The sequence below is a fragment of the Balaenoptera acutorostrata genome, chromosome 20, assembly GCF_949987535.1.
Source record: "Balaenoptera acutorostrata chromosome 20, mBalAcu1.1, whole genome shotgun sequence".
In the NCBI taxonomy this organism is placed as follows: Eukaryota; Metazoa; Chordata; class Mammalia; order Artiodactyla; family Balaenopteridae; genus Balaenoptera; species Balaenoptera acutorostrata.
Window position 1 is genome coordinate 61,785,536 of NC_080083.1, and position 140,039 is coordinate 61,925,574.

Sequence of the window (140,039 nt, forward strand, 5' to 3'; positions counted from 1 at the left end):
GTGTGTGTAAATATAATTAATATTGTTGAGTGTCAGACTTAACACTTATCAGGTTGGCCGTCTGAGAATTTGCAAAGTTTAACTTCTTGGGAATGTGTATGCGTTAGGACAAGTTGCTTCTCCCTGTGGTTTCCTTTTTCATGAAGATGGGTGTTTTCCCTTAGACACTTTTTCAAGTTAGAATTTAGAGATAATTTTGGTATTTGGTAGCTTTACCATTTCTTTTTATCAAAAAAAAGGAAATCCAGCAAGTTCTCTAAACATTGTAATTTGTATATAACATCAACATTTATTCGAATGCGTTTAAGTCACCAGAGCTGTGATACCAAATGATCATCTCCGGAATTTTAAATTGAAAACACAGAAGGATCCCTGTTACCCATCATGATGATCTGTACACACGTCATATACTCCAATCATACTAGCTAACCAATGTTTCTGGTTTTCATCTGTATGCATCTGACATACTTACTTCTTAAAGGGAGACCCATGAGTTTAAAGAGGAGAAATGAGCTCTTTGCGATTCTAGGAATGACTATAAAGTGATTCAGCTTTCCTTTACTCAGTGGTTTCCTAGATGTCATCAAAAGCGACCCTTTCAAAGTGCAGACTGCTGCTTGCGGGCAAATCTCTGACGGACAGAAAACTGGAGACGGTTTTATTTCTGTTATACCTTTTTTAAAAAAAACTAAGTCAAGGGCAAAGTGTGTTTTGGATTCTAAACATTACTAACATCTTATTCTCTGATTTACTTTATCTTTATTTATTTAAAAATTTTTACTGGAGTATAGTTGATTTACGATGTTGTGTTATTTACTCCAGGTTGTTGTAATGTCAAGATGTGGCAGAAAACTTTACTTCTGAGACAAGACACACTCATCTGGCTCATAAGCAAAGCCTGGAGAGAAAGTCCCCACAGGCAGGATATTTTACATTCATTAATATTTTATACTCTTTAAAAACTAGTGAATGTGTGTTACTGTAATGTCAAGTAAGGCATTCAACGAGGGCATCCGGGAGTATGTCTTCAAAGTGTTCAGAAGCTTTTTTTGGTAACTGGATTTTTTTTTTTTTTTGCTCTTTTTCTCGCCTGGTTGTTGCTGTGTGATATTTACTGTCTCTTCTCTCGATGAACAGGACAAAATGATTAAAAAAGTGAGGCATGTGTGTCAACAAACTCAGGCCCTTTGGTCTAAGAATTTTCTTAAAAAATGGAGAATGAAAAAAGAGAGCTTATTGGTATGGTTCACAATATATATTTCACCATATTTAGTGAATGAAAATCCATCATTTCATATTATGCCATTTTTATTGCTTTTTAATGTTCACACATTCTATGGGCTAGTTGATTTGGGGTTGTAAACATAATATTTTGCAAATGTTGCAGAATAGGATAATATTTATGTCAAAAGGTGAAATTAACTAATGGGCTCATATGTCAGTTCCTGAAAAACAAAGTAAGTAACATTTTATTGAATAGAGCTAGCCATTCTCCAAATAAGTAATCCACTTGAATCTGTGCAGTGATTCGGATTTACCCTGGGCAAACTTCAGTAGTAGGAAAAAAAGAATTTTAAAAAAGCCAGGCAAAATGAAATAGATTTTAATGGCTGAATCATAACACTCTACTGACGACATTTTGATAAGATTCTGTTCATTGGTAGGGCTGGGAGAAAAAATTATGAGCAACAATTAGGGAACCTTGGGGGGATTTGTTGTGAAGACTATGCTTTTAGAAACCTAAGAGTGGTTTCAGGGTCCAGATCACTGACTGTCAGCATCTTTGCACTCTCTTTAGTTTCTAGGACAAGGACATATGCACATCAGGACAAAGAGGTTTGCTCTATGTTCCCATGAGGTCTATCTGGGGCCACCTTGGCCACAAAGAGGCTGTGTTCTGTTGAAAAATAGCCAATAACATTTCTTTTTTCTATTAAAATTTTTTTTTTAATTTTTTAAAAAAGTTTTAAATTTTATACTGAAGTATAGTTGACTTACGATGTTGTGTCCGTTTCAGGTGTACAGCAAAGTGACTCAGTTATACGTAGACACATATCTATTCTTTTTCAAATTCTCTTCCCACTTAGGTTGCCAGTAACATTTGGATGGGAGCTAGCAGAGCTCACATCATCCTTAGCTCCTAAAGCAATTCAATTCTGATCTTTTAGTGGCTATGTTGATAAAGGGTACACTTACAGTGATCACCCAACGTAACCTTTAAAAGAACTTATTAATAATGTTTAAAATCTCAAAATGCAGAAACGCTGGTCCAGTGAACTCACATCCTATCCTGTTCACCCACCTGCTAACATCCTGCCATGTTGGCTTCCTCTCCCCATCTCCCCTCAACTCCCCTCTTAAAATATAGGACACTGGACTGCTAAAGGCTTCAGCTGGCATCTACGAAAATTAAGGGCATATTCTCCTTCGTGACGGCTAGGACACTTTATAAAGTTAGCAATAATTGCATAGCATCATTGAATTCCGTGTCCAAATTCAATTTCCTAGAATTGCCCCAAAATGCCTCTTAAAGTTGGTTTGTTCAAGCCAGGCACCAACCAGACCAAAACTGTTCTCTTGTTGAATACCCACGTTCTGTATTTACCTGATTGCTTCCGCATTCTGTGATTTAACTCATTCCTTTCCCATCTACGTTTCTTCTTTATTTTTTTAATTTATTTTTTATTAAAACAATTTTTTTTTATTGAGGTATAGTTGATTTACAACCACCTACATTTCTTGCAAACAGAATTTAGATCAAAAAATTGGATTTTGACTTCAGGTTAAACCCTTTGGACAAGAATATCTCCTATGGGATGCTATGTAATTGTATTACATCAATATGAGGGCATATAATCAGCAGTGGTTCTACTATTAGGGGTGCTGTATTTCTAGGTTAAGATCAATAGACATTTTTGGTATTATCTCAAAGTTGTATGTTTTTTAAAATGGTGTTGTTTTTAAAGGATAGATAGTAACTGGGAAAGGAAGAAAGTTGGAGGGTGAAATGACACCGTGCTCAGTGACAACACTTTCTGTCTTAAAGTGTGTTTGACTGTTTCCCACTGTTCTGGACCACATGAGAACTTGGCTCACTTTTCTTCTTTTGTGTGCTGGAGGAGTGGACCACAGCGTCGCTTCTGGGGCTCTCTTGGTGCTTCTTTTCGGCGCTCTTCAGAACTACTCGTTTTCATGAACAGCCGCCTCAAGTCCTGGGGCGTGTGGATAAGTTTAATGACTTTGATCTGGTGGTGGTGGCCTACACCGAGGATAATGGATAAGATGGCTTTGGCTTCCTTTATGAGAGGCATGTTGTTCAGTGACCCCCGTTTCACTCTCATGCAACGTATTCATGTTTAAATTGAAGTTTGTTTTGCAAATTGAGTTTATTTACCCAGCCTGTGGGTTAGTGGTTTTCCACTGGGGCAGGATCCTCATTTCATATGTGGTGGAGGGGCTGCTGTGGACCTGCAAGTAAGGGCGCCTCTCGAAGGGAAATAGATTTAACGGGGGGCTTTTTAAAGAGCATCCACACCTTGCACCCTCTCGTCCTGGAAATCTGTGGTGTTGTGAGTCATTATTATTGTGCGTATGTTGCATGCTCCAAAAAGTAAGGTTGGAGCAGGAAAACAAGTTTGGACCCTATGCTAGATGACTGCACACTTTACCCCTGGCCACTTTGCACCGTTCTTTTTTTCTTCATTGCAGCTTCTGGAACTCTGACTTCTGCACGCCTTGCTTACCTACGCTGGGCACGGGCTCTCCTGCCCAGACCTGGCGCTCCGTGCATTCTCCGTGTGGTCCCTGACCTCATCATCTCTTTGTAACTCCGGAAGCATTTACACGAGCCTCGGGGACTGGTCTCTGCTGCACGCAACAAGCCGTCTGCTGCTTCCAGCCCCGCGTCTCAGGGCTCATCGCATTCTCTCCTTTTCTTCTAGAAACACCCAACGCCAGCTACCAGGCCAGCCCCGCCTGGTCACAGCGCCTCTTTCACCGTCTCGCTCTGTATTCTTCTAACTCTTGCTGTTCTGACCTTGACGGCATTTGTATAACCTCTAGAGAAAAATCAGTGAAATTTGCATTGTCCTCCTAAAAGTTTCACGGCCTTGCTCTATGTTGGGAAGGATGAGTAGTTTTGAAAGATGTAGTCACCCTATGAAAATGAGTATCTTTTTCTTCTTCATGTAGACATCACCCTGCATGAGATTTAAACACTGTGCTAAAAGGAATAAAAATGTTAGGACATAAAACATGCAAATATAAAAAAGTATTAAGAAGGAGGCCATAACTTGGACTTCGTAAATTATTAGCAGACTTGTTAACCACCTGTTGGGCGGATTGCTTCTGCAGATTGTAAACCCGTTCATTATAAATGTTGTGTGAGCTTAATTCTTACGTTAGTGTCCTTGACTCCAAAAAAATCTCTGTGGGTTCTAACTTGACTTCTGATGTTTGTACTCTGGTTCTTTGCATGCAATTTATTTCTACTGGCATACTATTTTCACATGATAGAAATCAGTTTCTAATCTTGGCAGGGAAAAACCCCACCAAATTCTCAAGTATTTTTATTGGTTATTTAACATACTTTTTCTTTCTAATTTTAAAATTATTTTAGTTACCAAAGTAATAGCCAGCCTAAAAAAGTTAAGCAATATAAACTTGTATGAAGCAAAAAATGAGAGCTTTTACCTTCACCCTAGCCGCCATTTCCTTCCCTATAAACTTGTGTGTATCTTTTTTGGATAGTATGCGCACAAACGTACACATGGTCACATATATAGACATATATTACTCTATGCACATAGGCACACAAACTCAGTTTTTAATCTACTTAAGTGGGGATTACGATTACGCTAAAAAATGTGCTGCCAGTTGGTTTTTTAAAAACAATACAGTTGACCCTTGAACAACAGGGGGTTTAGCGGAGCCCACCCTCCAGGAAGTCGAAAATCCACGCAATTTATAGTCGGCCCCCAGTATCTGTGTTTCCTCAGCATCTGAGGTTTCTCCACCCACCGTTCTGCCTCCTCAGATTCAACCGATTCCTGGGTAGTGTAGTAATGCAGTTACTTTTGAAAAAAATGCACTTATAAGGGGACCCGCGCAGTTGAAACCTCCACGGTTGCGGGTCAGTGGTGTATCATTCACATCTTCTCACGTATTCACACTGAACTTAAAACAATAGGAAGGACTTTCAGCCCTTCACTTAGAGGCACCTCTTTGGGATAGTGTATAACACCAATAATTTTATGGGAAACCTAAACAATTGCAACCTGGTTTTGTGTCCTCTAGTAATAAGTTTACGTGATTAATTATATTTTTTTACACATGGCAGGAAGAACAATCGTTGGGGCTCCTGATGAAGGAACCATGGACATAGTACTTGCAGAAAACTACTCTGAAATGGTGGGAATTGTGTTCAATGATACTTACTCATATTGGCCGAAGTTTAGTTGGGGACATAGGATCCCAGTTACGAGAGAACACTTTGAATACTCAGGTAACTACATGAGAATTGATTCCAGTCTTTTTTGCTACTTCATCGAATCCCCTATTGGGAATGACTGATAGAAACATTAATAAAATCAAGAAAAGAAGTAATATACTTTTTGTTCCTGAACTTCATGGTAAGTTTTTATTACAGAATGAGTCTCACTACTGTGGCAGCCATTTACTAACATTCTTCTTTCTTCCAGTTTTGCAGCGCGCTTTAGGAATGCTCTAGGTTGTGTAACCCTGGACTTTGAGCAGACATTCAGATGTTTCACTTTAGAGCCAAAGTTAATGTTTTAATTCCATTAATTGATTCCACTGCATAATGCTGGGAATGTTTTTCTTCCTCTTGAAAGAACATTGTTGGGCTATGCATGATGAAATTTTTTGTTCCTTGACAACATACTGGCAAAGAGGGTTTGTGGCTTTTCAAACCGCAATTAATGCTGCAATTATAGAAGTAACTGCCTATTTTAAATCTTCTGTATCCTTTGCCTCACTTGTAGTCTCTCCCTCCTCTTGCACGCTACCCCTACACTCTGAGGAGATGACGCTTTGCCTCTCATTCTCAGAGGAAATAGAACCTGTAGTGTGGGAACACTCCCGAACTTCCCAACACAAACCCTGACAAGCTATGGACGTACTCTCTACACCCACCCTTTTCCTCAGTTCAGAGGCTGGAAACATTATCCCTTCAACATTATCAGGAAAGTTGCACAACGGATTTTTCCCTTCTGTGTCATCTTTCTTCAATTTCCCCCTTTCAACTAGATACTTCTCTTCAGTATTTAAAATTATCAGTTTCTTGCCTTATTATCAAATCCTTCTCTCATCCATGTTTCCTTCTCAAGCAAATGCTCACCTTCCCTGTAACATCTCCACTTCTTGAAAGGGTTGCTTTCACTTAAGGCTCGACTCAGCTCATTATAATTTCTATTCCCACCATACCACCAAAGTGAATTTTTCTGAGGTCAGTAACAACTCTCATGTCAATCAACAAGTGACATTTTCCTTCCTTGTCTTACTTGATCTTTTAACTAAATATCAGCATTCACCTGGCTTTCTTTCACTTTTCTAGCCATTCCTTCTCAGTCTTCTTGCAATCTTATCCATCGTTACACTCCCACCTCTTTCAGTCTGCAGTTCCACAAGGTTCTATCCAAGGCAGATTTCTCCACCCTATATACTTTCTCTACACAATGTCATCCATTTACATAAATTTAATTACAGTTTACATGCTGGTAACTCCAAGAACCCTGCTTCAACTTGTTGACCAACAAACTTTTCCTGTAAAGGACCAGATAGCAAATATTCTAGGCTCTGGGGGCCAGACGGTCTCTGTTGCAAATACTCAGCTCTGCTGTTGTAATGTGAAAGCAGCCATAAACCAATGTGTGTGACTGGTTCCAATAAAACTTTATCTGCAAACACGGGTGGTGGACGAGGTTTGTTCTACTGTAGTCCTAAGTAACTGACTGTTTACTTTGATGCCCCATAAGCAATTCAAATTAGTCTGTTCCAAACTGAATGTGGGTGTTTTTCTCTAAATGTGACTGAGTCTTTAAAATTTTTTCTCTATCTCAGTGAATGCCAAAGCCATGCACTTAACTGGGGAATTATCAGAGATCATTTCCTCTGCTTCACCCATCACATCCCGTCTCTCATCCAGCCCTGTTAATTCTAAGCTCAAATCTACGTACTTCTCTTCAACTCTGCCACCAGCACTTGTCCAAGACATTAGCATCTCTTGCCTGAACTGTGAGAGTAGTTTATTCCTCCGGCCTCATCTATCTATCTATCATCTATCTATCTATCTATCTATCTATCATCTATCTATCATCTATCTATCTATCTAACACACCATATTTAAAATATTTTTTTAAACATTTTAAATTAATTTTTTATTGGAGTCTAGTTACTTTACAATGTTGTGTTACTTTCTGCTATACAGCAAAGTGAATCAGCTATATGTATACATATATCCCCTCTTTTTTGGATTTCCTTCCCATTTAGGTCACCACAGAGCACTGAGTAGAGCTCCCTGTGCTATACAGTAGGTTCTCGTTAGTTATCTATTTTACATATAGTAGTGGATATATTTCAATCCCAACCTCCCAATTTGTCCCACCTCTCCTTCCCCGCTTGGTAACCATAAGTTTGTTCTCTACATCTGTGACTCTATTTCTGCTTTGCAAATAAGTTCATCTGTACCATTTTTCTAGATTCCACATGTAAGCAATATTATATGATATTTGTTTTTCTCTTTCTGACTTACTTCACTGTGTATGACTATCTCTAGGTCCATCCACATCTCTGCAAATGTCACCATTTCATTCCTTTTTATAAATCTCACCATATTTTTAAAAAGCTGATAGAAATATGTAAATGCTTCTATATGAAAATGGAAAGAAACAAAATATGGTTTTCTTCTGTATTTCTTCTATAGTTAACATAACGCATTTGTTTGTTAACATCCCAGTTTAGGTCACAACAAATCATTCTGTGATGGAAGAGTTGACATCAGTCATTGGAATAAATATGAGGACACCCCCTTTCATTTCTAAGGAAGAAACTGTAAATGAATGGTTTATTTTTATGTGTGTAGTTTATTTCTCCCCTTTTGTACACATCATTAAACATTACAAAGGAATGAAAAAAAATTTAAGAGGACAGTGATGGGTCTCCCAGAGTCAGCCTTCTGGTAAGTTACCTGTGTATTACACATTAATACATTGGGAAACTCATTGGGTTATAAAGAAATGAGATGCATTCATGAGTTGTTTTTGCATGCGTTCAATTTAATGACCTCACTTGTTTAAGATTTTATTTCATTTTTAAAATATTTATTTATTTATTTGTTTATTTTGGCTGCACCACGTGGCACGTGGGATCTTAGTTCCCTGACCAGGGATCGAACCCGTGCCCCCTGCAGTGGAGGCGTGGAGTCTTAACCACTGGACCGCCAGGGAAGTCCCTGTATTAGATTTTAATAGCAGTGGAAAATAAGTAAGGATTGTGCTTATGCTTCCCTGAGTTGAAGAGAAAGAAAATGTGATGCGTGTATCAGTTAGCAGCAGAAAGTGTTCCTGATGCAGAACTGTCCAAGGTAGCAGGGTTTGCACTGGCTAGAGATTTTAAAAATTCAGTTAATATTGCATTAGTTACTGGGGAGGCTGTTTGCGTAAATATGCTCTTTACCCCTCTTTCTCTTCAAAGACAAGAAATAGAGATTTTTAAAAATAAGCAATATGCATAAAAAGTGTGGCTTTGACAATTTAACTTACACAAGAACCCCATTACCAGATGCAGGCATCCTAGGTATTAAGGTAAAACTGATCTGTTTCTTTCTTTTGTGTGTGTGTGTGTGTGTGTGTGTATATATATAGATTGATTGTTGTGTTGGGTCTTCATTGCTGCGCGCAGGCTTTCTCTAGTTGCAGCAAGCGGGGGCTACTCTTTGTTGTGGTGCATGGGCTTCTCATTACGGTGGCTTCTCTTGTTGCAGAGCACAGGCTCTAGGCGCGTGGGCTTCAGTAGTTGTAGCGCGTGGGCTCAGTAGTTGTGGCTCGCGGGCTCTAGAGCGCAGGCTCAGTAGTTGTGGCGCACGGGCTTAGTTGCTCCGCGGCATGTGGGATCTTCCCAGACCAGGGCTCGAACCCGTGTCCGCTGCATTGGCAGGCGGATTCTTATCCACTGCACCACCAGGGAAGTCCCGTGATATATTCCTTATAAAATTCTTATATGTTTTACCTTCTTCCACATTCTTCCTGATCAGGCATAAATTTTGCTATAATATATTTAACCCAAAGAATGCAGTACTCCCAAAGAATCATGAGAGTAATTTCTTATATAAAACATTGTGAATAGATCATGAAAATTATTTATAGCAATCCCTTTCCAACTGTACATTTGTCATATGAAATTCTAGTACTTTCAGTTCTATGAATCTTAACAACTGAGAGAATTTGGTTTGAATATACATGAATTAAGATTAGCTCCTATTGGGGCTAATTTTTTTTAAAAGAGGGTGGAATAGGGAAAAAATAAATGGTAAAACAAGGGTTAAAAACAAATTTTTTGCTCCATTTTTCCCTATACTAGTTTTTAAGATAATTAACTGTTTCCCTAAAATCCTTGAAAGAAAGATGAACAAGTTTTAAACATTAGGTTTCAATCCACTGTGATTATTCTTATTGAAACTCCAGTTGTTCCATCTTTGGCCAAAGGGAGCTGCTTCAGGTTGGTTTCTGAGTTTTTTTGTTTGTTTCTTTTGTTTTATTTTGATAGGTTCCTTGCTATTTTGTGTGACAAGATGCCCCAGCTTCTTATAGTTGGAAAATATTTCAAGACCATTGTGTGAATGAAATATTCTTTGCTGTGAGATTGGTCATTGTTTCTAGGCTTCTCAGCAGACAGACAGAGACTAACTGTGTATTCTAAATTTTATATATAGAATAACACACACACATTAAAGATGTCTTATGAATTCACACTGACACAATTCAAACATAGTACTATAGGGTTGTTACTTCACCGCCTCCATATTAGAAATGTGCATTAATTTTGTATCCTGCTACTTTACCAAATTCATTGATTAGCTCTAGTAGTTTTCTGGTGGCATCTTTAGGATTTTCTATGTATAGTATCATGTCATCTGCAAACAGTTAACCTTGGCTTTAAAGGCAATCATACTAAATCAACTTGAGATGAAAATGTGCTACTTTTTGACTGTGTGTAGTTATTTCACAATTCCAAAGGGAATTTGTATTTTTTAGTATGAAGTATAAGATATATCACATTTCCAAACTTTTTTTTTTAATTTTTTTATTTTTTATTTATTTATTATTTTTATTTTTTTGGCTGTGTTGGGTCTTCGTTTCTGTGCGAGGGCTTTCTCCAGTTGCGGCGAGTGGGGGCCACTCTTCATCGCGGTGCGCGGGCCTCTCACTATCGCGGCCTCTCTTGTTGCGGAGCACAGGCTCCAGACGCTCAGGCTCAGTAGTTGTGGCTCACGGGCCCAGTTGCTCCGCGGCATGTGGGATCTTCCCAGACCAGGGCCCGAACCCGTGTCCCCTGCATTGGCAGGCAGATTCTCAACCACTGCGCCACCAGGGAAGCCCCACATTTCCAAACTTTAACTATGCTTTTGTAAATTGGGTTTTAAAAACTTATGATATAGTCATTTTAATCTACCTGCGCCAAAGGGTAAATCAGTTTTACAAACAGGTCAGACTTTTCCTATTAAGCCAATGGCCATACCTTCCCATATTGGACATTAGATTCTTTGCAGGATGCTATTTTCTGGTCACAGAGACACTATTTTCTTTGGGACAGAATTAGTGTCTTAGTTGTCCTGTGGCCTGCTTCCTAAACCCAGGCTAGAAAATTACTGAAGGTCGGATTCACTATATAAAATAACATAGACTAAAAAAAAGTAGCTGCTGCTACAGCTACTGTTTCTAAAATTTACTAAAAATTGATATTTTCATGGAAACAAAATACCTTTTCTGCCCAAGATTTCAACCTCTTCTGTATCCCTTCTGTTTCTTTATCAGCAAAAAGCTCAGTCTCAGTTATGCATTTCAGGCCTCTCTCCTTCAGTGTACTGGTGTGGACAGGCTCTGGGAGACATTCCATTTTATTTCGGGATTCTTCTTTTGATACGTTTAATTTACTGCTTCATGTTTTCTGAATTCACAGTTTCATTAGGACTCATGTTTGCTCTGGTAAGTGATAATTTTCCCTCCAGGCCAAATATAATAATAAAAGTTCATTTTCATTAACATTTTGTCCTTAACACAAGGCATATGCAAGAAAATTGCCTTTGACAGCTTTATGACATGATTCTCTCCTTGCCCCGCCCCATACATGACCCACTGTCTCTAATCTTGCTGTTAATCCTATTGTTTTCAGGTGGTTTGCATAGCTGGCTGTGCAGCTTGTCTTATGCTCCTCACATATGTGATTTCATTTCTCTTTCCCACGGGGAGAAAAAATAATGGCTTTTGGTCTCTTGGCTTTCTTATTTTAAGTATCTGGGTGTGTACACAAATGCATACTTATATTAAATTTTCTTAAAGTTCCTTCCTAAAAATGCAAAGTTAAGTGTAAATACTTTACCTAGAAAAGAATGGAACTACTTCTTTTGCACTTCTGTTATTGTTGGACTGTGTTCATGGTTTCAGGTTTTTGTTCATTTTCTTTTTCCTATTTTCCATCTGTTCTTTGAGGTTTCTGTTTTACACTTCTGTTTCTTTGGAAAGAGGCAAAATACCTGTAGGAATCCTGACATGTCCTAGCTGAAAGACTAGATCGTTTGGATCAATTCCCTCATTTTTACAGAGTGGGAAAAACTTAAAAGGATTAGACCTGAGCCCAAGCTTCTCAACTCAGTGAGGTTTCCTCCTGAATAATTCTCTTTATTTAAAAAAAATCGTGATAGGTGGCCACATTGACTAATAACATAAGCAAACAAATAAACATGGAAACGTTTTATTAAGAAATAAATTATTTATTACTTTAGGCACAGTCTGCTGTATCCCCTTCTCCAAGCTTTGTTGACATCTTGAGCAGATTACCACAGCTTTCTGACCATTTCGGATGTTAAACTAGTCTCGTTTTGTTACTTAAGATTTGCTTTAAGCACTAAAAAAAGTCCAGTCAAGTCCAAAACGTAACTTTAATCTCATAAACAATGAAACTCTCTCTCTCCAGCTCCACTTCAGGCATGGCCTTAGTTTGAGCACGAACGGTGAGAAGGGGAGCAAGTTCTACCCTTTTACTCTTTCTTCTGGACTTTCCTTTCTCCTGTATGTTATGGGGACAGGTTGGAGGGATTAGGGTCAAGAGACCAAGGTCTTACTTCTTTAAGGCTATTAGAGTCACACTGGCTGGTCATTGTGGGTACTATTCGAAGGTTGGATTTAGTGTGGATAGAAATGTCACAGATACAACCCGTTGGAGAATTGAGTATGGCAGTAGACATCCTAAAGGCTATTAAGCTGCTTCTTACCTTCTAAGCCTCATCCCTGTATTCCCAATCGTATCATTTTGAGCCAATGTTATTGGCAGTTGTGATACAATGGTTAAATGTCACAAGGTAATGTCTCCTTCACCATTGGAATTAGTCCTTGACCTAATTGGGTTTTTTTTTCCTCATACATCCCAATATAAAGGTAGAATTGTCAGTTTCACCCTTTAATTAATTTTGCTTTATATATTTTGAGACTGTGTTATTGGGTGTGTTTAAGTCTGGAAACTTTACATAGTGATCCTATTTATTCTAATAATGGCTTTATGACCAAAAGCCATTCAGCTGTGTCTAAATTATCTTTAATCTTTGGCTGATTTTAAAAACCTTGATTTTGTTTTCCAAAGCTCTATTTGGTTCTGTTTCAAATATGCCGACCTGTTCCTCACAGCCTTTTGTTACTAGCTTGTGTTCTTTAATTCCACATTTAATTTACTTATACATTTAATTGAAAATAATATTTGTTATTTGACAATTCTAATATCTAAAGTCTTCAAATAGTTTTAATCTGTTGTTTTTCCCCTTCCTGATTCACAGTTACTGTGGATTGTTACCTTATATGTTTGATAATTTTTTTAAACATCTTTATTGGAGTATAATTGCTTTACAATGGTGTGTTAGTTTCTGCTTTATAACAAAGTGAATCAGTTATACATATACATATGTTCCCATATCTCTTCCCTTTTGCGTCTCCCTCCCTCCCACCCTCCCTATCCCACCCCTCTAGGTGGTCACAAAGCACCGAGCTGATCTCCCTGTGCTATGCGGTTGCTTCCCACTAGCTATCTATTTTACATTTGGTAGTGTATATATGTTCATGCCACTCTCTCACTTTGTCACAGCTTACCCTTCCCCCTCCCCGTGTCCTCAAGTCCATTCTCTAGTAGGTCTGTGTCTTTATTCCCGTCTTACCACTAGGTTCTTCATGACCTTTTTTTTTTTTCCCCTTAGATTCCGTATATATGTGTTAGCATACTGTATTTGTTTTTCTCTTTCTGACTTACTTCACTCTGTATGACAGACTCTAGGTCCATCCACCTCACTACAAATAACTCAATTTCATTCCTTTTTATGGCTGAGTAATATTCCATTGTATATATGTGCCACATCTTCTTTATCCATTCATCTGTCGATGGACACTTAGGTTGCTTCCATGTCCTGGCTATTTCAGAGCTGCAATGAACATTTTGGTACATGACTCTTTTTGAATTATGGTTTTCTCAGGGTATATGCCCAATACTGGGATTGCTGGGTTGTATGGTAGCTCTATTTTTAGTTTTTTAAGGAACCTCCATACTGTTCTCCATAGTGGCTGTATCAATTTACGTTCCCACCAACAGTGCAAGAGGGTTCCCTTTTCTCCACACCCTCTCCAGCATTTATTGTTTCTAGATTTTTTGATGATGGCCATTCTGACCAGTGTGAGATGATATCTCATTGTAGTTTTGATTTGCATTTCTCTAATGATTAATGATGTTGAGCATTCTTTCACGTGTTTGTGGTGTTTGTATATTGAATGTGTGTTCTTCCTATTCTGTCAATATATGCAAAGACGTTCCATATGTCGTCATTTTTTACTGACCATTAATAAATGCTAAAGTTATACAGTTGTTTGATTGGGACAGATATTCGTTAAAATGTAAAACTCTGGCTAACACAACAGACAAACTCCTTGCTGTTCATGATTGTGTGATTTCCATTATTCTATCTTCCAGATCATTGATTCTTTCTCTGTGTCATTTAGTTGGCTATTCATTGCTTCTAGATTGCTTTTTGTCTCAGAAATTGAATTATCTATTTTTTGATTGCGTCATCCTTATAGTTTGTAGTTCCTGGTTACAGAGGTTTCTGTTTCTATAGAGAATCTTTCTTAATCCAGTTAGCATTTTTATTACCACCTTCTCGAACCCAGGGTCTGGCAGACTGGGGAGCTCCGTTTCATCATGTGTTCTTTCAGGCGACTTCTCTTGCTCTTTTGATTGGGAGTAGCTCCTCCGCCTTCCTGTGTCTCTATGAATTTAGAGGAGACCCTGGCCTGTTGGGGTCCTGAAGGGCTGTTTCGCCGTGGGAGCGTCCCCGTGTAGGCCGCGTGCCCGGCGCCTCTAGTGCGAGGGCTGTTTTCGCTTCGGACACGAGCCACGTCTTCCTGGGGTGTCGGGGCCTCTGCCACCGTCGCGCGGGCTGTGCTTGGAGTCGGGCGCTCTGCCGGTGCAGGACGTGAGGCGGGACCTCCTCTCTGCTCGGCGGCTCTTGCCCCGCTGCCCGGGGAGGGGTCTGTCCGCGGCCGCGGCGGCTGCAGGCCTGAGGGTGGGCTCAGGCGGGCCCCGCTCCCCTTCGGCGCGCCCCCTGCCCCGGAGCCGGGCCCGCCGCGGCCGGTGAGGCTCCCGCGCTCGCGGAGGGCTGAGGGGCCGCGGCGCTGCTCGGAGGCGGCCCGAGGCTGCGTCCTCCCCCCGCACCCCGCACCCCGCACCCCGGTCCGGGGCCAGGCTGGGCCGTGGAGCGGCTGGGCCCGGGGCGTCCCTGGGCTGCGGCTGCCGGGTCCGCGCCTGCCCGCCGGAGTGCGCGCTGCTGCGCCGCCCGGGCGCCCGGCTGGCTGTGCGCCGGCAGCCGCGGGGCGGGCCGAGGGCCCGGCTGGCCGAGCTGGGGTGTGGAGCGCCGGGGGCCGCGGGACTGAGGGCGGCGGGGAGGCGGCGGCTGGCGGCGGGAAGCTCCCTCGGCCCCGGTGTGCGCGGGCCCGCCCTGTGGAGCGGAGTCAGGCGTCCCCGCGCCTCCGTCCGTGCCTGCGGTTCCCCCAGCAGCCGAGGGGCCTGTCTCCTCTGCGGAGGACCCCCGCCTGGGCCTTGCCCCGCTCGCCCCCCCGGGCCCCGGGCCCCGGGCCCCGGTGCGAAGCTTCTCCGCATACCTCGCCCTCCGGGGCGGAGGTGCCGACCCTACGCCTGCCCTCGGTCCCGCTCCGCTCTGTGGACGTCCTCCCTGCAGCTCTGGTTGTACGCGAGCTCCTCTTCCGGTTTCCAGGTGGTTTTCCGTGAGAGTCGCTCCCCAGGTAGATGCGCTTGTGATGCGTGTGTGCGGCAGGGCAGCTCCGCATGCTCATGCTCTGCCGCTGTGAACTCTCACGTTTTCTTCGTGAGTCTGGCTAGAGAGTTCTCAATTTCATCTGTCTGTTCTAAGAACCAGCTCTTACTCTCACTGATCTTTTTCTATTTTTAGCAGTCTCTATTTCATTTATGTCTACTCTGATCTTTATCATTTGTCTCCTTCTACTAATTTTGGGTTTTGTTTGTGCTTTCTGTGGCTCCTTTTGGTGTACGACTAAGTTTTTTATTTGAGAGTTTTCTTGTTCCCTTAGGTAAGCTTGTATCCCTATCACCTTACCTCCTAGAACTGGTTTTGCTGTGTCCCATATATTTTGGATCGTTGTGTTCTTGTTTTCGTTATTTTGATTTTCTCCAGGTATTTTTTCATCTTCTCTTTGATTTCTTCAGTGACCCATTGGTTGTTTAGTAGCATTTTGTTTAGCTTCCACGTGTTTGTGCTTTTCGCAGTTTTATTCTCATAGTTGATTTCTAGTCTCATAGAGTTGTGGCTGGAAAAGATGCTTGATACGATTTTCTTAAATTTACCAAGGTTTGTTTTTTGGCCTGACATGAGCTCTATTCTGAGAATGTTTCATGTGCACTTGAAAAGAATGTATTCTGCTGCTTTGGGATGGGATTTTTTTACACATATCTATTAAGTCCCTCTGGTCTAATATGTCATTTAAGACCAGTGTTTGCTTATTGCTTTTTTGCCTGGATGATCTGTCCATTGATATAAGTGTGACATTAAATTCCCCTACTATTATTTTTATTTTTTTAAAAATTAATTACTTTATTTATTTTTGGCTGCGTTGGGTCTTTGTTGCTGCGCACGGGCTTTCCCTAGTTGCAGCGAGCGGGGGCCACTCTTTGTTGTGGTGTGCAGGCTTCTCATTGCGGTGGCTTCTCTTGTTGCAGAGCACGGGCTCTAGGCATGCGAGCTTCAGTAGTTGTAGCACTCGGGCTCAGTAGTTGTGGCTCGTGAGCTCTAGAACTCAGGCTCAGTAGTTGTGGTGCACAGGCTTAGTTGCTCCACAGCATGTGGGATCTGCCCGGACCAGGGCTCGAACCTGTGTCCCCTGCATTGGCAGGCGGATTCTTAACCACTGTGCCACCAGGGAAGCCCCCCCCCCACTATTATTGTATTACTGTCAATTTCTCCTTTTATGTCTGTTAATATTTACTTTATGTATTGAGGTGCTCCTATGTTGGGTGCATATGTATTTACAATTGTCATATCTTCTTATTGGATCAGTCCATTTATCATGATGTAATGTCCTTCTTTGTCTCCTATTACCGTCTTTGTTTTAAAGTCTATTTTGTCTGGTATAAGTAATGCTGCCCCAGCTTTCTTTTCATTTCCATTTGCATGGAATACCTTTTTCCATCCCCTTACTTACAGTCTGTGTGTGTCTTTAGATCTGAAGTGAGTCTCTTATAGGCAGCACATATATGGGTTGGTTTGAATAAACATCTCCATGTGAGAAGTATTTTATAAGATTTGTATCATATTTATAAGAAAATGATAAAATCTTCTATGGCAGAAGGCATATATTACCCATGGAGTTTGAGTCCCATAACGACGCTAATTCTATTTTTTTCTTTGCCTTTAGCCATACCTTCAGAGTATCAGTTTCCTTTCTGTTATAAGGTGTCTGGAAATGAAGTATGGAAAAGAAACAATGAGGAAAGATCCAGTTTTCAGGTTGGGAGAACATTAACATCTGAATATAATTTAAATATTTAATGTTTACAGCAGTATATTTAACACCATTTTATTAGGATGGATTTACTATCCAGCTCTTGGCTCAGCCCATTGGACAGTGTTATTCTGAAAAAACAAAACAAAAATAAAAACAAAAAAATGAGGATTACACTGAATGCAGTGAAACATAGTTTCTAAGTCTTGGATCTTACTGGTTTTAGGCAAGTTGCGTATTTATCTTGTGAACTGTATATGCGGTGGTTAAGCATCAAAGCTTGTTTTTCTCCTGCTTGTGGCAAGTATAGGTCTCTGAGTAGAAGACACAATAATGAAAAATGAGTTTGTTGTGAAATGTTTTGGAAAGACAAGAGAAGCCAGTTATGGTGATCATTTATGATGTAGTGTGATGATGATCTGGATGGAAACAGACTAAAAAGACTGATAAGTCTGTATTTGAGAGAATTTAGAGAGCTGGTTGACCAATGGGATAAAAGGTTTTAAAGAGAATAAATGGTCAAAGAGTATTTCATGGGACTTGGCTACTTGAGTGGGTTATTACTGCCAAGGGGAATCTTGTAGGCAATAAATTAATCATTTGTATTCTCTTAAAACAATAACGATGTAATAATTGAAGCAACATTCTCTTGGTAGTTGCTGTACAGACAGAATTTCATTTTAATGTTATTTGATTTTCTCTGTAGAATCTCTCCAAGAAGAAGCGAAAATTATCCAAATCCAGAAGAGCCAGAAGAAGAAGATGAAGATGTGCAAACTGAACGAGTGAAAACTGTAAGTGGACTCACTACTTCCAGCTTGCATGAGGTGAAAACAAGTGACTCAACCCCTGATGAAGTAATGGGATAGTTAGCTTGTCCTGTAGAGTGGATAAACTGTTGGTTTTTAGTGTGAAAATTTGCTTTTGTTTCTGTAATACTTCCATGTGTAGGTCATATTCAAATAATTATCTTTTGGAGTACATATCCTGTCATCACTCTTTTAATTTTCTCTTCTTCCATTACTTTGTGGGTTTTAATCCTCATTCATCAGTACAATTCAAGAATTCTGATTTTTTTAAATCAACTTTTAACAAAATCCCACATCTTTTTCAAGAGTTTCAATTTCATTTTGCAATATATTGAAATTGTAATGTCAACAACTCTAAATAGTATATGAAAAAGAACAAGTGAATTTACACTGTATGAAAATCAATAAGAAATGGGCTAGACATGGAATTAATGTAAAAGGAAAGGTTAGCATAACAAAAAGGGAATATATTTGATTAGGAATTACTTTTAGAAGGAGTTGACAAAGAAGTTCTCGTTCGTAAACATACACTTGTGTTTTTATTTGAAAAAAGAGGCTGAATTACTATTAGCACAAAATCTGGTTAAATTCATAGCCTAGGAAATGAAAGGTAAAACATGAGTGCACAAAATATGTGACATTTAACAGGAAAATCATGCTTTCTCATGTTTTTCAGAAACCAGTAATAATGGCAAGCTGTTTACACAAGGAATATAAAGAGAAAAAGAAAAGTTGCTTTTCAACAAGAAAGAAGAAAAGAGCCGTTTGGAATGTTTCCTTCTGTGTTGACAAAGGTTTAGATAACGTTTCCTCTATTAGAATGTTCTTTATTCTCTTTATTTAGGACTATGAAGGAAATAATTTTCCATTCTTTGAGTCTGTTCATATATCTTGGTTAACATGTGATTAGAAAACCACTTGACATGTCAGCAGAGAAACGTTTTTACTTCCAAATCCTGTCTCAAATCAAATGGCAAGAAAACCAACCGATTTTGGATCCAGACAGACCAAATTCTTCTGGTGTAAATCCAAAGTCTTTCCATTAATGTTGTAATTTAGAAAATGACGAAGGTGCAGTTTGAAATGTTATTTTGTTTCAAAACGTTCCTGAGCTAAGTGATTTTAGGTTAGTTGACCTCTACAGTACAAATAGTGATGGGGAACCTTTCCCCACGTGAAGCGTTGGGCTTGCTGGCACACAGTGGAGCTGGGAAAAGTACATCTATTGAAATGATAACTGGAGACACAAAGCCAACCGCGGGAGTGGTACGTGGCATGGGAGGGGGCCAAGCTCATGGCCAGGGGAGATGTCCTCTTAGATATCAGTGTTCCTATCAGTCAATCAAATGATTTTCTTTCGCTGAAGTATAGTTGATGTACAATGTTGTGCCGGTCTCTGCTGTACAGCAGTGACTCAGTTTTACACATACAGGCGTTCTTTTTTAAATATTCTTCTCCATTATGGTTTGTCCCAGGAGATTGGATATAGTTCCCTGTGCTCTCCAGTAGGACCTTGTTGTTTATCCATCCTAAATGTAATAGTTTGCATCTACCAACCCCAAACTCCCAGCCCACCCTGCTCCATGCCCCGCTCCCCCTTGGCATCTACATGTCTGTTCTCTGTGTCTATGAGTCTGTTTCTATTTTGTAGATAAGTTCATTTGTAGCCTTTTTGTAGATTCCACATATAAGCAGTATCATACGATATTTGTCTTTCTCTGTCTGACTGCACTCAGTATGAGAATCTCTAGGTCCATCCATGTTGCTGCAGATAGCATTATTTCGTTCTTTTTATGGCTGAGTAATATTCCTTTGTATAAATATACCACACCTTCTTTATCCCTTCATCTGTCAATGGACATTTAGGCTGCTTCCATGTCCTGGCTATTGTAAATAGTGCTGCAGTGAACACTGGGATACATGTATCTTTTTGAATTAGAGTTTTCTCCAGATATACGCCCAGGAGTGGGATTGCTGGATCATGTGGTAGTTCTATTTTTAGTTTTCTGAGGAACCTCCAAACTGTTTTCCACAGTGGCTGCACCAACTTGCATCCCCACAAACAGTGCAGGAGGGTTCCCTTTTCTCCACACCCTCTCCAGCATCAAATGATTTTTTTTTTAATAAGAAGAATAAACAGATGAAAGAATTTATAAAATATCTTTTGCATGCTCAAAAAAGATTGCAGCTGAATGGCCATTTTTATCTCCTTTAGAAGGAAGAGGAGGATTGGAGTGAAAGCCAGATGTGAATCTGGCATTCAGTGTTCGACATAGGTGGTTTTCAATGGCAGCAGAACACCTCGGAAGCAACAGGAAGATGATGTCGTCAGGTGTTCGGGGTGCTGTCCCCAGGAGAACTCCTTGTGGCCCCACCTTACGGTCAAAGAACACCGGGAGTTGTATTCGGCAGTGAAAGGACTGGGCGAGAGGATGCTGCTCTTAGCATTTCAAGGCGCAGAGCGGAGCCTCCTTCACGCTATTTGTAGCTGGAGGAAGGGAGGGTATAGCACTCGCTCATTAAATGTGGAAAGGAGCTGATGAACAATGTCTTTACTTTTCATGCAAATAAAGTGGTTGAAAATCTGAATAAGAACCAAATCATAAGATTTATTATTTGGGACAATGTGAATGGGGCTTAGTGTACTCTTTCAGATTGAAAATGCTAGGGTTACGTACAGTGTTTTAGGTAGGGACGCATCAGTGTTTCCTGCAGGTTGGTGGACGCACTGAAGCGGCAGGGCTAGCTGAAGCTCCCCGCAAGGCCTTTCCGAGGGAGTGAAGACAAAGATAGGGCGGGGCTCGGGGTCCTCCACGCACCCCCAGGTCGGTGCCAGACGCGGTTCCTCTCGTTGCAGCTGCGCTTCGCGCTGAGCGTCCTGGGGAGCCCAGCGGTGGTGCTTCAGGACGAGCCATCCACAGGGAAGGACCCCGAGGGGCCGCTGCACGTGTGGTGAAGTGTCCAAGTCAATAGCGTAAGTCTACAGTGATGGCTCCTTTAGTGTTTACTCTTGCTCTGTTAACCTCTGAGGCCCACGCTCTCTATTACTCGATTCAGTGAAAGTTGATACCGTATTCAGAATTCCTCAGGGGAGGAAAAGTAGACATTTCAAGAATCACACGGACTCTTGAATGTATTCGATTGAATTTTCTTTCTCTTGCTGCGCTTCCCCCTGCCTCTTTCTTCTTCTGCTTTACTTTTCAGTTATTGAAAATCCTACAATGTGGTGTTTCTCTGTACTTCAACTTTTTTTTTTTTAACAAACACTATTTTACTCAATTTTCAGGCGTCTACTTTTCATTCCGTGAAGCCTATTGATGTGGTGATATAATTATGTAATGTGGTACAATTTTTCTTCTTTCTCTCTAGAGCAAAGGTTTCTTTTTTCTTGTAACCAAATCGAACATTTTCTGTTTAGGCTTCATTTTCATTCCCATTCATCTATTTTTCCCAAACTACTTTCAAACAATCCCTTACTTCATCTTCAGGCTGGTGATTCAGGCCATTGTTAAAAACACCGAGAGGGGGACGCCCTCCTGACCACCCACTACACGGCCGAGGCCGCGGCCGTGTGGGACTGCGTGGCCGTCATGGTATCCGGAGGGCTGAGGTGGGTGCCCGTGCAGAGCCAGCGCTCGACCCCCAAGTTCCCGCAGAGAGTGTCTGTTCGCTGTGAACAGTTGGTGCTTCTTAGCTCCTTCATCTGTGATCAGACACCTTCCTCTGCATCTGCGATTGAGGGAGAAATGAAGAGACACATATTTTTTTCTTTCAGCTCTTCTTTCTCTTCCCTGGACTAATTGCATTGGTTCCATTCAACATCTGAAAAGCAAGTTTGGTAAAGATTATTTACTAGAAGTAAAAGTAAAGGAACTCACCCAGGTGGGGCCTCTCCACACAGAGATTCTGAAGCTTTTTCCACAGGCTGCTCGGCAGGAAAGGAGAGGGATGCTTTTGGCTTGGGTGGCAGGTATAAGGACCTTCCAGCACGCATGGCTTAGTCTTACACTGGTCCGGACAGGAAGAAAGCCTCAGCTGCTTGTTTATTACGAAAAAGTTGTTTGGGGGTCACTAGGAAGCACAGAAGAAAGACAGCAATTGAAAAGTTATTTTCAGTGAGTGTTTCATACTGAGAATAGGTGAATGGAGTATGTGTGTGTGTGTGTGTGTGTGTGTAAATGGTGGAATGACAGAGTTAGGAAGTACAAACAAATATAACCATCAATTTAATGGTGTTTTAAATAGACAATGAAAATTCTGTATCAGCCTATAGCATTTTATCAAATATAAAATTGCACCAAGAGTTCAAACAGCCTCGCGTGCTTCAGAAAGATTGACTCTATCCTAAATTAATTGATTATAAATCATTTGATCCTCCCAATGGTTCCTTTAAAGTTGTATGAGGTCAGCTATGAGTTACAAGTAAGGATAACCAAATCCACGTGAATAGCAGAATAAGGTTGAATTTAATTGAAAGATGTACAGTTTTCTTATATACTACTTCTACTCATTTTTGAAAACAATATTTATCGAGCACCTACCATGTGCTGGAGACTGTGTATAGAGTAGTCAGTAAATAGACAAGGTTCTTATGGTGCTTGCTTTCTTTTTGAGGCAAGGGTGTTAAGCAAATGAAGATGCAAATGAGGAAATGACATTAAGGTAGGACTTTAAGACTGAGCAGGGTTTGGCCAGTCGAAGAATGGGGATAAGAGTCACTCTTTTGAGAAAACGTCACGTGTAAAGAATCTAAGTCAAGAATGAGCGCTACGTGCGTAGGATGGAAAGAAAGCTTATATCCATGATGTATAAAGCGATATCCAAATGGAGATGCCAATATACAAAGATGTAGACCTATCACTCAGAAGAGAAGGGAAAGGTCATTGAGAGATCAGGTCTGTCAATAAACAAAGTGGGGCATTTTTAACATACAGGTATAAGCCCATTCAGCTAGGAGAATGGATAAGGTCAAGAAGAGATGGAAAGGGGAGAGGGTCTCGCATGGACCCCAGGAACTCTCAGTATTGAGAGTGGATTGAGGGGGAAACTGCCACCACCTCAGCAGCAGCCATAAGAACAAATACCAAAGTGTGCAAAGCATGCCTGGAACAGCCCTGAACAAGAGAATTTCTGTGATGATGGAAATGTCCTGTATCTGTGCTGTCCAGTGTGGCAGCCAATACCCACATGTGGCTACTGAGCACTTCAGATTTTAAATTTTATTTATTTTAGCTAGTTTAGATGTAAGTAGCCATGTGTAGCTAGTAGCTAACATATTAACAGAGCTGGTCTAGAGAGTTAGAAGGAAAATTATGAAAGAAGCTCTGAGAGAGAGAGAGACGAAGAGAGAGAGTTTTAAGGAGGGTGTGTACAATTTTATTTAATTCTTTTGAGAAGTCTAAAAAATAAGGACCAAAGAATGTTCATTGAATTGTGCAACATGGAGATCCTGGATGAGCTTATTTGGAGTGGGGAGGGCTAGAGGTCAAGAAAGAATTTTTTTAATGGGAGAGAGTTCAACAGGTTTTAATTCTTGTATAAGAAATTGAAAATTAAATGCAGAGAAAATAATTTGATAAAAAGATCCCAGGGAGCACAGAAAGATTGGCTTTTGAGAGTAAGAACTATAACACAAAAAAAAGATACCACAGGCTGAGTAAGAAAGATTATCAGAGCTATTTTTAAGAATTTATCTTGAACATTAAATTTGGGACAACCAGATTTTTGTTGTAATCAAATTTTTATGGCTAAAGACAAATATTTTGGCTCAGATTCATGCTTTATCAGATTTAAACTATTTACCTTTTTATTTAAAGGAAACTTTTTTATTTATTTGGCTGTGCTGGGTCTTAGTTGCAGCATGCAGGATCTTCATATTGACATTCGGGATCTTCAGTTGCAGCATGCGAACTCTTAGTTGCAGCATGTGGGATCTAGTTCCCTGACCGGGGATCGAACTTGGGCCCCCTGCATCGGGAGCGTGGAGTCTTAGCCACTGGACCACCAGGGAAGTCCCTAAAGGAAACTTTTTGAAAAATTCTTTGGTTATTTTCACTGTCAAGTTCTTTCCAATGTTGTAACATTAAAGCACAGTAACCCTCACTCTCTCCTCCTCCCAGGTATTCCTCCGTGATGGCATATAAATTACCTGTGGAGAATGTTCACCCTCTATCTCAGGCCTTTTCCAAATTAGAGGCAGGTAAGTTTAGACATATTAAGACTTCACGTATGGTGCCTATTTTCACATGGAATACATATTAGATAACTTCAAGTAGAAAAATTATATCATCAGTCAAACCTTGGAAAATTTCCACTGGAATAGTCTTAAAAATTTTGAAGGGACTGTATTGGTGCCCCTTGACTTGGCTTTCCTCTAACTGATTTTCCCTCTGCTAATGAGGAAACCCAGCAGCAAATAAGTCAGAATATTCTGTCCTGCTTCCACTGCATACTGTTGGAGCATAATTATCAGCGTGATAGCCCAAAGAACACCAAGGTGAGCTTCTGGCATCTCCATGTTTGTCAAAGTCAGAGGCTCAAGGAGCAAGACTGTGGACCATGGCCTCAATCTGTCAGTACTCTCTTTTACCCCATTGATCCATGTGTTTATATGAGTGCTGGAACTGCATGGAAAATACAGAGGGACGAGAAGTCAGGATTGACGAGGGGCTTCTGAACTAGTTCCAGAGGCATTGACTAGAGCGCACACTAGATACTTATGAGGTCTTGACATGTAAGAAGCATGGGATTCATTAAATGGGGACCAGCGTGGAGTATATACTCCGTGGTTTTATAAATGTAGACTAAAGCAATACCCAACAATTGATCTGGAGTCCAGAACATACACGTGCAGAGAATCAAAAGGCTAAATACTGAAATATAGGACACAAGGTCCTCCTTAACGAGAAAGTTTACAGGTCATTTATACATGAATGCATTGCTATCTTTTGATTATCCGTATCAGCACTCTAATTTATCCTTCAAGAAAATTTAATTACTTGGCCTATATCTTAAAGTACCTCATGGATTTGAAGTTGCTGTTTATGTTGCCTACTTTGAGAATACTTTTGGTGAAAAATTTGTGAGCCACTAATGTCAGTCCCATTAAATGCAGTGAAACGGACCTTTGACCTGGAAGAATACAGCCTCTCTTAGGCTACTTTGGAACAGGTGAGTTTTTAAACCAGAGAGCATCAATCCAGGTAAACTTTGTGTGAACCTCTGGGTGCATCCATCTTTCGGAGACACCTTGACATTTTCGTTTCCTTATTTATTTTCTCCTGCTTAGGTGTTCTTAGAACTCTCCAAAGAGCAATAGCTGGGAAGTTTTGATGATGAAGTTGACAAAAGAGTTAGATGGAAACTCCTCCTGCAGGAAGAGCCTTAAGACCCTGAATCTCCTAATACTAGATTTTAGGTCTTACTACATTCTTAGTTCCCATAATTCTAGAAAAATCTTTCGTTATTACTGCAATGAACAAAACATTCAGTAGTTTAAACATCCCATAGTGATTAAGGTTTTAAGTGGTTTTTTAAATTTTAGAATGGAGGGAAGAGGCAAAGATAGGAAAAGGTAGCAGACAAAATTAACGTAACCAGACATTATATTAATCACTAATATAGGCCTATTTTGTGCTTAACATTCATTCCAAAATCACATAATGTTAGACAAGTTTTTTTGTTATCATCAGTAAGACTGACCGCCGAGCACATTTTACAAATAAAACACTGTAGGCTTTTTTAAACCTCAACTTTAAGTATGTCATCTTTTTAAAGCATGATTTGCTTAAAGACCAACTTAATGTGACATGGACTGTCACAGAATATCTAATGAGCTGATAGATGAAATTACACAGTGTAACCTTTAGATACAATTATTCTGTATTCTGATGGTAAAACAAATCTTTGCTAATTTCAGGATATATAGAAATTATACGGATGAAGATAGCAGTAATCTGTAGTAAAACACCACAGTAAATATTTTGGCTGACCTATATTCAACGTGCTTTTTGTGAGTACTTTTTCAAAGTTGACATCAGTGAGCCTAGTAGTTTTTTACATTTTTTCACTTAATAGTTCATGAACATTTCCCTTGTCATTACAGCCCTTTTGTGTTCTGTAACGGCTCCGTGGCATTCCTCTGATGTACTACTGTGGTTTTTGCTTAACCTTTTTACTGTTGCCTGACACTTGGTTACATGCACATTTATCTCTTATAAACAAAGCGGTGATGAGCCTCTCCTATGTCTTCTTTGTTATAGTCTTAGGGTAAGTAGCTCGGCTATCAACTATTGGCTCGCTGCTCTATGAAGTTTTGCTAACTTTGTTCTCTGACCCATAGAAAAATTCAGTGTCCATCCTAAGCTTCTCAATCCCCCCAGGAACTTTTCATCTCAGGCTCATTCTTGACTCTGACTTTGCTCATCAGCTGAACTCTTGTTATCTGCTCTGTGGTCAGTTCCTTTACCTCCACCTTGGCATTGATTTAAAGGTAAGACTTGGCCCCTTACCTTGATTCTTACAAATGACTCTTTCCACAGGTATCAGGGAGAGGGTTTGTTTCATAGTTGTGATGGATTATCACCGTCAGTCAAAACGAGGAGCTCAGTGAAAAGTAACACCTTCCACTTGTCTTTTTTAATACTTTATTATTTATTTATTTGTTTGTTTGTTTTTGGCTGTGTTGGGTCTTTGCTGCTGTGCGCGGGCTTTCTCTGGTTGTGGCGAGCAGGGGCTACTCTTCGTTGAGGTGCCGGCTTTTCATTGCGGTGGCTTCTCTTGTTGCAGAGCACGGGCTCTAGGCACACAGGCTTCAGTAGTTGTGGCACATGGGCTCAGTCGTTGTGGCTCACGGGCTCAGTAGTTGTGGCTCGTGGGCTCTAGAGTGCAGGCTCAGTAGTTGTGGCGCACGGGCTTAGTTGCTCCGCGGCATGTGGGATCTTCCCGGACCAGGGCTTGAACCCGTGTCCCCTGCATTGGCAGGCGGATTCTTTTTTTTTTTTTTTAAAGGATTTTCTTATTTATTTATTTATTTATTTATTTATTTATTTATTATTTTTGGCTGTGTTGGGTCTTCGGTTCGTGCGAGGGCTTTCTCCAGTTGCGGCAAGCGGGGGCCACTCTTCATCGCGGTGCGGGGACCGCTCTTCATCGCGGTGCGCGGGCCTTTCTCTATCGCGGCCCCTCCCGTCGCGGGGCACAGGCTCCAGACGCGCAGGCTCAGCAATTGTGGCTCACGGGCCCAGCTGCTCCGTGGCATGTGGGATCTTCCCAGACCAGGGCTCGAACCCGTGTCCCCTGCATTAGCAGGCAGATTCTCAACCACTGCGCCACCAGGGAAGCCCTGGCAGGCGGATTCTTAACCACTCCTCTACCAGGGAAGTCCCAACACTTTCCACGTTAAAAACGCAAGTCCTCCTAATTTGTAAGAATGCTTAAAATGTGCATAAAAATTTGACTTATATTTCAAACCACATATTATTTCATATACATTGTATGTTTTCTCATGGATAGAATATGTCCTTGAAGATACAAAGAGCGAAGACATTGTCCTTAGTAGCCCTTGAAATACGGGACAAAGTCATATACCGAGAACATCAATGAACAGAAATGAAAATAAAACATTTAGCATTTACAATTAACTCCACGTTAACACAGATTAATGTGGATGGGGGCAGAGGTGGGTGGGAGGACACTAGGGGGAGGGTTTGCTTCATACTTGTGATGGATTCTCGTAACTGGTTAAAATGAGGAGCTCAGTGAAAAGAAACACCTTCCACTTTCCGCAAATGTTCTCATTCCATTTCAAACAGGAAATGGCCAAAAAAGGTGCAGCAGGTTTTGTGATTTCTTCTGATGCAGCTATTTGCCAGTGAACACCGTCGGCTGCCGGATAAAAGCACTTCCTTTAACAGATTCCTTTAGCTGCTATGAGTGGGGCACCCTGGACTTTAACTTTGTAAATTTCCCACTGCTGTAGATGAAAAGCACGTAACTCTGCTCGGTTTCTTTCCTTACACCCTTAAAATTGTCGCTTTGCAGCTTTTGCCCGTGGCCACAAAGAAGTCATGGTATGACTACCAAGAAGACACAGTTTTGGAATAGGTAGAGCATTCTCAGTGCTTTCAGCCATTATGTCTGAACTAATGACAAAATCTCCACATTCTTGGTGATTTCATATTTCACAAATCTCTATTCCTGGTAGTATTTTCTGGGCTCCCAGGGTGTCTCCGGTTGCAAGGAATAGACTCACACATGTTAACTCAGGGAAGGAGGGGCTTGTTGTAATCCCAGGCGTATCTAAGAATAAGAACAGGACTGAAAGAGCCAGCTTGAAGGTCCTTGTAGATTCAAGATGCACCAGGAATGTCCATGACCTGGACTTTGTGAAACCTCACTGGTAGCCTCAGCCCAGGCTGTGCTTTGTGACAGGCTTACTTCTTCTCCCAGTTCACTGGCTACAGCACGCATTGCTCAGTACGTCTTTTCTCAGCCTCCTCCTCCGGCTTACTTAAAGTTTTTGTTTACTTCGAGTATTAACTTACCCCATGGCCACCTCTGTCCCTCCCACCTCCTTGCCTCTCTCCGGGCATCTTTAATCTTCCTCTGCATTTCCCAGTTCAAATCCCAGAGAGCCAAAGTTTGTGACTGCCTTTACCTCTATTTGAACTGAGATTTTTACAACGAACAACATAGAGGCTAAACGCGCTGTGGTCTTGGGCCCATGATACAAATGACGGTCAGCCTTCCATTAAGAACAACCCTGGCCTCATCCGTCAGGAGGGCAGGTTCCCATGAAGCAGCTGTGCAGCTGGGAAGCACCATGCTTGTCATATTCAATAAAACCCATGTGGAGTTTAAATCCTACATAGAGTTTTAGCCTTTCTCACAGACCTTCCTCCCATTGCAAATGCATGAAATTCCGGGTAAGATAAGACAAAGCCACGTTAATACCATGAGAGCAAAAAGCTTCAGCTTGTGTTGCAGTGGCCCAGTATTGTGTTGTACCTGGATATCAACCACTAAGCGTGAGGCTGGGATTTGTGTGCCCACGTGAGGAGCCGTGGTTTAGCGTTGAGGACTTAGAACAATGAGTGCTGTATGAAACCAGCTTCTACGAAAGGCTGCCCAGGCTGGGACAGGGGTTATGAGAGGCAGTGCCTACCGCCTGGAGAAGCTGTTCCAGACACCGGCTGTAAAAAAGAAAAGTCTGAGCTATGCTTAAGCAGCAGGGCAAGAATTTATACTATCCATGTGGTCCAGGAATCCCAACTGAAAAAGTCAGCCTATATCATCAGAAAGACAAGAGGTAACAAGTTTTGGCTAGGATGTGGAGAGAAGGGAACACTTGTGCACTGCTGGTGGGAGTGTAAATTGGTGCAGCCACTGTGGAAAACAGTATGGAGGTTGCTTAAAAAGTTAAAAACAGAATAATCATATGATCCGGCAACCCTACTAGGAGATATATATCCAAAGGAACTGAAAACAGGATATTGAAGAGATATCTGCCCTTCCATGTTCACTGCAGCATTATTCACAATAGCCAAGATGTGGAAACCACCTAAGCGTCCTTTGGCAAGTGAATGGATAAAGAAGGTCATGCACACACACACACACATGCACACATACTCACTTACACAGGAATATTTTTCAACCACGAAAAAGCAGGAAATCCTGCCATTTGTGACAACATAGATGGACCTTGAGGGCATTATCCTAAGTGAAATAAGTCAGAGAGAGACAGACAAAAACTGCATGATCTCACTTAAATGTAGAGTCGAAAAAAGCTGAACTCATAGAAACAGAGTAGAGTGGTGGTTTCCAGGGGGTGGGAGAAATGTGGAGATATTGGCCAAAAGGTATACACTTCAAGTTATAGGATGAATAGTTCTGGGGATGTAATATACAGCACAATGATCATAGTTAACAGTACTGTATTATATACTTGAAAGTTGCTAGGAGAGTAGATCCTAAATCTTCTCACCACAGAGAAGAAATGGTTACGTGACGTGGTGGAGGTGTCAGCTAACACACAGTAATCATTTTGCCATATAGAAGTGTATCAGATCAACACTTTGTATACCTTAAACTTACAATGAAGCTGGGAAAAAAGTCAGCCTGAAAGTGATCCGTGGAGCACCTAGGAGGAACAGGAGCTCAGGCAAACAACAAGATCTTTGCAAAATGTGGTTTGTTCCCGACATGGCAGGAGAACCAACTGATGCAGAAGCCACCCTGAAAGGAGTGAGAAGCAGCAGTGAGAATGCCGGGCTGGAAGCAGAGCCGGAAGGCAGTTCCTGATGCCCGAATGCCTGCAACATGCGGGTGTTTGAAGCACAGCAGTGCAGGATGCAGATGGGCCGAATACAGAAGCCAGTGCCTCAGAAGACCTAGCGGGATGGCTCTGGATTGGATTAAAAATACTCACGGTTACAAATAAAACCAATGAACATTTATTGCCCAGAAATTCTCAATGTCTCAATCTATTCGATTTTTAAAAATTGTTGTAAATATACATATAACATGATCTTCTTGAAATAAACTACACACAGGTGTTGTCTGAATAGGGACACTTCTATGAAATATCTAGAATAGGCAAATTCATGGAAGTGGAAAGAACAATAGAGGCTATAATGGGCTGGGGGAGGGGAGAATGGGGAGTTATTGCTTAATAGTCAACAGATTTCCTGTTTTGGATAATGAAAAAGTTTTGGAACCAGATAGCGATGATGGTTGCACAATATTGGGAATGTAATTAATGTCACTGAATTGTACACTTAAAAATAGTTACAATGGCAAATTTAATCCTTTTGATTTTTAAAAATATAATTTAAAATAATTCTGACATAATGCATGATTGCTGTAAAACATCATACAAAGTAAACCGGTCTAAAGTATGAAAATTCTCTTGCTTAGCTAATACATTTTTCTATCCTATACACGCAGGATAATAGCATATCTACTGTTCCGTAATTGTCTTATTTAACAGCATACTGTGAACATCACACCTTACCAGCTGATTATATATCTATGTCATTTTTTGTGATGCTTGTATATTATTTCAGTGTTTGGATGTACCCAAAATTTTTTAGTTGAAAATTGATTGAAAGATATGTAGGTTCTTTCTAAACATCCCTTTTGTAAACAATGCTGCAACTAAGAATGTTGCACGTAGGTCTTTGGCAATTATCTACCTAATCACTTGGAGTACATTCCTAGAATGCCTGGGTCAGAGGTTCTGTACATGCCTAGGCTTTCAACACTGGAATCTCCGAGGAGTTTCCCGGTACATTGCAGCCAGGTCTCTGGCTCTACGTGAAAGTCAGCTCCTCTAAAGCAGGAATCTCCCAAGAAAGGAAGGAGTTAGAGACTGTTGGACATCAGTACAAGTCAAGTGCCCATTTCCAGAGTACCCTTACTCTATTTACTAAAATGAAAAAAACAAAAAACCCCAAAAAAGATGGCAGAAATATACATCTATAATGGGACTACAAAAGGTCCCAGACTCTCATTATAACCCCCAGATAATTTTGTTAGCAACCCAAACGTCATTTACTGAACTAAAAGGAAGATACCAGGAGTCAGCACACACACACTTCTCCAGTGGATGAGCAAGGTGATCAATAAAAAGTGAAGCAGAATTTGAAAGCCCCTATTCTGTTCTCCCTCCTCAGTGGGGGGAGTCCTGGAAGCACGATCAAGCTAAAGGAAAGTCTCATCTAGCACTGAAGAGATGGCAGAGGTTAGTCTGAGGAAGCAAATGTTCGTTCTACCAGGGACCACCGTATTGTTGTATTCTTCCCTCCTCAGAGCCAGCTTGGGGATCACATGGAGTGAAAAAAAAATACTAGGAAGGACTTTGGATACTCAGCTAAAGCCATCCCCAGGCTGTGGTTGCAATTTAAGTGAAGTGCAATTTAATTCTATTTTGAGGAATCTTGTATTTACTCATTTTACAGAGAGAAAGGGAGGGGAAGGCAAAGAGAGGGGTTAGCTTACCAACCTCCGAAAAAAGGAAGAAAGGAAAAACAAAAAGGAAAAATGTTTTTTAAAAAAATAACATTGGCCTTTGCTACTAGACTTTATGAGAGGCGTAAAGGATGACCTCAGATCTGAAACAATTATGCTCCCATATTAATGATAAGATTGGCAATATTTTTTAAAAAAACTATCATTAAGAAACTGTAGCCAAGAACCTACCTTAAAGACTATATGAAATAATATGGAGATGAGATCATTGTAGCAAATGAACTTCTAAATAAATTAGAATTGGAAATTCAGTATGAAAAACTAACAATTCACTCAAGGACCACTATGAATCTCTTGCAGAAGATTATAAAGATGTGGAACATCTCAAAGAAAAGAGTCCTCCCTGTTTGCCTCAAGTAAGAGTAACCTAAAGCTTTATTAGGGACATGATCTTGACACAGAAGAACCAGAATGGAAGAATCTACACTCACAAAGAAGTTCCCCAAAGAACAAAGGAGTACTGTGAATACCATGTTAAAGAATGCCATTGATATCTTCTGCAGTGGTATTCCTTCATATATGAAATCTCGCTTATCCTATTATCAAATTAATGCTGTTAGTAAAGAAATCAACAAGGCAGTAGTTAGTAAATATAAGAGCCTACATCAACCAACAAAGTCTATGAGTTCTGTGGCCAGAAATCTCTATCACAGATTTACTGATAAAGAAAGGATACCAAAGGTCATTATTTTATAGTGGAAGCTGACATACAGGACTTCACAGCTTTGAAAATTGACAAGAGGTTTCATCTGATAGTGAATATTTTATGACACTGAAAGAGGCTATCAGAGATCTGAGGGGGGTAGGGGGGACTTACCTATTATGTTATAACCTAAAGCCCTTGTGAGCTTTTGAACTGATCAGCAATAGAGTTTAGAGCCTGTTCCTATAATTTCCTTTTTTATACAATTTTTAAGATTTTTTTCCTGTTTCTTATAAAAATAAAATACTTTCTGATGAAGCAGATATATTTTAAAATTTACTTCATTTCACCATATATTTAACCACCTACCCTATGAGCCTCTGTGCTAGGCACATGATGCAGCTAGAAATGTTCATGTGTAGTTTTTGTGCTTAGTGGGCAATGCCGCAGACTTCAGTAAGATGAGTACGGTGGTAGTACTGGAAGAAAAAGATCAAAAAGTTAAGGTCAGGGCTTCCCTGGTGGCGCAGTGGTTGAGGGTCTGCCTGCTAATGCAGGGGACACGGGTTCGAGCCCTGGTCTGGGAGGATCCCACATGCCGCGGAGCAACTGGGCCCGTGAGCCACAACTACTGAGGCTGCGCGTCTGGAGCCTGTGCTCCGCAACAAGAGAGGCCGCGGTAGTGAGAGGCCCGCGCACCGCGATGAAGAGTGGCCCCCACTTGCCGCAGCTAGAGGAAGCCCTCGCACAGAAACAAAGACCCAACACAGCCATAAATAAATAAATAAATAAATAAATAAATAAATAATAATTTAAAACGTGCTAATAATTAAAAAAAAAAGTTATGTTAAAAAAAAAAAAGTTAAGGTCAAGGATACCCAGGCACTTTGGAATTAAAGGTCATTAGTGTCTAACTTCCATCAATGACATTTCAGTCCGCAGGCCAGCCCTAGAAGTTGGATCTGGAAGCAGCTTATCCATCTGATTATTCTGCTTTTCCATACGTCATTAGGGAAGAACTTACCTGAAATGCATTCAGTATAAACCAGACTGTAAACTTCAACCTATAAAGAATTGTAATGGAAGTACTAGGTTTCTCTTCTGTGCCTCGGGAGACTGGTCTGTCTACGGTCTATCTGTGCTACATCATTGGCTTGGCAGGGCTTATCCCTGTAGCAGAGAAAAAAAAGTGTCTCACCAGATAACACCACCACGGTGATGACCACGTAGTACATTACGAACGCTGCAAAAAAAAGAGAAAGAAAAAAGAAAAGTAACATTGACCTAATCAGTTGCCAAGAGTGTCCACAACAACTGACCATCATGCTGGGCAATCTAGACCTCTGTGATATGGGCCATTAATGGAAAAAATTATTGCCCAGGTGAGGAGAATTCAACTATAGAAAGATTGAACCTTAGTAGAATAATCAGCAAGGTGCTCTAAAAAAGTAACACAGTTAACTCCAGAAACAGGGAAATTCTTAAAAAGTACTACTATTTAGAATTCTGTATGAGTCACATTTGGAAGTGCTTGCCAAGCTCACAACAATTTTCCCTTTTCTGGGGACAGCTTTATCTCTTTTTGGCAGACTCACGGGGTGGGCCTCTAACAGCTGCACCTACATCATGTGCCTCCAAACTAAGGATAACAACAGATTGGAGCCAGAGCAGTGCCAAACCCAATCGAGCTCGTTTGCGCTTTGTCCCAGAGGTCTGAGTGAGCACTGACGTGCTGGCAGCTGGGGCAGCTCTATAGAGACATCTACAAACCCCTGGTGCTGACATTTTGTCCTAGGGCAATGCTGGTATAATCCTGATATCTAAGCCTGGTCATTCTGGCCACAGATGGATGTCTGTATATGTTCTTCATAAAGCAGATAAGCAAAATATAGAAGCTTGTAAGAGAAAAACATGCAAAAGGAGAAGAAATAGACGGCTAAAATTCCTGCTGCAGCTAAAATTCCGGGAAACTTGTGGCTAGCTCTGATATGCTGCTAAACTGCTAAGTTCTAGTTTACTTGGAAGTTTCATTATTTAGAAGGTGAATCATGACCACATATTTTGTTTTACCTCATTAAAGCTTGCATATAACCTTGGACAGCTAAGCCACCCAAAGTTCACCATCTTTCCAGACACAGTGATAACATACTCTAACATGGACTTGAAAGCATAATCTACGAGCCAGTGGACCAAATCAAGTTGGCAAGAAAGAAGAGGTATCTACCATCTCCACTTAGGGGTCCTCAGCCAGGAGCCCCTCCATCATGTGTACGTTCAATGCTTGACCCTCTCACCCTTCATCGTAATTGCCTGGGAAGACCCCAACTTTCATTAAACCTGTATTAGGGAGATCAACACTGGTAGAAGACACACGTGAACAAAATGAATGGAAAGTCTCACTTTACATGAATGAACACTAGCTTCAAGTGGAGCCATGGTTTTCTGTCTGCCAACTCCACTATGTCCCCCTAATGTATTCACTCTTTCACTGGATTGGATAACTAATTAAATGACAGTCAAGTATATTGCTTCTCACACTTGAACACCTCATTCTTTTCTTTCACTCTCAGGAGAAGACATTGCTTTCCACTTGACTGTGAAATTGAAGGAATTAAAAGAGAATGTCTTTATAAGCTTTCACAACCTCAGCAACCAGCCAGGTTTCATTGGACCCATTTCATTGGACTCTGACTTTCTTCCCATTAATGTGAATTTCATTCCCGTTAGTGTGAATGAATAACATTCTTCTCTATAAGGCCAAAATCCACACCTGTGCTCCTGATTCTACCACCATCCCCCCACCCCATTCAAGAATATTCTCTGTCAAACGCCTGCTCTCCCACAAGAGCTCACAAGGGCTGCTTTTTAGGTGAAATTGGAGATTTCTACCGACAAATAGATGAAGACAGTAATCCAGATAACTTTGAGCTCCTTACAACAAACTCTGAGGAAAACAGTGGCATAATACACATGTGAAAACCCTAATATTATCCATTCCCATGCCAAGTCCATCTGTGTTCTCAACTAGCAATTAAAGCTCTACAAGATCATAGAAATCTCTAAGATTCCATCAGCAGAGACTGAAGAAATGTGTAGGATGACGGGAAGTTCTGCTTCCTCTTCCACAAAATTGTTTACAGTAAATGAATACCTAGTTTTGGCAACTTACCTGTCAAAGCCTCTGACACTCAGCTTTTTCTGTCTGAGTTTAATTTACTTTTAAAAAACTATGATTTTATTTTAAACTACAGTATCTCCTTTAGTATTCTTTCAGCCTGCTGCACAGGATAAATGAACTATAAAGATATCTTTATTTCATGCACATTTAGCTGGGTATAGAATTTGAGGTTAATGGTTCATTTTCTCTCAGCTCTTTGAGGGTATTATTCCATTGTTTTATGACATCTTTTGGCTGTTGATCCTGGGTTGATAATCTGTCTTTTTATATTTTATTGTTTTTTAATATTTCCCCTTCTCTTTCTTTCTATCCCATGTTTTGAAAGCTTACTGCAACACAGTTGTTGGATTTTTGTTTGTTTTTAACTCTGCACAGGATACATTGATTTTCTAATCTGAGGACTCATGTCTTTAATTCCTCAAAAATCTCATACATTTTATCTTTGAACAATTCCTCTTATTTATTCCCTTTATTTTCCTTATTATAAAATGCCTATTAGATGTGCTGGACACCCTCATTCTGTCTTTTATGTCTTTTAATCTCTCTTCAATATTTTTCCATCTCGTCCTGTCTTTGCACTAAATTTCATATGATTTCTTCAGAGGTATTTCTGGTTTATTAATTTTCTGTTTAGATGTTTCTAATCTGCTATAAAACTTATCCATAAGTTTTTCATCTTAACTGTTATTAATCACTGTGTCTTTAAATTATAATGGGTTATTTTCCTATTAGTCTTCCTTTTTATTGTCTCCTATTTTAACTAACCTATATTACTTCTTTAACCTTTTAGTTATATATTTTATAGTCTCTATCATAATTTTTATTATCTTCAGTACTTGAGATTGCTAATTGTCCCTTTTTTTTTTTTTTTTTTTTGGTCTGCTGATTCTCTTTCATGGTGGACTTTTGATGGTGAGTTTAGCTTCCAGGAGGAATATTTACTTTTACCTCTCTTGCTTTGTGCCCTGAATTCTGGACATATTTCTATAGAATTATTCGTGTCTTCTCTGTGGGGCTCTAGGATAATAGGAGGAGGAGGAAGAGAAAGAATATCAGCAACAACAAGTAACATTTTTTGAGATTTTATGATTTTCCAGGCATTCTTCTTTTTTTTTAATTTGTTTTACTTTTTAGATTCTACATACAAGTGATAACATACAGTATTTGTCTTTCTCTGTTTGACTTATTTCACAAAGCATAATATCCTTCAGGTCCATCCATGTTGTTGCAGATGGCAAACTTTCATTCATTTTTATGGCTGAGTAATATTCCATTGAATATATATACCACATCTTCTATATCCATTTATCTGTTGATGGACACTTAGATTGCTTCCATGTCTTGGCTATTGTAAATAATGCTGCTACGAACACTGGGGTGCATGTATCTTTTTGAATTAGTGTTTTTGTTTTCTTCTAACGTATACCCAGGAGTTGAATTGTTGGATCAGGCCTTGTTCTATAAACTTTACTTATACTAATGAGTTTAATCCCCCCAAAACTATATATATGTATGTAATATGAACTATATATATAATATGAACTATATGTAATATTAACTATATATATTATTAACTATATTACTAACTATATACATTATTAACTATATATATAATTAACTATATAATTAACTGTATATATACACACACACGTACATACTGTACACACACACACACACACACACACACACACACACACAGTGTCATCTCCATTTTTATGGATGAGAAAACCTGAGGGGGCATTGTTAAATAGATTATGCAAGGTCACACAGCTATGGCAGAGCCAGGATTCAACTGCTATGATATTGTTCTCAGACACATTGCTGTGCAGGGACAGTAAATTCAGATTTCTTTTCCATACCTGACATGTGCGACGTATACTCAGGATTCTCATTTTCTATGGAGGAAACTTGTTTTTTTTAACCCAGAGATTGGGCAAAGAATACATATCCTTACTTTTCCTTTGGGTAGTGGGTGAGGTTTTTCTAGTTTCTCTTTCTAGCACTGAACGGTCCTGTGAAGCTTCTGGATTCACGCAGAGATATGAAGCCCAGCTTTACAACCTGTCAAGGACCGAGTCCTGGTCACGGGGTATTGAAATACCTCTTTGGACTATTGTATTTCTGACGTAGCACTCATAGTTCTGGCTTTAATTTCTCTTTTCAGTTTTAGCCTCTGGCAATGTGCCTTCATTTCTCTCTGTTTCTTCCATTGATTCTTCCTTTTTTTCCTTTCTTTTTTCTTCTTCCTTTTTAAAGTTGGTTATACATCTGAACATCTGTGTTAGATGTATTTTACTCAGTTCCAATGTGCTTCTAGCTGGAGGGCGGGCATTGCCTCATCATATTCTGTAATATTTGTGGGGAAATCCCTGGGTTTAAGTAAGGAAAATAGCCCCCAAAATAAAAATAAATCAGAGTAAAGGAGTCAAGAAAGAGGAATAGAAAGAATACACAAGAAACAATGACAAGAAGTGAAACTAGTAAAATATATTTAACTAATTATTGATTTTGTAGTTGTGAATCTTAATGCAATTATAAGAAAGGCAAAGTGAAAATGATTCCTAAAATAGAGTCTATAGGGTCTAAAACAAGTGTAACAACAAAATGAATAAAAACCTGAACTATATTTCAGGTGATTTAAAAGAAACTTAGAATCTTTGTTTGGGCCATTGACCTTTTATTGATATAAAATTTTATCAGTGTTTATGACTGTCCACCCCACCCCGCTTCCAAGAGGCATTTAGAACATCTTTTTACTTTGTTTTTGCCAATTTTTAATGTAAAAGACATGTACTATTTCACTGTTAACTATTTTTAAAAACAGAACTAATTACCAAGGAGAGAAATGTCTCTACAAAATACCATGACTTTAAACGTTTGTTTTAAAATTATACCTCTTTTCTCCAGAACATCTCTCAGCTTTATGATTATTAACATCTGTGGACTGGGAGCCATGTCAAATATTTGAGATTTCCCAATTCATGGACTTTGGTTTCTTGTTTTGCGATTTACTTTGGCAGGTCAAGAAGTTTGTAACTCTTTACAGAGATAGACGGTGCAATGGGAATTGAAATACATTTCATTTTTTTCCTAGTCTTCACGTATAAAAATTGACCTGAATCTTTTCTTATTTTTTTTTAAGTCCTTAGCGATCTGCTTACTTTTATTTTGTTCAGATGCCTTATGAAATCTTACATCCATGATGAATGGAGCAGGGGAAAGGCATTTGTTCGTAATTCTTCACTTGTCCAATGTAGGTGTTTCTCCAAGGCAGGCTATGGATTGCTTAACTTTTTTAGGCAAAAACAAAAACAAAAACACAAAACAAAACAAAAAACTCAGCTCCAGTGCATGCTAGGGTGTGCCTAAGTTAGTCAGAGATGTCAGTGACAGTTGTGTTTAGGCATTAGTAGTGAAAAAAAAAAAAAAAAAGCTTAAGATTTCTCATACAAATTTAACTACTTTGTTTGGTTAGTTACTCATTTATTGCCCTTTACCCCATCTTAGTCTCATCATGTCTGAAGAGCTAATTCCATTTTCCTTGTTTACTATTTCCCCCCCTTATCCCTGGGGTTGAAAGGCCAAGTGAACAAACACAGGGTTTGTTTTATTCCTAACCAACCCCGGAACAGTCATTTCCCTGCAGAATAATTGGCTTAGGGAAGAAAAGACAGAAAACAAAACAAGTTCATCATGTGCAGATTGCTCTGGCTACACCCCTTCTCAGAAACCAGCCTGGGTAAGAACTGCTGGGAGTAAGCATTCATTTAAAGAATATATGAAGAAGTGGCAATAAAGAAATTTTAATTGTTGCCTTAGACACAAAGACGTGTGCTTTGACAGTGTTTCCAGCGTGCTTTTTTTCTCATTATCCTGACAGTAAGTAAAGCTCTGTTTTGTTGTGCTATATGCCAAACATACGGGTGAACACTGCTAAAATCAATCTATTTTTCAGATGTTTCCAAATACTTATGTGTTTTGTATTGAAGACCTGAAGACAAAGTGTTTCTAATTTTTCCTAACCAACTTTTATTGTGTAGATACAACAGTAGAATATAGGAAGATAGTAAAATTTGCTTCTGTACTAGCTGAGGGAGAATTGTCTGAATATTTTGATATGCAAATCTAAAAGAATTTAATTTTGAGATTATAAAAACTGAAAAAAATTTTCTCTGTTCATTTGCAAACATTTGGGCAAAATTACTTTCCTGTGTGATCTTCCTTTCTTTCCTTCTTTCTTTCTCTCTTTCTCTCTTTCTTTCTTTCTCTCTCTCTCTCTTTCTTTCTTTCTCTCTCTCTCTCTCTTTCTTTCTTTCCTTACTTTGTAGTTTGTTTCCTCAGTTATTCAGGGACTTCTGAGTTCAGAAAATTGACATAAATTGTTTTATTCTTCCTGTGTATCAGAATCAAGTTTCAAGTCCTTTGAGTCTGGATCGTTATCTGATGGCCTAACTCTTTTGATGAAAGTTGTTCAATTCAATCTGGAAGGTAAATACCAAAAGAAAGTACTTCCTTGGGATTGTTTCTAATGGACATAATTAATTATTTAGATGAGTTTAAATAATCAGAATTTTTATGTTAATTTGATTAGCTCTGGGATATCTATTCAAATGTAAAGAATGCAAGATTATTATTATTCAGATGAGATACAATTCAACTGCTCTGTTTATATAGTTGAATTTCTGGTATAAAATGTCAAAAATGGGAAGTATCTTACAGGTTCTGAATCAAAGTATCTTTTCCATTGTAATTGTAATTGTTGTAAAATTGTGATAATAGTTCACTCTACTTCCCTATCATTACTCTTCTCCCAAATAGTTTACAGTGAGCATATTTGATGTCAAATTTTACAGTCATGATTATTGAAATAATATTTTAAATCTTTTTTTTTTTTTTTTGCAGTTCTTAAAGGTAGGAAATATTTTCCCCCAAAATATGATCAAGGTTTTTCTTATTACACTTATTTTTCTAGTTGATACTCCACCATGTTTACTTTCTCTTTGTTTAATGAACAGGCTAAATGCATATGAAACAGAAAAGTGTGTACCAGCAAACTCAAGCACTTCTGTGCAAGAATCTTCTTAAGAAATGGAGGATGAAAAGACAGAGCTTATTGGTATGTTTGACCATTTACCTCTTTCCATAGTTAGCATTATGCTTTTATTTCATTGCCTCATGATTCTCTTATTCTATATTTTAAGTAACAGACTGCATCTATTTTATTTTATGTTTTTTAAGGAGCTGTAAGGATGTACATTTTTTTTATTGAATGAAAGGCTCTTTAAATTCTGTAATGCTTTACAATTTTCAAAAGTTTCCCACACATGATTTCATATAATCCTATAATAACCCTTTTTTTCTCCTACCGCTATATTGTCCCTCCCGCTTTCCCTCTCCCCACTGGAAACCACCAGTTTATTCTCTGTATCTGTGCAGACTGCATCTATTGACTTTGAATTTGTCTCTAGTTACACTTGTTGAACTGAGAGACTCACAGCAGTCTCTGAAAAATAATGTAGAATTAGAAAGACCAACTATGACTCATATTGTTTTCAAAAGGAGAATAACTGAAAATCTAATTGTATGGTAAGTTATAGCAACTATTAAAGCTGCTGTCATGGATAATAAATTTAGAGTCAAGAAATATTAAAAAATAGTGTCTAGCAGAAATAGAGGAATTTATTGTAAATTGAGTGGACCTATTTTCAAGGCCATGAATTTTCTACACAGGGATTATTTCCAAGAATTATGACCAAGTAACACCACTGATTGTCAGTGTGCCTTAAAGCCCCAAATTTCATTGCTTAACACAGCAAAGGTTTATTTTTCACTCTTTTCACAGTCTGAATAAGGGTGGCAGTGAAAGTGACGTGGGTTGGGTAGGTTGAGGAATCTTCTCCCACAGTCACTCAGAGACCCAGGCTCCTCCGTCACGCGAGTCTGCCATCGCCCTAGACTTTGCAGACATTCACTGGATCCTCTGCGGCCAGTCAGATCCGGAAGCAGAAGGACTGAGACAGAGAGAATAGGGGAGGTTGTGCAGGGTTCCATTAGCCAGGCCTGGCAACAGTGCAGGTCATCTCTGCCCACATTCCACTGGCGAGGACTCAAGCATTTGGTCCCACTTCATCGCCCGGAGGCTGGGCATGTGGCCCAGCGTTGCACCAAGCAGGGGGAGGTGACTAATACTGATGGACCACTAGACAGTCTCTTCCACTCTGTCCCTTCTCATTCTCTTTGACTTCCAATACAAGGATATGACAGTTGACAAAAATGTTTCTCGTTGCCGTCATGAGCTCTATGTGGGATACTCTGTGTCTTACAGACCCTAGAATCACCTGCCCATGCATGTAAGGATTGCAGTCCTGTTAGTCATCCTGTTAGGCTCTAGGCCGGCTTCTGCAGTAGTTCATGACTTAATGCAAAAGTTTTGTTCTAGTATTGGAGAATGATACATGTGACAACCATCTCGATATAGATCTTTCATTGGGCTCCCTTCTCTCTGAAGAGTGAGAGCAAAGAGAAGCCAACTATATGGTGAAACTGGAATTTGTCTTCCATTGTCCTCTGGTGTTGACTGAGCTCCTTCAGAGAATACAATCTAAATGTGTTCTCTTTTTTTTTTTATATAGGAATGGGGGTTCCCAATACTTTTAGGATTTTATATGGGCATATTTTCATATTTAAAAGAAAATGTGCATTTTCCTGAAATGCCCCCTCAGGATCTGGGAAGGGTAGATAAATTTAATAGCTCTTCTATGGATGTTGTGTACACACCGATCTCCAACATAACCCAGCAGATAATGAATAAGACGGCATGTGCTCCCTTTTTGAAAGGTAGGTGTGCTGACGGCAAAAAAGTAGTACTGAGTTTGTTTTAGATCTTTTTGAAAAAGTGTGTACCTTTTTAATTTGAAGTCACAGTTATCCATTATGCTAATGATCTAGGTATCAGTATAGCACACAAATTTGGTCAGTTTTTTCTTTCTCTCATAACAATTAGCCTTTTAAACCCTTTCAGCTTGATGAGGGTCCACTTTAGGTAGACCTACATTTCTACTGGAATCTAAATAAAACAATAGATTTGTAATTTCAGATTTTCAGAATAATACCTAAGAGGAATAGGCTATTGGGGAGTGTGGGTGTTTTAACATGGAAATATAATGATTAAGATTTATAATTGAGGAAAAAACAAATAAATAAAAGAAATTAGGTCATGGTTATTATACACTAATTTCAGAACTATGAAGATTAAGGATGGATAATCTAAAGATACTCTGTCTGCATATGGTATAATTTGTAAGCATCTTTAAAGGTCTTCATTCTAAATGAGGTTTCTGTGTAACTGATATAAGCAGAATGTGCGTTTCACTCATGGGCAAGTTGGGTGCAGTCTGGTGAGCTACTCTTTAGTCCTCGATTTCCAGCAGGTACAATTGCTGGCTGTTACAAATAGAGTCACTTTGTGGCCTTGGTTCCTGCATAAGGCAAAGACCATATGAAGTGCCTTTGCTTTAGTAAATCTAAAACCTGGAGTCCTCTGACCACATAATAACTGCTACGGTTACCTCTGTTTCTGTATCCCAATTCCCTTATGCATACTACCTTGGCAAAATAGTTTTATATACCTAAAACTTGCTCTAATACCTGTCATTATTAAAAGAAAACATTTAATTCTCATGCATGTCTCCTGATTCTAGAATCTAAAACAACAAAAAATTTCCCTTTTTGCCTTTTGGGATAAGTTTAATTTAAAGGGAAAATGATTTTAGTTAATTCCAATGGAAATATGTGATGACAAAGTTGGATATCACAGTCTATTTTGGTGAAACTCTAACAATCCTCTGTGTCTATTTTTCATCATGCAATTCACAGGAAGAAGAGTCATCGGGGCACCAGATCAAAAATATATGGATAAAATACTTCTAGACAATTTCCCATACACCGTGGGAGTCATCTTTAATGACACTTTTTCTTATAAGTTAAAATTTTATCAGGGATATTATATTCCGATTTTGAAGGAAGATCTTTTCACAGGTGACTTTCCATATAAAATATCACTATGGCATTTTTCATGTTTTTAACACATGGAGTAGGATGGGATGGGCAACAAAGATTCTTTTGATGGCACAAGAGAAAATACACAAAACACATTTTATTGCTGAGCTTATTCCAAAGTCAATCATATCTTCCCCCTCGAGGAAGGCTTTCAAAAAACCATTGAGTCATCCAACAGATACATAGTGAATTCCCAAGTGCATGTTGGAAAGGATGCACAGGTGACCAAAACTGATAGGTCCCAGACTCAGTTGAGCGTCCAGGTTAGCAGGAAAGGCAGCCAGTGAACAATTAATGACCAGTGCAAGAAAAGGTGCTTGGGGGACTTAGACCAGGGGTTCCTAAGAAGCTGTGCGACTAGAGAAGTTCTGCCTGGAGAAGTGACGGTTACAGGAACACCAGAGGAAATGGCATGTGTGGGGTGTGGAGGATATTGCACTCCAGATAGAAGAGGAAGCTGCGGGGGCCCAGGGGTGGGAGAGAGCCTCTGTTAGTTGGTATGGGAGAGCAGCAGTCCTGTACAGCTGGACAGAGCATGCAAAAAGGAATGGGATGGGAGAAGGAGGCCGAAGTTACTCGAGGGCTAGACCCTGTGCCGTCTTGAAAACCTAAGGCAATGGAGAGCCATCGAGGTACTTTAATCAGGGCAGAGACATGGTTAGGTTTCCAAGCCTAAGGGAGTGCTCTGGATTTAGCCCAGAGAACGGATTGCAGAGAATGCAGTGAAACATACTAGTGGGCTGATGATGGCTTAGACCAGAATGGAGATTTTTTAAAATTGTGGCGGCCAGGAAAGACCTCTGTGAGGAGTTAACTTTTGAAAAGAGATCAGGATGGAGGGAAGGAGTGAGCCATGGATCTGTCTGGAGGGAGAGCCTTTGAACACAAAAGAAGTTCTAGTACTGCTGTGCATTTGGCGTTCTGAGGCACAGCAAGGAGTCCAGGATGGTTCAAGCAGAGTGTTTGCTTTCATCTTCTTTTTATTTTCTAAGACTTTCTGTGCATACCATGTTTTCCATGAATCAAATTGCCACATTAGACACTTCATTTGCTCCTTTTATCTATGTGGTGAAGTCTCCTCTAGATCGTTCTCTCTTGGATTCTTGTTTCTTATTTTCCAATTGCCTTCATCCCATAATGTTGGTTCTGCTTTTTTCTTTGTGCTTATAGCTCATTGTTGGGGTGCAGATAATGAGTTTTCCTGTTCACTGGCTAAATACTGGAGTAGAGGATTCGTGACTTTACAAACTGCCATTAATGCTGCTATTATACAAGTAAGAAGAGTTCTAATAACTAATGTGAATTTATTCCAGAGGCATCAAGGTTTTGATCAAAGATGGTGTCTACTCACGTTTTCATGTATTTATATAATGAAGCAGGCATCCAAATGGTGAAATTGAATTTTAGGCAAAGGAGCACATTACTTTTTTTCTTAACCTTAAATTTTCAACTAGTTATAGAATGGCAGGAAATTTCAACAACAATGTACAAGGAGGCCCATGTGCCGTTCATCTAGTGTCTCCTGAAAGTAACATCTTGCATAACCACAGAACAGTATTAAAACCAGGAAATGTACATTGGTACAATCCCCATAGCTTATTCAGATTTCACCAGTTTCTATACTTTAAGTAACAATTTTGTTCATTTGAACCCTTCTTTAGATCACGACGAATCACTATGTGATGGAGGAGTTGATGTCAGTTACTGCTATAAATATGAAGACATTACCCTTTATTTTTAAAGAGAACCTTCAAAATGAGATGTTCATTTTTTACTGCTTGCTTTACTTCTCCCCATTTATATATTTTTTATCACTCAATGTTACAAAAGAGAGAAAAAAGTATAAGGATTTGATGAAAATGATGGGTCTACAAGATTCAGCGTTCTGGTGAGTGACTGACTCAAGTAGTGCAAATGAGTAAACAGAGAAATTCGGAAGCAGTGAAAATGTGTTACTGTTCCAGAACACAATGATTTCAACTTGACACATTGCCTACTTTGCTGTTGGCGTTGTTCCGACTTTTCCGTTTAGTCTTTGTTAAGTTTTGCTCTGCAAGATCGTGATTATAATTTGCCCGGCACTTTTTCCGGGCCATAAGCATGTTAAGCCAATGCTGTGACAGAGGTACCAGTAAGATCACAGAGAATGACAAAGAGCTGCCCATTGTCAAATGGATGTTGTGTGCAGGGACTCAAACCCAGGAGCCCTAATTTTTTAAAAAATTTTTATTGGAGTGTAGTTGATTTACAGTGCTGTGTTAGTTTCAGGTGTGCAACAAAGTGAATCAGTTATACAGATACGGGTATCCACTCTTTTTTAGATTCTCTTCCCATATAGGTCATTACAGAGTACTGAGTAGAGTTCCCTGCACTCTACAGTAGGTCCTTATGAGTTACCTATTTTATATATAGTAGTGTGTGTATGTCAATCCCAGTCTCACAGGTTATACCCCCCCGCCCCTGCTTTTCCCCCTGGTAACCATAAGTTTGTTTTCTACGTCTGTGACTTTATTTCTGTTTTATAAATAAGTTCATTTGTACCATTTTTCTAGATTCCACATATAAGCAATATCATATGATATTTGTCTTTCTCTTTCTGACTTACTTCACTCAGTATGACAGTCTCTAGGTCCATCCATGTTGCTGCAAATGGCATTATTTCATTCTTTTTTATGGCTGAGTAATATTCCATTGTACCTACGTACCACATCTTCTTTATCCATTCCTCTGTCGATGGACATTTAGGTTGCTTCCATGACCTGGCTATTGTAACTAGTGCTACTGTGAACATTGGGGTGCATGTGTCTTTTTGAATTATGATTTTCTCTGGATATATGCCCAGGAGTGGGATTGCGGGATCATATGGCAACTCTATTTTTAGTTTTTTAAGGAACCTCCATACTGTTCTCCATAGTGGCTGTATCAATTTACATTCCCACCAACAGTGCAAGAGGGTTCCCTTGTCTCCACACCCTCTCCAGCATTTATTGTTTGTAGATTGTTTGGTGATGGCCATTCTGACTAGTGTGAGGTGATACCTCATTGTAGTTTTCATTTGCATTTCTCTAATAATTAGTGATGTGGAACATATTTTCATGTGCCCAGTGCCCTAATGTCAACTCTCCTGCTTGGTCTACCCATAGTTATCACTTGATTTCTCTACACTTCCTCTTGTTGAAGAAAGTATGATCCTATAATGGCAAGCCTCTGTTCCGAGATTGGGTAACTTGGGATATATTTTTTGGAGCAACTAAATACCATATGTTGGAGTTGAGATAACCTATAAAGGTGCCCAGCACATAGGCTGGCATATAAGAAGCACTTAATAAGAGCATTTGCTTCATATATTGATATATTTATATCATATCTTGCTCCATTTTACAAATGATTTAAAGTGATTTTAAAACATGTATTTCAACATATTTATCATGTATGTATATATCTATGCATGTATTTGTATTATAATAAAAATAAATGATGAGTAGAAACAAAGATTTAGCAAAATAATAAATAGGTAATATTAACAGATAAATATGCAAATCATACAAGTTCTAAGCTTCTAAGAGGCCAAGGCAGAGAATTCTGCAATACCATCAGTCACAAAATTCATACTGTCTAGGAAAAGAAAAAAAGAAAAATAATCTGTTTGCTTTACCCTAAAAGAAACCTAGCATTTTCCAATGTTGAATCCTGGGAGATATTTCTTGTATACTCCCCATATCAAGAAAATACTCTTTATGGATGTGGTACTATCTGGAATGGATGAGGGACTATTTATTGAACAATCCTTTGCGAGATACATGTTCCCTGAAATAAAATTAAGGTCTAGGAAATTTAAAAATTTCTATGAAGTATATTTTATTAACAGAGAGAGTTTTAATTCTAATATAACTGAACTGTGAAATAGGAAAAGAGGAAACTGGGTCTTGAAATAAAAAAAGAGAGGAGAGGAGTGATTTTGCGGTGGAAGCTTGGGGAATACAAAGGAATGGTTGGCGTTTGTTAGGAGGGAAGAGAGAGCGGAACGATGGAAAAATGACCCTCTTTCAGCCCAGGGCTTGTCCTGTGGGACAGCATCCCCGCAGCCACCTTAGAACAGGTAGGCACAAGCCAACTCTAGGTTAAAATCAGAAAGTACTGGTTATTTAGATGTGGATTCCTTCTCAGGATAAATGCTTCTTAGTATGCATGTAACCTAAAATTTAGCAAAATGAATATATGTCCTTAAAACTAAGAAGGAAAAAAATTCTGAAACGTTCTTATTAAGTACAGAGTGTCTACTGGAAATAAGTTTTGCAGCACACCACCCCCGGTTTTGTTTCGTTTTGTTTTTTACTAATGCCATAAATGTGAAATGTAGTCAGTATTTATTCTATAAATGTGATATCTGAAATTGTTTTATCCTGAAGATTTTCATAGATTTATTAACATCCCCTCAACTCTCTGCAATAAGTTCCTTTTTCTAGGTAATGTTTTAACTTCCTTCATTTGTAGTTCCCTTACCCTATGGTTTTTCAGTTCCTACCTATGGCAGTTCCCTTCTTTACTCAGAAAGTGAATTCTGCAGACTGCGGCGTGCTTTTCCAAGAACGCCGATGTTCTAACACAGTCTGAATCATTGTAATGACATGAAATTTTAAAAAGAAGTCAAATAAGCAATAATTAAACATGTTCTATTGGAACATATTAATGCAAGTTCCTGGTTTAATACTTTTGCTGTGTTTTCCAGCAGTTGAATTATTATTAGGCAATTTTATGTAGAAGAAAGAGCTCTGGGCTGAACGAAAGCCTACAGTTGCTATCTTAGCTTTGTTATTGATTTACGTTGTTGACCTTGAGTATGCCCATTAACTAGGAATACAAACTGCAGTTTACTCATCTGTAAAATGAGAAGCTTGGACTAAAACACCCTGTAGGCCTCTTAGATTGACTGCTATTTCTAATAACCACTTCATAAAAATGTGAACACTAGCACATTTAAAGCAAAACAGTGTGAACACTTAAGGGTGTACCGTAAGCTATATTGGTTTAAATAAAGCAGTCATGAATAGGAATAGCAAGACTGGAATGGGCTTAGTACAGTTATGAAATTTCAATTTTCTGCAGCTAGGGAGGGTAGAGGTGCTGCTGGCTGAGGTCGTCAAGAATGGTCAAGTGATCATCTGCCCCCAGTACATCCATGGTTACTTGATTGATCAGAAGTTGTTAAGTTTCCTTCCAATTTTATAATTAGAACACTTTGGTAATATATAATAAAGCTGAAGGTACAAAAATGCTAATCTCCTTTATTTCAGCAATTTCACCTTAAAGAAATTATTTTGTGTACTTTCCCCAAAAAGGCAAATACAAGAATATTTTTAGCAACATTGCATTAGAAATAAAAATTGGAAACAACCTAAATGTCCATGGGCAGGAGAACACTGAGATATATTTATACAATGAAATGTTATACTGCAGTGTGTAATATTGTACATGTTGTGGATAAAGGCAAGTTGCAGGAGAATACAGACAAGATGATACTGTTTATGCATGTTCACATTATTTATATAATACTTGAATACAGAGCTGATACCTAGCCATGACACCAGCACAGCCATTGTAATATTAGCAATATTCTAGTTATTAATCTAGGTGGCAGGTACCATGGTAATCATTGTATTATTCTTTAGATATTTTTGTATGTTTTAAATATTTCATAATAAAGTTAAAACAACTGAAATAATATTTGTCTTTATTTAGGCTCTCCTGGGGTTTAATCTATGCTGGTTTCATCTTCATTACTTCTATAATCATTACAATTATCATAATATCTACCCAAATTATCATCATGACGGGCTTCATGGTTATATTTACCCTCTTTTTCTTATATGGCTTATCTTTGGTAAGTTCATACATTTATTACCATTTTCTCTGCTTTAGGTCTTAGTTATATATAGCAAAAATTAATGTCTCAGCAGGCAACTATAGCAGCTTCTTTCATGTGTGTGCATGTGTGTGCATGTGTGTGTGTGTGTGTTTGCTTGAGAAAGTCTTTATGAGTATGAGAAAATGATGTAACCTAAATAAAATTGGACCTATTTTTTGCATCAAGGTCTGAATTAATGAAATTATGCATCTAAAAATTATTTTGACTGTAAAACTATCTAGGACTTTTCTAGATGATTAATAAGGATGCTCTTAACGGCTGGACCCATCTTTTTTCCCAGTGGTTCCCCATCATGTGGTAGTTTTTCACACCTCTTTGCCCTGTTCACCCTGCTCTGACTTCCCATGTAACCCCCTCTTCCTTCTCTGAACAAGAGCCTCTAATTTCTCCCACCCTCCAGGGTGTTTTCTGCAGAGCGTATGTAGACGCTCTTTGTTAATATATTAATTTAGTTTCTGTCTGTCTTTCCAAGTCTGCATTTCTAACCTTTCCTCAGCTCTTCCTGCAGCTTTCCCCGCTCTTTCCTTGGCAACAAAAACCCAGCGTTTGAGTAGGGCAAATAAGGATTCTCTTTACAAAGAGGTTGAGAGACGGACTGAGCATAATTATACCTTAATATTGTTCATCGCTGTCTCCGTGATAAATACTTATGTTACGATATGAAGATCCTTATTTTAAGGTGCTACCAGTCTATGCAATGACTGTCAGTCTATGCAATGCCTTCTCTCTCTTTCAGATAGCTTTGGCATTCCTGATGACTGTGCTGTTAAAGAAAACTATCCTCACCAGTTTGCTTGTGTTTGTCCTCACTCTCTTTTGGGGGGGTGTGGGATTCACTGCATTTTATAGACAACTTCCGTCACCTTTGGAATGGATTTTCAGTATTTGTAGCCCCTTTGCCTTCACTGCTGGAATTAACCAGGTGAGATCATAGTTAATTGGTTTATTATTGAATTTTCAAAAGAACTAGACACTTCATGATCTTCATAATCAATACTTTCAGGTTAAGAGCTTTTATTCTAAACAATTCTACTCTAAAGCTAAATTTGAAAATGTTATTATTACATTGCAGAAAAATTGTCATCTCGCAAGGAAACTTGAAGAAAAAATTCTTTCAGATAATTCTTCCAGATTTTCCTTTCTCAGATGTATTTTCACTTTGAAGTACTTTCTTCTAGCGTTTTTTCCTATATGTAAATATTGACCTTTCTTCTCTTATCACATAATGAAAGCATTCTGCTAGTTTGTTAAGAATTGTTGTTTAAGCCTCTTTTTGAAACCTCAAATATGAAAAACTTTCAAGACATAAATTTACAGTTTAATAAATAATTTAAGTGAGTCAAAGTACTCATGAACTTGATCAAGAAATAGAATGTGGACAAAACCCCAGAAGCATTTCTAAACACTCCTTCCTCCTAAATGGTAGAAGGTTTATGATAATCACCACCTTGTTTTTCATTATCATCTAAGTATGTGTTCCTAAATACAATTTTTTTAGTTTTGCCTATTTTTAACTTTATATAGGTGATATTGTACAAAGTGATTTTTGAAGATCTGCCTTTTTTTCACTCAACATTAGGTTTTTACATGTCATATACAATTTGCGTGTAGCTGTAGTATGGTTTTTATAGTATTCTATTGTGTGAATATACGATTTTCTTTTGATGGACAAAAATATTTTCCAGCTTCTGACTGTTATTAATAACTTGCCAATAAATTCTTACACATATTTCTTAGTAAATATGGGTATTCAATTCTGTTTGGTATATGGGAGTTGAACAGTGTATGTATATCTAGCGCTAGAGTATGAATCTCTTAATCTTCATAGTTACTATCAAATATTTTTCCAAAGTGATTGCAGTTCTTTACTTTTGCACCAACAGTGTTTCAGAGTTTCATTTGCTCCAAATCTTCACCAACATTTGGTATTGTTAGTCTTTGAAATTTTAGCCATTCTGGCGGATAAGTAATGATATATCATTGTGGTGTTAATTTGCATTTTCCTGATTATTGATGAAGTTGCGTGAATTGCAGTATTTCCTTTGTCACAACTGAACCAATCATGTCCTGACCCATCTGTCTGTCCTTGCACTGATACCACATTGTCTCAGTTGTTTTGCCTTATAATATGTCTTGATATCTGGTGGTAACAATTTTACTTTCTTTTCTTTTTAAAAGAAAATCTTATTTTCTTTTTCAAGAGAGTGTCTTCTATTCTAGGTTCTTAGAAATGATGAAAATTTTAGAATTAACAAGTTTTATATATACATATATACACACACACACACATACACACAGTAGATGTGCTCAAAGCTGTTGGGATTTTGGTGCAGTTGAATTTTTCAATCACTTTGGGGAAACTGACACTAGTTTTTGGTCATGAACACATTTTATCTTCACATTCATTTCTCCTTAGTAACTGTTTCAGTTTTCTGTATAGATTCTTGCACATTTTTGCTTGATTTATTCCTAAGGTTGTTTTTTGATACTTCTGATGCCATTATAGATAGCGTCTGTGTTTAAATTCTTACTTTTAAATGTTTGTTGCTAATGTAGAGAGATGCAATTGATTTCTGTACATTGGTGTTGTGTCCACTATCATTGCTATATTCTTTTTTTTTTTTAAACATCTTTATTGGAGTATAATTGCTTTACAATGGTGTGTTAGTTTCTGCTTTATAACGTAGTTCTTTTGTTAAATCTAGTATTTTTCTGGGTTTTATCTTGGGATTTCCTTATGTATAATCATGATGTCTACAAATAATGATGGTTTATTTTGTCCTTATGCCATTTATTTATTTTTCTTGCCTTACTGCACAGGTTGGGACCTTTAGTATATACAACATTGAATAGAAATGCAGGGGGAAAAAAAGATTTCAACATTTCACAATTAAGCATGGTTTTTGGTGTTGGTCTTCCTACATTGAATTCACCAAATTAAAGAAGACCTCCTATCTTCTTAGTTTGTAAAGAGACTTTATTATAAGTGGACACTGAATTTTGTCAGTTGCTTTTTCTGCCGTTATTAGATTAATTACATTATTTCTGCTTCAGTCTGTTTTATTTTGAATTACATTGATTGATCTTCGAGCACAAAGAAGACCTCCTATCTTCTTAGTTTGTAAAGAGACTTTATTATAAGTGGACACTGAATTTTGTCAGTTGCTTTTTCTGCCGTTATTAGATTAATTACATTATTTCTGCTTCAGTCTGTTTTATTTTGAATTACATTGATTGATCTTCAAATGTTGATCCACCCTTGCATTCCTAGAATAAACTCAATTTTGTCATGAAATGTTAACAATCTTAACATAAACTGAGAAGTTGTAGAGTATCTAGGGTGAGGAACTGGGCTTGGGAGCTGGACTTCCTGTATTCTGAGTCCAGCTTTATCACTCTTCACTATGTGATTTTGACCTCATCTGGCTAATCTACCCAACTTCTCTGTGCCTCAGTTTCATCATATGTAAAATGCAGATGAGAAGTAATAAGTCCTATCTTATATGATTATAATGAAGATTAAATGGGATAATATAAAAAGCACGTAGAACAGTGCCTAGAACATGGTACTATTATTACATGGCAAAATTATAAATACAAATCTTTATTTATAGTAATAACTAGAAAAAGAGATAGTTCTCTTATCATCATCCTAATCAGAAACTTCAAAGAATTCTTCATATTCTTTCTAAAATTTATATTTCTTTGTTGCATGGAGTAGATAGTTTGCAATACTGTGATGACTTTATGAAAAAAACAAAGGTATTATAAATTAAATTCCTGTTACTAAAACACTGTATTTTTAAAAATCGGTATTTCCTTCTAATATTCCTTTGATTACTGTAAAATAGAAATAGTTTCACTAATAGCTTCATTATGAGGGCTTCTTGAAAAAGCTACTTAATAAAATGATAATTCTTGCTGCTACACTGAATTATTTTTATTTAATTTAAATATTTATTATTATTCTGTTTGAATCTTAGATTATCCACCTGGATTATAATATGAATGGTGTAATTTTTCCTGACACTTCAGGGGACTCATATGTAATGATAGCAACTTTTTCCATATTGGCTTTTGATGCTCTTTTGTACTTGGTGTTGGCGTTATACTTTGACAAAATCTTGCCCTGTAAGTAACAATGGGTTTTTCTCTGACATCCTCAGATATTGAGCACATTGAAGATTTTTTTGTTAAGGTTATATAAATATATCTTAAGAAATGAAGAATGACAAATATTTCCCATCACAGGCTGAATGAGTTCTTTCTTTCTACTTCTTAGTTTTAATGGTCTGAAGGAACTGTTATATAAAAATAATTATTCTTCTGAATGTAATATAGTGCTATACAGTAGTGATAATTTTAATGCATATTATAATTATATAGGGTTAAATAATGTTACTCTTTTCAAGGATCCCTGAAAGTGTTTTCAAAGAATGATATTTAGGATTTGTATCAGAACGAGTGGAAATAAATTAGTTCTTAAGATGGTTTTGGTTAGCGTAGGGCCATTGTACAGTGAAATTGCTTCTTAGTAAGTATTTGTTCCTCTTACAAGAAGAAGGGTAGATTGTAAACTAAGTGCAGCTGGACAGGACCTAAGGTGGAAAATAATCAGTGTTTTCCTCACTCCCCTCTGTTTATGGGAGGGCCATTTGTGCATCATTTAAGGAGATAACAAATGAAAATTACAGAGGATGATTTCATCATTATTCTTTAAACTTTCCATATATTGCTCATATTTACAGAAGTATATTACCCAGTTAGATTTTCTTTATCTTGAAAACAACGAAAAATTTCACATAAGCCTAGAATTCCGGCACATACACTAGAATCAGAATGCTTTTTCCTTGCAAAATCTTACTTATATATCTTATTTTTTATGTTCCTTCCACTTTGACTGTATTTAAGTTTGTCGTATACGTTCCTATGTATTTATTTGTATGTATTTCTGTCTTTTTATCACTTCTGGTTAATATCTGAAAACGCTTAATAATAAATACTATTTCATTTTTTAAAATCTAGAGCATGACCATATATTCATCCTGAACAAATTAATTTCCCCACGTACTTTTTATTCATATACCATATAGATTTCCGTATTATGTTCAATCATATTGTTGGGTCAAGTGATTTCTTAAGTTCACAAACATATTTAAAATTATTTTTATGTGCCATTTTAAGACTTTTCCCGGCCAATGTTTGATTTAATCATTATTCTAAACACCTTTTAGAACACATTTTATTCAAACCTTTCATTTATACTTCATCAAAAGTTCTATTATATTGTTTAACTTTTGTAATAATTTTAATTTTCATTGTTTTCTTCGCTCTCAAGCTTTCTTCTCAATAACAGGAAGTTAGAAAGCAAAGAATTTCTTTATGATGCTTAAACCTCCAAGACATTCTATACTGTTCTGAATAAGGCTTCCTTGCTCATTGTTTTCATGTTACTGAACAAACATTTTATTGCCTCTTGATTAATTAGATGGAAATGAGCACCGTTACTCTCCATTATTTTTCCTGAACTCATCATCTTGTTTCCAACACCAAAGGACTGATAGTAAGGTCATTCAGAAAGAAGTAGATCCTGAGTTCCCCTCTGATGATTATTTTGAACCAGTAGCTCCAGAATTCCAAGGAAAAGAAGCCATCAGGTAATCACACATACACTAATATACGGGCACAAGGTGAATGAATTTTTCAAAAATTTTATTGAAATCTAGTTAATTTACAATGTTGTGTTAATTTCTGCTGTACAGCAAAGTGATTCACTTCTACGTATATATACCCTCTTTTTCACGTTCCCTTCCGTTTTGGTTTATCCCAGGATATTGAACATAGTTCCCTATTACCACTTCACCCTCCGTCTTGTCTCCTCCCTGTTTCTGTCTCTTGTCCCCCACCTCTGTTTTATTGCTGCTCTTTTCTTTCTCTGAATCCCTTCCTTCATAGTTTTGTCTGGCTTATATGGTCTAATGGAAGAAGTAAGAAATTTGGAATCAACATTTCTTAGATCTTAATACCCCGCTCCCCTCTCATTTGATGTGGAATCTTGTAGAAATGAGTTAGTTTCTCTGAGTCTCTGTGTCCTTTATGAAACAAGAGTAACATCTACTTTATAGGGTTGTTTGTAACAGACTTATATGAGGAGCTTTTCACGTATCTCTGCTGTCAGACCCTACCTCCAGGGATTCTAATTCAGGGACAGTGGGCTTGAACCCAAGTATCTGTGGATTTTAAAGAGCCCTGTAGATCTTCCTAATGTGCACTGAAGTTAAAGAATGAGAACGTTTTAAACATTAAGCATTTATTTAGCAGATATTCACATAGTGCTTACTATGTACTGGACATGCATTTAATTCTCACAAAAAGCTTATAAGGCAGGCACTTCTATTTTGCCCATTTTACAGATGAGAGAAGTGAAGTACTGAGAGGTTGACTCTTGCCCAATGTCACACACTCTGTCAACCTAACAGAGGAGCTGAGGTTGGAATCCAGTCAGGCTCCAGAGTCTATACTCGCAAGCTCTAGCTACTGAGGAGATGTCCGGAGGCAAAGGAAGATGAAGAAAAGGGACTATAGCTGGGAAGTGAAGTGTTTCTAGGAGCGTGGTTGAACCTATGTATCTAAGCTTCATCCTTCTAATTCTGAGCCTATTGTTTGTTAAGTGTTCTGCGGGGCTACAGCCCCTCCCAATCCGGGCTTGATGGAAAGCATCCATCCAAGAGGAGAGCCAAGTGAGGGACAGTCTCCCCAGACGCAGTGTCATCAGTCCCTCTCTACCAGTAGAGAACACTAAATATAAAATTATATTACTATTCAAATGACAATAACTTTCAGATTCAGTCTCCTAAGAGAGCCTTAAGGTTAGTTTACATAGATCAAAAAATGCTTGTTCTTTGACTTCTGTGAAGGAGAGCAAAGCAAAATGTCCTCACCCTTACCCCGCAACCCTGACCAATCTGTGTGGTGTTGATTCCGGACATCCTGTCTGTTTGCTGGATTCTTCGCTAACATGGAGGTCTGGGGCAGGAAGGGAAAGTCATCTGATCCAAAGCCTGTTCACTCAAGCTTTTGGCTCCGTTGTGCGGCTGCTCACCCCAGATCCACACCAAAGCAGCAAAGTCGGCTTCGGTGCCCCACAGGATTGCTCTTCCGTGACCAATGCTGCATCTTCAGTCACTGCTGAAGCAGGTTCTGGGGCTGCAAGACGGCCTGCAATTGACCTTCCCAATCCACAAGTCTTACCGCGTCTTTCTTCACAGAGACCTTTTCTTAGGAAAATCATTGCCCTTCCCCTCTGCTAGACAAGTGTCAAGTCTACTGCAATCTATCCCAACACGTGAATTTGATTTTGCACGGATATAGAAGGTACTAAGATACTGATTCCCTTTTTCCCAGGCGTCCCTGCTTTATATACTAAGGACCTCTTCCTCTTTCCTGAGTAGCCCTTTAGCTCTGTGTATCTGTAAGTGTGGAGGAAAGCTTGCAGAGTTCTAACCAGAATCAAGATCTTCATTCTGTAAAAAAAAATCTATTTTTCATTCACAACTTGCTCCCTCTCACCCACAACCCCCACCCAGTCCTTCTTCTCTGGGGGCATTTGTTTGCACATCTGTCCATTTCTGTAACTACACCATTCATGCAACATGCCCAGAACACAGGCAGGATGTCTGCTCCAAACATGAATGGCTACCGTCATCTCTGAAATCCAAAAAGAGCCAGCCGCTCCCAGGTAGAAGTTTATTATTTAAAATAAAATATGAAAGTCTCACTTCAATGGCGTCCCACTACACAAAGAAAGGCAGAAATAAAATACCCTGTCGGATTTAGCAGTTTTGAAGCCTTTTTCTTTTAAATCTCCAGACTCTTGGCTGTAACCCTGCCCATCACCTGCATCCTGGTTGAATAAATGTCCTTACCTTTATTCTGATTCAGGCTCAGAAAAGAGGGTGACTAAACTCTGTTTCCCTTTGACCTCGAAGATTCATCGTATATGATCTTATATGGTTGTGACATCGCTAATCTGTCTGAGCCTGGTTCCTGCTTCATCCTGTATCAGTTTCTTTTGAAATTCCAATGTGCATTCAACTTTGGTAGTCATTGATTTAGAGGGGTGTGTGTGTGTGTGTGTGTGTGTGTGTCTGTCTGTCTGTGTGTGTCTGTGTATGTTTGGATGAAGCAATCCAGCAGACCTTTAGATGTGTGAGCCTAAAGCCCAGGGAAAAGGATGGTGTCAGTTTTAGGTTGGTGTTGAAACCGTGAGAACCAATGAAATAGCCCATCGACAGAGTCTAGAAGGAGAAGACCCATAATATACACAGAGAACCCCGTGGAACAGCAAGGTGCTGTCTGGTGAAAGAAGAGTACTCTACAAGGAAACAGAGAAGGAACTTTTGGAAAAATAGGAAGAAAAAAATTAAAGTTGAACGTTACCTTGAAAGTAGACACTTTCAACAAGGAAAATTAGGAGTCCTCAATAGCGACCCCTACTCCAATAAGTAAGGATGGAAAAGTATTTGTTGCATTTGGCCATCAGGAGGACATGAATGTTTTCAGTAGGAAGAGGTTGCTTCCCACTGAAGCAACCAGGAGAGTGGGGTCAGAAGCCAGCGTGACCGAGGAGGAAGTGACACGTGAGGGAGAGGAGATGGCAAGTTTACATTTTAGCTTGAAAAATTGTCTTAAGGGGAGGCGGGAGATTTGACTGTATCTAAAGCAGAGTTTGAAGCCAAAGAGAAGCTCTCAGGGAGGAAACTATGGAAAATGCAGGTGACAGAGGGTCTGATTAATGACCAAGATTGAAGGGGATGGGAGATGATGCTTAAAGAGTGCAGATAAATGAGTGCCTCTTGCACAGGGGAACAAACACCAAATGTTCTAAGACTCGGGGAAGAAAGTGAGGGTAATTACAGAGCATTCTACTTTTCCAAGTGAAACACTAGTAATTTAATTGTAACTTTCTAGAGGGACTCTTAATTTTCTCCCCCAGGGGAAACGTTTAATTAGAAATGAGTCTTGGTCTTTCTAAGTGGGCTGTTATATGTCATCCCTTATTTCACATAAAGTTGGCTGCATCTCTCTCACTCGGGGTGTTCACGAGCTGTACTATTCTTACTTTCCTGTTGTCTAAGTAAGTGCCCATTTTGTTATTTCAGAATCAGAAATGTTAAAAAAGAATATAAAGAAAAAACTGGAAAAGTGGAAGTATTGAAAGGTAAAGAAAAACATTTCATTGACTTCTTTATTACAAAAAATGGAGAAAATTCAATGTGAATAATTAGAGAATATGGATAAGCAAAACAGAAAAAAACACAAACAGCCTAACTCCACCACCTGGAAATTAACCATGATTAAGAACTGGATGTAAAATCCTTCCAGATGTTTCATGGATCTATTAATCTACAAAAATGGAATCATACAGTGAAAAATGCCTCTTCATTTTTAAAGAAGAATTTGCTATAAGCAATATTTTACTGGATTTGCACTATGAGGAACTAAAGTCTAGACTTAAAATGGATACTTTTTTTTTATACTAGCCAGGGAATTTACATAGTTTACGTGTACTGGTGAGATTAACACAAAGATGTGTAACACCTTTGACCATGAATTAAATTTCACAAGTCAATACCCTACGACAAACATGGTTTATAATTTCTAGTGAACCAACATATTTGAAACTGAGTGTTCTCACAAATGTAGTTTTTTTATTTAAAAACATTTTAAGCAAGCATCAGAGTTAGTGGTTATATTTCATAGAGGACAGCTTGCTCTTATGAATAATGATTTTTAGAAGGAATGTAATGTATTTTTAGAAGAGACAGAAACCTTAAAATTTAAAAAAGGAGGAGCCATAGACCCTCTCAAAGGTTGAGAGTTCTTTGGTCCATTTTGCTTACATTGCAATTATTTTCTAACAAGTGCAGATCCCTTAACTCAATTTTACTTATTCCTTTGAGATTACGTCTTTCCTTTGGGAATTTAATGTACTTGTGTAAGCAAGTTGGTTTTTGGGGTTTTTTTCCTAGTTGATAAAATTTTATTATTGTTCACATTCCCTTCTGCATCTTTTAAAAATGTCACCTTATATTATGTATTTAACATGGATAAGTGGAAAGACTCCCATATGTATTTCTTTCTGACAGTTTAAATTTAAGTTTATTCTTATCAAATACTATCTAGGTCTGTGGTTTCATTTTTTAAATTTTAGCCAAAGATACGTTAAATATTTTAAAATATATCATTTCAGTTTCCAGAGCGCGTTATGAACTACTTTTGCCCTCATCAATATGTCTAAATAGTTTCAACTTCTGCAGGATTTCTTATATTTTTAAAAGTAGCAGAACCTTAAAAACTTTAAAAACATTGAGCATCGGTAGATGTGAAAACATGTGAAACAACCAGCTGGAGTTACTCTTTGGAAAGTAAGGACGGGAGCTGCCCCCTCACCCCGTGAAGCTGGTGCCTGTGTCCACTTGGAACATTCTTGAAAATGTGCCTTTGAGTCCCTTGTCTGCAGCCTGTTAGCTAAACAGGGCTAAATAGCACTCCATTGTATGGACCCCATGATTTAGTTAACTAACACGCTGGTATAGGAAATTCCGTTTGTTTCCAATTTTTTCACTCTCATAAAAAGAGCTATAATGCACCTTCTTGCTCAATCTTTGTAAAGATCATTAATTATTTGCTGAATAAAAATTTCTAGAAGCAGAATTATTCAAATGGGGCTATATTCTTAAGATTCTTGGTTCATATATCAAATTATTTCCTTCCAAGGTTATAAAAATTCATACTCCCATAAGCAGTAATTAACAACAACAGTAAGAATAGCAACAAACGTTTAACGTTTATTGAGTACTTAGTGTATGCTGGGAACTATGCTAAATGACATACATGGACTTTTTTTCCTTTTTTCCCTTTAATCCTATGACATCCATAATGTCTCTCCCACTTTGCATATGAGGAAACTGAGGCTTATATTTCTTTTTTCAGTTAATACATGTCATTTCCAAGATAGCTAGTGTCACTTTTCTCTTATCCTTGAAAACATTTTTGTTTCCAATTTAAAAACAAACATAAAAGTCGTTAATGTAACTTGTTTAGTTGTCCCAATATTGTTTATTAATTAACTCATCTTTTTGATGAATTTGAAAGGTTGTTTCATTAATCTTTATTTCTTATCTTTACTTTGGTTCCTTTTAGGTTTCTATTCCTGTTCTATTGGTCAGTGTATCCTGGACCAGTAATATATTATTTTAATTATTATATTTGCTCCACTGCTATGACTGTTACTAATATTTTAATTATCATGGTTTTCCAATATATTTTAATATCTTGTAGCCAAGACTGATTTCATACTGTTCTTTAAATTTTCTTAATTATTTGAGCTTATTCTTCCAATGATCTTTAGAATCTTTTAGTCCAATTGTAAACGAGGGTTTTAACGGATTGGATTACAACAGGAAGAATTTTCCCTTTACTTATAATTATTTTTACTAACACATTTAATAGCTGAGTAAACCAAACCTTATAGAATTTCATTTATCCAAGATCATCCAGATAGAAAATAGATGAACTGAAATTTCAGCCCAGTCATTAATTTCAATAACATTAGAAAGTAGGTTACTTAATTTAATTGAAAGGATTTGATCGTTTAGATATAATGTATTATAAGATTCTTAAGAATTTCATCTTACTCTGTTCAACAACTTTCCATAACAAAGTTTGATTTTTCACTTGGTGGTAAGACAAACGAACAAAAAATAATACCTCAAAGGATTCTTAGCTAAATGATTTTTCTATTGGCATGTAAATGCAAAACATTTATAACAAAAGAATAGAAAAATGGGCTCAGGAAGAAATATAAATTTTTGGTGAATATATTTTAGAAGGTAATTAATGCCATGGAAAATGTTTATGATTTAATATTTGAAAAGGCAGGCTAGGAAAAAATAGAGTATGATCAAAGTTTATGAATATATATTTACATATTCATATATGCAAATGCAAGGATGTAAGTTTATTACAATGTTAATATTTGGAATTATCCTTGATTTTATCTTCCAAAGTGATTGTATTTATTTCTCAAATATTCTACAGTAAGCATGTTTTTTTAGCAACCAGGAGAATACCGAATATTATATATTTTAAACTATTGAAGTGCTTCAGAATACACAATTAAAATAAATTGTCTTGTTCTGTTTTTAGAAACAGCCCTGTCTATTGCCCTCTTGTTTATAATGTTAATATTTTATTCTAAAAACAGGCTTGTTCTTTGACATATACGAAGGTCAAATCACAGCAATTCTGGGTCACAGTGGAGCTGGCAAATCTTCCTTGCTAAACATCCTTAATGGATTGTCTGTTCCAACAGAAGGTGGGCAAAAAGATATTTCCCAAAGGCAAGATGTCTGATAATAGAATGAGGGCATATGTATGCCTTTCTCATTTTAAGGTTTAAATTTAACTGCTTAAGAGGAAATAATGTTTGTTTATCTAAAGCTGTTTATCAGATCTGTAAGGTTTTATATATATTTTGTATTTCCCAAATTTTTGTGGAAATCGTTATCTTTATTCCATTGCTGTGTGATACTCCAGGGAAATATACACTATTCTGAGCATCTATTTATGTTAAGACTAATTAGTAGTTGTTAATAAATTACAAAGTCATTATTTTAGATATTTCTGAATATATGCCAATATATTCCTGAATAAGATCTCCAAACATTAATAAATCGTGTTATCTTGCCAATGTTAAATTATTTTTAACTTCCATTCTTAGGATCAGTTACCATCTATAATAAAAATCTCTCTGAAATGCAAGACTTGGAGGAAATCCAAAAGATAACTGGTGTTTGTCCTCAATTCAATGTTCAGTTTGACATGCTCACTGTGAAGGAAAACCTCAGGCTGTTTGCTAAAATAAAAGGGATTCCGCCACAGGAAGTGGAACAAGAGGTAGACGGGTGTGCTCGGGGTTCACTGAACTGCCAACCATTTGCCATGTTAAATCAGTGATTTACTGCCCTGTTATGAATAAAATTTAGGCAATGAGGTCCTTTAAAATGTACATACTACTTTAACAGATGGTTAAAATTGCATAATATGCATCATCTTGGATTACAAGGTTTGTATCTTTCTGGTCTAGGTACAAAGAATTTTATTGGAGTTGGACATACAGAACATTCAGAATAATATTGCTACACATTTAAGTGAAGGTCAGAAAAGAAAGCTGACCATTGGGATTGCCATTTTAGGAGACCCTCAAGTAAGTGCGATTATACATATGGAGGAATGCAGACTGAGTATCAGGAAAAAGTCCAGCTCTGTGTGTGTGTGTGTGTGTGTGTGTGTGTGTGTGTGTGTGTGTGGTGCGATAAAAACATTTTATTGTATACACAGGTGATGAAATTACGTGCCCTATTATTATTATTATTATTATTATTATTATTATTATTATTATTGAAATCCAATTGACCTACAACACTGTGTGAGTTCTAGGTGCACAACATACTAATTCAATATTTTTGTGCATTACAAAAGATCACCATGGTAAATCTAGTTACTGTCTTTGTACAAAGTAATTACAACATCATTGACTATATTCCCCAAGCTGTACATTTCATCCCCGTGACTCATTTATTTTGTAACTGGAGGTTTGTCCCTCTTAATCTCCCTCACCTATTTCTGTCGTCCTCCCACCCCCTCCCTTCTGGCAACCACTGGTTTGTTCTCTGTATCTGAGTCTGTTTCCATTTTGTTCTGTTTGTTCGTTTGTTTTCTTTTTTAGATTCCACGCGTAAATGAGATCATATAGTATTTGTCTTTCTCTGTCTTATTTCACTTAGCATAATACCCTCTAGGTCTATCCCTGTTGTCACAAATGGCAAGAGTTCATTCTTTTTTATGACTGAGTGGTAGTCCACTGTGTATATACACCACATCTTCTTTATCCATTCATCTACTGATGGACACTTAGGTGGCTTCCATGTCCTGGCTCTTGTAAATAGTGCTGCTCTGATCATAGGGGTGCATGCATCTTTTTGAATTAGAGTTTTGGGGGTTTTTTGGAAAAATATCCGGAAGTAAAATTGCTGGATTGTGTGGTAGTTCTATTTTTAATTTAAGTTTTTGAGGAACCTCCACACTGTTCTCCACAGCGGCTGCACCAATTTACATTCCCACCAACAGTGCACGAGGGCTCCCTTTTCTCCACATCCTCACTGACACTTGCTATTTGTTGTCTTTTGGATAAGAGCCATTCTGACAAGTGTGAGGTGATATCTCATTGTGGTTTTGATGTGCATTTCCCTGATGATTAGTGATGTTGAGTATCTGTTCATGTGTCTGTTGGCCATAAGTATGTCTTCTTTTAAAAATGTCTGGGGTTTCCCTGGTGGCGCAGTGGTTGAGAGTCTGCCTGCCAATGCAGGGGACACGGGTTCAAGCCCTGGTCTGGGAAGATCCCACATGCTGCAGAGCAGCTGGGCCCGTGAGCCGCAATTACTGAGCCTGCGCGTCTGGAGCCTGTGCTCCGCAACAAGAGAGGCCGCGATAGTGAGAGGCCTGTGCACCGCGATGAAGAGTGGCCCCCGCTTGCCACAACTGGAGAAAGCCCTCGCACAGAAACGAAGACCCAACACAGCCATAAATTAAAAAAAAAAAAAAAAAAAGTCTATTCAGATTCCTTGACCATTTTGTAATCAGATTTTTTTTTTTGATGTTGAGTCGTGTGAGTTCTTTGTTTATTTTGGATATTAACTCATCGGTCATATCATTTGTAAATATCTTCTCCCATTCAGTAGGCAGCCTTTGGTTTTGTTGATAGTCTCCTTCCCTCTGCAAAAGCTTTTTAGTTTGATGTAGTCCCATTTGTTTATTTTTGCTTTTGTTTCCCTTGCGTGAGGAGACATATCCAAAAAATATTGCTAAGGGTAATGTCAAAGAAGTGAAGCTCTTCTTTTACCACTAAAAGTAGTAGAGTTTTCATTATAATATATCAAGGGAGAACCTCCTATGTTTAACCATGAGTGTAAGTATATTGGATATACATGCTTGGGTAGTTACTGTTTTGCTTGGTTTTGATTGTTTCCCATGCTCTAGTGTGGAAACAATTAACATGGAAGAGAGACACAGCTTATGTATCTTCATCGTCTGTAGGTTTTGCTATTAGATGAGCCAACTGTGGGATTGGATCCCTTCTCAAGGCATCGAGTGTGGAGCTTCCTCAAGGAGCACAAAGCAGACCGCGTGATCCTCTTGAGTACCAACTTCATGGATGAAGCTGACATCCTGGCTGGTAATTGTTGGTTTTATCTCAGTAGGACAATGAAGAATGTGCGAAGTATTTACTCCCAGAGCAAGACCCCTGCTGTCGTTACCTTGGTGTGTCTGTACTGCGTAGGAATCTGGGGGTGACCTTGGTGTGTCTGTACTGCATAGGAATCTGGGGGTGGCAGGCCTCTAGTCTCACTGTAGAATTCCTCACCAGCGGGACATATGTTGGACTCTGAGTGCTAATAAAAAACTGATGTTTTTTCACATCAGCTTTTGATTAATATCAACATCCCAATCTTCCTTCATGTACACTTGGTTGAAAAATATCCACTCGCCCTTCAGCATCCAGAGTAGAAAATATGCCCGTGGAATTTATGGTGTGTTTGTTTGTTTTTTCGAGTGTCGGAGGACACGGAAGTGACTGGGATGCAGAAGCTCATTTAAAAAAATTTTTTTGGCCACACCACATGGCTTGTGGGATCTTAGTTCCCCAGCTAAGGGTTGAACCCGTGCCCCGTGCAGTGGAAGCGTGGGGTCTTGACCACTGGACCGCCGGGGAAGTCTCGCCTAAGCTCATTTTAAATGCATCCATTTTAATGCATGTTTCAAATGTGTGAATGCCCATTAGATGGAGTTATATCCCCATAGGACACGTCTCGTCTGGAAATCTGAGCTCTGGCGCCTCCTCCGTATTTTCTAGAGAGGGAAGAAGTGACTCCTCTCATCTCTCCTCTCTCGCTTCTTTCTCCTCAGATAGAAAAGTGATCCTGTCCAGCGGGAGGATGAAGTGTGCGGGTTCCTCTGTCTTTCTGAAGAGAAGATGGGGTCTTGGGTATCACTTAAGGTAAAGCCTTCAGGCACAGATGGGGTACCTTGCTGTATCTTCAGTACTGGTGTATCATAACGGTAGAGCATTCTGAGAGAGGACTGGCCTTCTGCTTCATCTCCGCTCAGCTGGATTGGTCTGTTTCCCAGTGCTGTTCCTGCATCTTCACTAACTCTAGGGATCGGCCAGACTCCAAAAAGAGAAGCCCGGGCTGACTAATGACAGCAGGGCTGCTTCGTGGGCCACTTTCCAGGCAGCCGCCCCGTGCCACCTATGCCTCGACCTTCTTCCCACCGTCCATCGCCTCAGCTGGTCCATGCAATCCTGCAGTAGATTTTCATCCTTTCAGAGGCCACAAAGTCAAATACCCTCAGAAGCTACTATCCACAGGAAGTAAATCTGGTGGCAAAGAGTGAAGAGGACCATGTCTAACAAGAAAGTGTGTCCAGGGGCTTCCATGGCGGCGCAGTCATTAAGAATCCGCCTGCCAATGCAGGGGACACGGGTTCGAGCCCTGGTCCGGGAAGATCCCACATGCCGCGGAGCAACTAAGCCCGTGCGCCACAACGACTGAGCCTGTGCTCTAGAGCACGCGAGCCACAACTACTGAGCCCACGTGCCACAACTACTGAAGCCTGTGCGCCTAGAGCCCATGCTCCGCAACAAGAGAAGCAACCACAATGAGAAGCCCGCGCACCGCAACGAAGAGTAGACCCCGCACGCCGCAACTAGAGAAAGCCCGCGCGCAGCAATGAAGACCCAACGCAGCCAAAAATAAAAATAAATAAAATTTAAAAAAAGAAAGTGTGTCCAGGCTAAAAGAATTTTATGAAAAAACCTTGATGGCCACACAAAACATGCATGAAAGGCAGATTTCCCGATTAGACACTAATTTTCTGATATCTACACAGTCTGGTGTAATAATTATTTTCCCTGAGAAATCTTTTCTGCCTAATATTCTCAACTCCCTCTGTTTATCTTCATACTTGATATATAGTTTTAATTACGTTATATATTTATTTGTGTATTTGTAGTTGTTTTGAGCTGATATACCTTCTCTATATAGATCCTAAGATTTTTCAAACCGATGACATTATTATTATTACTGTTATTATTTACTCATTTTGTTTGTTCCCTAAAGCCGGGTAAAGTAATACACAAAGGCTAGAAATCCAATAAAAACTCTATTTTTGTGGTAGCAATAGAGAAAATACAAATGAATTCTCTTTCCTTTTATGTATTAGTTTGTACAGAAATGAAACATGTGATCCAGAAAAAATAACATCCCTCATTAATCATCACATCCCTGATGCCAAACTGAAAACAGAAAGCAAAGAAAAGCTTGTGTATACTTTGCCTGTGGAAAGGACGAATAAATTTCCAGGTAATTTAAATATGAATATGATGGAATGAAATTTGGGAAAGTGTTCACATTATTATTACAGTTTTCATTGTTTAATGGATTTGGATCTTGCTCTGGGGTTGGGTTTTTTAAAAAGCTGAACTTGAGATGAGGCGTTCAGTGCAGCTAATTTGTTTGGTAATTCATGCCTAGAAGCGTCAGTGGGGAAAGGGGACATGAGACGGGGGAGGGGAGGAAGCCAGGAAAGTCTGTGTGATCATCATCGGGCAGGTTATTGCAATAGGCAGTTGCGGTGTGAAACCACTGAGAGAAATAAATCAATAAGTAAGAAGGGTTTAGAGTTGTCACCGGAGGGTGAGAAAGCTGGGGTATTTATTCACCACTCCTTATCCGTCATTGGTTGAGAGATGCTTCCAGGAGCATTAATGTTCTGACCCTTCTGGCTTGTGCTCCTTGTGGACTTAGCAGAGCCCAGAAAAAATGCCTTCAGGCAGGTGTTCTCTTTTTTTCTCTCTCTCTCTTTTTTTTACTGAAGTATAGTTGATTTACAGTGTTGTGTTAATTTCTGCTGTACAGCAAGGTGATTCAGTTGTACATATAAAAACATTCTTTTTAATATATCCTTTTCCATTATGGTTTATCACACGATATTGAATATAGTTCCCTGTGCTCTACAGTAGGACCTTGTTGTTTATCCATTCTCTATATGATAGCTTACGTCTGCCAACACCAACCTCCCACTCCATCCCTCCCCCATCCCCCTCCCCCTTGGCAACCACAAGTCTGTTCTCTATGTCTGTGAGTCTGTTTCTGTTTCGTAAGTAGGTTCATTTGTGTCATAGTTTAGATTCCACAGTTAAGTGATATCATACAGTGTTTGTCTTTCTCTTTCTGACTTACTTCACTTAGTATGATCATCTCTAGGTCCTCTATGTTGCTGTAAATGGCATTACTTCGTTCTTTTTTTATGGCTGAGTAATATTCCATTGTATATATGTACCACATCTTCTTTATCCATTCATCTGCCGATGGACATTTAGGTGGCTTCCATGTCTTGGCTACTGTGCATAGTGCTGCTATGAACATAGGGGTGCATGTATCTTTTTGAATTAGAGTTTTGTCTGGATATATCAGGCAGGTGTTCTTAATAAACAGATTTGCTGTGTACAGGTGAGTGCAGACAAGACGGGCGTGGGGCATCGAGGCATCTGCTACACATTCCCTTTTTTATTTTAGTTTAATTGTGTATGTAATTATTTTGCAGAGAAAAACATGATTTATTTCTTCTACAGAAGTATTAACCATGTGTTCGCAGTCTGCTGGGTAGCACTGCCCACCTTGGATGTGTTTGATATTCATTCTAACCATCACCACTCTTCATACGGTGCTTACCACGAGTAAGGTGCTGTTCTGGTGGTTTCCGATGTATATAACTCATTTATCCCTCACAGCTGTTCTGTGAGGTTGATGCTATAATCTTTCCTGTCTTACAAATGAGGAAATGAATCTCAGTCTTTTCTGATTTAAACAGCTTTCTTTTTGTTAAAACATTTAGTTTATTAAAGGTTTAACTCCCTACAGGCCTGATTAAACAGGCTCATTTGGATGATTCCGTCTCTTTAGGCGAATACTCAGGAATTCAGATTTAGTCCCACTGTGCAAATACGGCAGCTCTCTACGTCCTTGTGGTAGCAGGGAAGATGATGCCCTCAGGTCCATGGGCTGTATGGTGCTCTTCTGTTCCTGGACTAATGTCCAATGAGGTGCAACTAGCTTACCTTCTTTTTCAGTTGGGTAAGGGGAGTAGTGAGGTATATGCTGATACCGCCGCTAGAATGTGTCACTTAGCCAGATTCCCTGGTGTAGGTGTGTCAGCCCATGGCAGCCTTGAATGCACACCCCAGGCCTCTGCCAGCCCAATGATGTACTTATGTCCTGTAGGACATAAGGGGACTCCCAGGTCCCCCGCATGCCGCGTGCAGGCCATGGGGAAATGCAGTGCCTCTCCAACCTCAGGGCTCCTCTAGCTCGTCTCAGTAATGCTGCTGGCCTGTCACCCACCCACTGTAGAACGTGGCAGGTGAGAGGCTTTTCAGCAAAGCTTGCTTCCTCGTCCAAGTGCCCACCGTGAAAGAGATGCACAATCAGTGTTTATCAGGGACTTGTTATATAAAAGGCACTGCTCAACATGCAAGGGATTAAATAAGACATATGTATCCCTACTCTCAAGGGATTAAATAAGACATATGTATCCCTACCCTACAGGCCGTTGGGTGAGGAGAAGTGGACATACACAATAAACCAGACTGTATTACAGTTGTATCAGAAAGTAATAAACATATGGGTTTGACTGGTGTCGGGCTGGGGTTTATGTAGAGTGGTCACCGACAGCCACAAGAAGGAAATGGTCAAAGCATTCCAAGCAGAGGGGAAAGGGGGTGTCTGGGCTGCGGTGAGCGGGGGGAGGGAGTGGCTGGCGGATATGGGTGCTGTCATAAGGGTAGAGACGTGCTCATATGGAGCTTCGGGGGCTGCCGTGTGGTGTGTGAATTTTATTTTAAATGCATTGAGAAACCACTGAATGTCATGAAACGGGGCATTGATGTGATGTGACTTATCATTTCATTCTCTGGATATAAAAGAGCACACAGGGTAGAGAGGAACAAGAGCGGACCCTAGGAGACCAGTCATGGGGCCGTTATCAGAGGTAAAGGTGATCGGTTGCCATGGTGCCTGCTGAAAGGTGAATGGAAATGGTTGGACTTGAAATATATTTGGAGATAAAGCCAAAGAATCTGGCTGATGGCCAGTCTGAGGAGCACAAGAAGTGAAAAATCAAGCGGGACTTCTGGCTTAAATCACTGGGTGGAAAGGGTGGCATTTAGTGTAAAATGATGACAGGTACAGTTGGGTAGGATGGAGAAAAGGGAATTAATGTTCTATTTTGGAAATGTTTACTTTGAGATGCTTTTAGACTCCCAAGTGGAGATGTCAAACGGCCAAGTATGTAGTTGGATTATAAGATACTGGAAATCAGAGAACAAAGTGACAATTGAGTTTGGGAATCATTGGCATATAGATGGATTTAATGCAAAGGGATTGGGTTAATGAGAAGGACCAATGAGAAAGAGTCAGAGGGTGGTGGAAATCAGGAGTCCCCGAGGAACCTGAAGGAAAAACAGGAGGATGTGTTCTTATCAACTCAAGGGAGAAAACGTTTCTAGAATAAGGGGCTAGTACACAGCTTTGAATGTCACTGAGTTAAAAAAAAAAAAAAAAAAGAAAAGACAGACAGACATACCGAGTTAAAAGAATAAAAACAAACAAAAACCCCCCAACCTATTCATTGAATTAAGAAATCCGGAATCGCTGATTACCTTGAAGAGAATACCTTCTGTGGAGGCATAAGGGTAGCATTTGGATTTGTGTAGGTTAAGTGTGAATAGGATACGACTAATGAAAGAGAACGAAAGAGACAAATCTTTGGAGCAATGTGTATATGTGTGTGGGAAAGGAGTAGATTTATTTTGTTTTGTTTTTGCTTTTGCTGTTGCTTGTCTTTTTTAAAAATTCATTTGTATTTTATTTATTTATTTTTGGCTGCATTGGGTCTTCGTTGCTGCGCGCGGGCTTTCTCTAGTTGCAGCGAGCAGAGGCTCAGTAGTTGTGGCGCACGGGCTTAGTTGCTCCGCGGCATGTGGGATCTTCCCAGATCAGGGATCAAACCCGTGTCCCCTGCACTGGCAGGCGGATTCTTAACCACTGCGCCACCAGGGAAGTCCCTGCTGTTGCTTGTCTTTGTTCAGTGGGTGATCTTACAGCATTTTTGCCTCTGGTTTGGGATGACCCAGTACATGTAGGAGAAGTTGATGATGCAGGAGAGAAAAAGAAGAGACTATTTTGGGAAGTCCTTAAGATGCCCAAAGGGATGGAATTCAGGACACAAGTCAAAGAGGTGGGCTTTGGTGGGAGCAGCTACAAATCACACAGAAGGGAAACCAGGAATAGGGGTAGGCATATACATTGATTTGTGGTGTGAGAAAAGGATGCTCTTTCTGACTGCTCATCTTTCCTCAAAGAAGTTTGCAGGCAGTTCATGAGCTGTGGACAGAAGATGGAGTGCAGAGGGTTTGAGGACAGAGGGAGAAGCCTGATACGTTCAGTTCAGAGAGGGAGAACATTCTAGTGAAATTTTGCTTTTGCTTACTGTGATATTCCAAAGACATAAACTTTTTGCACAATACTCTGCATCATCTTTTAGATAAGTATTTACTTACTAGGTTTAGTTGTCTATGTGGTATTTCAAATGTATCTGTTCCCCTCTGTTACCCTAGACCTTTTCAGTGATCTCGATAAGAGTTCTGGCCTGGGCGTGATGGGCTATGACGTTTCCACGTCAACTCTGAATGAAGTCTTCATGAAACTGGAAGGAACATCAACTGCTGAGCAAGGTAAATCCGTCTGTATACTTCATGGAAGATCAATTTCCAAATGCTCATGTATCAACTTAGTATTTATAATGTCTTATGCATGATTCACACTAACGAATGTGACAACTTCCAAATCTGACTCTGCCGTTTGGGAAAGGCTGTCACTGTTTCTTAGCATTGTTATGAGGACTGAACACAGATCCCTTCTTGGAGTATCCCAGATTTCCCTTTGGAAATGATTTGCTTCCTATTTCAGCAGCTTTCTCCTACGCCCAGATGCTCACTGCTTCTTGGATACTTTGAGGATGTCACAGCCTCTCAATCAGGGTCATAAAGTCTGAGCAGATGTTTCTTATAAAAATCACCCTTAGCTTGTTCATATAAGATTTCCATTAAGGTCTTAATGAGGAAAATGATTAAATAATCTCCTAAGGCGTATTTTATTTTATTTCATTTCATTTTACTGTATTTTTACTGATTCTTTTTTTTTTTTTTTTTTTGACCGCACCATGCGGCATGTGGGATCTTACTTCTCTGACCAAGGATCGAACCTGCACCCCCTGCAGTGGAAGTGCAGAGTCTTAACCACTGGACCGCCAGGGAAGTCCCTCCTAAGGTGTATTTTAATGGGCGATAATAATAAGAACTGTCATTTTGCAGCCTCTGTGCCAGACACTTTGATCGATGTGTGGCTATATTGCAATTACCTTCTTATAATAACCTTTATAACAAATGCCATTGGCACGCTTTTACGTATAAGAAAATCGGACAAACCACAGTTAAGTGATTTGCCCCAAATCATGCTGCTTGTAAGGCATATATTTGGGAATCAGGTACAGATCTGATGGTTTCAGAGCTGATAATCTTTCACATATACTTCTAAATTATTGATAGCTCAACAGTAGATATTTAGGCATCCATGATTGGCTGTTCCTATGGAGAAGATTTCTTGAAATCCCTCAGAATATTTTCACTTATGGGACCTTCTCTGCCTTCTCAAAGACTGGGCATAGTGAGATCATCCTTTCCTGAATTCCACTTTTGGTATGAATTCAGCATATTTTCCCCACTGAGTTTATTGAATGTGGACATCATACACACATAATTCTTTTCTTATGTTCTTTGCTTTGTACCCACGAACATTCTAAGACAATTTATAATATTGCTAAAAAGAGAAAACTGTGATGCCCATGGTGGCAGTAATAATGTGTGTGTATTTGTGTGTGTGTGTGTGCAAATTTTGAACAAGCAGAGATGATGGGGGACACAGGACGCCTACCTGAAATGGATCCACCTTGCTCTTCTCTCCCTGAGATGCAGCCGGCTGTGAGTGCCATGGGCCTCTGGAGACTGCAGGTCTGTGCAATGGCACGGCTCCGTTTCTTAAAGTTAAAGCATGGGAAGAAAGCGTTTTTGACCCTGTGAGTATCAGAGCACGTGGTTTGTTAGATAGCGAGTGACAAGAGAGGGTTAAACCAGGAGAAAAGTAAAAACTAGAATACAGTGGAATATTACTCAGCCATAAAAAAGAAAGAAGAGAATTTAAAAAAGAAAGAGAATTTAAAAGGAAGAGAATTTTAAAAAGAAAGAAAGAAAGACAAGAAAGAAAGAAAAGAAAATTGTTATCTTGGATCTAAAAAAAAAGCAAAAACAAACAACAACAAAAAACTAGAACACGATACCCAACCAACATTCCTGCCAGAGTTGGATAAATGTAGCATTTGATCTTACCAAGGGTGGGAACACCTGTATGTTAGGTCTGTTTAATTCTCGTAGTTTGATAGCCTTGTGTTTTATTGCAATGCCTTTTAGTACTGTGTGGCGGGCAAAGGTGTGACTTTCAAAATTTTAGCGTCTATTATAGATGCCACTCAGCAAATATTTGTGAAACGTCTGGCTGAATAAATAACATTGTTATAGATTCATATGGTAATTTTTCTTTATTGGTAGGTTATTTGTATTTGGAATTGCAATGTTCCCTCTGATTGTGGAAAGCATACTCTATGCTGTATTGAATCAAAAGACTGATTGGGACTTTAAACCCGAACTGTATTTCCTCTCTCCTGGACAACTTCCCCAAGACCCTCGTACCAGCTTACTGATCATCAACAACACAGGTAAACAAAAAACAAAATTTAAATCCAGAAATAAGTTAGTTTTATTGTTAAATAGCACACGTAGAGTGGGGGAAAGCAAATTATAAGGGAATAAAATGTGTATTTAAACCTCACTTATAGAAAACAACTATGAGGAATGATGCCCGTTTGCTGTGACTTTGGAGATGGTGGGACAAGACAGATGAGGCTGAGTCACTATATAACCTACCTCCCTATCAGCCTGTCTGCCTGACTATCCTAAGCTCTTACGTGAGAGGGAAATAGAGTCCTATGTTTACAGAACCACTCTATTTTTACATCTCTTTGTTACAGCTGCCTAACCTATGCTATAAATGTTATACATACTGATTGATATGTAAAGATGGCATTTTTATACCCTATGCCCCTCCAACAAGATCTAGGAAGATTCCTTAAGACCATTTGGAACCTGTGACCTTGTTCTCCTAAATGATGGGCAGTTGGTTTTGCCTAATTGCTTATTTCACTGTAAAGAAGAAGCTTTTATGTTTCTCCCTAAGATGTTAAAAAATAGATTCAGAGTACGAGTCCTCTCTTGATGACGTCCCCCATGCGTTCCAATTTTTGTATCAATTCATGGCTCAGAGGTCTAGATGCCTCCTCTTTAAACCAAGGTGGTCTTTTTGTTCCTGTTTCTCATTCTTCTTGTTGTTTTCCATTTGGGTTTTAGAAAGCAATTTTATTCACTCTGCTACCTTAAAACTGAAAGTCTTGCTAATTGTATATTGGATTTCCAAGATCTAGAACTGTTCCTTTACCTCTCCGTTTGTTGTTGTCTCATGTATGTGTTTTCCTCTCCAGTTACTCTGAGATCCATGTACTTGTGTTGACCTCCTCATTTTTTTCTTTTCTGTGCTCAGCTGTTAGCTATTTTGCGATCTAAGTGTGGAGCTTCTGTACCATCTTCCTCCCCTTTCCTCGGAGTCTGACGGTTGTCGGTTAGATGTTCCTCTTGCACTGAAGCATCCCTGTTTGCCGAGGTGAATGTGGGTCACCACGAAGGTGTGCTCCTCCAGCGACTGTGGAGATGGAGTGGGATGTGTGGGTGCCCCAGGATGCACGGAAAGGTTACGTTGTGTGTGTGCGTCCCTTTCCCACCCGGTGAGAATCCTGTCATCCAGGGCTTGGCCCTATTTTTCCAATCCTAGTATGAATTCCCATTTCAAAGTTCAAATGAGCAAAGAAACACGAGTCCTCCTTTTTCCTTTTTCACTCCATCCTGTCCTGTCCTCCATCCTCCAGACATCCCTAACTGTCTGGAGTTACTTTAGGTCTTGCCCTCAAGTAACTTCCCCAGATAATGTCTCTTAGAAAGTAATTCGCAGCAGCCGCTGCCTATTCTGTGTGAAACGCGAGGCGGGGTCGCCTTGTTCAGGTGTGGTTAACCGGTCAGTGAGCCTGACGATGGCTTCAGAGCCCAGTTTGCCCCTTGAATTTGTCCACTCTGGGTTTAGATATCCTGGAAATTGGTTTTACCTCTGTAGCTGTTGGCTCTCGGGTGCTCTAGGCTGCACAGTTTTCTCAGCTCTTATTTCTGTCAAACAATCCTGTCTGCTTTCTTCTTTAGGGGTGTATCGAACGCTTTGATTGGAGAGTGGCACTCATTTCCCACCTCCAAAGTGTATTTATGGCATATATATGTAAATATGTAAAATATGTGTACCTAGTATACATATACATATATTTGCTTTTCTGTTATTGTGGAGAATAAGGGAGAGAGGGGAGTTTATTACTGGCCGTTTTAGGATGGCTAATCTAAAGTACTTCTCATACAATTATTATATTTTCACAAATTAATGAGTTCAAATGTATTTTCTAACCAAAAGTCAGAAAATAGAGTTATCGTGTTTTAATGGTCACATGTTAGCGTGCATTAAGTAGAATTATAAAGCTAACTCATCACAGCATAAGATTTGATAAACAGAAGATAGTATAATGGGTTCTCTTTCATGGGCGAATATTATTATTTTGATGCCCAAAGACACATGCCTTTACATGATATTCTATAAATATTGATTTTCAATTGTGTATGTGGTTTATTTTTTTAAATTGTCATATATGTTCTTGCTTTATATGATGACCTTCTGTTGTTGATTTCATACTAGAATCAAATATTGAAGATTTTATACAGTCACTGAAGCACCAAAATATACTTTTGGAAGTAGATGACTTTGAAAATAGAAATGGTACTGATGACCCATCTTACAATGGAGCTATCATAGTTTCTGGTAAAAAAAGGGTATGCTTGCTACTTACCTCTTGTTTTTGCTTTTATGAAAAAAGTTAACGTGCTACATTTTAACTGTTTTAAAAACTGCAGAAAGTCAATCCAGCTAGTATACAGCGACTTGACTTAAAAACGTTTGGGGTTATTGAATAAACTGTGAAGTTTAAATAAGTTGTTGTAAAACATTTTTATTTTAAATTCTGAATTAGATGATTTTTTTACATTTGAAACTACCTAAATGTCATTGCATTATTCATACTCAAAAAAATATTAGACCTTAAAGGTACCAACCCATATAATTATGAATTTAAGAAATCCTATTTAACGACTACCCAAGTGATATTTTTATATATTGAGAAAATACATTAAATACCGTAATAGCCGGATGAAATCTCTGAGAGAAAAGTGTTCTCAGTTTATTATTTAATATGTTTCAATTTGGGGAAAAGAGTATAAGCAGTAGAGGTCCTTTCACAGGAATAAAACTATTGAAAATACATCCCAATCTTGAGTAAAACTCCGAGTCTTACTTAAATTCCAATGCAGGGCTTCCCTGGTGGCGCAGTGGTTGAGAATCTGCCTGCTAATGCAGGGGACACGGGTTCGAGCCCTGGTCTAGGAAGATCCCACATGCCACGGAGCAGCTGGGCCCGTGAGCCACAATTGCTGAGCCTGCGCGTCTGGAGCCTGTGCCCCGCGACGGGAGGGGCCGCGATAGAGAAAGGCCCGCGCACCGCGATGAAGAGCGGTCCCCGCACCGCGATGAAGAGTGGCCCCCGCTTGCCGCAACTGGAGAAAGCCCTCGCACGAACCGAGGACCCAACACAGACAAAAATAAATAAATAAATAAATAAATAAGAAAATCCTTAAAAAAAAAAAAAAAAAATTCCAATGCAAAGCTGGGGGCCAAATTAAACGAAGCTACCTGTTTATTTCTTGCTACAAGGGAAATAAAAACAGAAACAAAAGGCTCTGAAGATGTATCACTGAATTCAGTTCTACCTAAAGTAGGCACATCATAGGAAACAATCTCTTTGTGCCAACTCTGGGAAACTACGTTGCTTGACATTTGCTTTACTTGTTACGTACCTGCGGTATTTCTTGCATGAACTCTTGGTAATATTGAACAATATTGAGCCTCTTGATCAATGCATGAACATTTTTATAAACATGAAGATCATAAATATTTTCTTATGAAGTGTGAAAAACGCTTCACTGGCAGTGTAACCGTGAATATTTTATTAACCCCATGCATATCTCCCACCCAGAAAATCAGGATTCCTTTGCTTGCTCACTGTAGGCTTAGTGTCTCCTTTTCAGGGCCACTTTTAAATCTTGTTAGATGAAATTTCCTCATAAGCAAAATGAGGAATTAGTAATACTAATAAAATTAGTAATACTAATAACTCCTAATATCAAATTATAAATAAATAATAAATTACTTATAAAATTATAAACTTAGTAATTTTATAATAATTTTAAACTATAATAACTTTATACTATAATATAATTTTATACTATAATATATTGTTAGTATAATTAGTATAATAATTAGTAATTTGAAAATTACTAATAAATTAGTAATCCTAATAAAAATTCATATTGCCAGCTGTGCGGTCCACTGTGCTAGGGCCTAATATACATTATCTCATTTAAACTGTTTAACAACCCATTTATTCTCCCCTTTCACAGAAGAGGAAGCTGAAGCTCAGAAAGGCCAGTTAACTTAAAGATGGCCACACAGCTAGAATGTGGCATTGTTAAGCTCTTAAACACAAAACCTTTTTCTTTGTTCTTTAATGATTTAGGATTAACATTATTTTATCTGTCTTTGTTTTATTTGAAGGATTATAGATTTTCAGTTGTATGCAATACCAAGAGACTGCACTGTTTTCCTACTCTTATGAATATTGTCAGCAATGGGTTACTTCAAATGCTTAATCATACACAGTATATTCGAACCGAGAGAAGCTCATTTCCTTTTGTAAGTATTGGATTTACTCATTTTCCCTCTTTAGCTGTTAAATATTCATAATGGATTGTTAATCCTAAAAATTATTGTGTCCTAACTTTTCAGACAGACTATACCTAACAAAATATGATTTTTTTCTTAAGCTATTATTAGAGAATTTGCATGGGGGAATATTGTTCAATATTCTGTCATAGTCTCCTAGGGAATCGTCTGAAAAAATACATACTCGATTGCAGAAGTGTATTGGAGAGAGTGAGAGAGAGAGAGAGAGAGAGAGAGAGAGTGTGTGTGTGTGTGTGTGTGTGTGTGTGTGTGTGTGTGTGTGTACAGTGAAGTGGAAATCAGGAGCACTTGTAACCCGGCTTTAGAATCTTATAAATCCAGTGTAATTTGTTGGTGGACTCTTCACTGACGGAAATGAAGGAGAATTTGCCAGTTCTTGGGCTATCTGCCATCTGATTAATTCCTTTACTTACCCATCATTGCTCTGCATTGCGAGGGTGCCTGGTACCCACAGGCTAGCTTTCGGGATTCTTTGTCAGCTGGCTGTAGGCTGGACTTAGACCACAGGGAGCAGTGATAGGTGCTGGGACAGCAGAAGCATCCCACACCCTGGGCTCCAATCACATCACCTCCTTCCTTCCTCTTTCTAACCCAGAAGGGACAGTGGCTTCTGGCTTCATCACCCTTGTTGGTTCCTCCACTCTTCCCACCCATGTAACCATTGCGTGGTTAACTTCTCTGTATTTTAAGTACGGAAGGTAGTTAAGATTCTCTGGTTAGACCCTGATTGATGCCCAGGAGGGATCTCTCCAAGCGGACTCCAAACTGTTCCACTCCAGGAAGTTGGAAGAGCAGGAAACCCAATTAGAAATGGCGCTATCAGAAAGGGAAGCCCACATTGTGACAAAGAGGTTGGATTCACTTCGGGGCCTCCCTGCCTTAGTGGTGCTGGGAGTACATGCGAGAGCAGGTGGATGGGATGTACTTGAGCTGCAGCCAGCACTGACCATGAGAGTGGGGATGGTGCCTGAAAGGAATGCTCCAGAAATTGGGACCAGCTGGTAGTAGAAAGAGGTAGATGTTACCCCCTCTTGGTCCTTTAGTTTCCTCATTTTATTGCCTGTTTGTTCAGGATCAAAATGGACCGAGGCCCCATGGTTATTCTCTTAGGAACCCCCAGAGGCACACACCTTTCTTCTTTCAGCCATTCTTATAAAGATAGTGATGCATTTTCCCATCTGGTGAAAAATTAGAATTTGTAGATGCAGCCTCCAAAGCCTTAAGTAAAGTTTGAGAATTATTTTGAGACAGGCTACTGCACTGGTCTCCTGTACTTAAATCCAAGAGGCAGCTCTGTACCCCACCTGAGCATAAACCCAGCCGCAGACAGACATTGATTTGGGGGTAGTGACTTGAAGTTCATCTCGTTGAGGATGGGCTTGGTGCAGTGAGTTTTCCTTTTAAGCCTGTGCTTCAGAAGCATCCACTCAGCTGCCAGTATCTTCACACCTTCATCACTAGGTTTGCTGAGAAAGACGTGTTGCTCAGGCCTGAATAATCTATTTCTCTTGGATCATAATTCCTGAATTATCATTTTTATAATTGTGATAAAAAAAACCCCCACATAACATAAAACTTACCATCTAGTCATTTTTAAGGGTGCACTTCAGAAGTGTTAAGTGTATTCACATTGTTGTGAATCAGATCTCCAGAACTTTTCTATCTTGCAGAAGTAACACTCTATACCCATTAAACAAGAAGTCCCCATTACCCCCTCCTCATGGCCCCTGGCAATCACCATTCTACTTGCTGTTTCTGTGGATTTGACTCATACAAGTAGGATCACATGCTAGCATTTGTCTTTTTGTGACTGGCTTATTTCCCATTTCCCTTATGTCCCCACAGTTCATCCGTGTTGTAGTGTGTGACAAGATTTCCTTCCTTTTAAGGGTTAATAATATGCATACCACATTTTGTTTATCCATTTTTCTGTCCATGGACATGTGGTTGCTCCCATCTCTTGGCTTTTGTGAATAGTACTGCTGTGAACACGTGTGTGCGGGTATCTCTCTGAGACCCTGCTTTCATTTCTTTTGGATATACACCCTGAAATGGGTCCTGAGTTATTTTTCACTTCTCTTTTTTCCTAGGCGTTGAAGCCTCACGTTAAATGATCAGAAACTATTTTCCCTCCCACCTCCATGTGCAGAGGTTGATAAACTCGATGTACACTTTTTTTTTCTACTTTGTACTTTAATGTTATTTTTTTTGTAGTTGATTTACAGTGTTGTGCCAATCTCTGTTGTTAGATGTTCGCTTTTGATTTTTCAGTATTTCAAAAAGCACGTACTTTTATGATGATCAGTATTTCATTTTTTTTATATTTGTTTATTTTTTAAATTTATTTATTTTTGGCTGTGTTGGGTCTTTGTTGCTGCGCGCGGGCTTTCTCTAGTTGCGGCGAGTGGGGGCTACTCTTCGTTGCGGCGCGCGGGCTTCTCATTGCGGTGGCTTCTCCTTGCAGAGCACGGGTTCTAGGCACACGGGCTCAGTAGTTGTGGCTCGCGGGCTCTAGAGCACAGGCTCAGTAGTTGTGGCACACGGGCTTAGTTGCTCCGCGGCATGTGGGATCTTCCCGGACCAGGGATAGAACCCGTGTCCCCTGCATTGGCAGGCGGATTCTTAACCACTGCGCCACCAGGGAAGTCCCTTTCTTCATTTTTAAAAATATTCACTGGTTTAAAGCGCTTTAATGTATTGGATATCTTTAATTAATTAATTACTTTTGTGGTTTATTGATTTATAACATTATATAAGTCTTATGAGTATGACATTATATTTTCACCTCTGTGTACCCTACAAAGTAAAGAGTACCTTTTATACTTGCAGAATTATGCACTGTTCTGGACTGGGTTGCCAGAAGGGTCCTTTTTCTTATTTTTCGTCGTGTGCAGCATTTCTCCTTACATCGCCATGAATAGTGTCAGCGATTACAAAGTAAGAAACGGGGGAAAAAAGAAAAGAAACTCGGGGACTTCAGTAGTTGTATTTTAAATGCTATGTGTTGTCTCACAGGAAAACCTTTTAACATATGTTTAAATTAGATAATGTACTTAAACATTATTTCTATCAAGTCAGAAATTTTTCTTCTAAAAACACAAAGTACTTTTTTACTTCAAAATGACAGGAAAAGTGCAATAATCTGGTAGGGACTCAAATTAATCTAAACCTTCAAAGGGGAATATTACAAAACTTTCAACTACATTATTTCCTAACTACAAGGAAGAAATCATCTATGTCGTAATTGAGGACCAAAGTTAAGACTTGAAGCCACTTTCTACCGTGGAGAATACAGTTTTTTGGTTGTATTTGTATTGGGTCATGCTCATTAACCAGGCAAAACAGTTACATCGAATTCAGATAAGTCATCTCTTACAATTCTGAGTCATTAACTCTCCCCGAGCATGTTTGGATAATGAAGAACTTGCTGTTCTTCAGATTACAAAATACCATTTCTTTTGAAGGAGACTTATGCCTTGATCATTAGGAGGTCTACTGCTCTATTTGTTCTTCATGAGCTGAAGTGGTTTTGTGACTCAAATCTATCAAATAAAATAATACTCAGTTTCAAAATGCCCACCTTGATGGAATTGGCTCTTTAGACCTCAGCTTCCTAAACAATGTGCACAGAATTAAAATTATTAAAATTTAAAAATACTAGATTTTTAAAAATAGGTTTTAAAATATTATATTAACAATTTTTAAGTATTCGAATATTAGATTATATTTATCTTTGCAAATCTTCCGATGTGTTTGCTTTGGATTTGGATTTCAACTGAATCTGTGTATACGCTGTGTTTTTCCATTAGAAGAGAACTAAGTCCCAGCTGTGGATTTCAGGACTCTTCCCTTCTGCTTACTGGTGTGGTCAGGCCCTGGTGGACGTTAACCTCTACAATTTCATTCTCCTTTCAATGTATTCAGTTTTCTACGCGGCAAACATGGTGCACATTCATCTCACAAGTCGAGCTGTGCTTGCTTTGGTGAGTAGTGCATGACGTAGACGGTGTCTTATATGGGAACTCAGAATACATTTTAATATTGGTGCAATTGCATATAAGCATGAGGTATTCAGTTTTATTTTGTCATACGCCCAAACAAAAACCATGCAAAGTGCATGTGTAATGAGAAAAATAAAAAATTTTGTAACCTTGCCCTCAGTTTAGATTTCATTTTTTGACTTTGATATTTATTTGTATTATCTTCAGGCTGTCATTACGCTTGGTTACGCAGTTTCTCTTGTCTTCCTGACATACGTGATATCATTTATTTTTCGGAAGAGGAGAAAAAATAGTGGCCTTTGGTCATTTTGCTTCTATATGGTAAGTATTTGCACAGAGTTCTTTTTTAAACTTTTAATGTTACATTAAATATAGTCACGTTTACCTTGAGCGATGGGGAAAATTAATACCTTAAAATTACACCCTAGAAAGGGGAGGGGATGTAACATGTTACTGAGTCAAAGATGTTCCCGGAGAATTCATGTACAGCCTTGACTAGAATTGATGGAGAACCTTGCAGAGGACCTGATGCCCCAGATGCTATCACTGAGTTACTGGATCCTTCAGAGCACAGGGCTTCCTGGCAACACTAGAACCAAAACTGGCTTTATAGCGTTTGACAGTACAATCCATTTCTGCAGTCTTCACGAAGGTCTCTCTTAAACTCAGACTCTAATAATTTCAGAGATCAAAGAGGTTTTTATACCTCTGCCAGAGGAAGTATTTGTAAATATAAATGAAAGATTACTGAAAGTCCAAGATTACTCAAAACTTGGATGGAAATGTTTACCAAGACTCTGGAGATGCCTAATCTCAGCATTTCTGGTGCTTTTTAGCTGAAATCCCCAGCTGGTGGTTAAATGTCTGTCTTGTAAACACAGCTCCCAGCTCTTGGGAGTGGGAGTCCTGAAATCATGAGAGGAACCCAACCAAAGCCCATCTGCTAAGAAAATAAGTATGACATCATCCATCGATTTCTATAAGAAATTAGCCTTGGACTGTTCTGGTCAGCAGTTAGCTGTTGACTTATCCCTTCTCAGTGGACAGTATTCTGATTTGGTGTCTCTAGATTGTATTTCTTGGTATTCAGCAGGTAGTGCCTATAGAGATACCTTACTTGGAAGACTGGCTTTGAGGCAATCATGAAGATTTGGTGCACCCAAAGTCTTTGTATTCATGCTTTGCATTGGGAATTTTTTTTGTTCAGTCAACAGACTTAATGCTTTTGCCTAATGTAAACCCAGATTCTGGGTAAGCAGAACAGATATCAGTCTGACTAATAGTTGATTTCTTTTCAGTCCGTACTCTTGAATATGTCCAGAAAAGGTGGACGAAGAATTCGTGTCCACACTTTGTGTATTCTAGTAGTTTCAACTCTGAACAAAGTCTCTTTTGGAGCCGATGTTCAAGCAGTGTCAGTGTTATTGGCCAGTACGGCTGTTGACAGGTCTGTTACTGTCAGGATGAGTGAGGGATGAAATATCCTAGTGAGTGACCTCAGAGACACTCTTTGAGCGTATTGGTCTTCAGTCCTAAGTCATCAGTAGCCTGGAGTCATGGTTCCTTTTTCTCTACTCTTTGTTTGGGCTCTCCTTAAACAGAAACCACTCCAGGCTGAGATAAATGGGTGTCTAGATTAATGCCTTTTTGCTATGTGTCAAGCGAGAAGTCAGCCCTTGGTTTACCATACACTCACCATTCATCCTGGTTTGTACAGATGTGACAGTTTCTCAGATGAGGGCACACTCAACATCACCAGTAGAACCACACCTTCCTTACCCCTTTATCCTTCAGCTTTCAATGGAGAAGCAGAGTAGGGGTGGAGCTTTTCTTATGAATGCAGGCTCTGGAGGGATGTTTGGGTTGGAAAAAATGGGAAAGAATTTTCTCAGCCAGGTTTCAAAGTGCATCACCTCCAACAGGATATGACAGACCTTCCAGAACTTGATACACCAGAGTCTGCCAGAGCAGTAGCTTTCATCTCTTGGCTTAGAGAGCAGAGACCATTTTTTCCCTAATTCTTTACATAATAAGGGATGAAAGACTAATGAGGGCAAAGTTCCTTCAATTCATGGTAGAAGGCAGAATCAAATCTGCGTTATCTTATCGTGAATTCCTCCTGTGTAATTCCTCAGCTTCCAGTGAATAAATGAACAAACGAAGAAATTTGACTTTGTTATTTCTAAGGAAAGTCATGATAATACAGACATCTTTTCTATTAGGTTTGTGGATTAATGTGATGATTAAGATCCTTCTTACTGTGACATGAGCAAGCTTTAGCAAATAAAGGACCACGGCAGAGGAGTGAACATTTGACTCTCAAAAACCCTCTCTTTCAAATCAAAATATATCTACAGATGATTGGATACCTTTTTTCCTTTGCTGCTAATTATTTTTGAATTATTATGGATTAAAATAAGACAAAGCAGTATTGCAAAACCAAAGTAAATTTTGTAAAATAAAAATTTCTTTGTTCTAAATGTAAAAAACACACCATAGTATTACAGTATAATACTTATTTATGTTTTCTGATTATTTTCCCTTTTCCTGTCTCATCTTTGTCTACTCCAGCATACTTGCCCATTTCATTTTTATAGCATTGAAGAGAAGCTACATAGTCATGGAATATTGAAGTGTCAGATTTGAAGAAAAGTCAAGATTTTCTAGTATAATTCACCTCATTTGATGGAGGGAAAAAAGTTAAGAAACCTGTTTAAAGTTACACAAAAATTAGTGACAGACTCAGGAATAAAATTCAGGTCCAGGAAGTCTATTTGGTCATTTTAGCTTTCACCTTAATCTCCAGATGTTTCATCTAAAGATTTTCTGTTGGAAGCTGAAGGTCATATATATTCTCATTAACAAAAGCTCCTCCCTTCCCTTCTCCCTTTGAAAGGGGTGTATCTGCATATGGAAAAATTCTCATGCATTTGATGAGAACACCTACATCTTAAGTATTTTCTCAAATATCAGTGGACTGAGTATGTATGACATGTAATATATTTCAACTTGCCTTGTAGACTGCAGTCATCACGTTTGGCATCATTATAATAAATCAATTCGACTTCCGTGTCTTGATGGTTTGCATGGTATTAGTTCCCTCAATGACCTTGGGTGGATTTATAGGTTTTTTGGAAGAGGTAAGAAATGTTACCGTGTTATTAATTTTGAATGTGCGGCCTATTGAAGTGCTTTGCCTAAATCTGTAAAGACAGAAAAGAGGCTAGTGTTTTCCTGGGGCTGAGGTGGGAATGGGGGGCGATATCTCTTTGGGGTGATAGAAATGTTCTTAAGTTGAATTGTGGTGACGCTCTCACAACTCTGTAAATTTACTAAAAATCCTTGAATCGTACACTTAAAATGAGTGAATTTTATGGCATGAAAATTTAACCTCAACAGCGCTATTTAAAAAGCCTTTTATTTTTTGTCTTTGCAGAGAGCCCACAAATACCAAATAAAATATCAAGACCCAAACTATGACCTGAATGCAACTGATCTTCTAGTATGCCTAATAGTAAGAAGGTTTTTCTATCTCATCGCCTACTTTTTGGATAGTTATCATTTACTGTAATAACTCCTTGTTCTCGTCTGAAGTGTGCCAACTTTGAAAGTGTTTTTAAGAAAGTCAGATAAAGCAATTACATTCAGACACGATTCTAAATCCTAGTTATTTTTATATGCCTGAATGGACTGCGTAAGTCCAGAATTCAGTATAAAATTAGTTTTTCATGGTTATTTATCCTGTCTACTGCCCCCTCCAAATTTGAGAGAGCTTGTAAAAGAAAACATACACTATAACTTAAATCCTTTGCATTAGAGATAAAAAAGCAAGTCAAAAAAAGAATGAAAGGGAAAAATGATTATACTAGTATGTTTAGGCTGAAGAAAACTACAGTCTTTGCATATGTGTGAGTACTTTTCTAGGCATAGAGCAAAAATAAAAGTCCTTGCCCTCGTGGGGCTTAAATTCTGGTGGAAGGAGACAGGTAATAAACTAAATAAATAACACATGCTGGGTAAGATGGGTGCTCAGGAAAGGATGAACTTTGAAAATAAAGACCTGAAAGAGGCAAGGAAGCAAGCTGCAGAGATATCACGGGAGGAGCGTTCCCATAGGAGGGGAGAGGGTGACCCTGGCTTGTTTCAGGGTCAGCCAGGAGGCCAGTGTGGTTGGGGCAGAGTAACCACGGGGGAGAGTGGTACGAGAGAAGGTCACAGACGTAGCAGAGACAAGTGCGGGGCGGACAGAGGAGTTACACAGAGATTCTGGGTCACGTTAAGAACCTTGAGTTTACTTTTCATAATCAAGGAGTCATCGGAGGGTTTCAAGTGAAGTGATGTGCTGTGACATGGTTTAAAAGAACAGCTGTAGTTACTGTGTTGAGAATAGATGTTTGGGGCAAGGGAAGAAGAGGGAGACCCAGTAGCAAGGGGCTGTAATATCAATATTGAGCCATCACAGCGACCTGGGCCGGGGCGGGAGCAGCGCCAGGAGGGGTGAGGGGCCCTTGGGTTCTGGATAATTTTGAAATTAGGAGCAGATAACCTTTGCTAACGGACTGGATGTAGGCTGTACAAGAAGAAAGAAGGCCGGTTCCACCAAGCTGGATTGTTACTATATAACTGGAATCCTCCCCTGATTTTTAAGAATGATTCACATCTATTTTATCCAAAGACTGAAAGACCACAGATTTGATTCGAATGTTTCAATAATGTTTGTGAACTTATGCCTCAATGTAACAGTGTTTCTCTGCTCCTAGCCTTACTTTCAGGCTTTGCTTTTCATTTTTGTTCTACGATGCTTGGAAATAAAGTGTGGAAAGAAAATAATGCAAAAGGATCCTGTTTTCAGGTTGGCATAAAACTTACTTTCATACTTAATACCGTATTTTCATATTCCTAGATAGTGGCTGCACCACTGCCCTCAAATTACTGATTTATATTGACAATTTATATTGACTGTAAACAGCATGATGATTTTCATGATGGTCAGTGGATTTCTGGCTGAACTGCCAGGAAATAGGAAACCCAGGCAGAGTTCTGCCACTAATGAGCTGAAGGGAGCTTTCAGCCTCTCAAAAATCTAATGAGTACTCAAATATGCCATCCTCGCATTCAAGAGGATTGCACATGCTTGACCAGAAGAGATGGGATGGAGTTGGTTTAGCAACATAGCTCAGAGTGCTTCACCACTGGAGGGAATCCAGGTAAAAGGTACTAGGCAGATACTGGGTGTGAGTAACGTGGGCTCAAAGTCTACAGAGAAAATGCAGGTGACCTGACTTTTAAGGAAGCAGCAGGACTTGCTGACAAATTTGAAAGGGTCAAAGATGCTTATTAGGAGAATGGCAGAAACACTGAGAAAGGGATTTGGCTGCTGGGACGGACCTTCTTGGCAAAAGCAGAAGCCATATTCACAGAGCCATCATCATGACCAGTGTATTGAAAGAAAGGTCCATGGTGAAATCACCAAGAAGCTGATTTTTTTTTTTTTGAGAAGCTGATTTTTGATGCATCTTTGACACCTAGAAAAATCACATGTTGTGTATTTCATTTTCTCTGCAGAATTTCCCCTAAAAGTAGAGATGGTCGTCCAAATCCAGAAGAACCTGTAGATGAAGATGAAGACGTTCAGGCAGAAAGAATAAGAACGGCAACTGCCCTAACCATTTCCACAGAGGAGGTAGAAAAGCAAGCGACAGAATGGGTGTTAGCGGAGCTCTTCGAGGGCGGTCAAGAATGGGGGTTGATATGCTGGGTTTTGTTTCGAAAGTTTGCAGTTTGGTGCATTCATGTAATTCTTAAACACGCAGGCGCCTCTTCTGAGGGTCCTGGATGCTCAGAGAACACAAATCACAGTGGTTTTATTTTTCTGAGAAAAGTGGGCTTGGATATGTAGAGCTATAATTTCAAAACCAAAAATTTCATGAGTTGAAGAATTTATGTGACATTTGTTATAAAATGCCAGGTAGAGACTAAGATTTTAAGGGTTACTCTTCGGTTCGATTTCGATGTGGTGGTGTTTCCGTGAGCTCAGATACTTCTGCTCGGGGAAGGCAAAGAGGCGGCATGAAGCTATGCTGTTATTTAGAAGCTAAGCTATGAAGCTATGCTGTTTACTCCGTCCATTGAGAAGCGAGAAGTATTGTCGGTGTCCATGAATGCATGTTACGTTCGAAACAAGCAATATGGATGACAGGCAACTCAAAATGTGGTTTGGTTCATGACATAGGGCAGGAAAGGTTCCAGCAGGGGGAACACAGAAACGTAAAGTCTCTGGAGTTTAAGAGGAAAATCACACTGTCATCTATTCCAGAAACCAGTCATAATTGCTAGCTGTCTACACAAAGAATATGCAGGCCAGAAGAAAAGGTGCTTTTCAAGGAGGAAGAAGAAAATAGCAGCAAGAAATGTCTCCTTCTGTGTTAAAAAAGGTTTGGAAGAGTCACTTTTTAAATTTGCCATTATTTTGAGAAAGGCCCACTGAACATCTAGGTTACAGGCACCCGTTGTACTTGCTGAAGCATTCATTCATTCATTCATTCATTCATTCAACATATATTGTTTGAGTGTGCCAGGGGCTCTTTTAGGATCTGGAAAAATAATTATGAAACAAACAGGCAAGTTCCTGACCTCATGGATTTTACATCCTCAGGGGGGTTGATAAACAAAAATGACTTATCAAGAGAAGTTTCAGATGTCATGCTGGCAAGTTCTGTGTGGAGCATTCAAGTATGTGAAACGACGGGAGTGACTTGGGCTGCATCCACTCAGGGTTAGGGGAGACGTTTCTTGAGCAGAGACATTTAAGCCAAGATCTAGGTGATAACAAGGTGCCAACTACGTGAGCATGAAGAGATAAGAGAACCTCAGGCGGAGGAGACAGCAAGGGCAGGGACTCAGACACAGGCCCGCCTTTGGAGTGGTTAAGGCACAAACGGAGGTCAGCGGATGCCCCCGTGAACAGAAGGGGTGCAGTCAAAGAGGTGAGCAGGGCCCGATGAGGTGCAGCTTTGTGAAAAACAGCAGAGTTTAGACTTTATACCAAGTTAGTGGAATGCCACCAGAGGGTTTTTAGAGGCTTTTTGCCACCAGTTAGTTGGTACTTTGAAAAATATTACACCCTGGTTCTTGTTTGTTCATGAATTTGGGTGGTGGACAAGTCAAGAGGCTTTCATATCAGTTCAGATGAAAGATGATAGTGACACAGACACAAGTGGTGGAATTTGGGAAGGAGAAAATGTCCCCGACTTCCCAAGTTTAGGAATGCATTTAGGTACTCAGCACATCAGCCATCTGCTATAAAAAAATATCTGGGCACATTTTTTTCACTGAAAACGTAATCTGAAAAAAAAAAAAAAAGACCTATGTATTGATAGCAAATATCAATCACTAAGCTTTTTCAAAAATGTTTTATATAATTATAGGGGTTAAAGAACATGTTTTGGTGACATGGATTACATATACATTATAAATTTCAAAGTGGTACTGAGGGATGCACATATATCTCAGAAACTTATTGAAGAAACATGTTTATGTTATTCTTTTACTTCCAATATTGATAATGGGTAATTCTCTTTCAGGTGAAATTTTGGGATTGCTAGGACCTAATGGCGCTGGTAAAAGCTCATCTATTAGAATGATATCTGGGGTCATGAAGCCAACAGCTGGAGAGGTAGTGAAAATGAAGAAATGGTTTCCATTCCCAAAATAGACATGTTATAATATATATGGGTTATATCCTTGTAAGACTGTACTTTTAGTAGTTTAAATAGTTTTTTATAATAAACATATGAAGTAATTTCTGTAATATTTCTCAAAAAATTTGGGTGATTATTAGCTACAAGTCAGTTTCTTGAGTAATCATGTGATTGGAGAAAAGCTTGCACATTTCTAAAACCAGTTCACTTTCTTAGGTGGAACTGACCGGATACGGTTCGGTTCTGGGTCATCAGGGGGACGGCAGCGTCCGGTCCCTGGGGTACTGTCCCCAGGAGAACGTGCTGTGGCCCATCCTGACAGCGCGCGAACATCTGGAGGTGTTCGCCGCGGTGAAAGGGCTGCGTAAAGCGGACGCCAGCGTTGCCATTTCACGGTACTGTGCGGTCATGAGGTTCCTCTGTGCCAAGATGCAGGGAGACTGTACCATCACGAATAAAGAGTGGAGAGTAGGAATGACGTCTGCACCTTTCAGGGAGCGTCAGGGATAGAGCAGGGATGGAGGACAGGGTCTTGTTTCCTGCATCCCTGACGGAGGGATCTTTAAAAAAAACTAATTCCATAGAATAATTGTCAATGTCAAATGATACCATATGATATCACTTATATGTGGAATCTATCAATAAAATACGACATAAATGAACTTATCCATGAAACAGAAACAGACTCACAGACGTAGAAAACAGACTGGTGGTTGCCAAGGGGGAGGGGCGAGGGGGGAGGGATGGAGTGGGAGTTTGGGGTCAGCAGATGCAAACTATTATATACAGGATGGATGAACAACAAGGACCTACCGTAGAGCACAGGGAACTGTATTCAATGTCCTGTGATAAACCATAATGGAAAAGAATCTGAAAAAGAATGGATATATGTATATGAACTGAATCACTTTGCTGTACAGCAGAAATTAATACATTGCAAATCAACTATACTTCAATAAAATACATTTTTAAAATGTTAAATGAGTGAATAATCATGAATAATCATCTATTTCAGTTAGAATTCTAGTTAGTTTCAAAATTTTTTTATGAGATGAAAATCTCTCATGTTCAAAATGAACTTTTTTCTTTGATCATCAGTTTTGAGAATAATAGTGCCAAGGAGGGAACTCCAGTGCTGTAACCCTTGCATGTGATTTGCCTTTCCCCAGATACTCTTGATCTCATAGTCTCATCCTGTTTCCCATCAGATTGGTGGACGCCTTCAAACTGCACGAACAGCTGAATGTTCCAGTGCAGAAATTAACAGCAGGAGCTACTAGAAAGGTCTGTGCGGTGCGGGATGTTATTCTGAGAGCTGATGGGCTGGTGGCAGCAAATAGCGGCGTTTCTCTGCATTTCAGTTGTGTTTTGTGCTGAGTATCCTGGGAGATCCGCCTGTCCTGCTTCTGGATGAACCGTCTACAGGCTTGGATCCAACAGAGCAGCAGCACATGTGGTGAGAAGTTATCACCCTCAGAGCCAGGAGGACAAACCTTATGTACAAGTAGCATTTTAAACTGATCTTGGAAAAGGGAATCCACTGGTTCCTAATTGAGTGGAAACAATCCATGTTATTAGGAAAACAAATATTTAACAGGTAGACTCTCTAATAGTGCTTTATACACATGTGGTATTCACATGGGAAAAAAAAAAAAACACCTCTCGGTATTTTGTTGAAGTTTTAGGTCTTGCAATTTGGAATGTATTTTAATTTTGCCAATTATTGAGACGTCTATAACAGTTGCCTTAGAAACTATTAACTTGCTGATATCTTTTCCTCATTTCCTTTTTTTCTGGCTTTCACCAAATCTGTCAAATTTGTTGACCCAGGTTTTCTTAGTTTTTAAATTCTTTTTACTTTCCTATGTAGGACTTTCTATTTGGATTATAAAATTCTCCAGTCCACTTCCATATTTGTGACCGTCCAATATTTTCCCAACTTTTTTTTTAATCAAATTTTATTTATTTATTTATTTATTTAATCTTTTTGGCCGTGCTGCACGGCATGTGGGGTCTTAGTTCCCCGACCAGGGATTGAACCCACACCCCCTGCAGTGGAGGCGCGGAGCCCTAACCACTGGACCGCCAGGGAAGTCCCTCCCAACTTTTTAAAAGAACTTTGTTATGGAAATTTTATACAAATGGATAGAGAATTATTTATGAATCTATTAAACCAAGAGTTATTTGTATAAGGCCAATCTTCCTTCATCTTTACCCTCTGCCCCTTCTTTTCCCTACTCTCCCGTTATTTTGAAGCAAATACTAGGCAGTGTACCCTTCATGTATAAACAGTTCAGTTAGTTTCTCCAAAAGAAATGGAGTTTTTTTTTATTAACTTAACCAGAATACCATTAGCACACCTAAAAATATTTTAAAACTTTTATCAAAACCTTCTCAGTATTCACATTTCCCTGTTTCTTTTTTAATTAGGATTTAAATATGATCCATAAATTGTATTTCATCTATAAAACTTCCCTTCTATCTCTTTTTTCCTACACTTTTTTTAAAAAAATGGTGTTAATATTGGGGCTCATTCAGGCAGACGATCCAGACAGCCATTAAGAACACGGAGAGGGGCGCCCTCCTGACCACCCACTACCTGGCCGAGGCCGAGGCCGTGTGCGACCGTGTGGCCGTGATGGTGTCCGGAAGGCTGAGGTGGGTGTCCTTCCAGAGCCTGCACTTGACTTTCAGAACGAGATTTGCTATGAAAACGGCAAAAATCCCTGTGGTCCGCTGGAGCCCTTCCTTTCCTCTACCTCAGGGACCCCCTTTCCCTACATTTGAAATTTAAGAATAACATGAAAAAATTTCAGGGGCAAGATTTTTTCCAGCATGTTTTCCTTTTTGCTCACAGATGCATCGGTTCCATCCAACACCTGAAAAACAACCTTGGCAAGGAGTACATTCTCGAACTAACAGTGAAGGAAACTTCTCAAGTGCCATTGGTCCACACCGAGGTTCTGAAGCTTTTCCCGCACGCTGCACAGCAGGAGAGGTGAAAGGATCTTTTGATTGTGGACGAACGTGTTGGCTTTTCCCATCAGTGGTTTTTTTCCTGCTCTGTGAGAAGTTCAGGGCTACTTGACTTCACAATCAAGTGAGGGACCTCAAAAATGGATTTAAGTCTTCCAGATTATGATATTTGGGAGCTACCCAGAAAGCTGTGCCCCCTAGGGAGACTTGGGGACACCCAACCTGGGCCTCCTCGGCCATCCAAGGCTGGTCCCCAGCTCTGCAGGGGAACTTGGGAAACACGGGGGAAGGGATTTCTGATGACTTGGAGCTACACAAGACTGCAGCAGGGCCCATGACACCTTCCTTAGGCCTCTCTAAAAGATGTAAATAGTTATAATTTTAAAGACGCAACTGTTTAGGATGAACCATCCTCATAGGAAAGAAACAGCAATTGAGACCATCAAAGAATGTCCCTTTCATGGAGTTTTCATGCCTCAAAATGTAGAATAGAAAGGCATATGTGTGTGAGCACATAGGAATATGGGTGTTGTTTTTTCAAGGGGAGGGCAGGGGCGTGGAGCAGGAACTGACTTTGAAATTCCTTGGAGGGATAAGCACAGCAAAAAAGCAGGGCGTAACAGTGGCTGTTTGCCTTTTGGCACAGTTCAAATGTAATGGAATTATCTAAGGGATACGCCAGGGCACGTAATTCAGTCCTATTCCCAGACCCTCAGGGTCACAGATCCAAGAAGCGGTTTTGATGAATAGATGGAAAGGTCATGAGAGGGGGTGCTGGGCTGAAGAGGGCCCGACCGGGAGGTCTGGCAGCTTTAGGGCTGCCTGGGAGCATGGGGCCTGAGGTCGTACGGCCAGGAGTAGCACAAGGAAACAATGGCAAAAATCAGTTCCGGCTCGTCCTCTCCTTTGAGGTGTCAACTACAAATTGGCACTTGCCATCTGCCTTTACAAGGGTTAAATCATGAACTGCTGCAGCTGCTGACTTTCAGCACCCCCTGCAAGGAATTCAGGGTGCAGATCAGGAATGAGGTGCTCTGTGCTCTGGGAAAAACTGGCAGAACAGGTCTTGAGATAGAAATTTTCAGAAGGTTTTATGAGCCCAATTCTTGTATCTCCTCCTATCTAGAAAAGCACTAAAATCCTTCATGGTGACGTCTGCTCCTCGTGACTAGCAGGAACCTGCAAAAAGTATGTGCTTGATTGCATGTACTCCCCTTCACCAAAATCACATACATACTGACCTTACCCCCTGCCTCTTTGGAGCAGTTTCTCAGAGCTCTCTGAAATACTGTCTCCCGGGCTAGAGTCCTCATGTTGCCCCAAATAAAACTTAACTCACAACTTTCACGTTGTGCATTTTTAAGTCAGCAGACGTCAGGAAAGTTTTGTTTAAAGGGATTTGAATCCCTACACTATTATGACTCTCAGTCTCAACTTTGTATCTTTCCTTCACTTTCTGGTGACAAGGATGAAATACTAAGTTGGGATTCGTTCCAGCCTAATTTGAACTAACCAAAGGGATTCGTTCAGAATATCTGTGTTCCACAAGAAAAAGGTTTGCATAGACTAAGCATAAAAGTAATTATACTGGATCATTTCCAACCACCAGCCACCAAAGCCACTGTAAGAAATGTCCATTGATAAATTATTTTATCTGTTTCAGATTGAAGCCATACATTAATTTGCATTAATTTTATTTTTAAAAGGAAATTGCTGTTAATGTCAACATTTATTTTGATGGTCATTTTTTTCCCTTGAAACTCAAGGTCAAGTATGACATTTTTCTATTTCTAGGTATTCCTCCTTCTTGGCCTATAAACTGCCCACGGAGGATGTTCGCCCTCTGTCTCAGGCCTTTCACAAATTAGAAGCAGGTAAGAATGACCGTTTTTAAATAAAACTTCTGAAGAATTAATCAAAAATTAGATAATATTTTTGGATTTAACTTTATTTTTTTCATTTTTTAATTGAGGTACAGTTGATTTACAATATTATGTTAGTTTTAGGTGTACAACATAATGATTCAAAATTTTTATAGATTATACTCCATTTAAAGTTATTATAAACTGTTGGCTATATTCCCTGTTCTGTACGATAGATCCTTGCAGCTTATTTATTTTATACATAGTAGTTTGTACCTCTAATCCCCTACCTTTATCATGCCTCCACCCCACTTCCCTCTCCTGACCGGTAACCACTAGATTGTTCTCTAGATCTGTGAGTCTATTTGTGAAATGTTTCGTTATGTTCATTTGTTGTATTTTTTAGATTCCACACATAAGTGATAACATACAGTATTTGTCTTTGACTTACTTTACTAAGAATAATGCCCTCCAGGTCCATCCATGTTGTTGCAAATGGCAAAATTTCTTTTCTTTTTTTTTTTTTTTTTCCTGTGGCCGAGTAGTATTCCATTCTGTATAGATATGTACCACATCTTCTTTATCCATTCGTCTACAGATGGACACTTAGGTTGCTTCCATATCTTGGCTACTGTAAGTAATGCTGTTATGAACATTGGGGTGCATGGATCTTTTCGAATCACTGCTTTTGTTTTCTTTGGATATATGCCCAGGAGTGGGATTGCTGGATCACATGGTAGCTCTAGTTTTAGTTTTTTGAGGAACCTCCATACTGTTCTCCATAGTGGCTGCACCAATTTATATTCCCACCAACAGTGCAAGAGGGTTCCCTTTTCTCCACACCCTCTCCAGCATTTGTTATTTGTGGTCTTTTTGATGATACCCATTCTGACAAGTGTGAGGTGATATCTCATTGTGGTTCTGATTTGCATTTCTCTGATGATTAGTGATGTTAAGTATCTTTTCATAGTCCTGTGACCATCTGTATGTCTACTTTGGAAACATATCTATTCAGGTCTTCTGCCTATTTTTTAATCAAGCTGTTTGTTTGGGTTTTTTTGGTTTTATATGAGCTGTTTATATATTTTAGATTTTAACCCCTTTTCAGTCATATCAAAAAGACCCCAAATAGCCAAAGCAATCTTGAGAAAGAAAAATGGAGGTAGAGGAATCAGGCTCCCTGACTTCAGACTATACTACAAAACTACAGTAATCAAGACAGTATGGTACTGGCACAAAAACAGAAATATAGATCAATGGAACAGGATAGAAAACCCAGAGATAAACCCACGCACCTATGGTCACCTAATTTATGACAAAGGAGGCAAGGATATACAATGGAGAAAAGACAGTCTCTTCAATAAGTGGTGCTGGGAAAACTGGACAGCTACATGTAAAAGAATGAAATTAGAACACTCCTTAACACCATATAAAAATAAACTCAAAATGGATTAAAGACCTAAATGTAAGACCAGACACTATAAAACTCTTGGAGGAAAATATAGGAAGAACGCTCTTTGACATAAATCACAGCAAGATCTTTTTTTGAGCCACCTCCTAGAGTAATGAAAATAAAAACAAAAATAAACAAATGGGACCTAATGAAACTTAAAAGCTTTTGCACAGCAAAAAAAAAACCATAACGGAAATGAAAACACAGCCCTCAGAATGGGAGAAAATATTTGCAAATGAAGCAACTGACAAGGGATTAATCTCCAAAATATACAAACAGCTCATGCAGCTCAATATCAAAAAAACAAACAACGCAATCAAAAAAAAAAAAGGATGGAAGACCTAAATAGACGTTTCTCCAAAGAAGACATACAGATGGCCAAGAGGCACATGAAAAGATGCTCAATATCCCTAATTATTAGAGAAATGTTGATCAGAATTACAATGAGGGACTTCCCTGGTGGTGCAGTGGTTAATAATCCGCCTGCCAATGCAGGGGACACAGGTTTGAGCCCTGGTCTGGGAAGATCCCACATGCCACGGAGCAACTAAGCCCATGTGCCACAACTACTGAGCCTGCGCTCTAGAGCCCGTGAGCCACAGCTACTGAGCCCGCGTGCCACAACTACTGGAGCCCGCGTGCCTAGAGCCCATGCTCCACAACAAGAGAAGCCACCGCAGTGAGAAGCCTGCACACCGCAACAAAGAATAGCCCCCGCTCGCTGCAACTAGAGAAAGCCCGCGCACAACAATGAAGACCCAATGCAGCCAAAATAATAATAATAATAATAATAATAAACAAATAAATAATTTTTTTTAAGTTTAAAAAAAAACTACGAGGAAGTATCACCTCACACCAGTCAGAATTGCCATCATCAAAAAATCTACAAACAGTAAATGCTGGAGAGGGTGTGGAGAAAAGGGAACCCTCTTGCACTGTTGGTGGGAATGTAAATTGATACAGCCACTATGGAGAACAGTATGGAGGTTCCTTAAAAGACTAAAAATAGAACTACCATATGACCCAGCAATCCCACTACTGGGCATATAGCCTGAGAAAACCATAATTCAAAAAGACACATACACCCCAATGTTCATTGCAGCACTATTTACAATAGCCAGGACACAGAAGCAACCTAAATTTCCATAGACAGATGAATGGATAAAGAAGATGTGGTACATATATACAATGGAATATTACTCAGCCATAAAAAGGAACGAAATAGGGTCATTTGTAGAGACGTGGATGGACTTAGAGACTGTCATACAGAGTGAAGTAAGTCAGAAAGAGAAAAACAAATATCGTATATTAATGCATATATGTGGAATCTAGAAAAATGGTACAGATAAACCTATTTGCAGGGCAGGAATAGAGATGCAGATGTGTGGACACGGGGCTGGGGGGAGGGGGATGAATTGGGAGATTGGGAATGACATATATACACTGCCATGTGTAAAATAGTTAGCTAGTGGGAACCTGCTGTATAGCACAGGGAGGTCAGCTCAGTGCTCTTTGGTGACCTAGGTGGGAAGGATGGTGTCAGGGGGAGGGAGGTCCGAGAGGGAGGGGATATATGTATATGTACAGCTGATTCACTTCATTGTACAGCAGAAACTAATACAACATTGTAAAGCAACTATACCCCAATAAAAAAAACAATAAATAATTATAATATCAACAAAAAAATACGTATTTATATTGATGCTATGACTTTTCACTACTACATTCTTTCACCAAGCATTTGTTCATTCAGCTCTATATTCCATTTATATCAATTATTGGCAGTTTTGTTTCAGATGACTTTGAAAAGATGGTTGGTAATAGATAAATTGTAAGCATCTACTACTAGTCTTTTTTTTTCAGTGAAACATAACTTTAACCTGGAAGAATACAACCTCTCTCAGTGCACCTTGGAAAAGGTGAGTCAACCTGTATGGTTTGGTATCATTCCTGTAAATTTCACATGAAAGTAGCGTGCATGCTTTTTGTTTATTTAGAAGACAATCAACAGCTTGCTAATTCTTTGTGCTTCTTCTTTGGCACATGTTTAGGTGTCCTTAGAGCTTTCTAAGGAGCAGGAGCTGGGAAATTTTGATGAAGAGGTTGATACAACCATGAGATGGAAACTCCTTCCTCATTCAGAAGACCCTTGAAACCTCAGACCTAATCATTCTTTGTTGATGTCTTATAAGCTTATGTCATATGTAATAATTAGCAGTGTATATAATTTAAAAATTATTAACATCAATATTAGGTATATTTAGTCAATAAATGAATAAATTTAAAAAATTATTCTTCCCTTTAACTTTTGGAGTGGTAGAAGATCTATAATAAAGGCAATACAAAGTATTAGTAGAGATACCTGAAGAGCCGTGCATAGGGTGTTGTGAAAATAAAGCCACACATTTGGAATTTTTTGAAATATGACTTTTTTAGAAGTATGATGACTTTCTAAAATTCCCTTGCTGACAAAGGTGAGGGACGTATTCAACAGCTAGAAACTGCATGATTGTTGCAGACCAGTTTGTGATACATTGGGTGTATGAGTTTGCTTTAATACACAGGTACAACCCAGGGTCTTCCTCTGAAATCTCTTCAGAAATTGTTTTAAAAGTCACAGGATTAGGAGTTCCTTGTATTCACAAATGAACAAGCATGTGCTTTCGAAAAGTAGTTCAAATATACCTTTTGAAAACAATGAGAATCACAGCAGTATTTGTTCAGATTTTCAAAAATTTGAGTATGTTCTTATGATTGTGGGGGGCACTGATTTCCTGTATCACCTGATCAGTAGTTTTCTGTGTATTTACTGCTATTTTAAGAAGATATATGCACACATGTGCGCATATCTTCTGTATTACTCAAAGTCTGTGCTAGCTTTACATATTATTTTATTTTTTCCCTTAAACAATAGCTATTTCATTTTGAATATCATCAGAAAATTTTTTGAAGACAAAGCAGTATTCTTGCTGCTTTCTGAGGGTGATACGTTGCATAACTTTTTAAAAAGTTGTTATGCTCATAGAAGAAAATGTGTATAATAGAGGAAAATATAGAAATTGAATGTACTGAATAAAAGAGTCACTACCATTTCTCCATACCCCCCAATCAACTATTTCCTTTTTTCTTTAGTGCATTTTTTACATGGTTAGAATCATGATAGTACATATAATTTCCTGATTAAATACATATGCATATTTGCTGATATAACATTGAAATTGTTTTAATTTACTTTTAAACTTATGGTGAGGTTGCAGCTTTATATGTTTGCATTTTATTTTGTGTTATTTGTATTCTTTGTTCATTTATGATTGTACTTTCATCTTTTTCTTATCCATTTTATAAACTTTTTACATGGTTAAATATTTTATCTGTGTATTTTACATATATCATAATTATATCTGGAACATTATATTTCCAAATCTATGATAAATGACTTATAGTTTACTGTTTATTCAGGAGCCCTTAGTACCCTACAAAAGTAAATCCATATCACAATGAGAGCTGATTTTAAATTATTTCTAAACTCAAGCAATAAATAATCCTGTCTTGCTCAGCTGTGTAACATGACAACATATACAATCATTTTACATAACAGTATGATGATATCTTTACTTACACTCTTTATAAATGATATATTTTCTTAACTGTTATAGAAATATGTTTACAAAGTACTGAATAACCAATATCAGATGTAGTACTATGGATATTTTAAAAGATTAATCTGGATGTAGTTTGCTAAAACCATCATAATACAGTTGTTTTTGAAGATATTAACTTTTGTTTTTATTAGGATTGTGTTGAAGAGCAGGTGATTGGGTTCCAAAAGAGAAGGTCATTAGAACAAAACAAAGGAAGGGATTTTTTTTTAAAAAAGGATAGAGAGTTTGTACCATCTCTAATTTTATTGTGGACAGGTCTTGTACTGGGTTTGTTCTCTGTTTTCCTAACATCCCCTTGCAGGGGAAGCTGACTTCCCCTTCTTTGCCTCACAGTTCCCTTCTTTGCCTCACAGTTCCCTTCTTTGATGGGTGGCTTCCAGTTGGGTTTGACCAACCCAACAGAAAGTAGCAGCAAGAGACGGGAAGAGAAAGGTCAGAGGGTCTCTCTCCTCCTCCCGCTGCTGTAGTTTCAGATCTCAAGCAGTAGATGCATCTTTCCAGGCCTATAATCTTTGTCCCCCTCCGGTTACACCCACTTGCTTCTGCCTCCCCCCTCCCCGTAGTGTTGACCCCAGGACCCCTCTCTCACCTAGTCCACACTCAGCCACCAGCAATTCATCAAAATCCCCATTTAAGTGTTTGCTCCTACCAGCTTATGGCTCTAGTGGCTTCTGCTCTGCGTAAGCTGATCTTGGCTGTGATTCTCTGTATTCACTTGTGTAAAAAAATAAGAAATATATACCTTGATCTCTGCCCCTAGTTTCTGCTAATATTTGGTCTTTGACTCTGAGCTTCTAAACCCTCATAATTTCCTGAGCAATAGGAGTGTCTGACACAGAGCTCCTAAGTTCCTTGGAATTTCCTGGGCGATAAGTGCATCTTTTATTCTAACGTGGCAATTCTTGGTGGGCTCCTGGATGGGGCTAGTCACCAGAAAGACTAAGCTATGATGAAAAACTTGGTACTTTCAGCCTCATCTCCCATTCTCGGGAGAGGGGAGTGGGGTTGTACATTGAGTTAATAATTGATCATGCCTACCTGATGAGGCCTCCATAAAAATCCCAAAAGTACTGGGTCCAGAGAACTTCTGGGTTGGTGAGCACATCCACATGCCAGGAGGGTGGTACACCCCAGCTCCTGTGCTCAGGGCCCTTCCAGACCCTATGAATCCCTTCATTTGGCTATTTATCTGAATCCTTTATCACATTCTTTTTATATAATAAACCTGTAAACCTAAGTAAGTTTCCTTGAGCTCTGTGAGCTGTCCTGGCAAATTGTTGAACCCAAGGCGGGAAGTCACAGGAAGCCCAGTTTATAACCAATTGGTCAGCAGCACAGATGACCAGCTGAGGACTCGTAATTAGCATCTGTAGTGGGAGTAGTTTTGTGGGACTGAGGCTTAACCTGTGGGATCTGGCAATAACCAGAGAGCTACTGCTAGAACTACACTGCATTGAATAGAATTCTCCAACACCCAGGTGGTGGTGGAGAGTTGCTCACTATGGCTCAAAACCCACACATATGGTGGCCAGACGTGACGTGTGCGGGCAAAAGATAACGGTATTTTTCCTAGACATTTGGTGTCAGTGAAGTGGAATTTGCTAGAACGGCTCTGGCTCATGGAAATATGCAGGTTGGGAAAAGAAAGAATGCAAGGGCAGGGGATGGGGAACCTTTGGTCCCTGATAGCTACCCCCATCACCCGCGGTATAAACATCAGCTACCAAAGGTAACACTTACCAGTGGAATTAGAGATGAGAGTAGACACAATGGTTCATTGGACATGCAAGGAAATGCAGAACAATAAGCATGCTAAACATACAATCCCTATGTCATTATTATCTATAGCAGCTAAAGTGAGAGAAAGTGCTGAGCTGGACCTTGATGCTGGACAAAGCTCAGTTTTGGGTCAGTCTTAGCTTTGACCGCTAACCTCAAAGCTGCCTGCAAAGGGAAAAATCATGCCAGGAACGTACCTCTGTGGCCTCCAGTCTCCAAAAAGGAAGTCAGTGTGGTGGAGGGAAAAAAAAACAAGAAACTACCGAGGCAGGGGGTATAGTGTGAAGTTGTCTCATTTTTTGGATTAGTATCATCAACTTCCTGAAGAACCTTGACTCAAATGGATTGTGAGAGTAACTAATTTGGGGGCTGTGTCTAGTTTTGAGGGCTGCAGAGGGGAAGGGCATGGTGGGGTCTTACAGGACCTGCAGCTCACAACTGAACAGTCACAGATGGCTATATGTGATCCAGACACACAGAGGGTTATTCTTGAGGGAATGGCCAGCCTGGTGGATGGGATAAAAGCCACCATAAAATGCATTTATCCTGAAAAGGATGACTGCCCACCTGCCCCAGGAAATGCCTGGTGGAATCTCAGATGAGACAGTTGATATGCTTCAAAGGCTAGTGAGACTGGGTTTATGAGGACTGGGGCATTCACCCACTGAATATGCCTTTTACCAGGTTACGGTAAATGCGGTGATTAAGGGGGTGTCTTTTACATGGGCACCCCATGTGACATTGCTCTTGCGAAATCCAACAGTTTGAGAAGCTTTATCAGATTTGCTGTCTCATTTTCCCCGTAGGGATCTATCTTACTGATACCAAGGCCACTAAAGAGAAAATGAGGAGAGACAGAAAGAAGAGTCAAGGTACTTGACCTAGGAGGGGGCAAGTTTTCAAGAAGGTTAATGAGAAATGGGATGAATGTGGTGGACCTGGGTGGTGTCAACGCAGCACTGCGGAAGGTTGGGTGGACCAGTGGCACTCCAACGTCAGAAGGCCCCAAAGAAGTTCACTCCATTTACCCCAGTTTGGAAGAATTAAGAAAAACAGAAGGCAAACATTATGATCAGATACCCCACCCAGAATGGCCTGGGGTAGTGGCTAAGCAGATTAATTATCATAAAGATTGAAGGAGAGGCCAGAATCTTCTGGTCCTACATGGTGGGGATCCAAGGCCACATGCACATGTGTGGGTTACTGGCCAGGAAGGGGGAGAGGCTTTTCTGGGACTCCTTAACCCAAGAGCCCAGTGTACTGTGATTGGAAACCTGTTGGTGAAGTCTTTTTTTTTTTTTTTTTTTTTTTAATGTCTGAAACATTTATATTAATATATTTCCATACAAATAACCCAATGAAAGTTTAGTATTAGTTGTTTTGTTTGTTTTTTTATACTGCAGGTTCTTATTAGGCATCAGTTTTATACACATCAGTGTATACATGTCAATCCCAATCGCCCAAATCAGCACACCACCATCCCCACCTCATCGCAGTTTTCCCCCCTTGGTGTCCATATGTCCATTCTCTACATCTGTGTCTCAACTTCTGCCCTGCAAACTGGCTCATCTGTACCATTTTTCTAGGTTCCACATACATGCATTAATATACGATATTTGTTTTTCTCTTTCTGACTTACTTCACTCTGTATGACAGTCTCTAGATCCATCCACTTCTCAACAAATGACTCAATTTCGTTCCTTTTTATGGCTGAGTAATATTCCATTGTATATATGTACCACAACTTCTTTATCCATTCGTCTGTTGATGGGCATTTAGGTTGCTTCCATGACCTGGCTATTGTAAATAGTGCTGCAATGAACATTCGGGTGCACGTGTCTTTTTGAATTACGGTTTTCTCTGGGTATATGCCCAGTAGTGGGATTGCTGGGTCATATGGTAATTCTATTTTTAGTTTTTTAAGGAACCTCCATATTGTTCTCCATAGTGGCTGTATCAATTTACATTCCCACCAACAGTGCAAGAGGGTTCCCTTTTCTCCACACCCTCTCCAGCATTTGTTGTTTGTAGATTTTCTGATGATGCCCATTCTAACAGGAGTGAGGTGATACCTCATTATAGTTTTGATTTGCATTTCTCTAATAATTAGTGATGTTGAGCATCTTTTCATGTGCTTCGTGGCTGTCTGTATGTCTTCTTTGGAGAAATGTCTATTTAGGTCTTCTGCCCATTTTTTTTTTTTTTTTTTTTTTAAATTTGAGTCTCAGATTTTTTTTTTTTTTAATTTTATTTATTTATTTATTTATTTATTTATTTTTGGCTGTGCTGGGTCTTTGGTTCGTGCGAGGGCTTTCTCCAGTTGCGGCAAGTGGGGGCCACTCTTCATCGCGGTGCGGGGACCGCTCTTCATCGCGGTGCGCGGGCCTTTCACTATCGCGGCCCCTCCCGTCGCGGGGCACAGGCTCCAGAAGCGCAGGCTCAGCAGCCGTGGCTCACGGGCCCAGCCGCTCCGCGGCATGTGGGATCCTCCCAGACCAGGGCTCGAACCCGTGTTTCCTGCATTAGCAGGCAGACTCTCAACCACTGCGCCACCAGGGAAGCCCCTGCCCATTTTTGGATTGGGGTGTTTGTTTCTTTGATATTGAGCTGAATGAGCTGTTTATATATTTTGGAGATTAATCCTTTGTCCGTTGATTCATTTGCAAATATTTTCTCCCATTCTGAGGGTTGTCTTTTCGTCTTGTTTATGGTTTCCTTTGCTGTGCAAAAGCTTTGAAGTTTCATTAGGTCCCACTTGTTTATTTTTGTTTTTATTTCCATTACTCTAGGAGGTGGATCGAAAAAGATCTTGCTGTGATTTATGTCAAAGAGTGTTCTTCCTATGTTTTCCTCTAAGAGTTTTATAGTGGCTAGTCTTATATTTAGGTCTCTAATCCATTTTGAGTTTATTTTTGTGTATGGTGTTAGGGAGTATTCTAATTTCATTCTTTTACATGTGGCTGTCCAGTTTTCCCAGCACCACCTATTGAAGAGACTGTCTTTTCTCCATTGTATATCTTTGCCTCCTTTGTCATAGATTAGTTGACCATAGGTGCGTGGGTTAATCTCTGGGCTTTCGATCTTGTTCCATTGATCTATGTTTCTGTTTTTGTGCCAGTACCATATTGTCTTGATTACTGTAGCTTTGTAGTATAGTCTGAAGTCAGGGAGTCTGATTCCTCCAGCTCCATTTTTTTGCCTCAAGACTGCTTTGGCTATTCGGGGTCTTTTGTGTCTCCATACAAATTTTAAGATGATTTGTTCTAGCTCCGTAAAAAATGCCATTGGTAATTTGATAGGGATTGCATTGAATCTGTAGATTGCTTTGGGTAGTATACTCATTTTCACAATGTTGATTCTTCCAATCCAAGAACATGGTATATCTCTCCATCTGTTGGTATCATCTTTAATTTCTTTCATCAGTGTCTTATAGTTTTCTGCATACAGGTCTTTTGTCTCCCTAGGTAGGTTTATTCCTAGGTATTTTATTCTTTTTGTTGCAATGGTAAATGGGAGTGTTTCCATAATTTCTCTTTCAGATTTTTCATCATTAGTGTATAGGAATGCAAGAGATTTCTGTGCATTAATTTTGTAACCTGCAACTTTACCATATTCATTAATTAGCTCTAGCAGTTTTCTGGTGGCAGTTTTAGGATTCTCTATGTATAGTATCATGTCATCCGCAAACAGTGACAGTTTTACTTCTTCTTTTCCAATTTGTATTCCTTTTATTTCTTTTTCTTCTCTGATTGCCGTGGCTAGGACTTCCAGAACTATGTTGAATAATAGTGGTGAGAGTGGACATCCTTGTCTCGTTCCTGATCTTAGAGGAAATGCTTTCAGTTTTTCACCATTGAGAATGATGTTTGCTGTGGGTTTGTCATATATGGCCTTTATTATGTTGAGGTAGGTTCCCTCTATGCCCACTTTCTGGAGAGTTTTTATCAGAAATGGGTGTTGAATTTTGTCAAAAGCTTTTTCTGCATCTATTGAGATGATCATATGGTTTTTCTTCTTCAATTTGTTAATATGGTGTATCACATTGATTGATTTGCGTATATTGAAGAATCCTTGCATCCCTGGGATAAATCCCACTTGATCGTGGTGTATGATCCTTTTAATGTGTTGTTGGATTCTGTTTGCTAGTATTTTGTTGAGGATTTTTGCATCTATATTCATCAGTGATATTGGTCTGTAATTTTCTTTTTTTGTAGTGTCTTTGTCTGGTTTTGGTATCAGGGTGATGGTGGCCTCATAGAATGAGTTTGGGAGAGTTCCTTCCTCTGCAATTTTTTGGAAGAGTTTGAGAAGGATGGGTGTTAGCTCTTCTCTAAATGTTTGATAGAATTCACCTGTGAAGCCATCTGGTCCTGGACTTTTGTTTGTTGGAAGATTTTTAATCACAGTTTCAATTTCATTACTTGTGATTGGTCTGTTGATATTTTCTGTTTCTTCCTGATTCAGTCTTGGAAGGTTATACCTTTCTAAGAATTTGTCCATTTCTTCCAGGTTGTCCATTTTATTGGCATAAAGTTGCTTGTAGTAGTCTCTTAGGATGTTTTGTATTTCTGCGGTGTCTGTTGTAACTTCTCCTTTTTCATTTCTGATTTTATTGATTTGAGTCCTCTCCCTCTTTTTCTTGATGAGTCTGGCTAATGGCTTATCAATTTTGTTTATCTTCTCAAAGAACCAACTTTTAGTTTTATTGATCTTTGTTATTGTTTTCTTTGTTTCTATTTCATTTATTTCTGCTCTGATCTTTATGATTTCTTTCCTTCTGCTAACTTTGGATTTTGTTTGTTCTTCTTTCTCTAGTTTCTTTAGATGTAATGTTAGATTGTTTACTTGAGATTTTTCTTGTTTCTTTAGGTAGGCTTGTATAGCTATAAACTTCCCTCTTAGAACCGCTTTTGCTGCATCCCATAGGTTTTGGGTCGTCGTGTTTTCATTGTCATTTGTCTCTAGGTATTTTTTTATTTCCTGTTTGATTTCTTCAGTGATCTCTTGGTTATTTAATAACGTATTGTTTAGCCTCCATGTGTTTGTCTTTTTTACGTTTTTTTCCCTGTAATTCATTTCTAATCTCATAGCGTTGTGGTCAGAAAAGATGCTTGATATGATTTCAATTTTCTTAAATTTACTGAGGCTTGATTTGTGACCCAAGATGTGATCTATCCTGGAGAATGTTCCGTGCGCACTTGAGAAGAACGTGTAATCTGCCGTTTTTGGATGGAATGTCCTATATATATCAATTAAATCTATCTGGTCTATTGTGTCATTTAAAGCTTCTGTTTCCTTATTTATTTTCATTTTGGATGATCTGTCCATTGGTGTAAGTGAGGTGTTAAAGTCCCCCACTATTATTGTGTTACTGTCGATTTCCTCTTTTATAGCTGTTAGCAGTTGCCTTATGTATTGAGGTGCTCCTATGTTGGGTGCATATATATTTATAATTGTTATATCTTCTTCTTGGATTGATCCCTGGATCATTATGTAGTGTCCTTCCTTGTCTCTTGTAACATTCTTTATTTTAAAGTCTATTTTATCTGATATGAGTATAGCTACTCCAGCTTTCTTTTGATTTCCATTTGCATGGAATATCTTTTTCCATCCCCTCACTTTCAGTCTGTATGTGTCCCTAGGTCTGAAGTGGGTCTCTTGTAGACAGCATATATATGGGTCTTGTTTTTGTATCCATTCAGCCAGTCTATGTCTTTTGGTTGGGGCATTTAATCCATTCACGTTTAAGGTAATTATCGATATGTATGTTCCTATGACCATTTTCTTAATTGTCTTGGGTTTGTTTTTGTAGGTCCTTTTCTTCTCTTGTGTTTCCCACTTAGAGAAGTTCCTTTAGCATTTGTTGTAGAGCTGGTTTGGTGGTGCTGAATTCTCTTAGCTTTTGCTTGTCTGTAAAGCTTTTGATTTCTCCATCAAATCTAAATGAGATCCTTGCTGGGTAGAGTAATCTTGGTTGTAGGTTCTTCCCTTTCATCACTTTAAGTATTTCATGCCACTCCCTTCTGGCTTGCAGAGTTTCTGCTGAGAAATCAGCTGTTAACCTTATGGGAGTTCCCTTGTATGTTATTTGTCGTTTTTCCCTTGCTGCTTTCAGTAATTTTTCTTTGTCTTTAATTTTTGCCACTTTGATTACTATGTGTCTCGGCGTGTTTCTCCTTGGGTTTATTCTGTATGGGACTCTCTGCGCTTCCTGGACTTGGGTGGCTATTTCCTTTCCCATGTTAGGGAAGTTTTCGACTATAATCTCTTCAAATATTTTCTCTGGTCCTTTCTCTCTCTCTTCTCCTTCTGGGACCCCTATAATGCGAATGTTGTCCCAGAGGTCTCTTATGCTGTCTTCATTTCTTTTCATTCTTTTTTCTTTAGTCTGTTCCGCAGCAGTGAATTCCACCATTCTGTCTTCCAGGTCACTTATCCGTTCTTCTGCCTCAGTTATTCTGCTATTGATTCCTTCTAGTGTAGTTTTCATTTCAGTTATTGTATTGGTCATCTCTGTTTGTTTGTTCTTTAATTCTTCTAGGTCTTTGTTAATCATTTCTTGCATCTTCTCAATCTTTGCCTCCATTCTTATTCCGAGGTCCTGGATCATCTTCACTATCATTATTCTGAATTCTTTTTCTGGAAGGTTGCCTATCTCCACTTCATTTAGTTGTTTTTCTGGGGTTTTTTCTTGTTCCTTCATCTGGTACATAGCCCTCTGCCTTTTCATCTTCTCTTTCTTTCTGTAACTGTGGTTTTTGGTCCACAGGCTGCAGGATTGTAGTTTTTCTTGCTTCTGTTGTCTGCCCTCTGGTGGTTGAGGCTATCTAAGAGGCTTGATGGGAGGCTCTGGTGGTGGGTAGAGCTGACTGTTGCTGTGGCGGTCAGAGCTCAGTAAAACCTTAATCCACTTGACTGTTGATGGGTGGGGCTGGGTTCCCTCCCTGTTGCTGTGGCGATCAGAGCTCAGTAAAACCTTAATCCACTTGACTGTTGATGGGTGGGGCTGGGTTCCCTCCCTGTTGGTTGTTTTGCCTGAGGCAACCCAACACTGGAGCCTACCGGTGCTCTTTGGTGGGGTTAATGGCAGACTCTGGGAGGGCTCACGCCAAGGAGAACTTCCCAGGACCTCTGCTGCCAGTGTCCTTATCCCCACGGTGAAACAGAGCCACCACTCGCCTCTGCAGGAGACCCCCCAACACCAGCAAGTACGTCTGGTTCAGTCTCCCCCAGGGTCACTGCTCCTTCCCCTGGGTCCCGATGCACACATTACTTTGTGTGTGCCCTCCAAGAGTGGGGTCTCTGTTTCCCCCAGTCCTGTCACAGTCCTGCAATCAATTCCCACTAGACTTCAAAGTCTGATTCTCTAGGAATTCCTCCTCCCTTTGCCGGACTCCCAGGTTGGGAAGCCTGACGTGGGGCTCAGAAACTTCACTCCAGTGGGTGGACTTCTGTGGTATAAGTGTTCGCCAGTCTGTGAGTCACCCACCCAGCAGTTATGGGATTTGATTTTACTCTGATTGTGCCCCACCTACCGTCTCACTGTGGCTTCTCCTCTGTCCTTGGACGTGGGGTATCCTCCTTGGTGAAGTCCAGGGTCTTCCTGTCAATGATTGTCCAGCAGCCAGTTGTGATTCTGGTGCTCTCGCAAGAGGGAGTGAGAGCACGTCCTTCTACTACGCCATCTTGGTTAATCTCTGGTGAAGTCTTAATGGCAGCTAAATTTAGATAGGATAAGAAGATGCAAAGGCTGATGGGATTAAGGTGAAAATGTAGGCAAAAAGTAAATTTTTAAGCAAAGTTCATGTGAAGTGATCAAGTCTCCGTTACCTGAATATATCAATATTATTGGGATGGATATTATGTCTGACTGGAGATTGCTTTGTCTACCTAATATTGTAGACAGAAAGCACGCAAGTCCACCCTCAGGCCTGTCTTAACTGGATGCACTGAATGGGAACCAGTAGAACTGCCCAAACCCACACAGGTAGGGAATTTAAAACAATATAGAGTAGTTGGTGGCCAAAAAGAGATGACCACTTTAACTAATGACATGCTAGAAGCTGGAGTTCTGGGACCAATGAATTCTCTGTCCCGTGACAAAGGCTGGTAGCTCATGGAGACTAACAGCAGAGGTCATTCTAAATAAAGTTGCACGGCGATAGCCTCAGCAGTTCTGGACATGGTTTCAACCACACACACACACACACACACACACACACACACAATACAACAAGCTAGAGGAGACTTGTACTTAGTAATTGTTTTTGCAAACACTTTCTTCTCCATTTCAGTCTTGCAAAAGAGCCCGTTGTAGTTCAGGTTCACAGGAGAAGGATCCCAACTTGTTTGCTGTGCTCTCGTGGGTTATCTAAACTCACCAACTTCCTGTCATAATTTGGTCAGAAGGGATTTGGACTTGATGGGGGTCTCTAGTGTAATAAGACACCATATTGATGACGTTATGATAATACTGGAAATGGAAGACACCATATTAATGATGTCATGAGTTCAATGTAATGGTGACTCATATAGCCAACCAAGGCTGGATTAATAAATCCAGCAAAAGTCCAAGGACCTGCCCTGACAGTAAAATCCTTAAGAGTAAGTTGGGCAGGAGCCACCAGGATAATCCACGAGCAACTAAAAATAAACTGCTGCCGTTCCCCACCCCTAGGACCAAACAAGAAGCGTGGCATTTGGTTTACTGGATTTGAGGAATGCATATTCCATGTCTGGGAATATTGCTAGTCCTATGCGAAAGACCACCCTAAAGAAAGCCATATTTGAGTGTAGACCCAAACAAAAGCAGGCCATGTCTGAATTTTAAAAAGCAATTCGTCTCTTAACACCTTTGGGCCCCTATGAGTCCAGATTTCAGGGCTGTGGTTTGCCCTGAGACCTCACTCTTGATGGGTCCAAGACACATCGTTGATTTTCAGTTTGCTTAACTTTTTCTTGTCATTAGGATGGGAATGCTGACTTCCAAGCTCTCCACATGTCAGAGGTGAAGAAACTGAATCTTAAATTTTATTGATTTCTAATGAAATAACATTTAAATTTAAATACCCACTTGGGGCTAGTGGCTGTCATATTGGACAATGCACTTTTAATCAGTATTTCTGTCCTTATCCTGAACTGTAAGATCTCCAGAGAATTTAACCCTGATCATGGCTCTCTCTTCTCCCTTATAATTGCTGGTTGATATTTTAGTCCCATATCATGTTTAACACCCTCCCTCCCCCAACTCTAATTAGTCATTGTCATCATTACTTTGCACAGTCAATATTTATTTAGTTTACCAATGTGTTTATTAGTTTCCAACATCCAACTACTTCCTTTTGGGTTCAATTTCTTTCTTCTTGAAGGAGATCCAATATAAGAGATATTATCCATTATCAGAGAGATCTATAAAAGAGAAATCTCAGATTTTTTTTGACAAATGTGACTATTTTATGCTTACACACAAATCATATTTTAGCTGGTTTATCAATCAGCCTTTGCCAAACCACCTCAGAACTTGCTTGCTTAAGTTTGCACTCTTTTTTTAGCTTTGTTTTCTTGTCTTATTTCTGGTGTCTGGCAGAAATAAGACAAGAAATAATTTTATTCATCCATTTTAAAATGGGACAGAGGAAAACACATCAGCAGTGGTTTGACCGTTGATAGAAATCTTGCTATTGTCTTTAAAATTACACTGTGTGATATTTTAGTGCAAATGATCAATTCAAAGGTAACTGGCCCAACATTTTCTTCAGCTTTTTAAAGTTTTACACTAAGTAAACCAGAAAACTTGCAAAAAGGACTCCTGGGGTTGGCTTTAGAAAAGTAATGATTGTACATTGTAAACAATACTTTTAGATGACTGAATACATTTTTGCTTGAAGTTCTCATTGAATATACAAAAAGGTAATGGGCAGTAATAATTTCTATGAAGAACAAAAAGCTCATGCAAAATTTAAGATAAATGGATTCAATCAAATATCTGAAAAACGAAGATAGGAAAGGTTAACAGCCAGAAATGTTATGGGATGAGGCTGGGATTTCCTGGTCTCTGATGGAGAAGGAGCTGAAATTGCCCAGGCTCTGTTCAGGCATCCCACACTGGGTTGGCATCTACCATCACTTTCTGCGTTCTGCCCTGAGATGTTAGATGTTAGCCCACTGTCAGCCAAAGTTAAGGAGAATTCAGTGGCAGTATCCTTGATTCTTTCAAACCCAGTGAGCTGTGTGCAACTCTTGTTAAATCTACCTAGAGCTTGTAATGATGTACTTATAGCTGATGGTAAGGTCCAAGGAGCCCAAGCTTACCAGTTAGGCATATATAAAGTAAACAAAGAGGGAGAAACCTGTGTAGATCCAATGACTTTATTCTATAAATTCAAAGTTGGTGAATATAAGTAACACTATTAAATGACATTTAGTTGTGCATTTGGCAAGTTACCCTTTGTAAAAAGAATGAAAGAGCAAAAAAACATTGCAAAATGTAACAATAATATGTCAATTCATGCCCTTTTTGCATGGCTGCTTTAGTCACTGGGCTACTAATGCTGAAGCTAGCGTCCTGAGTTTGAGTCCCTCAGTTTGTTTGATAAATATGTGTTTTTCTTTCTTGTTCATTTTAAGCATTTTCTTGTCAAGTAATTCATGATTTATCAGTTTCTATAGCCATTGGTGCCTTTCTTGATCCACCAATGATTTCAGTCAGCAATAGAGGATTTTTTTTTCTTACCCATTCTTTATTTTTTAATTAATTTTTATCGGAGTATAGTTGCTTTACAATGTTGTGTTACTTTCTGCTGTGCAGGAAAGTGAATCCGTTATATGTATACACATATCCCCTCTTTTTTAGATTTCCTTCCCATTTAGGTCACGACAGAGCATTGAGTAGAGTTTCCTGTGCTATCCAGTAGGTTCTCATTAGTTATCTATTTTATACATAGTATCAATAAGCAATAGAAGACTTTTGAAAATGTGTTATTTTGAGTCATCGGTTCAAAGGCAAACTTCATATTTTTTCCTTTTGTTTTGAGGCGTTCTACCTACCTGGGCAGGGCTCTCGGCGTGACTGGAGAATCCCCATCAAGTGTAAGGTAAATGTCTTCCGTTCTCCTGAGAGCTTTTTCAAGACTCCTCACCCTCTCTTCAGTTGCCAAGCACATCTGTTGGTCTGCGCTTAGAATCTACAGAAAAATATCTTAACCCTTAGTGGGGAAATCTTTACTAGATGTTGTCATATTTAGACATTCTCTCAGTTCTCACTTTCCCCTCCTTTTTTTTCTTGTGACAAAGAAACTCTCTCTTTTCCTTTTCAAGGCTGTCTTCTCGTCTTGGTTCTGATGTAGTCCCTTCTTACCCCCCCCCCACCCCCCAAAGGAAATGTTCTCTCTGTTACTTGATTACTCCTGTATTTTCAGTATTTCCCTTTTCCCTTCCCCTTCTAAATACCATCTTTTAAGAAACCTACCCTTGATCAAAACAACTCTTTTTGGCTACCACCCAAGAAAAACTTTTCTTTCATAACCAGGTTTCTGGAAAAAATAAATGCTAGTTTTTGTGTGTTTGTTTGTTTTTGCTTCCCTACCTCACATTCAACATGACACATTTAAAACCCAAAGTAAAAGTATTAAACAACTCTCATGTCCCAGGCTCTGTGGTGTGTACAGCAATGAGGGTTCTGTAGTTCCTTTCAGAAGTTTACAATCTATGATGGGAGAGAGATGAGCATGATTAGTTTAAAATATTGTGAAGTACACAGTAACCATGGTAATGCTCCAGGAGCACCTCTGAGGGGCATCTAAGCCACACGGGAGGAGGGTCAGGAAGCCTCCTCGGGGAGCAGAGGCCAGACCTGAGACCCGAAGACAAGTAAGAATTAGGCAGATCGATGTATTGTATCTCCGCAGTGTATTCACTTAAAAAAAGTAAGCATGTCTAGGTATGACCGGAGTTGAAGGAAAGGTTAGGGCAAGGGAAGGCTGCAAAGAGAAGGGACCAGATGATGGAAAGTCTCGTGTATCCCTGCAGAGAAACCAAGACACTGTGAATGGAACAATGGGAGTGACGTTATACAAACTGTGCGGTGGTTATTTATGTGTGGTGTGAAATGGATTGCTCTCCAGTTTCAAGATGGTAGACAGGCAGAAGGTAAGACAAGGAAAATAGATCTCAAATACCTAGTGAACTTTCAGGAAGCAAATAGAAAGACTAGAAGGGAGGCAATATTTGACCAATGTGTTAGCTGAAAGTTTCCTAGAGCTTAAAAACAGACGCAAGTTCTTTGACTTTTTTTAATGGAAGTATAGTTGATTTACAATATTTATTAGTTTCAGGTATACAGCATAATGATTCAAAATTTTAGTAGATTATACTCCATTTAAAGTTATTGTAAAATATTGGCTATATTCCCGGTGCTGGTCGATATATCTTTGCAGCTTATTTATTTTATACATAGTAGTTTGTACCTCTTAATCCACTACCTTTATCTTGCCCCTCCCCCCTTCCCTCTCCCACTGGTAACCACTAGCTTGTTCTCTAGATCTGTGAGTCTATTTCTGTTTTGTTATATTCATTTGTTTCTTTTATTTTTTAGATTCCACATGTGAGTGATAACATATGGTATTTGTCTTTTGCTACCATGCCCCCCAAATCCTAAATTTTTAAATTCTATATGACCCCATTGGATACTATTGTATTCTTTGTCTCTTACAGGTGAGGAAGGTGAGGGTTCCAGAGTAAATCACTTGCCCAGAATTGGAGTAAAGCTAAGGTTTCAAGGTCAAATGTGCTGAAGGACTTATTCTGTCAGGGGTGGGAAGGAAGCACGTTGGTCCATAGCAGGCCATGGAGGGAGGACAGGTAGAGATCCAGGCTGATTTTTTACATCGCCAGAGTGACGTAGGTTCAAATACATTTACCAGCATTTACAGGTGAGCACCAGTAGAACGAAATACCAGAAAGTTCTCACTCAGAACTTTCCAGATGAGAGGAGGAAAAAAGACAAGGGGAACCTAAAAAAGCAACAGAGAAAAAAACATGATCGGTGTAGGAATGGGGAAATGGAAAACCACAGGAAAGCTTAATTTAGAGACTATACAATCAGGTGACTGGATCAAATGGTCAGCCATCCTAGGGACTTATCCCGTGTGGAAAGTAAGAGATTTGCAGAGGAGGTGCAAGAAAAATAAAATTATACCGTTCCAAGAGACATCCCATAGGCAGTGCAGCTGGGCCTGATTTAGGATGAAGGGCAAGAACAGAGAAGACCCTGGGGAACGAGCAGACATTCCCCATCTCTCTTTATCAGGCTGCTGGGCTGCTACCTTCTCTTTCTGCAGATCAGCTTCTTATGCTTTTGTATGGTGCTGCACACAAGTCCTACGGGGTCAGGTACTCTGTACAAGTGGCCAGGAGAGAACCCAAGAGGAATGTTTTAGCTCCATGCAAAGTATCAATACGTCATTTGACATCTATAAGGCTTCTGGCACTGGAGAATATTGCTGCAAAATATATGAGGCAAAAGTCAAGGAGAATTGTGCAATGTGTGCACCTCAAGTGAGAATCACTGAGGGAACAGAAACATACACAAATCAGACAGCACAGCATTTGTTATTTGAGCTCACATACTGAAGGTGGGGTTTAACCCAGATTCTGTTATTCACCAGCTGTGCGAATTTGGGCAGGTTATTTAAACTCAGGGACTCACTTTTCTCATCTGTAAAATGGGAGTGGTTATAGTAATGCCTATCTCATGAGATTATTATATGGATTAAATGTGTTAATATTTCAGTGTGCCGTGCATGTAATAAGTACCATGTGTGGTTGCTTAGTAAGGACATTATGCTATAAAATCAGTGCTATTCCACTTTTGAAATCCCAATAGGACTATTTTTTTTTAATTGGCAAGCTGATACTAAAGCTTATTTAGAAGAGTAGAGACATATGACTAGATCAAGAAAATGTTGAAAAAGAAGATTAATGAGGGCGGGCTTGCTCTGTTACAATGTTACAGAGATTAGTGTGTGGTCAAGAAAGAGGCCAACAGCATATTGAAAGAAAAGAATACTGTCCAGAAGCTGACTAGGGCCAGAAGGCATAAGCTCTCTCCTAGATATGAAGCTCTTCTGAAAAATATTTCCTACATTATATTCTCTGGCAGTGTTATTAAATATGATAATTTTGTATCTTCTACAGAAGGCAGCAGACATACAGAGACAATCAGAGGTCTTTTTTTTTAAGTTTGACAGTCTCATGCATTAATGAGTTCAATCTGCCTCTGTTTTGCTAGTTAAGCAATTTTTGGACTCACAATTAGCAAAAGGATAAATATTGAGAAAATGGGAAGTAGATGAGGAAGATTTCACGCAATTATCATGGCCAATAGGACACGGATGAGTCTCTTTGATTTGAGAATGACACACCAGCACATCATTTCCCCTTCAGTCAAGTATGTATGTATGTATTTATCTATTTATTTATTATTTTGGCTATGTTGAGTCTTTCTTGCAGTGCGTGGGCTTCTCATTGCAGTGGCTTCTCTTGTGGCAGAGCATGGGCTCTAGGTGTGTGGGCTTCAGTAGTTGCAGCACACGGGCTCAGTAGTTGTGGCTCACAGGCTCTAGAGTGCAGACTCAGTAGTTGTGGTGCACGGGCTTAGTTGCTCCACGGCATGTGGGATCTTCCTGGACCAGGGCTCGAACCCGTGTTCCCTGCATTGGCAGGCAGATTCTTAACCACTGCGTCACAGGGGACGTCTCCTTCAGTCATGTATTTAGGAAGTATAGTGCAGAGGAATTTAACAGACTGATTGACAGCAAGCAAAAAGACACTGGTACCTTTTCTCCTTTCTTCTCCATGAATTACAAGAAGTTTTGGAACTGCCTTGTCTTCGACTTACCTGAAATGCTCAAAAAAGATAGAATGGCAGCTCTTACCTGTTAAAAATGTTTCTTGAACAATATGGAAAACAGGACATACTAAAAACCAGTGGTTGCTTACAGAGAAAGTAGTTTGTTTTCTGGGACTTGTTGCAAAAATAACAAGTCTGTAGGTCTTGGGATTGCAGGTATTTTTAGGTGACATTGCTCTAAGGATTCTCCTATTTTCCACTCCAAGAAAGATGCTGCAGGTAGCTTGCATGCAATGCAACTGAGATGCAGATGAAAATCAGAGTTCATTTTGTTACCCTGAAGCAAATTACATTACTGCGTTTCTGTATTTTTGTATCCAGGTTTTAAGAAGTAAATTTCAGTGGAAGCTTTTGAGTTACTTTCTGGCCTGTTTGTTCATTTGCAACTGTAATTTAAAAAAATTTTTTTTTCTTTTCTACTTCTCTCTGCTCTGCTCAGAACAGTTTCTTTACTTATGTCTCTTTAAAAGACTGTGCTGGGGGGCAGCTCTACCATGAGGGCCTTGTATGAAGAAGCTAATTGACAAAGATTAGGTTCTCCTTGATTTGATAGTTCCTAATGTTTTGCTGTGTCCAGCCAGCCATCTGCAACTACAAACTCCCTGCTGAGGAACTGGCAGGGAGACAAAGAAATGGAAAACTGTAAAGAAGTCGCCATGTGATGTGAGCAAAGAGTTTTTGGCAGCCTGGCTGAATTAAGACCGTAATCCTTTTCGGAAGTCATTCTAAACGGAACTATTCACAATAAACATGAAATTAAAAGCATGATGTAGTAGTGACCCAAAAGGCATGTGAATTCTTCTCCAGGACATGCAGAGACCCATGGATGGACTGTTTCTAGATTCTTCTCCAGCTTTCCTGAGAGTAAGTTAACCTCTAAACTTGTGGTTGTTTTGCATATGAGAATATAATATGCCACTTCATACAGGGAATGCCAAACATTTGGATAGAAACTATTAAATGCAGTACGCTGTTAGCAAGTCATTTTGATTTTTCAAACCATCTGAGTATTTTATATTGTCTGGCTAAATAACCGGTTGGAGAACTAAGATTTTTTTTCATTTTTACCCCATGACTAAAGCATGTTTGGACAAATAGCATATCTTATCTAATAAACTATTGGATAAACTGAAAGGAATGTGACTTTATGTTGCCTCTTTACAACTATGAGCTATTTCCCAAGTTATAGGAATTACTTATTCTTTTTTTGTTTGTTTTCAGTTTTGCTGCCAGAGGATTTATAAGCATTGGAGCATACATGATTTTCTGAGTTTTTAATTGATTTCACTGGCTTGAGAATAGTTTCATCAAGAAATCTTAAGGCAATATTTGTATTGACTTTATCATCCTAAATTTTTAAGAATTTTGATCTAATTTGTTGTTGATGCATTTATTCTCTGTATACTGGGAATTCTGTCTGACTAGGAAGTGACTGGCTTTTTATAGCCAAGTTATTATTTCTAGATCCCATGACTTCCTATTCAGAGCAATTTCGGCGAATTAGAAGTTTTGTGTGACTACAGTGAATAGTATTTTTTTTTTCTGATCTTTTTTTCCTGTTCAGGACATGCCGTGGGAAAAGAATCAGTCTTAACAGCCAGAAACAAATAGCCACAAACATGGCAATTAGATCACGTTAATTATTGTTTATTCATAAATATTTTCCAGTACACACATTCATCCACAGAAGAAAGAAGAGTAGACCCTGGGCAGTATGTTTAACCCTTTCAGATACCATGGTTTATAGCGGCATTGATTTCCTACCTGGCAATGTTTCAGTTTGGTTTTATTCGGGGTCTGCAGCTGTCACAGTCTGCTCTGATGACATCCTTATCAGGAACTCACCCACACTGCTTCTGAAGCCCTTCATTCCTGGACACTTTTTAAGCCCGAATCCGTGCCCTCTTGTGTTCCGTGAAATGAAGCACATCATAAACGGAGCCTCCAGCAACTATTTTTGTCCCGAAGCCCTCGTCCTAGACCGACTTCAGGATTTCTTCTGTCTTGTTCTCCGAGCTCAGGCGGTCAGACCCCTCTTCTGCTCCCTGTGTTAGTTTTTTTATTGCTGCTGTTAACAAACGGCCACACACGTAATGGCTTAACCCAAAACAGATGTGTGATCGTATAGCTTGGGAGGTAAGAAGTGGGACCTGAGTCTCACTGGACCACAATTAAGGTGTTGGCAGGGGTGAGCTCCTTTCTGGAGGACGTAGGAGAGAATGCTGTCTTCTTGCCTTTCACGGCTTCTAGAGGCATCCGCGTTCCTTGGCTCAAGCCCTTCTCTCTCCATCTTTGAAGCCAGCAACGGGCTGAGTCCTTATAGCATGGCTTTCCTCTGACCTCCTCTTTTCTCCCTTTTCCACGTTTAAGGACCGTTGTGATTACACTGGTCTGCCCAGATCATCCAAGCTTATCTCCCTGGTTAAGTTGCTACCTTACGTAAGGTACCTTATCTCCCTGGTTAAGTTGCTACCTTACGTAAGGTACCTTATCTCCCTGGTTAAGTTGCTACCTTACGTAAGGTTGCTACCTTACGACCAGCTGCTACCTGAATTCTCCTTTGCCCTGTAATGTCATATATTTGCAAGTTTCAGGATCAGAACAGGACCATTTTTCTGCCTACCACATCCTCTTCAATTATTCCTTGCCTCTCAGACTTAAATAGCAGCAGCACAGGGTTCCCTGAAATGAACCACGCTTAGACTCTACCCCGGAGGTGCCCCTGCCCGCTGAGCGTGTGGCGTCCCATCTGAGCTGCCTCGTGAACGCCCGCTGGGGCAGCATGTCCACGGCTGTGCTCCGGCCCCAGCGGGTCCCCAGGTTAGGGATTCAGGCCATGGACCTAGTAGCCACAAGTAACCTCACTGGTCAAATGATGGAAGAGGCAATAGCAGCGCTGCGATTTCCATCCTCTTCCATGTGAGTTCATCTCTGGCTGGACCTCAGAATCCAGGCATCGTAGGGATGCAGAGCTTCCAGGAGTCTCTATTTTTCAGGCCCTTTTTCACTGTGGCTTTTTTGGGGAGGGTCAGGGGAAAGGGAATCCAACGTGGCTATAGGGTGAAGGAAACATTATTTAGGCTACTTTTTTTTTCTTTGCATTTTGTACTCTTTTAGATTCCACTTTTCCCATCCAGCCCATACTGGCATCTATGGGTTGATTTTTTTTCTCCTCATCCTTGCAAATACTCTTCCTAGTAGATGCACCTTCTCTGTCTGCGCACACCCAGATGAGATGCTTGGAACCCACAAAGGTGGCTCTCTTTCCACCTGTCATGGGCTTGTTTTTCTTGGGAATTCAGTTCATCAAGGGTTCCTCGCATACACTGTTTTTAGCCAGTGCCATGGGAAATAGGATTTTAATTTTGTGTGGGTTATTGTTGCTTTTACCATTGGTGTAAAAGTGTTTCACATTCTTCTGTATCCCAGCCTCGGAACTGAAGAAAACAGAGGTATTGTCTCCATGCAGATTTTGTTTCCCCGAAAACTCCTTGACTTTCCGTGATGTAGAATCAGACCCCATGGGTCTGTCTTCACCTTTGACATTACAGGTCATTTCAAGTGAAGGAATATTGTGTGGGTTTCAGTGATTTCTCAATAGTTGTAGATTAAGTTAATGTTCTCAATTAATTTTAGATTAATATGCACATTTTGGTCAGGAGAGTTGAAAATCTCCTTGGTCTATTTTCCTTAATTAGAGGCAAATTTTACTAATTTGGCTGATTTTTTGCGGGGGGGTGGGCAGAGGAAAGTTTACGTGGTTTGAGATTAAATCATAGTCTAGTTTTATCACGCATGGATATTTCTTCAGAGTTCTTTATTTTTGTCCATTTTGGTAAAATTTTCAAAGGAAATTGAGAAAATCAACTTTTTTATTTCCACTTTTAAGATATCGGGCTAGTTTTTCCCGTTATAAACTGTTTACCCCTTCTGAACTATCCCGCCCTGCCATCAACTTGATTCTTATAGACTTTCCCTTTATCCTTTCATTTCAAACATAGAATTTTTATCATTATATTTGGTCCTTGAAGAGCCTTTCTGGTAAATATACATGTCTTCCCACTACTCTGAAAAATTAATTTCCATTGTACTTTTTACCATGAATTTTCTTCAGTGTATTTTCTATAATGTATTTTCTTGCAACTATATTTTCTTCTTTTCCAATATCTCTTTACCAAATACTTTTGATCATATATTTTCTCCCCTTCATGTATTTTTATCTATCTCATTGTTTTCAAATGCCTTCTAATTTTATTTCAATATTTGGAGGATGACAAGATTTTCCTCTGTATCATGGAAGATTTTATGTTCTTTACTGACTTCAGTAGGAATTTTAAGCATGTTATTTGCTTTTCATTTCTTTTTTTCTTCTTGAATTTTATTATGGTCATTAAGTGGAAGATTTTTAAACTTTTCTTCAGTTTACCACAATAAAGTTTTCTCTTAAAAATTATGTATTTTCTCTACCTATGGACGGTAACCTAGCTTCCCTTATGTTCTAGCATTTGGAGGCTCCTGGTAACAACTGCACAAAATGAAGCCTGTGAATAAATAGCTGAGTGGATCCCTCCTAGGTCTCCTCCCTGCCTGGCTGGATGCCGGTAGGATCTCTGATCTTGCACTGAGGAGAGAATTGATCCCTGGGCGCACTGGTTGATCGTGAGGTCTCCAGAACGTGGCTATCTGGGTTAAACCCCTGGTTGTGCCACCATTAGCTGTGTTTGATGAGTTTGCCTCTTTCTGCCTCAATTTCCTCATCTGTCAAATGGGGAGAATAATATCCGAAAGGTTTATTGGGAGGATTAAACTAATTTTTATAAAACACTTAGAACTACCTGGAACATAGAAAAGCATCATTAAATATAATTAGTATTATTTTCTTTCCAATATCCTATATTCAAAGGACTTCCAATCTCTCTTTGTTTCAGCCATAATGAACAGTATGAAATTCTCTAAAATTTCATGAGATTTTCTATCTACTTGCCTTTGGGTTTTGTTGCTGTGGGGCTTATTGTTTGTTTTCTTTTTAATGGTTGACTTGGGACTTTTTTGGACTTTACGTAAAAAAGGTTGATAAAGATTGAGTTACTCATACTTTCGATTTCTTGGCAAATGGAATGATTGGTTCCAACAAAGCTCCTGTCTTGTTTTGGTTATTTATTTTCTGGAGTTTCATACTCCACCTCCACTCCCATTCCCACTACCACTGGTCACCTTTTATTTTTTTTTTAATTGAATGAAAGATTCTTTAAATTCCATAGTGCTTTACAATTTTTAAAAGTTTCACACACATGATTTCATATAATCCCATGACAACCATTTTTTTCCCCTACCTACCCCTATATTGCCCCTGTTCCCTTCCCTCTCCCCACTGGTAACCACTAATTTGTTCTTTGTGGGTTTTCTTCTTTTTTGTTTTATTCACTAGTTTGTTGTATTTTTTAGATTCCACATATAAGTGATATCATTCAGTATTTGTCTTTCTCTGTCTGACTCATTTCACTTAGCATAATGCCCTCCAAGTCCATCCATGTTGCTGCAAACGGCAAAATTTCATTTGTTTTATAGCTGAGTGGTATTCCATTGTATATGTACCACTCTTCTTTATCCATTCATCTGTTGATGGACATTTAGGTTGCTTCCATGTCCTGGCTATTATAAACAGTGCTGCTATGAACACTGGGGTGCATGTATCTTTCCGAATTAGTGTTTTTGTGGGGTTTTTTGGACATATACCCAGGAGTGGAATTGCTGGGTCCTATGGTAGTTCTGTTTTTAGTTTTGTGAGAAACCTCCATACGGCTTTCCACAGCGGCTGCACCAATTTACATTCCCACCAACAGTGCACGCGGGCTCCCTTTTCTCCACACCCTCTCCAGCATTTGCTCTTTGTGTTCTTTTTGACAATAGCCATTCTGACAGGTGTGAGGTGGTATCTCACTGTGGTTTTGATTTGCATTTCCCTGATGATTAGCGATGTTGAGCATCTTTTCATGTGCCTGTTGGCCATCTACATTTCCTTTTTGGAAAAACGTCTGTTCAGTTCTTCTGCCTATTTTTTCATCTGGTTGTTTACTTTTTTGGTGTTGGGTTGTAGGAGCTGTTTATATATGTTGGATAGACATGGGTCACCGTTTCATTTTACCTGGTGGAAATCCTTTAGTTTCTGGATGTCCTTGAAAACTGTGTATTGCATGCAGTATTAATTAATATAAATGATATTGTGGTATCACTCTCAACCTACTTTTATTTTTTTTTTTAATTGGCACTGTTTTAAGATCTCTTCATGTTGATGGGTGGGTACCAATCTGTTGCTTCTGAATCCTACCCAGTACTCTATGGACTGTATCCATTAAAATTTGTTTGACGACACAGTGCCACAGTACTCTACGTTATGAAGAACATCCTGGTACAGGGCCCCTCATGGACACGTGTGGGAGTTTCCATGGCATACATACCCTGGAGCAGAACTGATTGACGGCAAGATATTGCCAAGTAGTAATGAGCTGGTGATGAATCACCAAAAGGGCTGTGTCGTCACCCCCACTGGCAGTACATGAAGTTCCTTTATCCCCGTTAGAAAATTGGATACCCAGCTCTGTTAAATTCTCTGATTTTCTCAGTCTGATGAGGAACCAATATAAAGTACGTGTATCTCATAATTATTTTAATTTTTATTTCTTTTGGTACCGAGCTCGAACATGCCTTCATGTGTTTTTCAGCTCTTTGGCTCCCTTCTTTGCTACCCACGCAATTGGAAACAGCTGTTGTGATGCTTCTTTTTGGTTGGATCGCACAGTGTTTTCTATTTCGGACCTTCACATTTACTTCCTTTACTTTCTCCTTTTAAAGTAAACAGGTTGGAATGAGAAAGAGGAACATCAGTGTAGGTCAGCACACGCGGGCGCTTCTCTGCAAGAATTTTCTTAACAAACGGAGGATGAGACGAGAGACCTTGTTGGTATGGTTTGGAGTCTATGTCTCATATCTAGAAGAGGAAAGAGTCATTTCTTGGGAAGCACAAACACTTTGTCTTCATCCTTTAATGTTTCATAGATTTTCTATTTCTAACTAGCAGGTTGGATTTTTTTTTTTTTTTCAAATTCTGGGCTTGGCTATTACTACAAATAAGATTACTTTAAAATATATCATTATGGCATGTCGTACTGGAGGCAAAGATGCTGGGAGATCCCTAAGAGGCCAGCCGTAGCCTACACGCCTGCCTTCCCCTGACCCGTGACCCACTGCTCCCTGTGCCCTAGCACAATTCTGGTTTTCAGGTAGCTTTGGGGCACTTGGGTGCAAGGAACAGAATCATTTATTATAAACCATGGCAATGTAGCCTAAGCAGCAGGAGCTGTGGTTACAAGTGGTGGGCATGCATGATAAAAAATATATTTGACAGAGACACACAGGACAAGGCAAAACATGGTTCTCAGCCTACAGAGAAGAATTTGTAACCCTGTCTGATGTGGAAATGAACTTACTGGGGAGAAAAAGGCACGGGAGTGTTTAAACCTGAAGCGTTCCTGGTTCGAGCCAGATACCAGCAAGAGTCTGCCTTCCTGAATGCCCTTGAACCACAACAGTGCCGTTCATAGAAAAAGGACCCAGATTAAGACAATGAATTACACGGACACATTTGATCTCCTTTTCTCTAGCATCTTCCAGTAATATCTATATAACGACCCACGGATGAGCACATACACAGCTCGGTGCTACCACCAGGAACTCAAGCAGGGTCCCACTCACAAGCCAAAGCCTCAAGGGATCGTTTCGAAGACAATGTCCCAGTCTTAGCTGAAACAAGAGCAGTCAAATCTGGCAACTGTAAAAGGCTTTATCGTAAAGATATTGGGGAGCTCACAGAAATGCTGGAAAAGCTAAAGACCTGGTCTCAGAAAGTGGTCAGGAACCAGGAAGAGCTCGGCAATAGCAAAATGCAGCTGTCACGCCTCAGAAACAACCTGGGTCGGGCTCACTGGACCAGCACCACTGCTGCAAGATTGTTGATGCCAACAGCCATGGTCCCAGGTCACTGCCCCATTAAGACTAGCTCTGTCATCTCTTCATCTTTACCCCACTTATCCTGGGTTCTAAGACTCAAGCCGGGGCACCCTGCTGGTGGGCCGACAGGGATGATGGGTCCATCTGGCTTCCCTAGTGAACAGCCAAGCTCTGCCTCCGCTCAATCTTTATCAGTTGCTCAATTTGGTGTTCGAAAGAGTTGTACTCAGTTTAAGGAAGGTTGCATGAGGATCAGAAAAATGGCTTGACTGATGCAAGTAATGCTTCAGGGAATGGAAGAGACTGATTCATCCTGGAAAGAACACGTACGCTTAAAAGACAAAGCTTCACAGGAGAGAACATCTGGAAAATCAGCAGCTGTGAAAGTATGAAAGGAGAAAGATCACTCAATGACACACAGAAAAAAAATTAGATTTATCACAGGAGTTTCTTGCTCTAGTCTTTTTTGTGGTTTTGTTGTTGTTTGATTTTTTTTCCTTGCCACTGCTCCAGGACGTCTACACTCTTCTTGATGCTCACCAATCGATATCTATCTTAAATTTAAATCTTTTACATATTTAGACTCCATGTGAGGTTGCTTCCATATCTAAATAAAATACCCTGGATCAAAATAAATTTACTAAACATAGACTCTTGATCTCAGAAACCTTTCTACTTTAATGATGGAGAGAAGTGTTACAAAATCATGGCAGTGGTTGACTCCTTAGGTTAACTGATAGTTCCCAGCACGTGGACCCAAGGACCTCAGTCAATAGTTGGTTATATCTACTTTGTTGTAGCTGTAAACCACTTTGCTGCTTGCTTTTGAAGCATCCCAGAGATTTCAAATAACTTCCTGTATGTCGACAAGATTGATGACCAGTTCGTTCTGGTCCTGAGCCAACATTCATGATACAGTGATAAGAGCTGAGACCCTCCAGAATCACCAAAAATTTTATTGGATTCCAACGTCCTATTTAAGCTGTACCCTGGGGCTTTTCCCTCTTCTCTTGTCAAGTCCAAACTTGCAGCGTCTGTACGTTTTTGAGTCAACTATGGCGCATTTTCTTCAACAAGGGAGCTTCTACAATTTGGGTAGTTTCCCAAGTGCAGCTATTCAGGGTCAAGAGGGGAATTCAAAATTTCACAAACTTTGGATAAATATTAGAGACCGATGAAAGAAAATCTTCACAGTACTGTTTGCTTTAAACTTACTGGGAAGCTCAGTAGTCACGTCGTTAAGGACTGAGTATGACTTATTCTGTGCCTTTTCCAAGTCAGAAGAGTAGGCTCAGAGCTGAACCTATTTATCTTTGATAAATGCTGGAAGGAAAACAAACCCTTTGGGCCCTTACATAAATCATCTTTTTAAAAATCAATGAAAATCAAGTGCACTCTATCTTTTTGCTTGTTCTTGAGACTTTGGTGGGAGTAAGTCCAGTTTTCACCACCCCATCCCATGACGAGTTGAAGAACTTCTTCCATACACTCAAGGTTTTGCTTCAGCAGGATAATGGAGCATCTCACTACTGTCACTGGTTACCCCAATGTCCAGTGAAGACTTTATGGAGAGTGACATGCCCATTCTTTCTCAAATATACGAGAAAGTGCTGAGTCTTGCGTGAATGAGAAGCAGAGAACGGAAGGAGACTGCTGCTTGGTTTCTTTGTTACTTGTTATCTCAATCTTAAATGGAAGATTTCTGTTTCAAAATAAATATATCCTTCCCTCCCACTCCAAATCCTTAGAGATTGTGAAAAAGATGAGAAAAACAAATGTATAATGAGTATAAAAAAACGAGAGAAATAGACCCTTGGTGGACCAGAAACTGTAAAGAATTTCTAAAAAAAAAACAAAAAAATGAAAAAAACTGAAAGCTACCAAGAGTACATTGAAAAAGCAAAAGTACCCCAGAATGAAGATCATAGCAGACTGTAAGGAAAAGTGGGAGCTCCACACTTAACAGGGGTGGATACCAGGAATAACGGGGGCCCAAGGCCAAATGACAGATGATTTTTTTACAAAGGTTGACCCTACATAACACCTTCCATGGGCCAGTAGCGTTCATCCAACAAGGCTGGGAAAGGTTAGAGAAAAGAGGGCAATGGGTGATAAAACAAGAAAGAGGTGAAAAGTTGTATTGGCACCAAAACTGCGTTTCTGATAAACTAGTCCTGAATCCATCATCCTGAGAGCTTTGCGCTTCATTTGATATTTACTTAAATGAATCCACATCTGTTCTCCACAATCATGGGTTGTTTATGCTACATTAGTGATAAATTCTTCCTCACTGAAGTCATTAAACTTTGTCATTAATTTTTCTCTCCCCAGCCTGATTCTCTTTCCTTTTAGCTAAATCAGGTCTGATTTATCAAGGGTTGTTTGATTAATCAGGGATGTTCCAGCTTTGATTTCCCTGAAGAAGCTGCTCACGATACATCACTTCCTGACCTGGGCATGTTGACCTGGCATGGTACCATTTTGCCTGCTAACATCTCTGGCCCTAGCATCCCCAGGGGCTCACATTCTTGGCCATGTGTCTGCCACTGCCTTCTACTCCAAAAGTGTGAATTTCCACGGAATTAGTTCCCTGTTATTGGAATTTTTTATGCCTAACAGGCTCAAGTAATACAAGGACACAGATAGAAACATGGTGTCTATTGGGATAAACAGATAGGAGAGAAATGAGCTAGGAAGACCCAGTGGTGTGATATTTCCTGTCAACTGTGGCAATGGGTATGATTTGAAAGATGTTTGTACTAAAACAAAATCTCTTATTCAGACATAGTATTTTTGTTTTGTTTTACTTTTTGTGTTTGTTTGTTTTAAATTTAACTTATTTTATTTTTTAAATTTTTAAATTTTTATTTTTTTATTGAATGAAAGAGTCTTTAAATTCTATAGTGCTTTACAATTTTCAAGAGAGAAAATATTTTTAAGCACATGATATTGGCAAAATATATAAAAATATAATATTCAGTGTGTTAATATTATAGAAATACAGCTGTACAGCAGAAACTAACATAACTTTGTAAAGCAACTATACTCCAATAAAAATTAATAAAAAAATGTTCCCTTCACTATTGATGCATAAAATAGAAAAAAGAAAAAGTGCCTGTATTTCTATAATATTAACATAGTATTTTTTTAAATTAATTAATTTATTTATTTTTGGCTGTGTTGGGTCTTCGTTTCTGTGCGAGGGCTTTCTCCAGTTGTGGCAAGTGGGGGCCACTCTTCATCGCGGTGCGCGGGCCTCTCACTATCGCGGCCTCTCTTGTTGCGGAGCACAGGCTCCAAATGCGCAGGCTCAGTGGTTGTGGCTCACGGGCCTAGTTGCTCCGCGGCATGTGGGATCTTCCCAGACCAGGGCTCCAACCCGTGTGCCCTGCATTGGCATGCGGATTCTCAACCACTGCACCACCAGGGAAGCCCTAACAGACATAGTATTTTGATCAACTGCAGTCATTTTCGTTAGTATGTCAATTGTGACATTGAACAAATAGGTTAGAATTAAAGCAGTCTAGAGCTCATAATAAATATACTCTCCACTACTATGTAATTAGACAAAGAATAATTTTAAAGCTGGTTTTCTTGAGGATATGAGCAACGATCCTGATCAAAAGGGAATTGATTTGTGATTAAGCATTGTATTAGCTTCATCAAGAATTTGGGCCCTTCACTTATTTTGAAATAATCTGGGTTCTGGAATATTAAGTGACCATATTACATAATCAAATGTTAGACCAGTTCTTTAGGTTTTAATGATTTGCCTTAGGCCGTGTTAGTGTGTGGTTTATAGAAGAACTTTGTTTTTAGTAAAATGTAAATTATATATTAAAATATCCAGTGCCATTATTTAGTTAAGTATTTAAAACCCATCAAAGATTTCTGGGTCTCTCCCTAAGAGTGTTACCATCATTTTATCTTTCAGATGATGAAGAGTAAAAGATCTTTTTCTTTACAATGGCAAAGAGTTTAATTTTTCATAACTTTATCAAATAGTTATAGTTATTTGAAAATATTTACCAATTTTAACAGTCCAATTGTATTTTCAGTAATTTTATTTCAGAATCCAAAGAAAGAATGGAGGCCAGGAAGACGGAGAATTAGCAGTCATTAGGATAAATGCCGAGGTCCCACACAAAGCCTTGACTTTCAGGAGGTTCATCATAAATCTGGGGGTGAGAAACCACATCACACAGCAGTACCAGTCTTTATACAACATATAAGTATCAACTATGCCTATTTTTGCAAAATCACAGCACAATTTTAAAAGACTCTCTCTAACACATCAGGGCATTTTTACAAGTTTCTTATTCCACGAAATCTTCTATTCTCTATGCTTACATGTACATCTACCATTATTTCTACTTCTGCCATGTTTCAACCACTTCTTTCATTAATTCGATTAATCTTTATTGGGTCACTAACATCTGCTAAATTCTGGGGATGTAAAGATGAATAAAATATACTCTCTACCCTCAAGAAACTCAGCTGAGTGGGAGAGAGAGACAAATTAGATGACTCCAATAAAATGTAAGAGACGTGATAATTAATGTGTGTCTAGTGTGTTGTGAAAGCAAAGAAGAAAGGGCTAACAGTTCTTCCTGGGAGCCTTTCCTCTCCCCCTCCCCCATCTCTCTCCTAACTGGCTGTACAATCGAAAGAGAGTGTGAATCTTATTACACGCTATCTTATTGAATACAGTCTCATAATACTCAAAAAGAAAAAGTGAATTTAAAGGTTATTTTTTACTTACACAAATATCTTTGAGAACTAATAGCCTAGGATTTTTTTAAAAATCACCAAAGCATTTGGGGCAAATAAGTTAAATAATTTTACTACCAGATGTGATTATACTTAAGTTTTATCTGTGGTTTTCGCCTAAAAAAAATTACCTACCAGCTCCCATAAAGTATAGTTACTTCAATTATTATAAAATAGTAAATTCCAATTTTGTTAACTCGTTCTTTCTTATTAACTTATTCTTTCTCCTGTGTATCTCTAAGCTAACACCACCTGATATTTTTTTGCACAGAACATACCTACCACTCACAATTAATATTCTCTGTTAAAATGTGAATCCAGTTACATTTGAGCTTCGGGGTATGATGAAGTACTTGCTTAGAGAAGATCATAAGAGTCTGTGGTTGTCTTATTGGATTCAGAAATCTAACTAGGGTTAAATATTGCCTCCATCTTGCAAGAAATAAATGAACAACTTGGCCTCTGACACTCGACTAAATTGCTATGCAACCAAGAGGACCCTCGTATTGGCTTGGAGTCCTAAATCTCTGAACTGCTTGGGAAGGCAGAGGCTAGCAGCTGCTTTGATTCACAATGCTTGAATCGAAAAATGTTGGTCGGTCTTTTGGTGTGGGAATTTAGTGCCGTGGTCACCCTGGGCAGATTAAACACTTGTGATGTTTCCCATTAAGCTGTTGACTTCCTGCAACTGTTGAAAAAAATCTCACATTAACACTGGCTCGAATCATCAGAGGTCGGGCCCCCCTCTTAGTAGTTTGTGTCTCAGTGCTACATGGAAGTGATAAGTAAATCCACACCTCCAGCCAGTTTGGCCACTTGAAAGTTTGCAAATCCAAATTCATGTCATTCCAATTAAACAAGGCAGTTGAACAAAATGATCATCCCATTTTGCTTCAAAATTAACTTTAAGAAAGTTTTACTTGGAGAACGGGAAAATATGGCCTCTGTGTTCTCGGGAATGTCAGAATAAAATGTAAAGGTACTGAAGGGAGTAATGTAGTTACATCCGTAGTGATGCCTAAAGGTCATGTGACCAAGGCTTGTTGGAGCATCTGTAAAAATAAAACAAAATCCCCTAAGGAAAAGTAAAATAAGGGCTTCCCTGGTGGCGCAGTGGTTGAGAGTCTGCCTGCTAATGCAGGGGACGCGGGTTCGGGCCCTGGTCTGGGAGGGTCCCACGTGCCGCGGAGCGGCTGGGCCCGTGAGCCACAATTGCTGAGCCTGCGCGTCTGGAGCCTGTGCCCCGCGACGGGAGGGGCCGCGATAGAGAAAGGCCCGCGCACCGCGATGAAGAGTGGCCCCCGCTTGCCGCGACTGGAGAAAGCCCTCGCACGAACCGAAGACCCAACACAGCCAAAAATAATAAATAAATAAATAAATAAATAAATAAATAAATAAATAAATAAGAAAATCCTTTAAAAAAGTTTAAAAAAAAAAAAAAAAAAAGTAAAATAAGAGGAATTCCCTGCGGAAAGAACGTAGAAAATAGAGCCAGTGCGGCTCCAAAATAAAATGGAGCTGGGCAGTCATGACAGATCCGGGGTTTCGTCACATACTCTGTGTTCTTAGCAAAGCCACGAACAGACAACTATAAGGACTTCTTCTAATTCTGCTAAGAATCCTACCTGGAAACGCCCCTAAAGAGAAGCTCCGATGACAGCCAATCATCGAAAACTTGAGGTCAAGCTGCCGGGACTTGTGGTCAGGCTGAGAGGGTCATTCTGTCCCCTTTTCAAGTCTCCCAACTGTGACTTCTGTGGTTTTGCTTTTAAAAATCCCTTCCTTCCTTCCCCTCCCCAACCCCAGTTTGCAAACCTTGCAAACAATAAAGCTCTCCTCTTGCTTTAAGACAACATTGACTCTTTTCTGGGATTTATTTTTAATTTAGGACAACACAGCCCTTAAGGAAAAGCATTTATCATTTGCTGTTAGTCTTTGTTCTAAAATGCATGTGACCAACATTCCTGGGATCAATATCCTCTGAATTTACCATCAACTACCTACCTTTGCCAGTTAAGTGTTCTTCCAAACGTGGCAATTATGAATTTTTGTCAGTAATAAACCTCATTCATTGACACCTTAAGCTTGTGCCACTTAACTATAACCCCACTGAGGTCCTGGATGGGGCTTGTTCGTCTGTGTGTCTCAAGCGATTGTTGATGAAGATTAAATACTGTTGAAGACGCTTGATGGAGCAGACATCACAGTCAAAATCGTGTTGAAGGATGGACACTGAAAACGTGGAGGTAAAAGAAGGAACGCAGAAAGCTGATCCAAAAGAGTCCTGACCATGATCTTATACAAGATCGATTCTCATCCAACCACACTGCCGCCCCAGCCAGGGCAGATCTCTGGTCTCCATCCTCATCCCTCAGGTCCTCACCCCAGATCAGACTCCAGCTCTGACTGCCCTTCTCTTATGCACAACAAGCCTCTTTGGACTTCTTAGCTCAGTAAGCCAAAGAGGTATTTTCAAAGTCCTTCTTTATGTAAAGCTCAAAGTGTGTCTTCCAAATGGTTGTCGTCAAAGAATGGAGGAAAGAGGGCATCTATCTTAGGGGAAATTTTGAGACCGTATCATTGCCATAGTTATTATATTAGTTATCTTTAGAAGGTTGTTCTAGGACCAGAATTGCTTTTTTTTTTCCCAGAATGGTACAACTAAGAACTGGACTTCATTCATCCAAGAAATAGATTCAGTGATGTAATGGGATCCTGAATTGTTTCTTTTCTTTTTTTTAAATAAATTTATTTATTATTATTATTATTATTATTATTTGGCTGCATTGGGTCTTCGTTGCTGCACGCGGGCTTTCTCTAGTTGTGGCAAGCAGGGGCTACACTTCATTGCGGTGCGCGGGCTTCTCATTGCGGTGGCTTCTCTCGTTGCGGAGCACGGGCTCTAGGCACGCGGGCTTCAGTAGTTGTGGCACGTGGGCTCAGTAGTTGTGGCACGTGGGCTCAGTAGTTGTGGCTTGTGGGCTCTAGAGCGCAGGCTCAGTAGTGGTGGCGCACGGGCTTAGCTGCTCCACGGCATGTGGGATCTTCCCAGACCAGGGCTCGAACCTGTGTCCCCTGCATTGGCAGGAGGATTCTTAACCACTGCGCCTCCAGGGAAGCCCTGAATTGTTTCTTAAAGACCATTTTTTTCTCTCCCTACCTGGATTAAAACCTCATTAGCATAAGAATCATGTTTTGGGCTTTGTTATAGACTCAGAGAAAATCGTCCTTAATATTCCTGCAGAATGACAACCAGCTCTTGTGCTCTTTGGCTTCTCCTTCACTAGTTTATCTTTGTCTTTTCCCCGCCCGATTGTACATTTTCCTCAAAGTCGAGCTCTAATGTCGAACTCCCTAGCAAAAATCTTTGTCAGTTCTGCGTGCCTCATGATGGAATTCTCTTCCTAATATCCTCACCAATGGCACACTTGATGGTGTGTTGTTCTGCCCTCTTCCTTGATTTACACTAAGTATCTATAATTTGTCTTCTTGATAAAATTGTGAGGAAATTAAGGGAAAGAACTGGGTTTTCTAGGTCCACTGTGTTCTTATTCAGTGCTTGGCAAGGGCTCAGGAAGCTTGGGGTGGTGGGGAGACCATGGTCTTGATGTGAGGTCAACCTGGCTTTTAATCCTGGCTGGGCTAATTAGTAGTTGTATGATCTTGGTTACATTACTAGTCTTCTCTGAATGTTGATTTACTCTTCTGGAAAAATCTATCAATCAGTCAATCCATGTCTGAAATCTGCACAGTGGGAATTTGAACACTTCGTGAGCTGTGACCTGTTTGACAGTGAAGTTTAGGTTCTATTAGACTGTGTTTAGCCCATTTCAAACACTGCACACAGCGACACATGGCTTTCTGCTTCTACAGGCGCTGTGTGTAAAGAATGCCAGGATTCCCAAGGGCTTCTACTGCAGATTTGAGCCCCATAGCAACCCTTCAGGGGAGGAGGATGTAGAAGGTAACTAAGGCTTGGCAAGATGGGGGGATTTGCTCAGGATCACAAAGCTAAAAAAAAGCCAGTCTCAGGTTGTCTGGGATCCAAATTCGCCGGATTTCAAGATGCAAGAGGAGGGATGGGGAATTAGCGTTTAATGGGTGCAGAATTTCAGTTTTGCAAGATGAAAAGAGTCGTGGGAATGGATGGTGGTGATGGTTGCACAGTAGGAATGAGCTTAATGTCACTGAACTGTACACTTAAAAATGGTTACAATGGCAAATTTTATGTTACATGTATTTTACCATGATTTTAAAAAATGTTTTAACAGGTATGTAAAACGTCTGGAACACGTGTAGTCTGTGCTCAGTCTGTGACAGCTATTTGCCACCTCTTTCCCCTCATTTTGATACTCAGTCTCCTGAACTTCCCGTAGAGCTGAGATTCTGTGAGACCCAACTTTAGTGAAGGAACATTTCATTTTATAAAATTATTGAATTTAAATTCTCTACCTAAAAAGATATTTTTCTTCACTTCTAAAACCTTGAGGGAGTACTAAGAAAGCTGAAATGATGCAACAGGCTGTACCAGGCTAGTAGCCTTGTTCCCAGGATCTAGCTCATTAAACCACCTTTCACAAGGAGTCAGGCAGCCTCTGCGTTTGAATTCGGAATTCAACACAGCTAGAACACTTTCTTTAGTTTCTCTTCCTACAGGAAATAGGATCCTTACTCCTACCAATTGATGTGTAAAATATCTTATATTTTATTAAGAGCGTCTGTGTATTACTTGATTACCCACATCACCTAATAAGCAATTCTCCTTTAGCAAGGAGTAAACTGAGGCTTGGCTTAACAAGTTTTCATTAAAGTTTTCCCTACAGTCAAAAGCTAAGTGACAGAGCCACACTTGTATATAGCTGAATTTCAAATCCCTATATGTTTCCTGGGATTCACAGATGTTGCACAGATGTTGCAATCTGTAAACCATGAACTCTGCCCTAGCAAATATGAAGATAAACAGTATTCTCTCTGCCAACGACATAGTTTTACTGTTACAAATCCTAAGGGACATCAAGAACAACTGAAGTTGTGATTTTTAAGGAAAAAAAAACCCCAGCTCAATACAAAATGTCAAATTTCAAAATAATGCCACTTGGCACATCTATACCACCGTTTAAGAGCAGTTAACAGAATTAATATAGTGTGATTTTTAAAAGATATTTACTGTCTATGTTACCTCCAATTGCATGTGTTATAAAAGGTAGTGCTATGGTCTGAATTGTGCCCCCCCCCCAAATTCTTATGTGAAAGCTCTAACCCCCAATGTGATATGTTTGGGGACAAGGCTTTTAGGAGGTAATTAAGGTTAAATGAGGTCATAAGGGTGGGGTCCTAGTCAGATAGGACAGGTGGCCTATAATAGGGAAGAGCAAATCTGACTCCATGTTGGATCTGTTTCTTTTACTTCCACCTTTGTGCTCTGTGCCTGTGCTTAGTCATGCTGACTGCACCTTTTGTAAAAGAATGTTGCCTAGAGCCTGAAATATACAGAAGAGCCCATTCTCAAGGCTCTGACCTTTAAAAGGTATAACACTCTTCCATTCATATAAAGAGTTGCAGAACAGAGAATAACATTTGTCTTTTTGGAGTGACCTGACCTACGGGGACAGCTGCAAGAACAAAGGATTCTGACACCAAGAAGTCTGCAACAACCAACCACGCCCCCGCCCCTTTTAGTATAAAAGCAGCCTGAATTCTAACTCGGGGAAGAGGGATCTTTGGGACACTAGCCCACCAGCTTCTTGGTCTGCTGGCTTTCCGAATAAAGTTGCTGTTCCTTGCTCCAACAACTCATCTCCAGATTTGTTGGCCTGTCGTGCGGTGAGCAGAACGTGTTTGGACTCGGTAACAGCTAGAGCCCAACAAGGCTGGTACCCTGAACTCAGACCTCAGGCTCTAGAACTCCAGAATGAATTCAGCTGAAGAATGGTGAGTCAAGTGAAGGAACGCTCTCACAAAGCCCCCAAAAAGAATAAACAGATAAAAGTAAATAAAATGAAACTTGGGAGATTTGTAAGATGAAAAATGTCAAAATAATATAATTGGGTCCTCAAAAGAAGGAAAAAAATAAATGGGATGAAATATTTGAAGAAATACTAGCTGAAATTTTCTAGAATTAAGGAAAGGTGAAAGATTCAAATTAAAGTGCATAAAGCATTAAACAGCAGAGAGATGAAAAATGAACTCACATTTAAACACATTGTCATGAAATTTCAGAACATCAAACACAAAAAGAAAATTTTAAAGCTTCATGAGAAGAAAAGCAGATCCAACACAAGAGTATAAAGACCCTATTGTCAAGGATCTTTTCAATAGGAATATTGGACATGAAATAAGAATGGGGTGATATTTTCATTGTGTTGAACATAAAGAACTCAGAAGCTAGAATTTTATACCAGATAAACTATAACTTAAATGTGACACTGAAATAAAGATATTCTTAGTCATCCAAGAAAGTCTACCAGCAAACGGTTTCTTGAATCATTCTTGGACAAAGGATTAGACCAGAAGAGAAAAATAATACAGGATGAAGCAAAAGATATCATAAGTAAGAAAAAAACAGTAAATTCATGTGATTTTTTAAAATTTAAATAAGCAGTAACACCCTCACCCCAACAAGTTTATTCATAACATTGCAGAACTAAAGTCAGAGTGCCAGTGAGGCAGGAGGGAGAGGAGGAGGAGACCAGGCACAAGAAGGGGTAGGTGAAGATGCTTATCATCTTTAGCAGAGAACATAGAAATGACAAGCTTCATTGGTAGTAAAAAATAAATATACGTTTGAGTCATATTGAGTTACTGCTAATTTGTTAGCAAACAAAAGAGAATGAAACCCTGGATTAAGTAAATAAAACCTTGGAAAAATCATCTAAAATACCAAAATTGACACACATAAGAATCAATAAAACAAATTGGATAGAACAATAATAATTAATGATATTGAAATAATAATTGAATCTTTCACACCCCCAAATCCCCAGATCCAGATAGTTTTAGAGATAAATCATATGATATTTATAAGATGCAAATAAAGTTTATCCTTATTTTATGCATATCATGTTAAGATTCTTTATATACATATTTATATATAGTATGTATAAATTATATTTTATTCTTTGGACTTAGATACCCATCTTTTTTCCTAGTGACAATTTAGAATTGTATCTCTGTTACAAGATATATAATAATACTTGTGTAATTATTTATAATATATTTGGTATAATTTATATGTAATTATATATTTATATTTGTATGTAAGTATATATTTATAGTATACAATTATAATTTATATATTATATAATAGCATATAAATATAAAGATGGAGTATATGTTTATACTTAATATAATTAATAATAAAATTATATATATTATATATCATTATATATATATAATTCTAAGTTAGAGGAAAAGAGAGATGGGACCTAAATTCAAAGAATAAAATAGAAGAAAGATCATGAAGGTCAGAACCTGGGCAATTGAAGATGAGATGAGGAGGGTAAACAGTTTGAAGGACGGAACAGGGCCTGTGGCTTGATGTAAAGGGGGCCTTTGTTATGTGATATGAGCTGTTATCTGGGTCATGTGCTTGCATGGGGGGGGGGTGTCAATTTCAGGTCCCCGCCAGCCACTCGGCCAAAAACATGGATGCTGAGGTAGCAATGCCACGGGGTGGCTTAGCTCAAATTTCGACAGAGGAGGGAAAGAGGGCAGAAGAGGGGAGAGAACTGAGCAAGGATTGTTCTCGGCTGGAGAACGGATGCAGCCTGCTTCCAGGAGGAGTTCTGGAGGATGAACTGCACCACCAGAGCTGGTACCGTTTGAGACAAGCGCGCTGGCCTCTGTACCCCGCGCCAGTTGGCCAGTGGTTGCTGGCCGTCCCAAGGGGTAGTGGAATGGCTCGCATTTGGCCAAAAATAGTTCTTGGGAGAAGAGAGTAGCTGTGAGCCAGAGGCAGACAAAACTCACCGTCGCTGGGAGATGAGAGCACGAGCTCATAGAAGGAGATCTGGGCAGGTACCAAGACCGTCTATTACACAGTTTGTAAAAGCGGAGCCAGGATTCCAACCCAGGAGATTGGTCCCAGGGCCTCTGCTCTTTGAACAAAACACACATCCCACTTCATGTGACTGCAGAGGATGCAGCGTGGTGATTTCTTGACTTTTAAAATGAAGAGATAACAGTATTATCTCTAAGCTCATTTTCAGTTCAAAACTAATTGATGATTTTCTGTTTTGGACTAAAATACACTCACTTGCTTGAGCTTAAGAACCACTGTTCCCTCCAGATCCCACAGGAAGGTTCTGTTTTTCACTATAAGCAGATTCTGGCCATTCAGAAACTGTCTTTCATGTTTATCTGTTGTGCAAAACAATTTGGATCCCTGTACCCTCTTGTAAATATTCAAAAAGATATAAACTTCAAGATAAGTTATCCCATCGCCTAAAAATATTCCTTCTAATGGAACAATTATTGCCACCATTTTCTAAATTTGTTTTATTGAAGTATAGTTGATTTACAATGTTGTGCTAATTTCTGCTGTACAGCAAAGTGACTCAGTTACACACATATGTACATTTTTTTTAATATTCTTTCCCATTAGGGTTTATCCCAGGAGATTGGATGTAGTTCCCTGTGCTGTACAGTAGGACCTTGGTGCTTCTTCATTCTAAATGTAGTAGTTTGCATCTACCGACCCCGAACTCCCAGTCCAACCCTCTCCCTCCCCCCCTCCCTTGGCAACTACAAGTCTGTTCTCTATGTCTGTGGGTCTGTTTCTGTTTCATAGGTAAGTTCATTTGTATCATATTTTAAAGCATATTTTATTTTATTTATTTTTTATTATTTTTAAATTTTATTTATTTATTTGTATTTTTAGCCACGTCAGGTCTTAGTTGTGACACGTGGGCTCTTCATTGCAGCGCGCGGGCTTCTCTCTAGTTGTGGCGTGCAGGCTCAGTAGGTGCGGCGTGCTGGCTTAGTTGCCCCACAGCATGTGGGATCTTAGTTCCCCGACCAGGGATCGGACCTGTGTCCCCTGCATTGGAAGGCAGATTCTCTATCACTGGACCACCAGGGAAGTCCCTGTGTCATATTTTAGATTCCACATATAAGTGATATCATATGGTATTTGTCTTTCTCTGAGTTACTTCACTTAGTATGACAATCTCTAGGTCCATTCATGTTGCTGCAAATGGCATTATTTCATTCTTGTTATGGCTGAGTAATAGTCCATTGTATATATGTACCACACCTTCTTTATCCATTCCTCTGTTGATGGACATTTAGGTTGCTTCCATGTCTTGATTGCCATCATTTTTTAATTATTTCAGGCAATCAATTAAATAAGCATAATAAGTAAAGTATACCTTAGATGGTGATAAGTATGAAGAGAAAACAGGAGGCAGAGAAAGGGGGATTGAGAATGAAGAGCCAAGAGAGAGTGAATCGCCCTTTTAAATAGAGTGGTTAGAGCACCAAGCGCGATCTGGGCCAAGACTGGAAGATGGTGAGGAAATTAATCGCAAGCAGGACTCTTCCAGGCAGGAGAAACAAGAGTGGGGGAAGGATGTCATCATGGGACCATGCCGGGCATACGCAAGGAACAAAAGACACAGCTGGGGGGCTGAAATGGACGGAGCAATGGAGAGAAGCAGGAGCCAAGGTCAGGGAAGATGCGGGAGGAGGGGGCAGCTGTAAGGGCTTAGACTTGGACTTGGAGAGGGGAGGGGTGGAGAGTCACAGGAGAGTTTGAGCCCTTACTCAAGCTGGAATATGTTTTGAAAGGGACCCTCTCACTGTGGTGTGAGCAGTAAACTGTAAGTCTCAAGGGTGGAAAACTGAACTCCTTTGATATCCAAGCAAAAATCGTTTGAAACAGACAGTAACCAGAGACTCGGAAAATTGCCTGATATCGATGGGAGAGAAGAAAATTATTCCCCGGCAAATTCTATCTTTATAGTCAACCTGTGGCAACATATGGACATGAACTGACCTCATCATCCTACTCTGACCTTCCCACCTTGAGCCAGATAAGCGCCCTTGAGAACTTCTTGCCTGTATGCCAGGGTCCAGGCAACTTATAAAATCTATAAAGTGTTCCTACATCCAGACAATCTCTCCAAGCTCTAGCCTTCCACTCTTGACTTCGGACTCTGTCTTTTATTTCTCAGCTGCATTTCCCTCTCATCCTTGTCCTTTGCGATCAATGACCGAGTTGGACTACGTGCCCCGCTTTCTATTCTGGTTTCTTCATAAGATATCCTGTTCCCTTCGCTTTCAACACACATACTGTGAGCCGTCAGCAAATAACGCTTTGCTCCCTGGCAACAAACAAAGGTAGGTATTTGGGTGAAAGGGACGTGGATTTATTTGGAGAAGGAATAATAATGAGACTAAGATTCTCTTTTCCAATGTGCTGATGTCCAAGCAAAGCCAGAGGGATTCCTGGAGCACAGAAGGATATCTGAAGACTATAAACTGAGAGGGTGGGTTCCCAAAATTTGGGAACAACATATTACTTTTTAAAATTTTCTCCTGGGTCCCGGAAAAAATGGTCGATGAGGCGGAGTGCCCTAAGAGATGAAACTCCATCATCAGAAATAACGTCAACGAAGAGCACCGTTAAGGCTAGGAATATGGAAATGTGGAAGAACGAAAACATTTTCCAATTTTCTATAGC

General features: G+C 39.4%; 2 protein-coding genes and 2 pseudogenes across 4 annotated transcripts; all 4 read left to right on the forward strand.

Moving 5' to 3' along the window:
- The first annotated feature begins 8,744 nt into the window (after window positions 1–8,744).
- On the forward strand, window positions 8,745–25,697 carry LOC103007592 (ATP-binding cassette sub-family A member 10-like). Its single transcript, XM_057535200.1, is given in 17 exon segments — window positions 8,745–8,822; window positions 14,611–15,121; window positions 15,202–15,569; window positions 17,217–17,308; window positions 18,010–18,097; window positions 18,789–18,906; window positions 19,287–19,378; window positions 20,389–20,536; window positions 20,539–20,566; window positions 20,828–20,870; window positions 20,949–21,064; window positions 21,601–21,643; window positions 21,646–21,723; window positions 21,914–22,062; window positions 24,232–24,311; window positions 25,227–25,282; window positions 25,401–25,697. Coding segments are annotated over 17 exon segments (2,187 nt in total). The 3' UTR covers window positions 25,500–25,697.
- A 6,430-nt stretch (window positions 25,698–32,127) lies between these two features.
- On the forward strand, window positions 32,128–32,976 carry LOC103010702 (spindle and kinetochore-associated protein 1-like; annotated as a pseudogene).
- Window positions 32,977–39,574: 6,598 nt separating this feature from the next.
- On the forward strand, window positions 39,575–100,535 carry ABCA6 (ATP binding cassette subfamily A member 6). 3 transcript variants are annotated; one of them, XM_007185574.3, is made up of 40 exons: window positions 39,575–39,840; window positions 40,366–40,449; window positions 40,977–41,077; window positions 42,594–42,798; window positions 43,837–43,998; window positions 45,190–45,293; window positions 45,681–45,907; window positions 49,759–49,900; window positions 50,682–50,867; window positions 53,929–54,076; window positions 55,434–55,602; window positions 59,107–59,165; window positions 62,214–62,324; window positions 62,730–62,905; window positions 63,096–63,215; window positions 65,108–65,246; window positions 65,978–66,068; window positions 67,295–67,434; window positions 71,748–71,864; window positions 73,096–73,264; window positions 73,794–73,960; window positions 76,084–76,217; window positions 78,052–78,189; window positions 81,070–81,177; window positions 82,050–82,223; window positions 82,449–82,562; window positions 85,262–85,381; window positions 85,678–85,755; window positions 87,002–87,093; window positions 87,807–87,924; window positions 88,558–88,675; window positions 89,825–89,916; window positions 90,158–90,336; window positions 91,150–91,225; window positions 91,303–91,397; window positions 92,480–92,599; window positions 92,799–92,939; window positions 94,712–94,791; window positions 98,096–98,151; window positions 98,284–100,535. In XM_007185574.3, the coding sequence occupies exons 3-40, from the start codon at window positions 40,982–40,984 to the stop codon at window positions 98,383–98,385; spliced, it is 4,863 nt and encodes a 1,620-aa protein (XP_007185636.2). In that variant the 5' UTR covers window positions 39,575–39,840; window positions 40,366–40,449; window positions 40,977–40,981; the 3' UTR covers window positions 98,386–100,535. The 3 variants fall into 3 exon arrangements, with proteins under 3 accessions (XP_007185636.2, XP_057392441.1, XP_057392442.1); XM_057536458.1 differs by having other exon boundaries at window positions 39,575–39,700; XM_057536459.1 differs by lacking the exon at window positions 42,594–42,798 and having other exon boundaries at window positions 39,576–39,840.
- On the forward strand, window positions 82,696–84,390 carry LOC103004437 (protein transport protein Sec24A-like; annotated as a pseudogene).
- Window positions 100,536–140,039: the final 39,504 nt, after the last annotated feature.

Bases quoted from the DNA above. Each gene is read 5' to 3' on its own strand.
- ABCA6 (XM_007185574.3), top strand. From the start codon at position 40,982: ATGCATATGAAACAGAAAAGTGTGTACCAGCAAACTCAAGCACTTCTG. The intron at 62,906-63,095 runs GTAGACGGGTGT...TTTCTGGTCTAG, and splicing joins CACAGGAAGTGGAACAAGAG to GTACAAAGAATTTTATTGGA. The intron at 73,265-73,793 runs GTGAGTATCAGA...CTTTATTGGTAG, and splicing joins AAGAAAGCGTTTTTGACCCT to GTTATTTGTATTTGGAATTG.